Source organism: Macrosteles quadrilineatus, unplaced genomic scaffold (genome assembly GCF_028750875.1).
Source record: "Macrosteles quadrilineatus isolate MER2022 unplaced genomic scaffold, UCM_ALF_1.0 Scaffold_4__1_contigs__length_99947679, whole genome shotgun sequence".
Lineage (NCBI taxonomy): Eukaryota > Metazoa > Arthropoda > Insecta > Hemiptera > Cicadellidae > Macrosteles > Macrosteles quadrilineatus.
In genome coordinates, this window is record NW_026542597.1 from 4,682,477 (window position 1) to 4,826,655 (window position 144,179).

The 144,179-nt window shown below is 33.2% G+C and overlaps 1 protein-coding gene across 1 annotated transcript; it reads left to right on the plus strand.

Annotated features, from left to right (window-relative positions):
- The first annotated feature begins 46,759 nt into the window (after window positions 1-46,759).
- Window positions 46,760-89,610, plus strand: LOC128992263 (bromodomain-containing protein 8-like). Its single transcript, XM_054415749.1, has 19 exons — window positions 46,760-46,866; window positions 49,146-49,243; window positions 50,798-50,994; window positions 52,889-53,021; window positions 53,641-53,740; window positions 54,164-54,290; window positions 54,598-54,681; window positions 63,809-63,991; window positions 65,269-65,351; window positions 69,655-69,789; window positions 71,184-71,273; window positions 72,920-73,102; window positions 73,715-73,841; window positions 75,775-75,886; window positions 76,558-76,651; window positions 78,797-78,921; window positions 80,155-80,295; window positions 80,817-80,994; window positions 88,304-89,610. Exons 2-19 carry the CDS (start codon window positions 49,152-49,154, stop codon window positions 88,469-88,471), a joined length of 2,352 nt encoding a protein of 783 aa, XP_054271724.1. The 5' UTR covers window positions 46,760-46,866; window positions 49,146-49,151; the 3' UTR covers window positions 88,472-89,610.
- The last annotated feature ends 54,569 nt before the right edge of the window (window positions 89,611-144,179 follow it).

The window sequence follows — 144,179 nt, forward strand, 5'->3', positions numbered from 1 at the left end:
TGTAATGAAATCCTACTGGCAACCTATGAAGGCGAGCTCTAGAACTTCTTGGCTAGCCTGAGAATAAATTATTTTTACACTGGGATTGAACAAAACATGAAATAGGTTAAAAGTAGATAAAGGAACAATAACTTGCATATGTCTTGTCAAGGATTTAGTTTCAAGATATAAATATGTTTTGTAATTTCAAATCCATCGCTATGCGCTAGAAAGAGAGGTGAAGCTTCAATCCACGAAAGTCCAAAACTGTAAAAACGGAACCCGATCGATTCTTGCTCTCCTATTGGTTGAGACAGAACTTCTCCATGATCGTGGTCCCTCTCGGTTGCAATAAAATCGCTACAGATTTTGCCTCAGTGAAGATCTCTTGTGTTACACTCCTAGCGTTCCATCGCGAGTTATTTCTGTCACCATTTGTGGCTCCAATGTAGGTCTAAGTATCGAACCCCAAGACATCGAGATTCCTCAGTAATTAAATTCCCCAATATCTCACTTCACGAGAGAGTTGACAGCGTCTTCCGGCCATGGCGTCTCTAGCCAAATTTGGGATACCACTTACAAAACTAATGGTTAGTGAGTTAACATTCATGTTGGTACATTTAGTACCTGGTCATTCGAGTTTGTAACATGTAAAAGTTTTACTATTAACTACCTTTTTGGAACACTAATTTACCTATAAAATTAATTCATTACCAATTTAAATTCTCAAAGTTTAAGTTCTCTATTCAACATGTTTAGCCCACTAAGCACACTTTCAGGCCAATTTGCACCGTAAAAGATTATTAATTGTAATAATGTAATATTCATATTCTTAATTTTAACGAAACGAAAACCCATGGATCACAGTTTGGTCCCAGGACGTTTTAGGAAAAGTACAATTTAAAATCTTAAATATAACATTTAGTTATATTTACTATGTTAACATAATGTTATTGTTGGGTTGTTCCCAGGCTGCTGCTGCTGTGACATCGCATGTAATATATACATTATGCATGACCAGCATCACGCGCCTGTACCTCTTTTACAAGCAGTGCTGTTGCATCTTTAATAAACGGTATCAGCAATCTGACATATTCTTTCTCTCTTTAGCTTGTCAACAACCTTTGTCATGGGTAAGCGATGAGAGTAACTGATATTTGAATAGGTAAAATCACAAACGTTGCATTACATTTTGAACCGTATTTTTTTAAACGGAGGTGGTGGGGGTTGCACTTTTTGTTTGTAATTATTAGGACCATAACAGAAGAAATTCAATCAGTAGGCTACTTTTTTATAATTTTTTTTTGTTTTTCATGGGTTTGTATGTGAAAATAACATAAGTTAAAAAAGCTGTTGAACCTTAATTTTAACAGCAACGGGGGTTGCACTATGTCGTTAAGAATTGTAAGGACCATCTCATACTAATTTAAAACCGAAACCGGCTTTTTAAAAAATCTGGGTTTTCTTATTATATGGGGTTTTTAATAGGAAAATTACATAAGTTACTTTTGAACCGTAATATTCTTAAGAATGGAATTTGTATAATTTGTTCAGAATTCAAAGGACTACAACATACTAAATTTTTATCGAAATCGTTTTGGCGATTTTTAAAGAGATTAGATATTCCGTTATTTTATGGGATTTAATGGGATAATCATCATTAAAAATAAAAATAAAAATAAAAAAGACACCTGGAGAAAGTAGAACTGCTTCTCAAATATTGCACTTTGATGAAGTGTTGGAAATTGTATTACCAACACAAAGTCAAGTTTAACATAGACTAAACGTAAGAAAACCCGTTTACTTTTTCAACGAAGGGAATGTATTAAGAATTTAAAACACAACGCAATTTCAATAGTAAAATATTATTGTAAAGTACTACAGTAATGCCTACCAGTATGTAGGTATTTGGTAATGTTCTGATTTTTTTTATTATATCTTATATGTTTATCTTTGTTGTATGTACAACTAACTACTATCGTATGGTTTTTAACAACCAAAAGTTTTTTTTTTTTATTTAAGGAACACTTTATTTTAGATATTACAAAAAGTATATAAATTATAGGCACATATCTAAAATCTTGCGAAAATGTTGTTGCTTGTATTTCCCTCCCCAAAAAGGGATACGTATTTTATGAAAATCCTTTAATATTTATAACATTTTATCATAATTCAGTGATTGTTTCTCACATCCATTGCTTTATTGTTCAACCTGTTTCAGTGATGCAATGTTTTCAAGCAACAGTCTGCTATGCTGCCTTATGGCCTGTTGCCTGTTGGTGTATATATCACTTGTTGCTTGGAATTGTTTGTCTTACTCTTATCGGCTCACTATCAATTCTTTAAATTTTCTATTAGTTTGTATCTAAAATTAAAGCTTTTTAACTATTTATTCCGGAAATTGGTATTTAGTTTGAAACAGTTAAAAATAATTAAAATTGTACTAAGTCAAAATTATGTAATGCTAAGATATTACAAACATTGCTTGGGCATAATGTATTAATGTATACATACTAAAGTGTGTAGTGGGTCTTGGCTTGCAACGCAAGATATTGAAGAGCTCAAGTGGTGTGTCAACTATCTCGGGATTTGGACGTGAATTGTTTTCTCTGTTTCAATTTTTACTTTACTGGGCTAGTTCCAAGTTTTCGTCAAATAAAAAATTTCATAGAGCATTCTAAATCTTGAATTTATTTTATGTTATGATTGTAGTAACAGAGGTTTGATTTCTTTAAATTAGTCCTTTGAAAATGTTAATACTTATTACAGATACAGAAGAGTGTAAACTATTCTCATAACTGCTGTTACTATATTGTTCGGGATGGTCGATCACTTATCAATTAATACAAACTATTTTAATGAAACTCAATTGCTTGTAACAACTATTTATGTCAAAATATCAAAATAGCCGATGCTAGTAACACTTTAATTTTCAAGATTGCAGAACAGGTATCATCCCATGACATCCCACACTTACAACGGAGACATCTTATCAATCCGACTCTCAATATGATTCATTGTGGGTAAGATTCATGAACTCTGAATTTTTCTTCATGGCACCAGTATTATTATTATTATTATTAAGTTTGAATGAATCAACAATATCAGGTTAGATAAAATTATATTTTCCTACAGTCACCCGACAAAGTTGGCTTCCTTGTACTGTTTATAGTACAGAAAGCTGCGAATTGCTACATATTTATACTTTGCCGTACGGTTTATACTTTGCCGTACGGTTTATACTTTGCCGCACATCAGGATTCCAACGAAACAACACAAAACGGCGTGGTTCTATTGTGCACGTAATCCGTGTACGCTTGGAAATAGGTTGGCAACACTTAAAGATAATAATACTATGAGCAGCTGATTGACTATTATAACTTCGATTTAACCTGTCATTTCGTGTTTATAGTTTCGGTATTTCTGAACTTCCTGGACTTTTCTTTTAAACGTTTTTAAAACATTCCTACGATCTTAATAAACAAAAAAAATACATGTAAAGCATTTTTTTAGGCGCGGAAACCACTTCAAATTACAAAAACATACGGAACTATATTCTCAAAACGTGGAGCACATTTCTTGCCGAGGAAAAATTGCGGAGTGATACGGACCGCGGGTACTACTTTCTCTAAGGGCACCATTTGTGTTGCCAGCTGAATCTAAAAACGTGTTGTATAGTGTTTGAAAGACTAATTATTTATATGATTTATAGTGACTGTAGGAAAAATATAATGTGTAACACGAGTGAAAAAGGCCTTTGCTGCACTCGAGATCATTCCTCACTCGCCTGCGGCTCGTGCGTAAACATTGCTCTCGTGTGCAGCAAAGTGCCACTTTCACCACTAGTTACACAAATAACTATTGTGTAAGTAGTGGGCGAAATGGCACTTTGCACGTGTTACACATTATATTTTTCCTACAGTTACCCCCCAATATGTCCTGAACCAATCATAGTAGATAGGAATTGTAAGGTATCAATTTGTTCGAAATTTAATATGATTATTTTTGTAATTCATTGCATTTTAAGAAAAACACACTGTTTTTGAGGTATTTGCGAAAAAGTAAAAAAGTCCTATTTTCACACCATTTTCTTTAAACCCTACTTCCCAAATCCGACACTCAAATCAGTGTAACTTTTTTACACATATTAAGGGAGGAATATTGAACAATTTGGCACTCATTAGAAACTTTTTCTATGGGTGTCCATGGTTTTTCTCCATAAAAAAAAATTTTTTTAGAATTTTAAGAAAAAATCACATTTACCCCCCAATATTTCCTGAACCGTTCATAGTAGATAGCTATTGTATGGTATCATTTTGTTCGAAATTTAATGTAGACTATTTTTGTAATTCATTGTATTTTAAGAAAAACTCACCGTTTTTTAGGTATTTGCAAAAAAGTAAAAAAGTCCTATTTCCACCCCATTTTCACCCCCTCCCCCCCAAACCCGACACTCAAATCAGTGTAACTTTTTTTTAATATTGAGGGAAGTGTATTCAACAATTTGGCGCTGGTTTAAAACTTTTTTGGTACTTCAGTATTAAACGGAGGCCACATTTTGTCAGCGCGCTGCGGCGGTTATGTTAGGTTGGGTTATCGTAAATATTATGTGTGTAGGACTTTCCTCGCTTCGTTATGAATCGAACGATATTTCTATTATGATAACCCAACCTAACATAACCGCCGCAGCGCGCTGACAAAATGTGGCCTCCGTTTAATACTGAAGTACCACTTTTTTTTTTGATGTCCCGTTTTAGGTCTAATTGCACCGCACTATATAGGGAACCCTTGAATATGAGGAACTCCCATATTCATGCGATCCTTAATTTAGGGAACCTTTGTATGGGAATTGTAACGAACCCTTATCTAAAATATAGACCAAGAGTATATTTTCTTACACTTGGTCAATATTTTAGTTGTATTGTAACATATTTTTGAGGCGAAGCTTAACTCTTAAAAGCGTTGTGTACCTTCCTTTGTTGTTATTTAGAGTCTATACTATACAAACTTAACCTTTTACTCAATTATTGTGGGATAGTGATTTTTTTTTAGGTTTGTGCACCCTAAACCGTATTACGTAGTAAAAGAGGTGGACTAAAAAAAAAGTTATCCTTAAAACTATAATGAAAAATAACTCTTTAAAAATTAGATTTAATCTTAAATGGCGTAACTGGAATGAAATAAATCTGATGTAAACCGAAAATCCTCTAGAGGCGACGAAAATCGTCTCTTAACTATTCAGATCCCACGTCCAACTTCACTTGCTGCTTGCTTAACCTCTTTGAATAATTATGAGAATTTTATTAACAAAGTCCCGGTACAAGAATGCACCCGGAGTCAAAATATCGTTAGGTTTGTTATAAATAAAGTATAAAAAAACATTTTTGTAAACGTTAGTCTTAATTAATATTTGCATAGTGTTGTAGTATTGGCCAAACTCGATATAAAATATACAAGGTTTCAGTAGATTTAGTAGGATCACTATAGCTTCATTAAGGTTCTAATCATTATGTTGGATAACATTTTTTATTTTTCTTCCATTGTAAAACACCCCTTCTTTGATCGTCTTATCGTCGGGAAAACATTCCGAGGTGTGAACACATGTATGAATTCATTCAGGACATTGGTAAACATATTATATCCTAATTATTCACCTGTCGTGGGAAAATGCAAAGATATTTGTAGGCTTTTGTCCCCCTCACCTACTGTTACAAGCTTAGATCTATTCCTGCATTAGAGAAAGGTAAAGTTCCCTAAAGACAGCTCCAAATTTTATTATAAATTTGATTCACTAAGTGAATCCCTTAATCTCTTTACTACTCTATATTACTCTCAACCCTATACTAAGCATGGCCGAGCCACACATAATAATCTGTGAGCGGGACCTTTACACCGTCAATACCAACAATACTAAACCAACAATACTAATATGTATTGTTTAAAATTTATATTCGAATCAGAATATACGTGTAGAAGGTATTATACCAATAATAAGGATGGTTTGGCTGTAAGGTACATTTGAATATGTATTAGGAAATAAAAATAGTCTAAAACCTTATTAATAAAAAAGGTACTTGTTTGGCAATGTGAAATGTGCATTATTCAATAGAACTATTCAGTTAGAACAGGAAACTTAATGTGTTATTCCTTATAGAGTGAAACAAATTTGAAGTGAAAAATTTATCAGTATTACTATTATATTTTACATTAGAATAGTGCACATTGCAATATAACCCTTTAACATTTGAGTATATAAAACTTGTATCGTACAAGATGTATAACATTGTAGCTGTGGAGAATTTAACCACAACGTAGCACTGACTCAAATATTTACAGATGTGTCTTTTTCGAAGCTGGCCACAACTAGTTTATGAAACTTGGAGAACCTTTCAATAAAATACTTTGATAAAGACTTATTAGGTGTAAAACAATGGTTCATTTTCATTAATTAATTCTATAACCACGATTTATAACTATCTTTGGCAGTTTTAAGTATCCTTTTTTTATTTTAAGAAATTTGGAAATATACTATAGAAAGCCCTAACAATATTTTATCATTGTGTAATATTTAACAGTCCAAATACCTTTGTGCATGGTTTTGTTCATTACATTGAGCTAAAAGGTTGTTCTTGTAAAATATGATAAGGAAATCAAGTTCCTTCAATCTGTGTATATCACTTCTAACTGTGTAAGATTCACTATCGTGATAATCTTAATACTTAATCGTGTTTGTTTATTTGCTGATGACATCAATATAAAAATATCCGGAAATTCAAATGCTGATGTGGAAGTCTCTTCTTTTGTTGAGCTTACCAAATGTAACCAATATTTAAATGAAATCAATTTATTACCGAATACAATAAAAACTAATTATATAAATTTTTTTTCAACGAGCAAAAATTCACCTTAATATTTTTATGGATACAATTTTACTAAATGAAGTTAAAACAATACAACTTCTTGGATTGCATATAGATGATAAATTCAACTGGGACAGTCATGTTGAAAACGTTTGTAATAAAGTCAACTCAGGCATACATGCATTAAGACAGATGTCAAAATTTAGTAGTTTAAAAACCTTAAAAATAGTATATCATTCCTTAATTGAATCACATATTTTTTTGGGTTGTGTCTTTATCAAAAGTTTAACCTCAAATAGCATTCTGGAACTTAAAAAAAAGCAATTCGCATCATATTAAAAATGAAATCAAAAACATCCGCAAAAGAGCATTTTAAAGAAATATGAATTATGACTGTTTTTAGCTTATACATTTATCAAATAGCCCTTTATATTAAATCAAACCATGAAAGATTGCCGAAATTGAACTCTTTTCATACGTATTCAACCAGAAAAGGTAATGAGTTGGGGTTCAACAGACATAATTTATCGGTTTATGAAAAAATCCCATCTTATAGTGGTGTTAAATATTTCAATAGCTTACCTGACAATATAAAAAATATAACTAATTTTAATTCATTTGAAAAACGTTTAAAATTATTTCTCAATAACAGACCCTTGTATAAATTAGAAGATTTTTTCCAACTTCCTGAAATTTGATTTTTTGATAGTATCAATATTCTTTGTAAGTAGTCATAAGTTTAATATTGTGTTTTTATAACTGACTGTTTTCTGTACAAAATGTGCAATATGAATAAAGTTATTTTGATTGATTGATTGACTATGACCTTAGGCATTACCTTGAACAGGATTGTAATCGCAAAACAAATATATTCATATTGACTGTCTCAAAAATAAATAACAGTTCTTCATGATGTAAAATATAAAAATAATCACCATATTTCCTTGTGTTTAGAATTAAACCATAACCTACTGGTGCTTGGATGAATTTGGTGTTGATCGGAAAACGGCTAGAACGGCTATGGATTCTGTTTTATTTACCAACAGAAGCTACTACGGCTAAGTTGGCTCTAGTTAGCAATACGTTGAGCTTCATTGGCCATTCATTAGCTGTATGAGCTTGCAGGATCAACCCTCAGTGATGCATAGCTTAATAGGTCATCCGGACATGTTCAAATCGAAAGGTTGATTGGGGTTGAATTAGTAATTGTAAAATTATGCAACTTTTTAACAGTTTTTAGTTTATAATTATTTACAAGGACTATAGTGAAAAAAACTCAGATAAGCATTTTAACCCTATAAAACAATCATAAATTAAAAATAATACATGAAAAAATATAAATTAAAAATATGTCGACCCAAAACGGTGTTTATAACAAATATATGTTTACAAGGACTATTTGACATCAAGGATATTTTATCAAGCTTTGAAGAGCTTTCTTTAACTGGGTACAATATAAGTAAATAAACTACTTTGAGTGCAATTGACAGCGAGAGATTCAACTACTGCAGAGTAGGAAATATAAACATTACCTATTACCTATGATCAGATGTATCCAGTAATACGTTCTGTTAATCTCATTTAATTAGTTTTACCATCATTTAACCAACCCACATCTACACATTTACCAGTTAATGCAACTCACAACTGTGCAGGGAAGTACTCAAGCTTGTGTTCAGTTCCAATATAATTATTGTGTTAATAACTTTGTAGTTTAATTAATTCTGAACTCAAAGGATGCCTGTATGTTTAACTGAGGACGTAATTTTGACTGTTGTTCTGTGAAAGGGGTGTATGCTTATACATATTTTTGAATGGAATTTATTTTCTAAAAATAAACTATATAATAAGAGGGTCTTTGCCTGTATACGTTTTCTTGGCACGGCTTACACATCATTAATGTATGCTTTTGCACCGTTGTATGTTAAAGAGATGTGTCTTTGAATACAAACCTTATACTGAGACTAAAGTTGTATTTTCAAATAAAGATTACGCTATAGACTAACCAACAGAAGGTTACAAAGTGCGGCCACTAAATAGCAATATTGTGATTAGGTCTTAAGGCAAATTATAGTTTATTGTGCATTTACCTTAATCTAAAAAAAAACCTTCTAAATATTAGGTTTTCTCTCATACTCGCCAAAACTGATTTGTAATAGGTAAAGAAGTGAGTAATAAACATTCGTTCATAGTAATATTCATCGCAAACCTGTCTCAAAGTACAACTAAAACAGCATCTTAGTTAAATATATCATTTCACAGATAAAATCAATAACAAAGTTATCATAAGTTCAACTTGAAGCTACTAGATGAAATAAACTTCGTAACAACAGAGTTAAAACTTGTCACATTGCTCAAGCCCAAGTGATCCATGCTGTAACCACAGCCAAGTTTTATCTTGAAACTCCCCAAAGTGATTTATCGAGTTAACACATGTTATTATACATCTTGGTTGTTAATTGATTTATTGTAACAAATGTCAAATTTTGCAAAACTGTAATTGTTGAACGGGTTCAGACATCGTGTTAGCAAAGCTTATTTTATCCCTTAGAGATTGTATTGTGGTTTTCAAAATGATTCATGTTTTTAATTGAAGTTAGCCTGATTCCATAGTTATTGGAAATAATATCTACCTTCATGTTGTTTTGTTTATTTGTTCAACGCTTGTATAAAATACAATGCCTCGGAGAAAGGTAAAACTGTCTAATATAACTACAATTTATTCCCAACAACACGGGAAACATGGCTTTCCACTCTGTCCTAATGCGTGTTGTACTACCTTTTTAGTAAATAAACACTACCTGTTCTAATAGTAATTAGAATGTTTTTATGTAGATAAATTACTTTTTATTGACAAACCATACGGATGACACTTTAATTCATTATTAAACTTTCCTTCACACGCAATATTGATATGAAACAGTGTATCTATAAAGTTTGTATTGCACCTTTGGGCACACAGAAATGAAAAAAATCGTAGTATTTTAATTTCGAACATCGGAGAGTAAGGTGTTCCGGTGTAAAGCGCGGAAATTCAGTTTTGAGGTTTACGGTTCGAGCACGACCAATCGCAATGGCCTTATAAATATAATGAATAAATATAAAAAAAAACTTATAAATATAATGCTTTACGCCCTTTTAAATACTCAACTTTTGTTTGCATAAATGGTAAGACTAAATACACTTATAAGTAGTAAACTGCATCAGATGAGACACTTAGAACTCTGTTGAGTTCATACAGCCTGTATTATGGTAATTTTATTCTGACTTTGCTTTGTTACTGCTTGAATATAAATCTTCCCCGTGTCTGTTTGAGGACAGGTATGATAATTTATGTTACTATCATCCTACGAGTTACTCCTTGAACAGCTTTTTATCTAAAGGATATCTTATGCTTGTTTAGAAAGGTTGGACATAGATTGGTTCCGTAAATATTTAATGGTTGAAATATTAAACATTTTCAGTGCTATAAATTAAAAATATAAATTAAAACAACTGTAAAATAAAAAACTGCATTAATTTTCATCATAAACCCATTTCCATAGGTCTACTGTAAAAATATCATGATAATATTGGCGTAAACTAATTGTAAGCCTGTAAAAATAATGAGTACTCTTATAAATTTCATATTTTTAATAATACCACTATATAAGAAAAGTTTATTCCAAGTAATTTCTTTTTACTTTATTTCCACATTTTAAAATATATCATAATTTGCAGTCATAATGATCATTTAAGATGACGAGGCTTTATAAATAACATAAATAATAATTATAAATGTTACTATAATGGGTCTCTGGATTAAAATTAACATAATTAATTGTAATAATATAACGTATTTAAAACATAACAATTGTAATACCAGGTCCAACGTCATAATTAATATGCAAGAAATCTATGATTTGATTTGATCGTATACTCTATATTTACAATATTCATCATCGCCTACTAGGCATGTTTTTTTTTATTGAGGAACGAGAAACAACAGTGTATAATACATATAATGGATGGTTTTAACATGACTTTTGTTTGGGTTTATACTATTGTTGCCAGTTAAAGTTACCATGTAGCCTCTAATGTTATGCATGTTGAGCTTTATGGGATTTCCATTAGCTTTGGTATAAGCTTTCAGGATCAACCTCGCTCTGATGTCACCTCGCTGAACCGGTCTTGTCTAAATTGAAACGTTATCTGAAGTTGAATTAGTAAAGGACAAATCAAGCAAGCTATCAATCTGTAGAATTTCCTAGAATAGTTACTAACTATATTTCTACAGGATCTGGAAATATTTTATTGACTTGTTTCCCTCCCATTGCTGTAACATTTATGGTTCAAAAGTTATTGCATTTTTTGTGATTTTTAACTACAAAATATCATATTTACTCTCACCGCTTACCCATGATAAAAGATGTTGACAAGCTTATGGGAGAAAGTATGTGTCAGAATGCTGATACCGTTTATTGTTTATCAGTCTGGTTGTGATCTTTAAGAATTATTTTATATCTTGGGCATTTTTCAAGATATAATTTTAAACATTTGTATGAATATGTAATTTAGAAGGTAAAAAGAACTTAAAAATGTCGATCCATTATCTCGAACCGTTTTAATATGGCGGATATTTAAAATCTTTAATGCCAAATTTTATTAAAACCGTAAATATTAAGAAAATTGTTTTTAAGGTAAAAATGATTTTTAAAAAAATAATTCCAAATCAAATGAGAACTTCTTTGTTGAAATCGGATGACAAACAACCGAGTTATCAGTGTATTTCTACATTCGATTATGCAATTTAATAGGACTATGTACCATACTGCTCTGTAAAATACCTATAATAAACCTAACTTAAGAACAGTACAATAGTCCTATTAAAATGCATAACCGAATATAGAAAAAAACTGATAACTCGGTTGTTTGTAATCCAATTTTAACAAACAAGGACTCATTTGATATAAATTTAATTGTTTTAACTTGATATTGAAAACAATTTCTTAATATTTGCGGTTTTCATAAAATTGTGCATTGAAGATTTCAAATGGTCACCTTATTGAAGCGGATTGAGATATTGGGACAAATTCTTTTTAGCTCTTTTTATCTTGTAAACTACACATTCATACCACTTTTGAACATTCAATCTTCAAAGATGACCAAGACATAAAATAATTCTTGAAAATCACAAAGAAACCGATTAACAGAAATCTAGGCATTTTATACCCATGCCGAAATTATGCGGCATCATGTTTGTCTCAGCCCGAGGAACAAGTCCACAAATATATTTCCAGACAATTTGGAAACAACCTGTATATTGATTAAGAACGTTTTTGATATAACCATACAAAAGTAAGAGTCTTCTTTCATGTAATAAAACTAATTAACTTGTAAACAGCAACACATAACAAATCACAGGAATTAGTTTGACATTGGATGATAATTATAATCCAAAATATGTTTTGTAAAAGAAAAAGAGGCAAGCTTTACCTTAGCCATATTAGGATCAGACTATGTTTGGAATAACGGGTTCAGCCTCTAAATTATTTGTATACTGTGAAAACTATCTTAAATCATAACGTAAATGTAGTAACGTAAACTACGAGAAAACGTAAACCTACAATCAACGTGACATTCTGAGTTACAACCTCTCATCAATAATTAGGTACTAGTGCTACTAATTAATGCCGAACTGTGTTTGTGGAATTGTATCCCGAAATCATATAATCAAAGTTTTTAACTCTCTTTTCTACTGTGGACAAAAAAGAGTTTTGACTAAAACTAAAATCGATAGACTAATTTATAATGCCCTGTCACAGCAAACCCGCAGACTAAGCGAATTTCAATTTGCACGGTTAAATTTTAACTGAAATATTTTCTTAACATTTTCAGATTTAGTCCCTATTAAAACATTAAAGTAAAAGATTACTTAGGTTCAATGTTACAGGGAAGGTAGTCAATTGTAATTTTTTATTGAAATGTTTAGAGCTGAGAATAAAATGAATAAATTTGCCAAACCTTATAAACATACATCTCACCTTAAGTTAATCTAAACAACAATGTATATACATTTGGATTATTAATAAATGGTTCTAAATTGGATCCATTACACACACAAATTGCCAGACGAAAAAATTTACACATAATTACAACACATGGAGTATATTTAATTTAAGATTACCACGTCACAAGTTGACTATATTTATGATCAGATCTCAATATATAGGTTTAAGATTGTACGACAAATTACCCCTGTATTTAAAATGTTGAATGTTTCAATTCAAAGATAAAATAAATTCTCAAACAATTGGCAAACCTTATTCATTGGAAAATATTTGGAGAACCCTCCAAATAATTAATATATTATGAATGTATGGTAAAAAAGTACATTGATATCCTTTTTATATGGATTATAAAACCTTTTGTGTAAATAAAATAGGTATTTTTTATAAGATCAACAATAACAGCTTATTCTCTATACGTAAAGTAAAAACCTCATTTTGTATTTAGTTTAATCCGTTCGTTTAGGTGCCGTAGGGACAGGAACAGTATTAAGTACACTTATTGGCACCTTTAAGGGATAAATGACAATTAATTAAATATTCTGTGTGGATTTGCCAAAAAATATGCCTCAGCAACTTATTAAAGTTCCATCAATAATATGCCGTAGCAAAGAAATAGTTTTCCCATTATGTACCATAAAAGTTACTAAAAAATTAAATGTTTAATACCACTCAAATGTTTTATTTTATTTCTGGTTTCTGATTAAGACAAGAACACCCAGCTCTCTTCACGGAAGCGTCTGTTATGCTAATTCAGTTCTCAGCCTGCTTTGTTATGAAATTGATTTAATTAACTTAGTGTATATGACTACTCCAAGGATTATTTTTAAATACCATTAATATAGTTTCACTGAAACTCATAAAAAATAGTATTAAGTTTTGACCAATAAATTAGGAACCTTCTTTAGAACACTTTAGAGAAGCTCCATCAAGATATTTTATCACTAGGTGAACAACATATTAAAATAATATTTGTAATCGAAAAAAAATATTAAACCCAATTCCAGTACTAAATATTGGACAAGCAAAGTAGTTAAAGTGCATGGCAAGGTTACAAGTGGCACGGTTGAGTAAGTTTTTGGTGTTAACAAAATAAATGTCCTTAGTTTGTAATTGCAATGATGTTATCAACCACAATAAATACCAGTGTATGAGGAAAGTTTGCTATTGTTGTTGCTAGCATGTATACACACCTGATCCCACTAAATATTGTGATAGTTGTTGTCTAGGGCACACTAGTAGCACTAGTCTTAAGTACAGGTTTATAAGTTATTAAGTACAATATATGGTAGCTTATTATGGTTAGTCCATGAATGTATTAATCCTTAAAATTCAAAATATTATCGCAGCTCTTTTAAGCTGCAAATCAATCCATTTTGACAGATATAGATTTTTACAAAGATTTTTCCAAGCTATTATATCTTCATTTAAATTTTAAGCATGCTTTGTATTTTACAATCTTAACACTCGGTCAATTTATAAAACAATGTACTACAAAGAGGATGTCAGATATGTAGTTAATCAGACATTTTAGTTTTTAGCTTACACGCTTGACTCGTACCTGTATGGCAAAATGGAACATAATGGCATATGACATTACTGGAAAGGATTGTAAGTGAATTATAAGACAACGTAAATTGCTTTACGTTGATATTAGTTACACGACTAAGTATCAACTGGAGAATCATTGATTGTCAGAATGTAATTAATTTGATGGCTCTAGTCAACTTGACGCACACTGAATAGCTAAATTAGTTGTAGATAACATAAAGAAATTTTCACTGATTTAATACCTTTTTATAAATGCTTTTATTTTTATTTTCTAATAAAAAATATTTAATTTGTTAAAGGAAATGTAAGAAGTAACATGCCCACTAAGATTATAGTATCTTGTAAACCGAGAACATTTTTACAGGTCATTATTTTTTATTATGTTATTTATAGTGGCTCCTCTGGCCTTTATTAAGAATACTGTTCCTTGGTTTTACATGAAAAATGTTTTATATAAAAAATTTACAAACAAACAATTTTACCAACTAAAAAATTGTATTATTGAGTATGAAACACTGAAGGAAGTATCCATTCCAAATTGATTTTTCAGCGAATGTACCAATATCAACAATGTTTATTAGCCCTAATGGCCTTCATCGTATCCCAGAGTTATTATAGGCAAAGTTATTGTGATTATTAACTAATTAAGCCCTAGAGGTAGAAGGGTCAACCGTACTATGAGTTACGACACCAGTGCTTTACCCCTTGTGGCTAAAATATCAGCATTATGTTATACATTTGTATTAATTTAATTATTTAGATTACTTCATAGATTTTCCTCCACAAATATGATAGAGTTACATGCGGTTAGTATTTTAGGAACCTGAAATAGTTTATTGAATTCACTGAGACTATCCAACCTAGCTTATTTAGGTTCGATTATTTAGGTTCGGTTATTTAGGTATTAGGTTATTTAGGTTCTGTTGCTAATTTAACTGTTATGTAGCTGGTAACAGCTAACTGAACTTTAATTATTTGTCCTTCGCTCCGAAGGTCTAATGGCAAGAGCTAGACCGCAATCAATTTACTTTTTCATTTAATTGTCCCCAGAGGCCAAAAGCATCATTAGTTTAAAAGCCTTCGTTTGACATTTATATATATATATATATATATATACATATGTGTGTCTGTAAACACGATACTTCGAGTAAATTCTGTCCGATTTTGGTCAAATTTGGCATAAACGAGTAGGGTTGAATAAGTCTGATTATTTTCTACGAACCAGTAGGGTCAGGTAATAGGAACGAGGTGTTATGTAGTTTTCAATATTTTCAAAAAACTTTTTTATTACTTTTAAAACATGAAAACTTGTTACTCAACTCATCTTGTAGATAATAAAACAACAACAAATTTTCTATCCTAGCGTTGTTGTTAAATAAAAAGTTACAGAGAAAATTAAAAACAATCTGTACATTTAAAATTCCCATTTTATTCTTGTAGAGAAAAAGTAAATAATTGTAGTTCGCTTATTTATATCTGGATATTTTAAAGGCAATATTTGAATCTATATAGAAAAATCTAAATTTATCTAGTTATAATTACAGTAAGTTGCTGAGGAGAGGATATTTAGTGTACGTTATGAAGTAGAATATCCTACTAATCATACTACTGTGCATTATAAACATTGACAAACAAACCAAAACCACCTCTGGGACAGAGATAAAACTTACTTATTCACTGTTTAACAAACTGCGTTGTTTTAGTTACATTATCAGATTACGATGATTAAGTGGACTGTTTGAACTTTAAGCGAACTTCCCGACAGGGAAGTAGCTAATTTTTAACATACTTTGTAAAATGTGTGCATAGGTAAACCGTTTTGGGTGGCCAAACGAAAAAAACGCTTCTGGTTATCCTATTCATCAAAACTTACACAGCTGGGTGAATAAATGTCCTTTATTGCCACATATGGTTATCCAGATGCATTAATACTGCTTGGCGACAAATTTATTCAATACCAATTCCTTTACTTAAGATTATTTGGTAACCAATTTATATACACTACTGGCTGCAACAATAATAGGCCTATATAGGCCTAGTTCAATAATTTTGTCTTGGTAGCCCAGTAGTTAAATTGCTCGCCTTCGAATCTAGAGGTCACTGATTTCATTATTACCCAGCTGGTTACATGCAAGACCCATTCTCGACTCAGATTTAATTAGTCAATGAGGTACTATTAGTTAATGCTTTCTAGCAAAATGTCAACTTGTAAAGTAGGAGCACGCCCAGAGCTGTGTCCTTACAAAACAAAAAACCCTACAGCTAACTATTTCATATCGTATAAAAAAATTCCTCTAGTTGGCTGATTTTTACACAGGGTGAATATAAATTGCATAGCAATTGAGGACTTAGTGAATAAAATAATTTACCTTGGGTCCAACCTACGCTTCTTTAGTGAGCTAAGGCACAACAAATGTTAAACTGAGTTTTTGGCTTTAGACATTTATAAACGAAACCAAACAACGTATTTACTTTGTTTTGGGTTACACCAAAAGATTATTCTTAATTTTTTTTTATGTAATGTAGTTTATATAATGTAGTTTTTTAAAATGTAGTTTTTTGAAATGTAGTTTAAGAGGTGTATAAGGAAAAAAATTTAAAACATGCAAAATAATTTGAGTTAACAGTATATTTCTTTACATTTGGTCCACGAAAACCTATTCTTCTCTTGAAACCAATCATATTTTAAATGAAATTTGAAGTTTTTTCGGTCAGTGAACTTGGAAAGCTTGCTCGAGGCGGTACTCTCACGATTGTTACATTCAGCTGAAAAGGCTGACGGAGAAACCTGAGCTGAATGGTTACTCTTTCGCGAGCCAGCTTTTGCTAACCTAATTCGTTAATTTTATTTCATGTTACCGGGACCTTTTTTAGGAATCTATTTGCAAACTAACTTTTACAACTTGAATGTTTAAGAGATTGGTCTCTGATATAGGCTTACATAGTTTACGTGACATTTTAATTACTTAAACTGAATAATTTTTTGTAAATGTGATAACTGTTTCGTCTCCAGAGAAATCGCCAACTCAAAATCAGCGAGAGTTCATACAAACGATATTTAAAATTGGGTGCTTTCATTCATTTTTGTTTGTTTTCAAAACTTTGCAAATTATATTTTCTATTTTTGCAACTATATTTTGTTATTTTGTTCACCTCGAAATCTTTCTAAAGAACCTTCCTATGTCCAATGTCCAATTTTCGAAAGCTTCCATGTTTTTTTTTTTTTTTTTTTTTTTTTTTTTGGTAAAAATGTTCATCTTATTTTTATTGAGGTGTCGAAGGCTTAATATCAACTAATTATCAAACTTAATTACAAGCTTATCAACAACTAACTACATAGTGCACACAAGGATAATTCATGCCGTGCTACAGTTAGAAACGATGGTGTTAGTCACTGTGTTTTATTTTACCTAACATATTCTCAAAAGATTTTATTAAAAATGTATAAAAAAAACTCGATCAATAGAATTTACATTACACTTAATCAGCAGAGTAAAGTGAGTTCTTATAACCCAAATAAAACTCCCCCCCCCACGCCTGCTACAATAATATTATGACTACAGAATACTGGATAAATCTAATGTGTTGCAGAAAACACATGTGGTTAAACTGTATAAAAATTCTTGAAGTGCATTTCCCTAATATAATAGAGATGGATTAATTTTGTTTTATGTATGAAAATGTATTCAGGATCTATATTTTTTGAGAGCTGTTTTAGAAACTACAATTTCAATCGATTATTTAAGCCTGTAAATCAACATTGTAAAAAAAAAATTAGAACGGAACAATTTTTATTTTAATTTTGTAGGCCTTAAAAAGCATTAATGGTCTTATCTGTTCTACCTTTAGCAATATATTTTAAAACAAATAATTTGTAAGCTATTCAAATGAGAGAAAAAAAAGGTTTGTTATATTTTACGCTGCCCTGTCACAAACGTATTTTTTACCAAACAGAAACAACAAGTAACATTGTGCAATAATCAGGGTTAAGGCATATTCTTGAGAAGATTAATTCGTTATTCTTTGTGAAAACAGTTGTATCTAAGATCTACAGTTTTCCGGAGTAAGCAAATTTATACAAACAAGAAATACGCCACTCTTAATATAGACCACAGCAGAATACCCGTTCCTTATGCTAATTTGGTTCTTGTTTAGCTAATTTGTTAGGCATTCAAAAACAATTTCATCAAAACCCATCATTGTACATAGGGTAAAAAGGTTGCTTCTCATTAAATTGAAATTAGAACGGTTTCTTTTTACAATCATTTAAAAAATAAACTCAAAACTGACACATTGAGATGATTTATTTATTATATCTGAGCGTTATAGTGGCAGACATTTCACCATAATTTTACAACAGAATTTTCTAGAGAAATTACGATTTAGTAACTTATAAAAAATGGTTATGTTTGACACCCAAAAATAAATGTCTATACGTAAAATAAAACCAACCGAAATATGCTATCGGTTTGAAATAAAATTTTTTCTTAAATCGTGTAATGTTTTAACAGGATACGTCTTAGATTATACAAATAAATATAGCACACAAATTGCCACCTCCCTTATGTGAGCCTGAAGTTTAGGGAACACGTTAACAACAACTACTTCTGCATCAGCAACAACAACAATAACCGTAAGAGAAAATTTTTCCTGGCCCCACCAGGATCAATTAGACAACTACATAAATGCTTTTTAACCCTAACCAATGAGTAAAAATTTAATACAGTAACGAGTAAAAGTAAATAAGCTGTCTCAAAATCAAATTTATTTTACGCCAAAAAAACTCATTAAACACATTTTTGGTATCCACAATTGGCAATTTTAATGGGAAAGTAACAATTCTACCTAAAAAAAACAATACCTGACCAATGACGTCATTGCAGGGTAAGGGAGGTGAGATGTCCCTAGGGATCGTTTACGACCAAAGATCTAATATCAGCCCTTAATAGACTTCCCACAGCGAGGCGTGTCTCTCAACATTTATCAAGAGTTAGGATTCGCAACCATGTATAAACATAGATAAAGGTATCACATTTACTGAAAACCTACCCTATTTGCAATTCTACTTGTTGTATTGGGTTTAAAATTTGTATTTTCCAGATTTTTTGTTTATAACGAAGGTAAATGTAGGAAAGTAATGAAGAGGTTAATCCATCTCTTAAAATAATAATTATAGTGTTAATAATAATAATAATGCATTAAGTTTTATCGATTTCAAAGCTGTGTGCTTCTCAACCTGACACTTATGTAATTCAACTACGAGATTGAAAAGGTTTTGCGATATTGAAAAGTGAAGGAAATTAAACAAGTTAACTGTCATATTTATTGCATTCTCACGTCTCGTCACACATTTTCTCACAAAGATATATTTTCGGCTAATTCTTTACATTTACTTTGTTTGAAATTCATCTTATATTGTCAGTTCATGTTATTTGGGAAATAACTGTAGAATTTACTGCGGAGTTTTATAAATATACAGTACTATAAAATCGTACTTTAGATACTCCATTTATAAGAGCACTATTAATAAATGGCTGCCATAACAATTAGTGGAAGAAAACATTGTTCCAGAATGTATCGTCAAGACGGTATACCTAAATCTAATATTTTATCCGAGCTCAATTATTATTCTAGTTAAATAATAATTTTTGTTGCAGAACAAAACAAGAATATCGTAACTCAGGATGCAGCGAGAGAGTCTGCTATGCTAATTCAATATTCAGTCTGCTTTATTATATTTGTACTTTAATATACAACAACCTTTATATAGGGTACCTCAGTGGTTATAATGCTGGCTTTGTAATCAAATGGTTGCTAGTTCGATCCTGGGGAAAAGTGTATAGCTTTTTGATGGTTCGAAACTGGACCCATCAGTCCTTGATTTGCCCTTTAATATTTGTCCCCGAATAATGAAACAGCAGGTCTAAGTTAGTAACAAAGCTACACAAGGTATCACACTCCATTCTGCACTCGTACTTCATCAATTTGGGTTAGAATACGCAATTAACTGGCGTCCCCATCTCAAATGATAATAATAATTTAATAAATAGATTAAATTGACTCGTGTTGGATTATAATGCGATTTTCTTCTAAAACACCTATAGTATGATTTACATAATCGTGTGGATTTCTTTGGAAGGTGGTTCGTCTTAATTGTAATTCTTAAAATCACCTTGATTACAGTTGTATATCTCCTTAAGTAAGTTTAAAGAATACAGTATTTGTATTATAAAAAAACGCTTTAGCCGATGAAAGTTAGTTATGAAACTAAACTCTATGTTGTTCCCCTCTATTATATTAGTCAATTGACTGAGGAATAACGGTTATAACTATTATCTACTTTTCCAATTCTTGATTAAAGCACGGAATATTATAAAGTAGATTTCTGCATGTTAATATATAAATATTAGTTTCAAACGCCTGACAGGCTAGTAACGGTACAAACTTTGCCTTTTTTATTGTAGAAATTAAAATGAAACTATATAAGACAATAAATATTCCTTCACGTATATGGCAGTATTAGTTAGCACGATGTAGTATTAGCTAGAGATCTCATTCAGCACTAGCATTTAATTAACTTGGAGAACAGTGATGTGACAAGCACTGAGGACCTGAATAGACTTGCAGACAACAATGCTTTTGAAGAAACGTTTAAAATCGAAAACTTTTCAGGCATGTAATTTTCCTTTATTTACTGTTTTACCAACATCTTATAGGAATAATGTTATTCTGTTTTAAAAGATATATTTATTGTATTTTACAATAAAAAAAAACTAGTTTATAACGTGCCCGTTAAGATATTATAATACTTTATTCAAAAACCCTTAATGACAATGACACATCAATCTTTTAGTTTTCATAGTTTTTACTGCTTAATTTACTGCTTTTAAGAATGTCTTTGTCACTTTTGATTCTGAAAACTACTTTATCAAGCATAGCTTACAATGTGCGTTTAACTTAATCTAAAATTGTGCCAACTCTGACTTTTAACTTCTGAGCGTAACATACTGTAAATAGGACTTTTTTATTATAGGTCTGGGTTCGACAAATATATAATTAAATATAAAATAAGGGTAAATGTTATTGTTGCGTAAAGCGAAAAATAAAAAGTTAAAAAGTTGAAAATGTAAAGATATGCGTGGTTAAAACAAGAGACAAATTTTGGCGATGCACTAACCTCTAAGTATTATATTGAAGTGAAGGTCACAAGATGGCGGCTTCATCATCTTGGTTAGTGTCGTCTTGAGTAGTGGGGAGTAGGCGGGAAATTTGAATGTACATTAAATTTAACTTAAATTAGTTCTTCTTCTGTTATGTATTTAAATTAAAGAAAACTCTTCTTCATGGGGTTATAATAATAATAATAATATAGTTATAATAATAAACAAAATAATTACTTCTTCTAACAGTTATAATGTAGCGTTCGTTTTTGAAATGAAGAATAAAAAAGATGCAGTAAAATATTTAAAGAAACTTAAACCACAATTGGTATTAACTCACGAAATCTTTGTGTATCGAATTTTTATGTTATGTAACGTGCTGTAAACTAATCAGAGATTTTACTGTTCTTTCTTCTTCCTCATAATTTGAGAATTAAATACTATTAATTGCTGCATAAAATTATGGTTACTTATAAAGTTAAAGTAAAACTAAAATGCTTGGCTAAACTCTTATTTACCTAACAATGATATTAATGTACTACGTTACTATACTGTAAGTATAATAAATAAAATGTATTAAAATATTGTTTTATACAAATTTATATGTCAAAAATATTTAACATTGAAATTACCAAGGACTATAAACATTGATAAAAAACGGTAAGCGCTCCTGGGGTAGAGATAAAACTGACTTAGAAACTCTTTATTCATAAGCTACATTGTTTTATGCTACATTAAAGATTGAGATGATCTAATGGACTATCTAAACTTGTTTACAAATTAACTTGCAATATCCATAAATGAAAATTAACACGGGTGCCGGTTTTATACGAAAACAAACATTGCTTGTTGGCCGATTATTACCTGATCTTAGTCAGTACTATCAAGATATCACCTTACTCATTAAACACTCATTCTTCAGTCATTGTTGAACCCCTGATGTATTGGCGAAGTAAAGATCTAATACAATATGTATAACAACACTTCTGGCTAACCAAACACACATCAATAGTGGTAAGTTGTTAATTGTTATGTAATTTAATTCCTGTCTAGGTATCCGAAAGGTTATATTGATCATATCCAAATCTGAAAGTCGATCATACGATAGATTCTTGATGCAGATGCCTTTTGCTACTATGCCGAAAAAAATAATTCTGTCTGACGTTAGGTATAGTTGAAGTAAGATTTGGTCGTTTCCCTACAAAACGTTGAACAAAACAATGGTGTAGATTGACACCATCGATATCACAATTAACATAATACATTTCTGGTTGACTGATTATCTATCTATATCTTTAAAAGAGGAAGTATGTATGTATATACCCTATAGACACAGAAACCGCTCGACGGATTATTTTAAAACCCTCCGCTTCAGAGGGTTTTAAGGGGTCCAATGTCAGACTAATGGAACTACAATGTTACCAAATACATCTATATAAATAAAATTAGAGTTTTGTCTGTACATTGCTTAGAATAATGAACTTTTTGGTTATTTTTACATTTCATAGGTCAGAGAAACCGAATCAAACCTTATCTCAATTTCTGTCTGTCTGTCTGTCTGTCTGTCTGTCTGTCTATCTGTCATTCTCTTGGTAACGCTAAAATACGCACTTTATTACAACTACTCCTCAATAACTATAGCACTGTCCCGCCTGAAACTTATTTTCCAAATACTATACATATATGAGATGGTTTTAGACGTATTTCATCGAATATGAGACAGTTAGATATTTAACAGTAAACCCTTGAAAATCAAGTTTTTGTCGATTTTTGACGTGGAATTTCTGGAAGCCCATGTTAACCTTATGAGAAATGAAATTATTGAATCTTAACAGCTGTTTCAATTAAACAAGTTGGTTCTGTTCTGTGATGTTCAATAGCATTAAAGTTACAAGGATTACCAACAGGGTGCAGCACTAGCACTATTATTTCTTTTACATTTATGACAACAGCTAATTTGCAACCTGGAGGCGAGTGAGCGTAGCGAACGAGCTAACCTGAAGGCAAGTGAGCGTAGCGAACGAGCTAACCTGAAGGAAAGTGAGCGCAGCGAACGAGCTCCAACATACAGGTGAGTGAGCGTAGCGAACGAACTTCAACCAGGACGTGATTGAGCCATGCAAACGAGATCAGATAGTAAAAATAAAAGTAAGCCTACCGTTATAGGATCGACCGGCAGACACAGAGGTAATTTAACCTTTTATTGATTGTCATACCGATCCGGAACAACAAAAAACAACATAAAATGAAGCTATGTATAATAGTTTGGCCAGCATATCTTAAAATATGCAAACCAACTGCTGTTCGTTATATAAGAAGGTTTCAACTGAATATTATAAGATCCCCGTGCGTAGAACGGGTACACAGCTAGTATAATTTAAAAGCAGATGTTTAATTTCACCAACGAAGGTTTGAATAATCACAACATTCTGTATTAGTCATGATTTGAAATAGTGCCACTCTGTTTCCACAGAATGCCGCATAAAAAAACTATCTTACTTTTGGACAAGTTCAAATATATTGAACCCCAATTGCAGCACACCTAGGCACTCAAAAACGTTTAAAATCTTCACTATTTAATACGCAAACATAAAAAGTAAAAACCTTTATCAAAGTATTGTAAACAATAAAAGAGATAGCAAAGCCTTAATATTTTTATCTTTCGTTCTATACCCACACAATCTAACATAAATTATTAAGTTAATAATAGTCGTGCGTACTGTCTCAGGCATTCAAATGCTTCCCAATCTGTAAATAACCCACTAAAGAAGGATCTCCAATAATACCAATGCAAAACTTAAATCCACCCAAGCTGTGCAACGAAACAGACTGACGTTAAAAAAATGACACAAAACTTGATCAAAGCAACAATCATCAGTAGTAAGTTTAAAGGTGAAATAGCTTAGTCTTAATCCCAAGAATACTGATGACTTCATCCGAATTACCCTTTAAATTCAAGCGACTACGATTTCCTTTGCGTCTTGCTTTCGCAATCGCCTTTATGAGGCACAAGGGCAATTCCTGACTATCGCTGGTTTAAATTTAGAAAATGCATGCTTTTCAAACGTACAACTGTACGTTGCGTGCTCACGTTTTGGTAGGTACGCCTAAAACCTTATATATTTAAACACCAAAGAAAAAAACAAAAAAACAAATTGTTCCACTGGCAATTAAAATAAAATAAATATTTTATTTTTGTTTATGGTATACATTTGTATTATTTAACGTAAAGATCAAACTACCATTTAAAATAATAGTTGTTAGCGCAGTAACATGCACCGGGTAACTGCTAGTTGTTTATATCAACACTAGTTGCCTGACAAATATAAAATACATATAAAATATTTAAAATAATATTAAATTGTTAACTTCTTTAATAATAATTGATCACCGCTTGGCTAGTAAGTCTATAGAACAGTTACATATTTCCAGTATGCCTTGATGAATATTTTTCAGTCAGCAAACTTGGTAAGCATCCTCCAGGCGAACTCTCAGGATTGTTACATTCCGGTGAAAAGGCTAACGGAAGTAACCTGAGTTGAATACTAACTCTTTTCCAGCCAGCTTTTGTTTGTAAACCCCATTACGTTATTGCATTTTATCACTAAACATGTGTAAGCCCCCTCTTTACAAACTGATTACTAAAACTAGGAAATTAAAGAGTTTACACTTTTCTGTACGTTACTTTTATCATATTTTTTAGCTAAGGAAATATGCTTATCATTTTATTTAAAACTGTGAATATATCTCTTATGAAACTTCACTATCAAGTGATTGATTGTATTACTACACTACGGTATGTTGTTGAACGATTTTTGATCTATTGACCTCAAATATAAGTAGGGTCTTAAAAGTTAATTTATCTCTTTATCTCTTATCTTTTTAAAATAAATCATACAGTTACAGTATTTTAAAATGTAAATAAATTCCTCTTACACACTGTACTTTGTTGTCTAGAAAATTTAAAACTACTATCTGAATTAAAAGAAAATCATTTCAGTACATTAAGTGGTAAAATGAGGTGATGTTTCTTAAATGAATAATACTTCTGTTACTACATTTAATGTAGATAAAAAAGTGTTATACTCTTTCGTGTCCTCTACCCGTTACGAAGCATGGGTAAAACAGCGCGTTAAAAAATAATACTTATTATAATACCCACGAGGCCAATACATACGATGCTACAGTTTATATGTTGTGTAATTTATGTGTTATGTGTTATATTGTATTGTTTCATATATATGTTGTCAGACACAGTTCTATAATGTCCTTAAAGCCTCTACAAAGCTTAACTAACAGTGCAGCATGAATACAAATTGATAAAACATGTATATCATTGATAAATAACAAAAATACAAATTATAAAACTAATAATTCTAATGTATTTTATTTCTCACTCTGATCACCACTGCGATCAGAGAAATAAACGTGATATTTTTGTACTATTGTATTGTATTTTATTCCAGCTTTCACTATATCAAATTTTTCTTAAACATTTATAACAGCTAACATAATGCAAAGATAGCATCTGCTTATGTGTTTCAAGATTGGAATTGCTTGGAAAAGCCACCGTTTAAGTTCACCATAAAGTTAAGGGTAACAATGACTCTTGCTAATTTAAAGGTTTTAAGATAACCATAAGTTAATAAGTTTTAATGTAACCATAGGTTTTAATATAAGCAATTACTAACTGTAGACAAAAGCCTCCAAACGAAAATGCAACAATGACATATTAACGAGCAACCTCCATGGATTAATTTAGCCTTATCTAGAGTCCTGGACCAAGAACCTAATTTGATTTGGAATTTAGATCAGTTCATGGGTGGTATTTATTAACCCTCTCTCCCCCCCCCCCCCCCCCCGATTTTCTCTAAGGTCGGAACCTTTTGACCACAGTATTTTGGGCTAGGCCTTAGGGTTGCGGCATTATCAGTTGGATAAAAATCCACTGGTGATTGGAGGGATTCGGACCCAGGACCTCGGGAACCAAAGTCTTTTGATCTATCCCTAGACCAGTTTGATCCCCTCCATGGTTAAATGCATGCAATAACACTGTCGGTAATTGTATATTTTATCAGGTTAAATTATTACAATTCAACTTGGTTTTAATTTGAGCTGCCCTGTTAATTGTCAATCTACTTGATTGTCAATGATTTTTCTGGGTTTGTAATCATGCTCCAAACCATTACAGACCCAATAAAATAAAACTAGTAATACTAGTGTGTGGTGGCATATATTTTACAACTATCTAACAGTACCAAAACACTTCGCAGCCCCATCTTACACCGCTGTCTTCTATCTTCAGTCTTCTGTCTTCCTCCTTGTATCCCTCCACGTGGGCCACCGTCGCTGCCGTATTCTTTCTTCCTCCCCGTAGCTCTTCACGTGGGCCATCGTCGCTGCCGTCTTCTTCCTTCCTCCCTGTAGCTCTCCACGTGGGCCACCGTCGCTGCCGTCTTCTTTCTTCATCCCTGTAGCTCTCTACGTGGGCCACCGACGCTGCCGTCTTCTTTCTTCCTCCCTGTAGCTCTCCACGTGGGCCACCGTCACTGCCGCCTTCTTTCTTCCTCCCGTAGCTCTCCACGTGGGCCACCGTCGCTGCCGTGTTCTTTTTTCCTCCCCGTAGCTCTCCACGTGGGTCACCATCGCTGCCACCTTCTTTCTTCCTCCCCGTAGCTCTCCACGTGGGCCACCGTCACTGCCGCCTTCTTTCGTCCTCCCGTAGCTCTCCACGTGAGCCACCGTCACTGCCGCCTTCTTTCTTCCTTTCCGTAGCTCTCCACGTGGGCCACCGTCGCTTCCGTCTTCTTTCTTCCTCCCCGTAGCTCTCCACTTGGGCTACCGTCGCTGCCGTCTTCTTTCTTCCATTCCGTAGCTCTCCACGTGGGCCACCTTCACTGCGCTCTTCTTTCTTCCACTTCGCTGCTTACTCTTTATGGTTCGTGGATTGCTCTTCGCTTGGGCGTATTTAATTTCGTTTTGCCACCACACTTCATTTTGGATTAATATCTTTTGTATTGTATTAATTGCTTAGCAACAATCTACATTTTTTTAAGTGAGAGAGTGTTATCAACAGAAAATAAACTATCAATATTTTGTACTGTTAGCTGATTAAGTTTCATAGTCCTAGTTCTCCATTGAAATATTTAGATAAATCTTAAAAAAAAAAAGTTTATTAAAAACGTCTCATTTATAGCTTTTTATATTAGACTTCGAGATAGGGTTCTTATGTTGATTTCAATGGATTTGGTAAGACGTGATATGCCATTACATATCAAATCTGAAATCACTTAAAAGGCGTACGCAAATATTTTAAAACTCAATACAAAACCTCTTTTGTCGTCTGAGATACATAATTAATTTAAATTATTAATAATAATAAATGCAAAAATAATGCCAATTAAATCTTCGTTATTTAAAATGTAAAATTGGAGCTATTGTAAAAGCTACAATTTAATGCATTGAAAGAAAAATATGGTATTAAGTGAAACAAAAATAAACATACTAAAGACTTTTAAAATAAAAACAACCCTTTTTATTTTGCCAATGCATTAAAATTTGCTTTTAAAGAGTTTTTTTGTTTCCAGGAAAGATTAATTTTGGATCTTAGTGTTCATTATGTAGCCAATACATTTGTTTATACTATACTTATATTAATATACCAACTTAAATACTTATGTTATTATATATACTTGAAATATATCTTGTACCTGTCTCTAAACAAATTCTAGAAACATTCCTTCATAAATCATTTAAAAGTACATAGATTGATAGACTCATAAATTACATAAATAACTCATAAATTACCTGTGTTTAAAAAGACTCATGAAATTTTAGATACAACAAAGCGAAATCTAAATAAAATTAGCATAGTTTATGCCTGCATAACTCAGCAGTTTTCTTTAATTTGAATATATTTTTCTATATTCTAAACTCTTAATTCGTGTTAAAGCAAAGCTACATACATACTATGAATGGTCGAAATTTGTATTTTTTCATTTATTTGTTTATGATGATGATTTTTAGTTACAAATTTTATAAAAAGAATACATTAATAATTGTAATTAAATTTGGTATGATCCATCAAATTAGTTATACTCAAAAGTGATTTTAAATGTCAGTTAAAACAAGACCAATTTTATTTTTATTTTTTATTACCGTTAAACGTACTTAGATTAAATATGTAAGTAAACTAACAGGCATGTTTGCAAAATATTTTTTTTAATGTTTGGAACATTGGTAAATTTATTATTTTAAAATTATTATGTCAATGGTTTATACGTTGAACAAAAGTCACCTAATAATCAATGTTTATAACCCTATAACCAAATAACTATATTAAAACTAGGTAATATTTATAGGTGATTAGAGATGGAAAATAAAAAAACAAAACAAAATTGTTAGAAATATTTAGCTGTACTTTAAGACCAAATTAGTTTTTTAACACAACAAACATTGCAATGACGTAATAGCATCAGTGTTTGTTATGGTTAAGGCCAAAGCACATGTTTTTAATTAGTGAAATTTGATTAGTAACTAGAGAGCAGATTACAGTTAATTTTCAACACGTCATATATTTTATTTTATTAGTATTAGTAGCTTCAAGTGAGTGCACTTGGTTAATATTTAGTAACCTGCATTGTTCCATTAAAACTATTAGGGAAGTTGCGAATTTTACAATATGCATTGGTAAATCCTCATGCATACATGGACATCCACAGGCATGTCGTCACTATTTGTAAAAGGACTATTCAATATTCATCTGTCAGAAACTATAAAAATTTGTTCTGTTATATTGCACATAATAAATACTACAAGTTTGTTGTTCTATACTTTCGATTAATGAGCTGAAGGTAATTTTGTGTTCCTATAATAAAGTTAAAAATATTGCAAAACTAATTTAACACATTTCGCTGTAGGATCCTAAAAGTATTCAAACAATAATTTGGCTTGTAAAAATTTGCATTGCACTTAATTAAAAAAGATTAACAGACTCTCGATCAAACTGAAGAAGAACCAAGAGCAAAGTAAAGTACATCAGCAGAAGTGCTAACAAGATAAGAGGCAAGAAGGGCTAGTGTAAATCATTGAAGCTTTTGTTAAGCCAAACAAATGCTCCCACCTTTATCAGCTGTTGGGTGGGCGAAGAAGAAGAACATTACTTCCATGTTTGAGTTTTGAAAGAAACATAACAATGTATCTTTATCTGGAAACCAAATTGGTAATATCTAAGGGAGTATGTTTTATCTATGGTAATATACAGTATTAGTTTGACTCAAAAAGTATTAACACTCTACTGAATAACAATATTGTAAACAATGACTGTCAGATGTGCTGTATTTGACTGACTATTGTGATTGTATTGCATAATTAATGTGACTTATTGATTATGAAGAGTGGTAGTATGGAAGTGTTACTGCAATTGAATTTTAAAACGGTGCAGGTCAATTTATTTGTTGTTTTCATGAAATGATGGATTAAATGATTTTGGAACATTATTTTATGTACGTCAAATGATGATCGAGTTTGTACGAATAATGTTGTTGTTTATAATAAGTGACACGTTTCATCGCTTTAAAACAGAGAAGTGAACACATAATCATATGATTAAAGATGAGTAGGGTAATACTTGTGTTGGGAATAATAACGGGTGGTTTTAATATTAGTTTTAATTTCACAATATTATTGGTAATTATAAATTTTAAACCTAAATGTTTTAGATAGTAAGAGATGACCTCAAGTATACTCTAGGTAGTAAATTGTCTTTCTGACAGTCAGGTTAGCTTGATATAATTGATTTTGAACACATGAATTTCGGTTATAATATACATAGTGTTTAAACAATTCCTTTGTACAGAATTGGGAGAAGAAGAACCAATAGGTTTTAAATGCTCTTGAGTTTGTACTCGAAGGTAATTATTGCCTTTGTCTAACAAACTTTGACCTTTCCGATCCGCCCTCTCTGGAGATCTACTTCAATATCAAAGAACCGTCTTTAGCCCTACAAAAATACACGATTTAAACAGTTTGTATTTTGCGACAGAAATGTGGTTTGCGAATTTGAGTTTGGGATTAAATCTGATGATAGCAGGTAACTGAAAGTGAAACTTATTCTTTAATTTCGTTCTGACAATTTCTTAAAGGTTTTTACCTATTAAAAATATATTTGAGCGATTTATTTTTTGCTCAAGAAAAATTTATATTTTGTTAACACGAAATTAAATTGAATGTAGATATGTTGTTTAAAATGGTAATTTCAGACGAAATTAGCATTCATGTTCAATTTTAGATCCGAAACTGTTCTTAAAACCCAGGTTAGATTAAATTCCATAGAACATCTAAAATAATGTTAGGTAAGGTGGTGTGACAACAGGACTGAATTTGACCTGGTCCGTTCTGGGTCCGCAGGCGCAGCCATGCGGATAATTTCAGGGGTGCGACATTAGGACTGAGGGAGATCTCCCTCACCGCGTCGGTTTCTTCCCGTTCTCCCGCGGCCAGCACCCTTCTTCCTACCCTCACAGACACAGGCAAGAGAACTAATCACCTAATGGAGTCGTTCACTAGGTCGCTGAGAACGCATCACCTCATGGAATCGTTCACCTAATTGCTGCGTCGTGTTTTTGAGAGAACTCGACAGTGCAGCATATTCTTTCCAGTTCAAAACTAAAATGTTTAATCACTCTAACAGTTGTTATATCCATTAAATAATGAATAAAATATAGGCTCTATTATTTAGTAAGTTACATAATGTATAGTGAATGGAAAAACGAGGAGTAAATTAAAAAAGCTGTTTAGTTGTACACTGTCTTAAATATTTAAAAAAAAAATACCCCCGCCGCAGCAAACCTGCCGTCTAAGCGAATTTCCATTTGGCCGAATTGATTTTCAATTGATCTATTTAAATAACATTAGGTTTAACGAGTACCTAGGTTTGCTGCTACAAGGAAACTAATAAAGTAGTGTGTTTTTAGTAAAATATTGATAGCTTACTATAAAATAAATAAATTTACCAAGTTTGATCAAAATATATCCATAAACAAGCAAACTACAACATTTTACAATATTCTCCATAAGAATAACATGGGAATTTTAAATTTACAATTTTTTTAGTTTTCTCTGTAACCAATAACCGTACAAAAACACTTTGATATACTGAATTGTTTGTTTTTTTAAGCTCTTTAAGACGGTTTAGAGAAAAATTGGGAAATTTTGTGTTTTGAGGGTAAAAAGTGAGAAAAACCAATTTTTACCCCATAAAACCCCCCATAAAACCCTGTTCCCATGGTCCGATCATGCTGGATCGCGAACTCATTCAAGTTTATCCCGCCTTACACCTTCAAACCAAATTTCATCAAAATCGGATAAAAATTACTCAAGTTATCGTGTTCACGGACACATATATATATATATAAATCTATATATATATATATATACATATATAAAAATTTGAACGAATGGTGTTTTTGGCCTCTGGGGACATTAAAATGAAAAAGTAAATCGGTCCCGGGCCTAAGTCTTACCATGAGACCTACGGTAATAGCTACTTCCCTATAGGGAAATTCGCTAAAATTGGCTATTAGCTCTTCTACCCGACCGATTTTCATGATTGAGGTCTCAAATTGAAGGTATGCACGCACAGATTTGCCATCAAGCATCGGCATATAATTATCTATTATCCCACTCGGCCTACACGTAAACAAAATTGCTTCCCTTATATTTTTTATGGGAGTTAATTTAGGGTTTTCTTTTCCGAGTTCGTTTGGCTCTTCTACACGACCGATTTTCATGATTGAGGTCTCAAAATGAAGGCATGCTCGCCAATAATTGACAAATATTTACCTACTGTATTCCTCAACAAAAAACATAATTTGATATATTTTTGAGTTCTTACTACAATTTATGATGTATTTCACGAGTTACTATACAATCCTATATATTTTAGTCTAAGAACCTCCAGTGAAATACCACCTTTCATTTAAGCTATTATTTATTCAAATCGGACGAGTTTAAAGCAAACGTAAGGTGAACCACCAACAGAAATATTATTTTCCAAAAGGGTTTTCTATGATTAAAATCAATAGCTCCAGTATTGTGCATGTTTTTGTACATGTTTAAAACTAAAAATAATTAGTAAATTATAGGCTTTAATTTGAGCTATTGATCGTTTGAATCAGTTAAGCTCAAGATACTGTGTTACTCAATCAAAAATCATAAATTTGATTATATCTCGGATATTATATCTATCTTAACGCTGCGGAGCAGCATGGGTCCTCTAGTTTACTATTATTTATAAAATCGTTACTTGCATTAAAACCAGCTCAGTTTGAACAAACAAATACATTTAAATAGGGTATACAGTTTACCCACAGACACTTTAAACTTTCACTTTACACTTTTTAGCCGGGGTATTTTGCATGTAGACCTAATGTGAATTTGGGCTTTTCATATTAGTAAATTTATGAAAATTTAATGTTCGTCATGGGCAATATATACGTTTAAAAATAGTTAAAGATATGAAAGTAAAACCTAAAATTAAACTAAAGTAATTATTAGGTTGTTAGTTAATTTTGTAGTACAGTGTTAAATTGTACTACTGTATTGATATAAGGAGTAAAGGTGTTGTTGACGTTAAGTCGTATTAACTGGGTTTATTTATTTAAATAATGCCATAACTTTAAATATTTGGTACAACTTTCAAGCATAGAACTCACTACTGTGGACATACACCAACAACGCTCTGATTTTCGTTTCAGTATTGTTAGTTTGTGGAACGCATCTCACGAACTCCCTGGATTGCGGCAAATGCAGCTCATAGAATTAAAATTTGATGTCATAGGGTTTGTTGTGGACGGATACTGATCTGTTATTTTCTGTGAACATATTTCAGAAAGTTCATTGGCATTGGTGTTGTAGTACATAAATTATTTCTCAGTAATCCATTACATACGACCTAATAGCTGGAAGGTCCAGATTACAGAACATTGGGAACTATGAACAGAGGAAAGGGAATGTGTGACCCTTCCTGGAATTCCTAGCTCGACGCAGACGTTTCTCTTTGTTAACTATGCATCAGGTGAACGGGATGTTGGTAAATAATAGAAAATCTCAATAACTAACGGTACCAAATGTTGTCATGGTGAAGTGTTGTTTAAGAAATAAAACATTTCTTTACTGACACTAATATATTTCAATCCTCCAGCAGTGCTTGCTAAACAGAGGATGAGGATACTGTCCATCACATTGCTAGAACTTAAGTAAAAAAATATTTATACTACTTGAATTCACATGCTACATCAGTGACACACTTTTGATTGTCATTTATATATTTAGATAAAAAGATACATTTATGATATTATACGTTCCAAACAAATTAAAATATTGTAATTTTAAATTTAATGTAGTTTCCTGCTTCAACGCGAGGTCCGATATAAATTGTCGTTTTCATTCGTTTATGGTTTTCAATTTCGATAACTTGAGTGGAGTGATTGATTACATCATCTTTGAGTTGACTCTTTCAAGTCATCGGAAATTATTACTGTTATTCATTTTGAAATAATGCCTGAAATACTTTGCAATGCTCGAATACGAGCAACAGAAGCACTAGTTTAAAATAATAGTTGTTAGCGCTGCAACGCGCTCCCGTAGAGTATTATAGGCCTACATCGATGCGCGCACCGGGTAACTGCTAGTAATACATAAATATTTAACAAAAACTGTATGGATCATAAACATAAATAAATGGTGTCGCTTGCCGAAATGTAATAGTAATTTTCATTACCCTACACACGAAAGTACCTACACTTTTTGAGGTCGATTCACACATAACAGTTACGACACGTCACAGTTCAGATATATCAGTCACGTCACAGTTAGCCAAAATATTCTTTAATGGATTTTCTATTGCTTTATATACACTCATCCGGCGCAAATCCGTCAGTCGCTCTCTCGGCGTCCGTCAGTCAATTCCAGATTTCTTTCTACCGACATTTTTGGTTTTCGGCCTCCTGTCGGACGTGTTTGAGTTGAGATTAGAAAAATAGTGGGGTTTTTCATTTAAATTACCGAGTTTGTATTTTAAGTACTGTTTGTAACAATGGACAAGATTTAGGATGAGATTTTGATAGAATATTAAGTTTTAATTTACCATTTTTCACTGTAACATCACTGTAAATATAGTAACGCAAGTCCGACTGAAACCAAATGAATGACCCTGACAATCCACAACACATTAATTTATGTTACAGTCGATGGTAATTACTCGTTCCTATACTCTATACTTATATAATTTGACTGAGAAATTTTGGATTCAACTGAGACTGAACTGTGACTGGTCTGTGGTGGAACTGTGACGGAACTGATATAAATGAACTAAGAAAATACAGTAGGTTATTTCCGCTACTGCAGCAAAATTACATAACGTTAACTTTCTGTGCATTTGTGGTGCACGGAACGTAACCGGTATGGGATTTTGCTGTGCAGACCCCGTATTGAATAAACAAAGGTATTCGTATTGTTTACAAGTTTTTCGATATCGTAATGTTAAATACTCATCTGAAAAGTGCCATTGCGGGTTCGAAAGCTTTTCCAAACAAATAAATCTGGCTAATAATTATCATAAAATTTGGTAACTTATGGATGATAAGCATAAACAAATGACGGAACTGAACGAATCTTATACTAACTAGCAACACCGGGGGTGTTAGAAACTCTTTGCCATATTCTCATAATTGCTTGTTTCCTCTATGACATTTGTATTTGGAATGATTTAACTAACATCTGTTATATTCTTTGGTTTTTTAAATATACACAATTACAGTCTACTTAAAGCCCTTTAATTATTTTACCCACGACCGTTTTTTAAAAGTAACCATTTCAGTTTAGTTCTCAGAATTGAAAAGTTTCACTTAACAGCTGTTTACTTTCATAACAGCATATTTCATTTCATAACAGCATAGTTTTTCTCATAACAACACGGGTAACGGACCAATGAGATTCAAGGATTGAGGGAAAAGAAGTAAAATTGTAATGTTTCGAACGTCAACTAATCAGCTGATCAGGATTTTATTCGTTGTAACAATTGACGTACAACACTTTGTTTTAGTAAATACACTTGTTAGTAAGCGTATTTTTAAACATAAAATCATAAAGGTCTCAATGTAATATTCCAATGAGTGCATCGTCATTACTTTTACACCATCCTAGGTAGCCTAAATAAGTGTTTACAATCTGAGTTAACAAAGCGGACTTTTGAATCAAGTCAAGTGGTACGGTTGAATTTCGTATCTAAATAAAATGGGTGATCAAACAACCATTTTACGGCATTTTAAAGGAACCAAAATTGTATCTTCTGAATCTTGATCTCGTTGCGAGGCACTGGAATAGCGGCTAAATTATATTAATAAAGACGAATGCTAACGAGTGAACGATTCCATGAGCCGATCCGTTCACTATCCCACTAGTTCACTATGTGTCCGGGGGTAGGGTGATGGGAATAAGGCAGGGAGAACGGGGAGATTCCATTCAGTCCTAATGTCGCACCCTCGCATTATGCCGCACGACTGTCCCAGAGGGCTCAGGCTGGCCCAGGTCAAATTCAGTCCTGTTGTCGCTTTACCGTTAGGTAAATTATGAGCTCAAAATATCAAGATTCTAATCACATCAAACAGTAGATAATAAAATTAACATCACCCTCTTAAAAAAGTGTTGTATGTTTTTTTATATATATATAAGTAAAGTCCCACTACAAGTTTTACCGTGCTATGCACTCCAATTTATAAAAGAGCAAGTAATTTGTAAGAAAGATTTGGTGCAATAAATAGCCAAATTAGAGTCAAAATAATATTGATTGTTTGACCTACAAGCCATGTAGCCATATATGCATGTATTTTAAATATCATATGGTTTGTAAATTGGTACCATTTGGTACCACATTCGGTTATTACCTAGTTGTATCGTAGGATAAATAGATCAGATACAAGATATTTCATGTAGGAACTATTCTGGATTGACTCTACCTTTATTTCGAATGGTTTACGTGTATAATAGCCATCTCACCTCAAAGAAGTGTAAACATTTATAACTCAAGTCGTTATAATGCATTGTTATTGTGTTTGGTTTAATCTTTGTGACTGCGAAACTTGCTGAACGTTATCAAACATTAAAGTATTCATTCTAAAACTTTTCTCGTTAGTTGTTTTCTGGAACTAGCTGTACACCGGAAACCCACGACTTTTACACTTTGTTACTCAGTCTTTGGTCAGTCAATTCTGTTTTACTCAACCAAACATGTACTTCCCAGGAGCCATTAATATTGATTGGTATCATAAATCTTTTTTTATATTATTGAGAAATAAATATGATTTTTAGCTTAAAAATCACACATGGTGGCTTCGTATCTAAAATCTAACTGTTTAAAGTTTTGGATTAATTGCGTTAGAACTGTTTTTAAAGCACACTTCTCCAAAACCATTGTAGTCAAAAGAATTGTAAGTCTCATTTATACCTATAAATTGTAGGTTGGAGATTATACATATCAAACCTGTTCACCTTTTAAGTTGAGTTTACTTCAAGAGAAAACTGTTACCTTTGGCACCGATTTGACCTTTTATCTTATTTTTATTGATCATGATTTCACTTTTATTATATCTTTTTAGACTTCTTAACATAATATCTTAGCCCCTCTTTATGTTTTTGCTGAGAGGGGTTTTGTATTTATCGACATATAAAACTATTTTTATTCAAGTTTTACCTTATTCACACTATCTCATTACAGCTAACTTGCTCATAATGTAATGTGATGATGTGATGTTGTTGCTTGTAATGTTATTGTCATGTGTGTTGTATGTGTGTTGTTGTGTATTGTTGTGTGTGTTGTTGTGTTGTGTGTGTATCATGTGTGTGTTGCTTGTTAATGCATTTTTCAACACTTAATTTTACTGAAAGGTAAAATAAAATTGAAATTATCAATCACGAAGCAAAAAAGTCTGTCATAATTTACAACTCAGTGTCCTATTAGTATTGGATGGCATAATAAAAAATTGTGATCCGCAGAAATTCAGTTTGTAATGATGGGTCTTTAAATAATGCAAAAAAATAAAGAGAAGAAATAACCTCTAATAATGTTGTCTTTATGGGGAAAAATTTAGAATGATATTTTTTGTTGTATGAATATCAACTAACAAATATTCTCCCAAATATAAACATATTGAACATACACATAAACCCCGATTTAAATTATCTGAAACTTTCTAACAAGGTAAAAAATGTATGAACTCTTTTAGTACCAGTAGTGACTGTTTCAATAAATTTGAAAAAATAAATAGATTACTGGAAAGCATGTGCTTTCCATCATCAGTCAAACGCGAGTGAGAGACCGTGATCTGCCATCCATGCGTTTATAGTTCGCATGACTCGGTTTAATTTTAGCTGGGCCAGCTCAACACTACGAGCAGCTATTAAAGCTGCAATGTCATCTGCGTACCCAACTAAAACGGTTTCTTCAGGCATTTCAGACCTAAGGAGGCTGTCGTAGGCAACGTTCCAGAGGTCCGGGCCGAGTATGGAACCTTGGGCAGCACCAGAAGTGACACTCATCGTCCGCGGGCCCTCTGTAGTATCATACATGAGGAGGCGGAACCGGAGGTAATCCTCTATAATGCGCATGAGGTATGCCGGGACGTGGAAGTTGTTCTCCAGAGCGTCCAGCATATCATAAAGAAATTGAATGCCAGAAACGGCGCGAGCCCTGAGGGCTTAGGTCACACGTTGACCTGACCTGAAGTAATGTGACAAACAATCCCAGGTCTGTGTCCAACAGAGTAGAGGGGTTTTTTTAGTGAGTAGTCTGACAAGCTCAGGAGTCTCACACTACAGGCTGGCTACCTGTGTGCGTAAAGCATTTTTACCTCCTCTCCCTAAAAAAAAAATCATCAGTCAAACATCAATAAAAAGACTGTCACGGGGACTATGAAATGAGACCAGGGTTGTTATCAAGGTTTACTTTTATCGAGATTTGCAATAGTTTTGTTTGACTCATTGGTCAACCTACCATAATATTAATAATACCCTAGACATAATTTTAAGCACGAGGTATAATGTTAAATATGAATATGTATATAATACAGTATGATAAATTATGGTACATTGGTATCATACCGACCATACCTAATAACTATAACCTAATCTAAGGGTGGACTATGTTTAAGGTTAGGTTGGCTTAGGATAGAATGTAGGAAGATTTTGTTCTTTAAACCAATTAAAATCTGATTTGGAAGTCGATTCATCACGCCGATGAATACTGACCACGCCGTTCAGTATAATACCAAATTGCCGAAATTACTATAATTTTGAAAATGTATAATTACTTACGAAGTTCCCTCAAAATGATGATGTAATAAATAATCTATGTCTAATCTATGCCTGCCTTATTTCATATACAGTTTAACTAACATATGTTTATTGAATATTATGATTTTTGTAAACAGTCAAATAAATACACATCTTTTGTGAAGTCCTAATAGTCTTTTATCTTGTCTGTCTATAATATTTTAACATTGGGGCCGAAACCCGACTTATAAATCATGTCAAAAAATATGTCAATCCGAAAGTCAGGGAGAGAGAAACACCCTCCAAATAGATATTCCCCAGAAAATGCAAATGACAAGAATGATGAACCCATAGAAGGAGATAGTCAATCTCTAAAACCACCTTCTAAGTCAAAAACCAAATCTTCAACTTCCAGCAAGCGCCGGTTAGTTCAACTGCAACTAGAAGAAATAGAAGAAATAAACAGGCTTGAGAAAATACACGAAGAAAGAGAGTTGCAACGGCTGAAAGAATTTGAAGAAAAGGAGATGGAGCGACAGAGACAAGAGATGGAACAACAAAGGCAAAGAGAGGAGAGGGCAATGGAACGACAACGTCAAGCTGAAGCAAGAGAACTAGAACGACAGAAGCGTCTGCTGAGAGTAAGGACCGAACTTGAGTCTGCTTCGGTCTTGGGAAGTAGTCAGTCCGCCTCAGTCTTGGGCAGTCGTCATTTGGAATTGGAAGATAATGAAGACCCTGACAAGGTAAGCTTCAATATTGCTACTGTTGAGGAGGACTCTAATGTCAAAGTCAATAGGTGGCTGAATGAGGAACCGTCAGTTCCTTTGACATCATCAGCCATCGTGTCCACGGCTATTGATAAACTAGCAGACTCCTTTTCAAAAGCTATCAATTTATCTAACCCCAACCAACCTGTCTCTTGCCGACAGCGTCTTCCATCCTTCAGCGGGAAACCAGACGAGTGGCCCATGTTCTATTCCTGTTACAATAAGACTAAACACCTTTTTAATGACGATGAAAACCTTGACAGAATAAGAAATTGTCTGGAGGGAGATGCCTTTAAAATGGTAAAACCTCTATTTATATCAGGTAAAAATTTGAGTACAGTAATGAAAACTTTACAAATGCGTTTTGGACGTCCAGAGTTTATAGTCGAGTCAATGTTGAAGAAGGCGCGCATGCTCCAACCAGTCAAGGAGGATGACGCTGTCAGCCTTATTGAGTTTTCAACAACTCTTTTAAACCTGACCTCTACCGCAGAGTCGTTGGATTTGGAAATGTACCTAATAAATCCTCTCTTGTTGAATGAACTTTTAAGTAAGCTCCCCTATACCCTGAAGTACAGGTGGGCTGAACATGTAAATAGCATGCATTTAGAAAAACCTACTGACCTGAAAGTATTCTGTAACTGGCTTGAAAATCAGTGTTCCATTATGAGTATTTATTTTCGTCCACCCGAGGAGACAACGCGGAAGAGAAGTGACCCTAAACCAGTTTTTACTAATTCGCCCGATGAAAACGTTTGCATGTTTTGCTCGGAGAGTCATGAAACCGATAAATGTAAGCTTTTTAGAAAAGCAGAAGTCTCGCAGCGGTGGAAGATGATAATTGAGAAAAAACTGTGTTTCTTTTGCTTCCGTCGTCACCACATCAAATTTTGCAATTTAAAGAAACCTTGTGGAATCAATGGGTGCAAACTATCCCACCATCGCCTTCTGCATACTGACAGTGCCACTAAAAATGCCCAAGAGATCAGCTGGGACAGAGTACAGAACACTTTCAGGCAGGAAGGTAAATCAAAAGAAGAATTTATAAGCAATCACTCGGTAAATAACCGCGTTTTACTAAGAGTATGTCCAGTGACATTATATGGTCCAAGCTGTCAGATCGACACATATGCACTTTTAGATGACGGTTCAACCATATCTCTACTAGATTCAACTACAGCCAATAAATTAGGTGTCAGTGGTAGCATTGAACCCCTTACCACTTGTTGGTCAAATGCAACTAAACATTTTGACCCAACGTCCAGACGAGTTGAACTTAAAATAAAAGGGCTCTATGAAGACGAAGTTTTCACATTGACTAATGTAAGAACTCAATTTCCCTTAGATTTACCCCAACAGTCGATCGATTCAGTAAAGCTTCGTGAGACATGGTCTCATTTAAATTCAATCGACCAACCTCTACCAACATCTCATGCCAAACCTACCATCTTGATTGGTCAAGATAATTGCAACCTAATATTGACAAGGAAAGTTGTGGAAGGACCTCCTAACTCGCCAGTTTTATCCTGGAGTTACTTAGGCTGGTCGTTGCATGGAAAATGTCCAGGATACAGTGGAGGACGTATCGATGACAACTTTGCTCTGACATGTTTTAAATATGATAAATTGTACAAAACAGCAGAGGAATCATTTGAGATTGACAACTACGGTGCAGAAAACATCTCCCAAGAGGAAAGGACTCAAAACAAAGATATGAAAATCAAAAAAGCACATTTAAACAGGGATCCAATAAAAGAAAAAGCGTTAGAGAAGAAGGAATGCCAACCCCTGGAGGCTAAGAATATGATTCAAGACTCTGAGAAACATTCTGACATTCTCACCAGTGTCCAGACAGTCCGAGTGGTTGGAGAGAAAACGGAAGAGCCTGATAAAGAAAATGAGATAGGTCTAGTAGACGATGAGCTGATAGAAAATTCCAAAGTACTTGAAGTCTTGAAGGAAGCCATGCTGGAATCCAGTGTCAAAATCAAGAAAAAGATCTTTGCGGTAACTGGCAAAAGGAAGAATGTGAAAACAGAAGACAAAAAACTTAAAGCCAGACCTCTATGGGAAATGAAGAAAACGGAGAACGATTCAGAGTTGAAAATTTGTGGTGGATGTGATGTGCAGTTTGACAATACCTCCTTCTACAGACACAAGAAGAAACGTGTGTGCTGGAAGGAGCACAAGAATAACGATGACAATCAAACAAACAAGTGTGCTCAGTGTGGCTGCAAGTTCCCATGTCTGATGGCCTTGTTTAAACACAACTGTAGTCGCTCACAGGAACCTACGATGCCACAATGGTGTCTTGAAGAGCAGATGGCGGAGGTGCTAAGAGACAGCGTGGAGGACAATTCCAACTTGTCACCTATGAAAATATCCAGAGACGAGTCTGTGAGGAGAATGTCACTAGTAGACGATTCAGTCAGCCTAGTCAGTGACGAGAGCTTTGACATTTCACAGTACCACAACAAGTCCAGCAGTGATAACCAGAGGAATAAGAAATATTCTGAAATATTCAAAGAAATCAAACATCAAGAAGAAAACGTATGCTCAAAGTGAAAATCACTAAAAAACTGGTGAGTGCCAAAGTTAGGCTTCGCAAGCCTCGGCCAAAAATTACTATTGCTCCAAAGAAAAAACTAATGAATAGGAAAAAGAAACTAATTTTTGAATGGTTAGTTCTTGGGGGGGAGAGAATGTAATAAATAATCTATGTCTAATCTATGCCTGCCTTATTTCATATACAGTTTAACTAACATATGTTTATTGAATATTATGATTTTTGTAAACAGTCAAATAAATACACATCTTTTGTGAAGTCCTAATAGTCTTTTATCTTGTCTGTCTATAATATTTTAACAGATGACAATGCGTGTATTGTCTAGGGAGAACGATTCCTAAAATACAGTTTTACGTTCAAGTTCAAAGTTTCAGTCATCAGGTCAACAGAGGGTCAAAGCTGTTAATGGTGGGAGGGTAGAGGAGGGGAATGTTCAGGGTGGTGGGTGATAAGCTGATAAGGGTGTGGGGTAGGGAAGTGCCGCAAAGTTAGAATACAGATACTCAAGGGTGTATATCTATCTCACGAGGGATGAGTTTAAAATCCCTTTGGTGCAGACCCTGGAACGAATATGTTCTACAAGAATAAAGTAACGTCAAACTCCGTTAGGATCTTGAAAATTTAGGTTTCACCTTTTAGTGTGGGTCTATTAGCTTACTAAAAACTGAATCAATATTTAGATCATCAAAACATCTTAAGGACTTTCCATATTTCATGCTTATTTTATACCTGGCAAAGTACTATGTCGTTTAGTATATTGGGCTTTGTTCGTTATACAACTACCACTATATTTACAGGCTGAAATGTTATAAATATCTATAAAAGCTGTTTAGGATAGGTTTGTTTTAAGTTTGGTTTTGCTGGAACCAAAATGAAGTTACAAAAAAACCTAAATCTCGAAATCGTACGAAGGAAGGTTACTCTCTGCTAGTATTTTATAAAGTCACAAATATAAACGCTATAAAAACATTATTATGTGACTCATTTCTGTCAAAAAAAGAACGTACTACCATTCACTTGGGTGCGATCACCGACCAACCACCGTTTTTTTTTCATAAAATAATTGTTTTTCCAAACAAGAAAATTTTTTGTCAAGAATCTGTGTGTTTTTTAACAACCTTACATTACTTTACTAACCCCTTCTTTAAATGTGGTAGAAAAAGAACGACGTATTAAAACACAAATATACCATGGTAGGAAATAAGATTAAACGCCAATTCAACACAAACATTTAGAAATATAAAATTAATACCGAGGAAATTTCAAACGGAAAAATCATCGTAAATTGGTAGGAGCGAAGGTTGCTAGTTAATGTATCTAGCCTATGGTCTTACCAAGATAAACGTTAATCTATTACGTGCAGTTAGATGGATGGATAAAACACACAATGTGTAGTATATGTAACCGTCGCATCGCAGACTAAACCTCCCTCAGGAGTTATCAAACCTGATAGGGCCATCACGCCCCCGTCCACACTGTATACTGCTGTCGTTAAATTAGCCTAAAAGCTCTCAAAAGTGGCTTCATCACCAGCTACTACCCGTTATCTTGGCTGCAGAAATTGTTTGCCGTAGCATGTGGAAAAGAATACACAAATGTCTACTGAGGGGGCTAATGGTGTGACACAAATAATTTGCTTTACGTGTTTTCAAGGAGCGACGGTGTGTGTATGATCCGCAGCACTGAGTAAATTTAAAAGTAGAACATTGTTTAGAGGTCATAAAATTGACATGAACTCTCAAACAGAAGATTTAGATTGATGCAATATAGGATTTTCAGTTACAAATAAGTTAGACAACTGTGATATAAAATGAAAAAAAAATCTTTTTTTAAACCAAGCAATAAAATTAGTTTAACTTTTCAAATTATTCCATGCCTTTACGTGTGTCAAGTCCTAAAAAGAGTCCAAATAAAAAAGAAATAAGTTTATATATCAAAATATCCTTATCAGTTGTAGCCATCCCCCAAGGCCAGGAGTGCAAATCCCCCCTCCATTTCATACGACCCCTCCTACACCCCTACGTAGCTTTAGCAAAAATCATTCCAAGATTACTTCGTTCTGCATTCATATATATTAATATGCTCTCTTTATCATCGTGCCATCATCCATTTATTCATCATAGAGAAATGCAGTGTTTATAATGGGAAACTTTATTACAAAGCATCCCTAATCTTAACTTAAGCTTTGTCATTTAATTAAAATAATTTTTAAATTATCAAAAGGGTAACTAAAACCAAAACTAATGGTAATGGGTAGTGGAATATGAAGAATCTTGTAAAAATGAAAATATACAGGAATATGAATGTTTTTTACTCAGCGAAATTGATATGTGCTTGATGAGTTTTCACAATAACGGGTATTGAGTTAAATCCACCACAGTGTATCAGAAGACAGGATATAAGCTTTATGACTCTTTGACAGTCACACAACGTGAATATTCATCAGGCTTTCTAAAGCTAAGTTTTCGTTTGTAAGGCTTAGTATTATAACTTGGAATGATTATTTATGTTTTGATTTCAACTACTATTCTGTCGCTAAAATACTGAAAATACATCCCCCCATAAATAAAGTGGAAATATAAGTGAAAACCCGATACGGCCATTAGGCGTAAACATTCATTAGTTTAACTTAACCTAAAAATTAAAACGGAATTAGGATTTGAAACGTCTTTTTGTATAAGTCAGCAACGACATCAAGTGTTGGTCCAAGAAAATTCTCACTTGTAAAGAGTACTAAAATAGGCAAAATTTTTGTCAAAACGGTTGTCGCAAACACAGTACCAGTTAAACTATGGTTTTATGCAAAAAAGGAAACGAAAAAATCATAGGAAGTAACGTATATTTGGATTATGGCTTAAAAACATTCACATTTCAGTGAACTTGATTCGTAAAAAATACAAAAATCAGAATCGTTTTGTTGCAAAAAATACCAAAAGTACAGGGCACAAATCACTGAGGCTGAACTAAAACTGAAAACCGTTTCAAGTAATGATTGAGAGACTAGGCCCTACTCCAAGGCTACATAGCACCAATCCTTATTTTTTTTAGCCAGGTCTCAATATTTACAAATCATTTTTACTCTTAAATTAATAAGAAAGAGAATGCAAGAGAAAAATACAAGAAAGGCAGTTTTTTTAATGGAAAATGGCATTATTGCATTATTAGATCCGATCAAATCAGATATAAGACTGTCTATATCATATTTTGTGATAGAATTAATTAATCACATGATATACAGGGTGACCATAAAAAACGTATCAGAACTTGGGGAAATGAATCCCCATACTAAAAGGAAGAAAAAAGTTTATGGGAAGGTGTGTCCGAAAATAGATATTTACCCAGATATCCGCCATTTTGTTTTTTATAAAAAAATATTTTTATCTGTAAAGTTTTTTATTCGATGATTATGAAACTTGGTAAACATGTTACCATACACAAGACCTATAATAGAAAAAATATAAAGTTGTTCCGATTGTAAATTTAAAAATAGCGGCCGTTTGAATTTCTCTAACTTAAATAACTCAAAAACGGCTAATTCTATGAAAAAATGTCTAGAATACTTTTTTTAGCATTCTTAATTTCCTATCAAACGATACCAAGATCAAAAAGATCGGACAAAAGATAACTGAAATATAATGTTTTTGTGTAAAAATAAGGCAAAGTTAGTCGGGGAACCCTTAATTTTTGTTTTATTTTTACACAAAAACCGTTTACCTTTCGTTTAGCTCCACATCATTAACTGTAACAATTCTGATGTAACAATGAGCTCATATCACTCATTCATTTGGACCCGGAGCATTTTGCTTCTTTCGGATCTAAATAGATGTTATGAGATTCAAAATACAGCCATAGATAAAACATACAGCTGTGCAGCTTTTAAAATAATAAAAACTTCAACAAGTATCTTCGGTAGCTAATGTTATACTTTATATTCAGCCCAAATGCAACACTTCAATTTAGTATTTGGGGCTATAGCATGGTGGAAGGAAAATACATACCGGTATGTGTTATTATTCCCGTCATTTGCTGACGTCACCCAGATTATATTGCAAACAGAAAATCGGCTATGTATTGCCATATAAGTATATATTTATTTTGTTTTGTTTTGATTGTTATTGTTTTTATAATTTTTCTAAAATGGTAAAATGGTGTTTGCAATCTTAGTTACGTTAGCACACCTGACGGGAATAGCACACCTATGTATTTTACTTCCACCATGGTGCTATAGGAATTGAAATTATAGGAACAACTATTAATTTAAGAAGTACACACATTTATTGAGCTCCTTTCGGAGCTATAATATATTCGAAGCTATAGGACTTTCTCAACAACGTGAAAACAACAAAATCAAACAGCTTCATGGTAAAAATTGCGTCGACCTAGGCCAAGCATCAACTGGCATCAACCAGGGAACTAGGGAAGAAGAAGTTCGATTAGTAAATAAAGAAAAAGAGCTGCAGCTGCTTTTTTACCCCTCAGTCTTCTTGCTTTTCCTAAATGAATAAATAAATATTTATGTTATTAATCGTCTGTGAAGTAAATAAATACTTTAGTTTTTGGTTATATTATTCATCATAACATCTAGTTTTTAACAATAAGCAATTGGTGAGTAAATTAATATTTTTTTTCAAAGAACTACTGTAGGCTAAGGTATTTTAGTGTCACCGGTCTGTTGTTGTACACTTTTAGGCTACTGTAACCATTAGATTATTTCTAGGTTATAAAAGGCCTGAAGCTCAACTCTTTAAGTTAATCGTGGGGAATAGGGACTATTTGGTCGAATTAAATATGCCTATTTTCCATGTTTTTTCTCCATCTCAATCAAGAGTATAATACCCCCGCCGCAGCAAACCTGCCGACTAAGCGAATTTCCATTTGTCTGAATTGATTTTCAGTTAAATATATTTAAATAACATTAGGTTTAACAAGTACCTAGGTTTGCTGCTACAAGGAAACTAATAAAGTGTGTTTTTGAGTAAAATATTGATAGCTTAGTACAAAATAAATAAATTTGCCAAGTTTGATCAAAATATATTCATAAACAAGCAAACTACAACATTTGACAATATTCTCCATAAGAATAACATGGGAATTTTAAACTTACAATTTTTTTAATTTTATCCGTTACTAATAATCGAACAAAAATACTTTTATATACTAAATTATTTGTTTTTTTAAGCTCTTTAAAAAGGTCTAAAGAGAAATTGGGAAATTTTGTGTTTTGAGGGTCAAAAGTGAGAAAAACCAATTTTTACCCCATAAAACCCCCCGTAAAGCCCCGTTCCCATGGTCCGATCGTGCTGGTTTGCGAACTCATTCAAGTTTATCCCGCTTTACACCTTTAAACCAAATTTCATCAAAATCGGACAAAAATTACTCAAGTTATCGCGTTCACGGACGTATATATATATATATATATATATATATATATATGTCTATATATATATATATACATATATAAAAATTTGAACGAATAGTGTTTTTGGCCTCTGGGGACATCAAAATGAAAAAGTAAATCGGTCCCGGGTCTAGGTCTTACCGTGCCACCTACGGTAATAGCTACTTCCCTATAGGGAAATTCGCTAAAACTAACTTGATGTAGCTTAAAGCTCGGTAGATGTATGGCCTATATTATGTTGTTGTCCTATGTATGTGTTGCCTAGCCTATATTGGACATGATTAAACATTAACTTAGTTAAGCTATGTGTGGAAAACAGAATGGTAACTATAGGCCTAATGGTAGGCCTTTGCCTATTTCTCGAGGCTGCAAAGATGCCTATTAACATGTTGATTGCGAAAAACCTTTACACAGGCGCTCCTAAACTGAGGCGAGTCCCGGGCGGAGCCCTGGCGCGCTACTGAATCAGCAGTCGCTATTGGCTTAAAAATATCCTAGTTAGACGAATCACCATAAAGAGAAATGGTTACATTCTGTGTTACCCCGAAAGTGAACATAGTTCACTGAAACACCCAAAGGTAGCAGCACAGCCTGGATCAACAACCAGAGTCTTTGTAATAATGGCTCGAATAGAGAAAATGCCCAAAAACGGGACAAAAGCATTGCCAGATTGGATTTTACGGGAATGTTTACTACTAACCTACACCAAAATAAAGCTCGTAGGCTATTCTAAGGAACAGCCTGGCAACAATCACATTGTCGCCGGCCGAGTGCTGGGCTCAGACCAGGGTTGCCACCCGTCCGGATTCTGCCTGGACATTCCCGAAGATTTTGTTTCCTTATGTCCGTATTTAAGCCTATGTTAATCCGGGAGGGAGGAGGACAATGTCCCGATTTTTTTTCCGACCTAAGGTGGCAACTCTACTGATATAGCAGTAGGCCCCGAGCAATGCCGCCGCACTACTGCTATAGCAGTAGGCCGCAGTCAACGTGTTAAGCAGCCTGTCACACAGGGCTGTCTTAAAGTCATTCAGGTCCAGGGCACATGAACCCGCAAGAAATTAACCAGCTTTATCGCAGACCGAGGATAAATTGTCTATAACTACAAAATGGTAACTTAGCCTAGATATTTATTTTCATTAGGGTCAAGATGTTGAGGACATACTGGCTGTAAACTGACAACACGCCTGACTCCAGGAAGATGGGACGACAGTGTGCTTTGTAGTCAGAAAATGTTATTTATTTATTTCCTCTCAACGGTTACACCATTAGCCTATACATGATATGTTATATGATGTTATGATATGTTATATTATCCTCAACACCTTCTGTAGTATTATTGCCTGCGTCACTGGTGTATGGCCCCACACAACCAGGTCATATGCGATGAGACTGAAACAGCGTGTAATACACTGCTAGCAAATACGGTCTGGTAATGGTAACCAAAGTTTACCCCAACAATAATTTAATTTATTTTGTTTTTCAGTTTAAGATGAAAAGAGGCACTGTGATTCTAGAGCCATGGTCTACAAAAGAAAAGCTCTGTTTAGCTTCTGCTGTATTACGGAGTGGAGACCAGAATTGGTATGTATAAATAATTCCCTCTTTTGCTTTTTCCTTTGTTAAGGGGATCCAGGCTTCAGAAAATACATTTTTTAAATTTTTTATGTTTATCATTTTTTAAAGATATTTATTATATCAAATGGGCCTAAAAACTGTTATTTTATTTGTTGTAGCCACTCTATGTACCACAGTACCATTTTATGTATTTTTATGTATCATAACGTAACACATTTTTATTTTTGATATAACTCATAAAATAGTTGATCAATTTTGTTCAACTAGGTGTCTTTTTGTAGCTATGTACACTTACTGAAATCCTGGGTATTACTTTGTTTGTAGGATTATTAGTTTTTATTTTATAAAGGTTGAAAAACAAAAAAATATTTCTTATACTATATTTCAAATAAAATTTTTTTTATTATTTTAACTATTTGACTTATATTAATAATTATACCCAAAAAGTTTGTAAATACTATAAAGAACATCTGGTAAAAATTTCAACATGATAGGACAAAAATTGGCTGAGATATATCAAATTTTCTGTTACAAAACACTAAAAACCACAACTTTCGGGGAATCGCGATCGAAGTCCTAGAAAATACTAAGACGCGCGCATGTAGTATCTGGGGAAAATATATGTTTTGTTATGAAAAACGTGTAGGATACCTATAAAACTTATATTTTCTTGTACATAAATAACCAAATAACAATAAAATACTATAAAAAAAAGAAGTGAATTTTGGCAATTTTTTCACTTTCTGAAGCCTGGATCCCCTTAAACTTACTGTAAGTCCACTGACCCAGAAATGCACTCAAATGTTAGCAGCACATGGCATTAAAATAATACTAGGCCTACAGTGGATTGATCCAAAAGTATGGGTAACCATAACCTAAGTTTAGTTGATAGTTACAAAAATCTAGCAGCCACACATCCTTTAGGCCTAGGTCTGATTAAATAAAATAAGACTGTTCTAAGTATTTGTGGTAATTTGTTGGTGGCACATTTAGAGTGATAGACTACAAATATCAGAGATAGCGACATCACGAGTTTGCATCCTGGTGCCACCAATAAGAAAAAGTCTGTTTATAAAAAATTGGATTACCCATGCAAAAAAAGAGGATCTTTTTTTAATGAAAACTAGATCCAAAATGGATTTTAAATAGGTACACAGATAAATAGAAGACTATTTCAATCTCTGGTTTTGATCACGCCTTAAATTCCTAATAACCAGGTATTGCCTTTGCTTGTTCGGATTTTAACTTATTTTAGTTTTCCTTGAGCTTATCTATTTTTAGGCCTACCTACTAGATTACTTACCTACATATTTTTACAAAGATTTAGCTCTAAGAAGTATATTTCTGTGATGTTATTAGAAGAGAAGTTTTTTTAAATTTTACTTATGAACCTGGTATCTTTTTCAACATTCAAAAAGTACGGTATTCAAACAGTTGGGGCCACGAGGAATGTAGGTTTGCACTAACCTAGTGTGTTGATGTAATATCCCTGCTAATTATGATTACAGTACATTTGAAAGTTTGTCAAAGTAGTGGTAATGTATGGGTGTGCTACCGTAGGATGTCGGTGAGCAGAGTGTTGCGGGTGTTTGGTGAGCCGGATCGGCCCTCGGAGTGGTACTCACAGAAGCAGTGTGCTCTGCAGTACGAGGCTCTCCTCAACAATGTGGGCACGACCAAGCGCAAGAAGAGGAGTGAGAAGGGGGTGGAGACAATCGACACACCAAGCGAGAGCATCGTCAGGAAACTTCTACAAGGTGCGATTGTCGTGCATGTTGACTTTGTAGGTTTGAACTGGAATATGTTTTGTGGCAAGTTGGGCGTCTTTATTTATTTGTTTATTCATTCAAGATGATCCAACATTTTAATATTAGAGTAGTAGCAAATTGGTAACAGAATGCATACTGGTACATATAAATAACAAACACAAGTAAGTTAATATGAATAATGTTATTAAGGCAACAAATTAATAATTGATACTTTAATAAGTTACTTAATACTTTTCAATGAAATGGTGACCATAAAAAGTAGGTAAAGTATGAATGGAGATGAGTGTAGGAAGTGACACGATCTTGTAGTCTTGTTAGTGACTAAGGCCAACATATTCCTTAGACATAGCTGTTAATTAATAGGCTATACAGCTAAAAGGGACCTACAGTTTATAGTGGAATCCGAACCACATTTTTACCTTGGTAATAACGAATTGGTCAAATTATCAGGATAGTCGTAGTTTGTAGTACTACTAGTGCTAACGTTAATCCACACCAGGGAGTATCGTAGCCACAGTGCATGCCTATTTATCAACAATAATGCAATAACGACAGATTGATACCGGTAAATTGAATGATGCAATAATAAAAAATCAATAAACCAACAAAACTACCTACATTGTTTATTAAGATGGTTAAATGTGCCTGCAAATTTGATCTGGGCTACAGTAATAGCAACGAGAACTTCCCCTCCACACTAGGCATAATTCTTAAAATGTTCTGACTACAAAATACTTGTAAAAGCAAAATTGTATATTTTCCCACATTAAGATGGAAGACAAAAAAAAAAAAAAACATAAACATAAATCATTAGGTCTGGCTTTATTTTTACTTAAACTGATAATACCTGATTAGGTATGATTAGAGAATGTCTACAGATATTTGGTAGGCTATTTATTGGTATGATAATATTCTCTATCAGCATCTTACACTTACTTATGATTGGCTGGATCAAATCTAACAGGTTAGCATTGAGTCATACTGTATATGCAGGGCCTGTATACCTGTCATACGGTAAGGCCTAGAAGTTTTACGATACATAGAAATAGGTATTCTACTTTCCATATTTTAGTTTGAAATAGTTGTTATCTTAATGTAAAGGATATTATACAGGGTGTAAAGTCCCACACGGGCTTGATATTTTCTAAACGACAAAAGATAAATCAATAAGATTTAGTACATCAACAACACGACACCTAAAAATCTACTTTTTTTAAGGAACTATAAGTTTTCTGTCATATCATGGGGACGTCCAGCAGAATAAAATCTTAAATAGGAGCATAGGTTGATTTGTACATCGAATGAAAAATACAAAAAAATAGCAAAATACAATGCCACAAATTTGAACTCAAACGGACAACCGAGTCAAAAATAACAGCCATTCAAAGAGTTCTTGTTTCTGTCATTTTGAATCATTGAATGGCTGCCATTTTTTACTCAGATGATTTTTTGAGCGCAAATTCGTGGCATTGTAATCTAGGCTACTAATAACAAATACCTTTAAATTGATGTGCATATCGAAATATGCTTACGTTACGTTTAAGATTTTCTTCAGATTCCTAGTGGCTAACCCCCTGAGGAGGTCACGTATATAAGCATAGCAAATTCAATGAATCTTTGAACCACTGTCATTTTTGACTTGGTTGTCTGTTTGAGTTCATTTAAGATTTCATTCTGACTCCTTGTGGGTCATCCCCATGATATAACAGAAAATTGATAGCTCCTTAAAAAAGTCCATTTTTAGGTGTGGTGTTGATGTACCAAATCTTATTGATTTATCTGTTGTCGTTAAGAAAATATTAAGCCTGTGCGGGACGTTGTATGACACTCTGTATTTAAATTTAGTTCCTATTAATTGAAAAAAAATAATGTCTTTTCACAGAACGGCAAGAAGAAGTGAACAGACTGATTGAAGAAGACAGAAAGGCCTATTTGCGTCTCTTGAAAGAAATAGAAGACATTGAAAGTGGAAAAGCTGATGACAGACTTGATGAGTTTGAGCTGGAAATTGAAGAGTAGGTTTTTTGTTCGATAAGTTACTTTTTCAAAAATAGGCTAGCTTTTACATGTTGACCAAGATTAAATTCATAAAGCTGATGTACCGGTACACATTTTCGGCCAAAAGGTTGTTCTTTGAATATTTGATTGGAGCTAATTTAGTTAGGATAAACATAATTGAATTGAATTGAATTTGGGGTGTGCGAGTACTCAAGTGGTTTTCCGAGCGAGTGAGTGTTTCATTTCTTGGCTCAACTCAAGCTTTTCAAGAAAACTCAAAGAGTCAAGCGATTTAATGTGTTTGCTTGAAGCATTTGTATTTGCAGGCTAAAGTATAGCAGAATCAAAGCTCGATCTTTACTCTGATAAGTTATTGTATAACTCTTATTATCAACTGACCTTAAAATACCGTATACTGAAATAAGTTGTTGAAATAGAGAATAGAAGTAGAAATTGTTTGGTTTAGATACCGCAAGTGCAAAACTTTCCAGGAGTGAAGATGGTAACATAGGCCTAATTAAAATAAAATGTTAATTATTGTTGACAGGCCTACTTACATTATGCCATTTTGTAGATGTGCATATAATTTATGTTATCAAATTTGTTTAAAGTTATTATTTTTGACAATTTGTACAGAGAGAAGGAAAAGGAAGCCACAAGAGGATCAATCCTACGTCAACATGAAGAAAGAAGTCGTCTGGAGGGAGGACGAGTTACTCCACATTCAGAACCTCAGGTGACATAGTTTTCAAAGTACTAAACATTAGTTAATTTCTATATACACTATACACTACGATGAAACAAGTCCCAGACACATTTTGCATGGTAGCCATATGGCATGGAACAGATACATGCTACTTTTACATCTTGTCTAAGGTGGCCAAATCATTTCTAAAAAAAACACCGGGGACAACTATATTGGTTCCTCCCTATGCCCCCTGCACCCTGGGCTGAATGTGCCCAGGTAGCAAATAAATTAGTTATAGACCTTTCCCCCTATAATACTTGTATATACTTCCATAAATTTTTAATACACTCCTGGGACTTTTAGCGTCCCTAGAAAAAAATGAGGAAAAAAAATAGAACGATCCTGGTTCCCTGGGACATTTGGTTATCCTAATCTGGGCACATTTTGTTGATAGCATATAATCTGTTGCAGGAGACTAAAGTAGCGACTTCACCACTACTGACGAGCCTCCTGCAGAGTCCCAGTAGTTATAGGGGTGGCTCTATACAACACCTCCTCAACCCTCCTCCCCCGCCTCCGTCATACTCTACTACATCAGGTAAAGAGTAAAATTTATTTTAGAATAATCTTATTAAAATGACAAATAAATTTTTAGGTAAAGAAATATTCAGGTAGTAGAAAATGTGCACACCAAGTGATTAATACTTAGTTTACTGCTGCAAGAAACATAATAAAAAATATTCAGTTTAATCTTGAAAGGCAATAGTGAAGTAAAGTGATTTTCCAAATGTTATTTAACAAGCTATCAAGGCCTACAGCTATCATTTTATCTTCTAAAAGAAAAAAATTGGAGATAGAGTAGCCTACTGCATTTAGCATTTTTTTTATTTAAAATTCTGTTGCAGATTCACCTACGCTCTCAAGACTTCTGGAGTCCCCGGCAAAACAGATTGAACCAACAGTGCTCTTCAGCTCACCTGTTAAAAAAGGTACTTGTATTCTAAGCCTTAAAATGCCATCTGAATACAAATCTGTCTTAACAGGATACTATTTATGAGTTTTAAAGAACACACATGGTGTTGTCAACAGTTTATCTCGTTACAAATGTAATCATGTAATACCTATTACAATGAAAAAACGAAACTTTTAATTGAGACACAGTAAGTCAAGGCCATTTTCTAATACAGACATATACTAGTGAAAGAGTGATTCTAAAGCTACAACTGTAAATGACAACTGAAATTGGATTGAGGTTGTAAAATCAGCTGGTATCAATTTGTTACCATTCGTCTCTGGCGTTGGATCATCGTATCATGTAGTTCTTTATGATACTTAGATTGATAGTGCTGTCTATTCTTAAACCCTAGGTTGAGCTTTGTAACTTCAGCTACCTTAAGGTCATGCCACACCGAGCTCGCTACCGCGGTGGACGAGAAAAATCGCTCACTACTAGAATCGTTGTCCACCCACAGAACACTATTTCGTTGGAAATTGTGGTTTTTTTTAAAAAAAAAGAGGTTGGCGGCCTCTTTTAACCTTGCATTTGCCCGTCCACATAGACTAAGCGCCCGTGCGTGGATCGTTTACAGCAAAGCAAGGAGTGAGCCGGTACAGTACAAAGGTGAACTGTACTGATAAAATGTTATCGGCAGTGACCAGGATCCGAACCCACGACATCGCTGCCTTGGGCCCGAAGTCCGCGACGCTACCGACTGAGCCACCGACTCACTACCAAAATGCACCAAAATGTACATCGGACGACATCTTTTTATCCTTGTTCACTACTTACTACGAGTGGCCAAGATTTTAAGCGACAGCGCTGTGATCGCCGAGATCAGCTTGACCCCTCCTACCTTAAAACTCCTACCTTATAACTCCTACACCGGTGCGATAATTTCAGTGCGGATTGGCTCGTCGTAAAACGTCTGCTCGCTAACGTCTCTCGGTGGTAGCGGCGGATGTCAGTGTGACATGACCTTTAATTGTAGTTCAGAAACATAACCAAAGAATCATTGTTCACAAAATGTAATATGCAATGCAAAGTTTAACATATAGATAAAAGGTACAATCTTTCCACCCAAGACGATTTTTGACTTTCGACTGTTAAAGAAATCGTTTGCTGAAGACTTTTTTTTCTACAAGAGCAAGGTTGGTCTATTATAGATACAATATGTAAGACTATTGATCATCTAATTGAGGATAAATGTATGTTGATCTACAATCTGTTTCAGTATGTGGGTCAACTGACTTTATTGAAAAGTGATAGAATTCTCATAAAACATGAAAAGTCATGTATCATGAAGAACTTATTTTTATGTTTTTGTAAAATGATATGTTAGAAAAAGATATTTTTTATCTGTGTGTGTGTTTTTTTTTAAATAAAATTAGTTTTTTTTACAAACTTGTTATTGTTTGTGAGGTAGGCTAACTTAATAGTAAAGAATACATACGTACATTCACTTCCTCAAAAAAGTTGTGTGGGTGTAGCCAAGAGATCCATCTATGATCTCTGATCTCTTGGTGGATTTAATTTTACATTTTGTGATCTCTTTATAAAATTTATAATTCTAACATTTGTTAGTGAAACAACGAACAAACCAACCAAAGATTAATGTTTGGACAAGAAAGTGAAATAGGACTTCATTTTTTATATGTAATTGTTTTTTTTTTTACATATAGTTACATAGCCTATTTTGATAAATAGGTTCAGTGCGTATGAATCGGGCTAGGCAATTCTGGTTTCATAATAATCTACTTACGGTTCAGGGTTGTAGTCTATTTGGCATCATACACAGTGTGATGAACATAGTGCAAAATTACCTTGTAGGATGTTAAGTATAAAGGCCAGGTCTATATAACCATTGCATGGCATAAGAATAGATAGTGCGGCAATACGGCATACTTCTACTCACCTTGTACTTACTGAAAAAACTTCACTGGTTTTTTAGCTTAGTTAGGTTAGGACAATTTTTTTATCAAAGATAATTAAAATCTTATTTGGTAGTCGAATTGTTGGTGTGGTCGGTCCTAATACCAAAGTACCAAACACTAAATCAGGTCTAAATGTTAAGTGCTTGAACACTACTTTGACAATACAAATTTATTATTGCAAGTTTTTTTTTTCTACTTGGTTCTAGCCTTAAATGCTGTCTTAAAAACTGCAGCAATGTTATATATTAAAATAGTATTGAGCTCACGTTTGCGAGACTGAAAATAAACTGGCTATCCAAGCCTCAGACCATTCCTGCAACAATGCACCCCATTGCTGCTGCCGCAACGGCTTCAAATTTCATCGTAAAGTACGTCAGTAGGTGATACAGTCAATAGTTATAACAAGGATTCAACCTAAGCCCTATTTTTTATTCTGATGGATCAGCTGAAAACAATCCTATTTCAGTTATTTTATACCTCGTTTAACCAAAGAAAACAATCTCATCATACAATAGCTCAACCCCTGGTTATATAGCAAGAAAGTACATAAAGCACAAATCAAAAAAATTAACCTTAAAATAATAGATAATAGATAGATCGTTTATCTAACATTTCGTCCTAGTGAGCAAAGATTTGATCGCCACATGAAAAAGGCGCAGCAGCATTTTATATAAAACAGTATAAAATATTTATTTATATTTGCGTTTATAACCATATTTATTCATGTAAGGGAGTCAATTCAGCCTACTTTTATTTTATACAGCTGGTATTTAGGTTTTATGTGTTTGAAAAATAACATACATGTTTGAATATCAAATCTTTTTCTAAAAAATATACAAAGATTTATGAAAGTCATAAAGATTTATAGTAATGATCATTTTCCATGAACCACTCTGACTTCATTTGATCTCCAATGTCACTGCCTTTACAAAAATGTGTACTTTTACTAACTGTTTTGAGACAAAGTTTATTTGGTCTTTGTTTCAAATTTGTAGCACAAAATCATAAAATTTGCCATTTTTTTTGCATAACTTTCTAAAACAAAATGGCAATTGAAATTGTTTTACATTTCAATGTAGGGAAATAAATTCCAAACATTTTGTATATCTTGAAATTTATATAGACCTAAAACACTTTAGTTTCATGCAGCAACGTTTTACCATAGATAAAACATACTTCCTTAGTAGATTTCCCATCCTTATGGAACAGCTGAAGCCAATTTTACTGTTAGTTCTGTCCGGTGGGAATGGGCACACGGAAGGGACTAAGGCTAAAGGTGTAGTGACGTCATATCTCTAGTGGGTAATGTCTTCTCGTCTTCTCTTGAGGCGACACGATTACCGTAACGAAACGATGTGATTTCAGCGGCGTTCGTGGCATAGTTGGTAGCGTCTCGGATTGGTGTGCAGGAGGTCCCGGGTTCGAATCCCGCTGGTTTCACTGACTTTTTGTCAACAAATTTTTCATATCAGCAAGTTTGGTTGGTTAGGTTAGGTTATGACAGTTTAATTTTATAATACTACATTTTAAAATTAATTTTATAGTTAATTAAAAATTATAAGTAATTATTAATTAGATTTTTATATTGTATAGTTTTTATATTATCAGCAAGTCTGGTTGGTTAGGTTATGTTATGACAGTTTAATTTTAAAAATTAAAAATTTATTTTATAATTTTAAAACAATATTTTATAATTAAAAAAGTAATTTTATAACTAAAAAAAAATTAATTTAAATTATTTCAACTTAGCAGTTCTAGCGGCGAACGCTGACACTACAAGATATGTTAGCCTTAGTCCCTCCCGTGTGCCCCACCGCTGTCCGGTGTACTGTAGACTCGTGTTTTGTTTACAATTCGTTTCGTGCTATTTCAGTAATTTAAAACCTTGTTTAACCAAATAAAACTATCTAATCATAAACAATAACTTGTCCATTAGCTATATAACCAAACATTGAGGCACAAAACATGAGAAACTAACCCTAAAATAATAGAAACAAATTGTAAACAAAACACCACATCTACAGTACACCGGACAGAAGTAACAATACAATTGGCTTTTCCATAAGGATGGGAAATCTACTAAGGGAGTATGTTTTATTTATGGTTTTACTTTCAAAATAAACAATAAGTTTTTTTGTATTATTTCTACCTAATGTACATATAGGCTACTGTTCTAAATATTTATTCTGTTCCCATTTTCAAATTCTTAATTTCATTGTTATTGTGGACATTCAAGTATATGGTTCAATAGGTTTGCTCAATTTGTTTAGTTTATATGCATTTTCAAAATACGATTGAAGCATAATCACCAAAAATGCCTTTCCACTACATAGTTCAAGTTCACTCATTGCCAGTTAGAGGTTTAACTAATAACATAGAATAATATCACAGTAGATATAATTAATATCACAGATTAAGAGTTGCCTGCATTAAATTAAATTGTAAAAACATTTAAAACATCAACAAACATTAGACATACACGGTGTAAATTATTGATAACGGAAATAAAATTTGTGAAACAAACTACAATAGTTAGGTTATTAATTATCAACGAGAATAAACGGAAACAATTTTAAATTTAAATTTGTGGAACTTTCACTAATCCCAGGGAATTTACTAAAGTCCTCGCTACCCTAAGTTGAAGCAGCCAAAGGCCGCACTAGAAATACGCCGTTGGCCTTGGGCTGCCTCAACTTAGGGTGGCGAGGACTATAGAAGCCAATGGCAATATTGAGACTGAAAAGCAAACAAACAAACAAATCTGATCCTGCCTCAAACATGCAGATGGAATGTGAAAATGAACAAACTATTGATATGACCTCTTGATTGTTTGACTGACCAGTCTTTCTATAACCAATTAATTAGTTGTTGATAAGTTTAGGCTTTATGGTAAGTGATATTTAAATTTAAACCAAAAGATTTAGCACTGGTGCGTTAAATGGTACAGTAACTTCTAATCCCATTGTAAAACATGAAGCTTGTTTTTATGTTTTTGAAGTAAGCACTAGTACCGACTAAAATGTTCTACTTTTATTTCAGGGTAGATTTTAAGATTTGTGTTTCATTCTGTGATCGTAATATGTAAAACATTGGACAATCATTGATTTTAAGTATAGTTTTATTTCGCTAGAATATCTTTCAAATGGGTAAAATAAAATAAAAATCTGAAAATATTAACAAAATCACAAAAACAACTTATGCTTGTTTTATAACCAGACATAATTAACATTAAATCACGTTGTCTTAAGCTGTTCTATAAGGAAGAAAAATCTATAGAGAGTATTCCCATAGAATTAGTTAGGTAACAGGGAATTTTTTGAATTTTATAAAAGGTGTAAAAGTTACTAGCAAGCATACTTTGCAGTAATTTTCCCTTTGGACTGTTTTTGGAAACCTCCATGCACACAGGTGCATGTAGTTGAAGATACAAAATTAATTGTTGTTAAATTTTCCAACAGGCCCTACATATGTTTTCACCACACTATGATGTTTTTGGCTGTATTACATACGTTAATTGGTGGCTGAAAGTTACGTTTTGCTGGCCATGCCAGCTGTCATCGTAATTTGGGGACCAAGCAGGTTTTTACAGGCCGGGGCGCAAAATCGGCTGTCCGCTTACTTACTTAAAACATGAATGCATTTGAAATACACAATCAAACAAAATCCATAGCATTGCAATAGAATTGTGTTATTGTCTCGACTTCGTCTTGAACTTAAAAACTATCTCGAGCCGGCAAAACCTCATTTTTGGCCCTAGGTACAAAATATACTATTTAGTTCAAACTTTATTTCCCTTATTATTGTTATGATTCATTTTGATAATATCACGCTTTGTGACACTATCAAACTCAATTATGTTGTTCTGAATTTATATTCATTATTTCAAATGTGTGGAAATTTTGTCCGTGTCATTGTACATAATAATTACAAATTGTTTAGAAAAATGACTGCAATATGATAGATTTTGGTTTTACTTTTGAAAGGAGCACCAGGCTTACGTATACGTCGGTGGGTCTTCTTAATAGGAAATACATTTATATTTACACACACTAATAACATGTATCTGTTTGTATCCAATTGGTGAGCAGACTCGCCCACTGTACAGTCAAGCCTGTTCTTCCCATCGAAATAAAAAATCAACCGAGCCTTTTAAACAAAGAATTACGGTTATGTGAGTTAGGTTTAATTAATCAGTGCACATTCTTCACTTCATTAAAGGCTTTAAGCTGGGTTTTCCTAGGCGCGGAAGCGGAGAGAGGAACGCGGAGAGCGGAATTGAAATTAACATGGCATTCCGCTCCGCTTCTAGGAAAACAGTAACATTAAATTGCCTAAGACAAGTGGAGTCCGCTCTCCGCGTTCCTCTCTCCGCTCGCCGATTCCGCGCCTAGGAAAACCCGGCTTTAGCCCAAGTCAGTGTACACTATAGAAGATAAACAAAATTGAGTTTTTATTCAAATGTACACTTTATATTCCTAGCCAAATGTTGTGTATAATAAACTAAAAATAATAAAAATACTAGTAAACTTGTAGATCAAATGTTGGTAAACTTTCGGTGTAGCGGAATTTTATCCCCCTGGAATTTTACACCCTGAGCAAAACTGACGTTACAAACCAGGGGGTATAATTCCGGCTGCGAACTTTTGAGTTGCACAATATCAGTTCAATATATTAAAGGTGGAATTAAAGGTATATTTTCACGTTTGTGAATTTAATCAGAACACATCAATTTATAAAACCGAGACTGTACGGGCTGGAATTTTACGCCCTTTTTGAGGTCAGCTCAAAATGTATAACCCGGATTTTTACCCCCAGAATTATACCACCTGGCCAGATATAGAATTTAGTGAAAATAATTAATTTTCTTCTTTCAGTTTTAATTTAATGGTAAACATTTTATTATTAAGTAGGTAGCCTATCTTTGTAACCTCAACTAATGAAAGAGGTTTTGCATTTTAATTTAGAGATTTGAGCTTCAGGATTTGACTTTTGAGGCCAACTGTTGGTCAATATGTATACAAACAAACTGAGTAGTCCATATGAATAATAATTATTTCGAACATTTGTTTAACGACCGTGGAAAAACAATTTCCCTCGTTTGTGTTTTAACAATAACAAAATATGCCTCATTATTTCTTCAGGCACAAACCATGAGCTATTGATAGTTAGTACCGTACTAAAAAGGACATCGAAAGACCTGTTGTAAAATGTAGTTGTAGGCATCCGGTACAAAGTATTGATACATAGTATGAAGAAAAGACATTGTGCTATAAATAACTTCTTGATCAGCATTGTACGTGTTATTAAATTTACGGAAAGTAAATAAAAGAAACGTCTTATAACACTTAAAACATATATTTACGCTTATACTGTTACTCACAAGACGGTAAATATACAAAATACCATATTTTTGTATATTTACCGTCTTGTGAGTAACAGTATAAGCGTAAATATATGTTTTAAGTGTTATAAGACGTTTCTTTTATTTACTTTCCGTATTGTGCTATAGTACAACAGAAACAAAATAAATTGTTTTTCTACGGCCGTATAATAAATCGTTTAAGAAATGTTTACCCAATTATTATTCAAATGGGCTACTCAGTTTGTTTACATACATATTAACTCTAACGGTTTGCCCAAAAAGTCGAATCCCGAAACTCAAATATCAGAATCAAACAGCGAAATATGTTTACTTAGTTGAGGTTACAAATAAATTAAGATATGCTATTTAATAATAAAATGTTCAATATCAATCAAAACTAAAAATAAAAAAAAAAATATTTAATTCACTAATTTCTATATTTGCACAGTGGGTTAAATTCTGGGCCGTACATCTTCAGTTGCCTAAATGCTAGTTATTTAGTAAGTACCTATAAACAGGGGGTAAAATTCTGGTTTTTATTGCTATAATCTAATTTATGACATTCTGTCTATTTTTATTATACTCCCAAATCTGCGTGGATAAAATTCTGCCCGCGAACAAGCTTTAGAGAGCTCAGGTTACTATGTCTTACCTACTGACGTCTGCTTTGACCAGGGGGTAAAATTCCAGGGGAATAAAATTCCAGCGACCCAAATTTTCTTCATAGGTCATATCTATCCATCTATCTATCCAACTATCTTAATCTATCTATATACTATTATAAAATTGAGGTGGTGTCTGTCTGTCCGGCTGCCACGACTAAAATACTAAACCATTACGGCCCAAATTAAGCACAAAGATTGTTCACATACCTAGGAATGTCATAGGACTATTCACTTCCCTGAGTTCCTCTCGGGCTCCGTCCCTTGGATGTCCAAAGTTTTGAGGTGAGGTTATCAAAAGTAAATATTAATAATTGTAATTGGTCTCCATGGAAGCACGAGAAAATTCACAATATTTGTTTACCCTTTTTTTGACACTTCAATGTAAACAGTTAGAACTGCTAAATGCTTATTTCATACTTTTTTGTAAAAATTTGGTGGCTTTTTCTTTATAAATTCGATCTACTTAACAAGTGTTTGGATTAGGCGGAATAGTACACCTTTCTGTTGAGAAGCTCAAATATGTGACCCTTACATTGTAAAATTTCAATCTTAGAAAAAATCTAATGGATGTTTCTTCATTTTTATAGCCTGAAATGGTTTGCAATCGTTATTTGTGTAACTAGTGGGCGAAGTGGCACTTTGCTGCACATGAGAGACATGTTTACGCACAATCCGTAGGCAAGTGTGGAAAGTTTCTCGAGAGTAGCAAATGCAGTTTGCACCTGTGTTACACATTATACTTTTCCTACAGTTACTATAAATCATATAAATAATTAGTCTCTAAAATATGTACAACACGTTTTTATGTTAAGTTAAATCCAAACATTGAACAAATTGGGAAACACTGCACTATCTGATCATAGTCGTAACACAGTATCTTTAAGTGATGCCAACTTATTTTCAAGCTTACACACACCTGCCTAATAAAAACACCATTGTGTGTTGTTTGGTTGGAATACTGGAGTGTGGAAGAAAAAGTTCAGCAAAAGTAAAAAGAGTGCGGCAAAAGTAAGTAAATGCAGCAATTATGAACTTTCTGTGCTATAATCACTGCAAGGAAAGCCACTTTGTCAGATGACTGTATGAAAACAAATTATTTAAGAGTTTTAAAATAAAAAAGTCTTATTATGGATAATTTGAATGGGATTATGGTTTCAGAACCAGTTGAAGAAGATTCAATCCCTGCAATGCAGCCTGAACCGGTTTCTACAGTAGAAATATCATCCACTGAGGTAGTGGAGGAAGTGGACAGTAGCAGCATTAGCCTAGGAGAGATAAAAGAAGAAATTCCTGAGGAAAAGGAAGAAAATAACGTGGAAATGGAAGAGCCAGATATGTCCGGTAATTTAATCTAGTTTGCTTGTAATTAAATAGAAGTAATTTTTTAATAAAAACGTCATTCTCAAATTAAATTGACAAAAAAATACTTTAGTTTGTTGGAATAGGCTATTGGTTAAATTTAGTAGAGCATTGGATGAGCAAATTTAAATGGATTTATATTTCGTACTAGAGTGGGACATGATTTTGTATACCTTTAGGAGTTCAATGTTTACAAAATTTATATTTTTATCTTTTACTGTCCCTACATTTGCGCTTGCAAAGGAAGATAAACATTAGCTCATACATATAGCCTACATATTATTATAAAGATAAAAGTACAGTAATAACTTTTTTATCAAGCCAAAAATGACATAAGTTTTAAATACATTTTCAATTGAAAATAGGCTATAAAATTCATTTATTTCAGCCAAATGGATTGAAATAACCTGAAAGTGGATTGATATTTATTTATATTATCTATCTAAAACAAGATGAGTGAAACTATAGGAATATTATATTTATATAATTATACATAAAAAAATTATTGAAATACAAATACTCAAGGACGCTGTACAAAAGATAGGCTACTGCATAGCTGGTGTGCTGTTCAATGCATAACATTTTCATTTATATAATGTTCCAAGGTACCCACCATCCTAAAAGTTAACACTGCAAATTGAATCAACTCGGCTATATTTTATCAATTTTTATTCAGGCCTACGTTATAAAACCTCTACCGCATAATTTAAATAATATAAAATAGTTTCTGTATCAAATAAGTTGTGTTTAAAATGTTAACTATCTCATCATTGAACATCTAATGACTAAATAAAGTATTTAATATTATTTATCTATTACATCCCCTGATTATAATGTCGGGTTTATAATCAAAGGTTCCACCATTGACTATAAATACATATAATGAATCAATTATAACCAATAGTTCTAATTTTGCCCCAGTACCCTATTCTGTCCACTGTATTCACTCAAAAGAACAAAGAAACACAATTTTTGTTTGTTATACTTAACTAACTTTTTTGGTTGGCCTTAAAAGAAACTCTGTTATCTACCTTAATTAATTGTTGCTTATTGTTTCTTCTTAGATTAAAGATTGCGCTTCGATTCTGCCATTCTGAAATTCTCGCTTAATACTTGTTCACTCACGCACCCCTAATTTTATACAGAGTATTCATTTCATTCATGTAGATTCTCTAAATACAACGTCTTACATTTAGCCACTTATCCATCCCAATTTCTACTTGTTTGCTCAAACTTAAACCATATTTGATGTCTTTCAGGTATACATATGCAAGAGGTGGAAGTAGAGATGACAACAGATGGAGACAAACCCTCAGTGGAAGTAGCTAGAACTGAGAATGAGGTTGGTTGATTATTTATTGAGGGTCTGTTGGGCCAAACCTGTTTACTTCAGGTTGGGTAAAAAATTCTTGGTTTGGAAAGAATTTATCTAAAAACTATAAGTTTTTGAACTACAATATACTTATAAAGTATAAAATAATTTAAATTGTCTCTTGAGATTGCACATGGAGTCATGAAAGTCTCGTAAGGTTGCAGCAAAAGCAATAGCGTCCTCTGTGGTTACAGTAAAATCTACAAAATTTGATCATACAATCTTAGCAGACACTTAAAGAGTCTTCATCACCCTCGGTGTAGTTGCGTTTTGGGCATTATGGCCTGGGGGGGGGGGGGGGGGGTGGGGGAAGGTGTTGAGGACAGACGGGTTGCGTGGGGTCATTATGCACTTCTTTCTGAAAACATCGTAAACACACGACTATTAAATTCAAATTGACCCATTGGTAATTAATTAATCTGCCGCCTGAGCCAAGTTTTGTAAAAGGCTAGTAGCGCAGTAGCTTCCGACAAACCATGTTAATTTCGTCCCCCATTTCGTCGTTTTTCAACAGATGTTCTTGTAATTTGGCATCAATGTAGTTGAATATTAGAGCTCTTTTACCTAAAAAAAATCAAAATGAAAAAAATAATTAGTTTAACAGTGTTTAAAAGTGACCCAATTTACATTATTTTTCTGTACTTCTTATACTATTGATTTTCTTGTATATTATCATGTATGAGGGCCCTAGAACCAACATTAATCTTCAAGGGGAAAAAGTTTTAACATTATATCTTTACACATTCCATCTGGAGCAAGGGTCATAATCCAAGGCAGGTTTTTATTGTTTTCGTAGGGTTGAAGAAGACCCTTGATCTAACTAAATTTATCACTTTGATACAGAAAATTCATAAAATTCCAATGAAATATTCTGTTAGTCCAGTCCATTTATTTATGATGATATCATTTAAACTAAAAACTATAGTTCGGCCGCTAAGAAAGCGACCTCCTCCAGCATTGGTTTAGCATTAGCGCGCAGGTCGTTTTCTAAGCGGCCGAACTATAAGTTTTTTACTTTTTTTATATGGATATCGCAGAGGAGTAATATATATGTATTCTATAGTCATATTTTGTTGCAAAGAAGGGGTGGGAAAACTAACTTGATCTTGATACAGATATACCAATTGTATTTGAGTCCTTATACTGTGTGGAACAAATTTTTACCAACAAATGGAATATTTTATTTAGAGTTCATTGTTATAAAGTAGCGATTAAAAACTTGGTATTACAAGGTGGATTGGCCAACGGTACGTTCAGAGTGCAGGCAGATTCAGATTCAGAATCAGATTCAGATTTTCGGCGCTTGGTTAATCTGAGTCAGATATTTTGTTGGTGGCCACAGTGGAAGCAGAAAATACCCCGCCGCTACTGACTTGGTTAGCAAAGAAGCATGTTAGTCGTTGTTATGAAATTGTCTGATTAGGAATTGAGGTGTAAAATTACAACGTCTTAAACTGTTGTGAAGTTACGGCTAGTGAAAAATGGATTTCATATCTAGAATTGATAAAGCTTCTTTCTATATGCGTTGAATGGAGCCCAAAACCACAGAAACTTGTTATTAAATTTGGACATCGTATTGTTAGAAACTTTTGTTACCTAGACAAAAAAAAAAACAATTTTCGTGAAGAGTGGTTAGTGCTAACCCTAAAAGTAAGGATGAAAAAATAAAATACTTTACTATAAAAACTAAAATTTATTTATTCAAATAGCATGCGTACAAGCAAAATCTGAATCGGAATCTGAAACCAGAATGAAGAATTCATTCCAGTAAGCAGGTGCCTGCTCGCCGGCTCGAAAACCGGCGGCCACTATGGACACTTCGATTTAAATGCAATTGCCATTCCTGCGCCAAAAATCTGAATCTGAATCAACACGCACTCTGGACGTACTGTAAGCTCTTGTCACTCTGAATTATTTCTTCGTTCTAATTTCATAAATTATTTGAAATAAGTGGTGTTTACAAATTTCATCCCGAGCAATGTATTTTGGCTTTTAATTAATTCAACTAAAGTAAAATGTGTTAAAAATAGGAATCTCACAAGCATTTGATAAACCCCAGAACAATTATTCCTGCAGAGCTAAGTTTATTCATAAAAACTGTATTCATTATCTGTAAACTTTTATTAAGTGGCAACAGTTTTGTAAAGTTTAAAAAAATTGCATTTTTCTTTGTTTGACCAGGAGCAGGATGGAGAGCAGGAGCAGAAGTCATTGACCAACCTACAAGACGCTGGCACCATGGAGGAGCAGCAGTCCATCACGGAGCTGGACAGTCAGACAGTCGACATGATTGTAGGGGTCAGTATTGTACAGTTCTACAACCTTGAATGTTTCTGTGTTTGGCCAGGAGCAGGATGGAGAGCAGGAGCAGAAGTCATTGACCAACCTACAAGACGCTGACACCATGGAGGAGCAGTCCATCACGGAGCTGGACAGTCAGACAGTCGACATGATTGTAGGGGTCAGTATTGTACAGTTCTACAACCTTGAATTTTTCTTTGTTTGGCCAGGAGCAGGATGGAGAGCAGGAGCAGAAGTCATTGACCAACCTACAAGACGCTGAGACCATGGAGGAGCAGCAGTCCATCACAGAGCTGGACAGTCAGACAGTCAACATGATTGTAGGGGTCAGTATTGTACAGTTCTACAACCTTGAATGTTTCTTTGTTTGACCAGGAGCAGGATGGAGAGCAGGAGCAGAAGTCATTGACCAACCTACAAGACGCTGACACCATGGAGGAGCAGCAGTCCATCACGGAGCTGGACAGTCAGACAGTCGACATGATTGTAGGGGTCAGTATTGTACAGTTCTACAACCTTGAATGTTTCTGTGTTTGACCAGGAGCAGGATGCAGAGCAGGAGCAGAAGTCATTGACCAACCTACAAGACGCTGACACCATGGAGGAGCAGCAGTCCATCACGGAGCTGGACAGTCAGACAGTCAACATGATTGTAGGGGTCAGTATTGTACAGTTCTACAACCTTGAATGTTTCTGTGTTTGACCAGGAGCAGGATGGAGAGCAGGAGCAGAAGTCATTGACCAACCTACAAGACGCTGACACCATGGAGGAGCAGCAGTCCATCACTGAACTGGACAGTCAGACAGTCGACATGATTGTAGGGGTCAGTATTGTACAGTTCTACAACCTTGAATGTTTCTGTGTTTGACCAGGAGCAGGATGGAGAGCAGGAGCAGAAGTCATTGACCAACCTACAAGACTCTGACACCATGGAGGAGCAGCAGTCCATCACAGATCTGGACAGTCAGACAGTCGACATGATTGTAGGGGTCAGTATTGTACAGTTCTACAACCTTGAATGTTTCTTTGTTTGGCCAGGAGCAGGATGGAGAGCAGGAACAGAAGTCATTGACCAACCTACAAGACGCTGACACCATGGAGGAACAGCAGTCCATCACTGACCTGGACAGTCAGACAGTCGACATGATTGTAGGGGTCAGTATTGTACAGTTCTACAACCTTGAATGTTTCTGTGTTTGACCAGGAGCAGGATGGAGAGCAGGAACAGAAGTCATTGACCAACCTACAAGACGCTGACACCATGGAGGAACAGCAGTCCATCACTGACCTGGACAGTCAGACAGTCGACATGATTGTAGGGGTCAGTATTGTACAGTTCTACAACCTTGAATGTTTCTGTGGTTGACAAGGAGCAGTCGTCAATGACCAACCTACACAACTCTGACACTATGGGGGAGCAACATTCCATCACTGACCTGGACAGTCAGACAGTCGACATGATTGTAGGGGTCAGTATTGTACAGTTCTACAACCTTGAATGTTTCTGTGGTTGACCAGGAGCAGTCGTCAATGACCAACCTACACAACTCTGACACTATGGGGGAGCAACAATCCATTACTGACCTGGACAGTCAGACAGTCGACATGATTGTAGGGGTTAGTAATGTAGAGTTCTATAACATTCAATGTTTCTGTGGTTGACCAGGAGAAGTCGTCAATGACCAACCTACACAACTCTGACACTATGGGGGAGCAACAATCCATTACTGACCTGGACAGTCAGACAGTCGACATGATTGTAGGGGTTAGTAATGTAGAGTTCTATAACATTCAATGTTTCTGTGGTTGACCAGGAGGAGTCGTCAATGACCAACCTACACAACTCTGACACTATGGGGGAGCAACATTCCATCACTGACATGGACAGTCAGTTGGTCAATATGATAGTGTCTGGTGGTTGGGTCAGTATTGTAGAGTTCTATAACATTCAATGTTTCTGCTTTTGAATAGGAGCAGGACGGACAGGACGGAGAGCAGGAGCAGTCGTCATTGACCAACTTACAAGACTCTGACACCATGGAGGAGCAACAGTCCATCACTGAACTGGACAGTCAGACAGTCAACATGATCGTGGCTGGTGGTGGGGTCAGTATTGTTTGCCTTGGCACATGTTTACAAATACTTCTATATTGGTTTATCTTCCTCAATGATAAGCTAAAGATTGTTTCAAATTTATTTTTATCCGGTTGATGTAGATTGAGTGGTTTTGTTTACCACTAGTGTATATAGCTCGTGACATCTAAGCTGGCACTTGGCCGATTGCTACTAGTACCTATGTCAACTCAAAAACATTATGTCCCGTCATGCGGGTTGCATCAACTGTCCTAGCGAGCCATATAAAGGCGCTCAAGTACAAAATACAAGGGGAGTCAACCCAGTGAGGCAGCGGAAATGTTTGCAGTCCGGTCATTTCTCTACCTCCACCCTCCTCCCGCCAACACTGCCCGCGCTAGGCCAAGTGCCAGCTTAGGTGTCACGAGCTGTACATGTTGCTCGATTTCTATCAATTGCAAAGTATTACAGGAGTTATTTGAAAACGAATAACACTGATAATTTCCGATAAGCTTAAAAGAGTCAACTAAAAGATTATTTAACTAATGACAATACTAACAATGTCCATGACAGTTCGATAAAGCCTAATCAACATTTCTTGTCATTTTTTTTTTATTTTATCATTATTCAAAAACTGATCTTTTTTAGTGTTTCCTACAATTTGCTTTCCATTCATAGCCGCATTAGGGTAGACTTTCACATCTGTTGTCAAAAACAACCGAATAAAAATATTGATCAATATATAGATTATTCGATATATCGATTATTTGATTTGATATATGCAACCTTGAAGCTATATTCAGACTTGCACCACTTCCCTTAAGGGCCTGGGGAAGGGGATTCCAATCGCAAAACAATGATACAATGTTGTTTATCGGAAATTCCTTCTCCGGTTTGACAATTATTTAGCATTGATTTTGTATAATTTAGTAGGGACCAGGAGAAATATTCAATATTGATTTGCTTTTTTACATCAAAATACAACATTGCACAATCGTGATATTTTAGGTCATTGACCAATGATGAATGACCTTTATTACGCATCTGTTAGTGCTTTTTCAGAAGAGAAACACGTTGATAATTAAAAATAATATATGTTCCCGTGGTTGAAAACAATGATTATGTACACCTATACAAACATTAGATAACTCATACAGATAACAAGATAAAAACACTTTATTCTTTCTCTTTATTCTTGAATTATTTCTTGGGTTTACTTCTTTCATCCAAGCATTCAACAAGTTGCCATGCTTACTATACTAATCACCTAATTAGCTTCATGTGGTGCTTGGAACAACTATTTTAGATACGAGATCCAGAGATCTTGTATCGTAATAAAGTAAAAGTTTTTTACTCCAGTGCGTTACGAGATCTATTTATCCTGTTTATTTCATGTTTACTAGTTGCTTTTAATTGTGATGTTTTAGGTAATATCTGTTAGTCACGACACTTCAGGTGAACACTTAGAAGAGGTTACATCTTCAGACATACAACACAAAGAAGATTCCGAGGCTGCTGTAAGTTTTAAAACACATTTTCTAGCTTGCAAGTAAGAGACCATAAATGTAAGACAGATAATTTTAGGAGGGGTTCGCAGAGTGGGCTTACAGAAAGGGGACTTAGTAGATTCAAAGGATTTGCTCAATTAATTTAACTTTACAACAGAAGGAAAATACAATTTGAATTTATATAGACATAGCTCTCGCTACTTAATGTATGAAATGACAGAACTATTTCAAATGGATGGTAAATTATGTGGTTGAATCGTTGTATCCGTTATTGTTACATTTTCTAGGAATGGACAGGAATTTTATTTTCTTGATTTTTAGGACGAGACAGAGCAAGATTATTTTACTGTGCAACAAAGGGTTTGTATTAAAATCTTGAGCTAACATTCTTCCAGATAGCAATAATGACATGACAAACACATCAATTTAGAGTCTTTGTGGGACTGTTCCATAAAAATAAAATAATAATGGATAACAATGTACAGACAACAAAAACTGTTAGCTTAAAAACACTTCATACTGGGTGCAATTAAACTATGAAACATCAGTCATATTATAAAACATAGCTAGCGTCTAACCAAGCCATATTTAAATCGACTATCACTGCATTTTTTTATATGTGTTAAGCTCAAGCTCTTGTATGGTTACCAGTAAAAGCAGGACTAGCGTTAGTAATTGTAAATGTAATGTGTACCTTATCTATCAACATGTCATTATCACTATAATTCTTGATTGTTGCATCATCGTGAACATCTCTATAGTTGGCGACACCATCATCAACATCGTTAACATGTCTCACAGCCATGGGATCATTGACACTTTGTCTCGCGGTCACAGACCAATTGTGGTGCCATTGCCAATATGTATCGGGGTCCAAAAATATCCGTCCATCCCTTCTTTGTTCACAAGCAATGGATGATAAGTGATAAAGAACAGGAGTGATATTGCTCAAGTGCTCACATAACTAGATATACTGTACAAAATAATTGTTGATTAAGAATGTGCAATAAGTTATTTTAACCCCTCACAAGGCCAGGGCAAGACAAAAGTGGCGACACAGCAGTCCTGGCCTTAGGAGAAATTCTTGTGAAACGTCTGCGTTATGCTAATGTTTAAATATTTTTAATGTTATTATTATTGTGACTAGTAGGCCGGTGAATGCTGAGTTGCCACATTGTTGGTTGCGACCTTTTATTGAAGGATGCTATTATTTTTTGCATGGCATTAATTTTTCATGACTGATATAGTAGAATCTTGCCCAATATTTTACTGTCTCTTGATTTAGATATGGGTTTTGTTCTGTTGAACATTTTAGATTTTATTCTATAACTAAACTTTAACTCTTAGTCTAAAACATTGAATTGTATGTCAACAATTATTTTTTTCAGTGATAAATCATTCAAAAAAGGATATGACATTCGCAGTTTTTTTTTCCAAACCAAAGATTTTTTTTTTGGGCAAACTATCATAGAATTATAATTTACACACTGTAACATTAGTTGTACAACCCCTTTGTAGGCCTACACATTTCATTCTAGGGCTTTGTCTTATTGCCATTAACAGCTCCTCTTCCATACAGGCACACTTCAATCATTGATTTAATCTGTATTTTTAAACATGTAGCCACTGACTATTTACTATTTGTTTGTCTGTAGGAATCGTTGGACGGAGCCAGTGACAATGGAGAGATCAAAGAGACAGAGGCAGAGGTGGACAACTTCATCATCGGACCAGAGACTCCCAAGAACAACTATGTGGTTCAGCTGCTGTATTCCACTCCCGACAACTCCATGGAGGAAGAATCCAAGACGCCGGAAGTGAAGCGATCGCCAAAAACAGTGAGTAGTCTACCTTACTCTAGGATTTTCAATTCAGAGATAGAAAATGTGCCCAGTCGTCTAGGCAGGCATTCAATAGTAAGAGGCAGACAACTAGTGGGCGTAGTCATGGATTATAGACAGGACGAGAATGTAATGTTAAGGTTGTAGCCAAATTTTGAATAAAAATGATGTAATTTATTTGATCTACTTACATAGGGTGCTGATATCAATTATTGATTTGTGATGAATATTGAATTCTAAATATTCAAGCTAAACTGAAAGGACAACTTTCCATAAACCCCAGCATCTTTGATATCATATCAACTATCACAGTAAATAAAAAAAAATTATAAAAAAAATCAACAATAAAAATAATAATAAAAAAAATAATCAATAGTAAAATAATCAAGGGGGAAAATATAGCTTTTGACTAGTGATGTGTCGATATAAAAATTTATCGATTCTCGATACCGATACTGATACCTGAAAGATTAATTCTCAATTTTCGGTACCGATAGCACTTTTAAACATATTCAATATGGTTTTATTATTAATAGTTTGTGCCACAACATCAATATTTGATCGTTTATTTATTGGTTATTGCTGTAAATCTGATAATTGTCTCTGTAGCCTGGAGGGGCCGTGCTGGAAGTGGGAGGCGAGATGGTCAGTCTAGGAGGGGCTGTGGTGGTGGAGGAAGAAGTAGACACTACAGTACATGAGGTGGAGGTTCTAGTGTCTGATCTAGACAATACAGGTTAGTGTCTAGCCTTCATATTCTGTATAGGCCTACAGGGTGTCTCAAACATTTGTGGCTGACTATACGGGGCCCTTTTCCTTATTTTTTTATTGTTTTGAGACTTGAGATTCGGTTTTGACACATCACTACAGGGCCCAATTGTACATACCTAAATAAGTTAAGGATTTCCAGTAATTTTTTTACATTTTGGAATAACTTATCCATAATCTGTCATAAAAGATTCAAAGCATGTTGGTGATATTCGTATGATACTTGATATTCACGGTGGAGTATTTGTTATTAAATGTCTCCAAAAATATTTTTACCTAACTTTATAAACTTTGAAATGGCGGTCTTTTAAAATGTCCTAAGTTTGATAACGAGTCTCTAAATAAAAATTATACACAGTAGCAGATTTAAAAAATAAAATTCATGGTCAAGTGTAATAACACTTTGATATGTGAGAATTGGTTAATAAATAAAAAAGTAATGGCAATTAATCTAATACATAAAAAAAATTCAAAATGGCGGTCTTTATGAACTTTTAAGTAATATCTCTCTAAATCGAGGCTGTTCTATAAATTTCCTTTCCAGAGTTTGTAGAGTTCAGGGTTCATTGATCACTTTAGGCCAATATGGACATCTAATTTATTTCACAAAAAATCATCTTAGTATATCAAAACTTAAATTTATTTACATTTGTTTTACTGTCAGAAGTTGTAAGTGCTATACAATCTTGTATAGTTCAGCTAGCATAAATTAGCTTGTCAGCTTCTACTACACAAAAGCTGCCAGTTCCTTGTAATATTCTGATTCAGGACTGGTGATTCAGAGTAGGGAGACAGCTAGCTCAGCTGTTTGGTGTTGCACAACGTCCACGTGCGAGTTACATAATGTCCTCTAGGTGCTACACACTGTGTTTGGTTGTTTGTCATGTAAATAATATTAAATTGTAATTTTGCCTGTTTTGTTGATTGATTATCACTTGGTTTTTGTAGAGATTGTTATTGATTTATTTCTTTAGGCGTTTGCAAGAATCATTAAGAAATATGAACATACCAGGTAAAATTCGTACTATGGTTATCTAGCCTTATTCATTAATTAATTTGTTAATTCTTTCATTCATTCATTTAGACAAAATTGTTACTGATTTTCCTGGTATTGTGTTGTGGAAGCCTACTTTTCATAGCAGATGATTATCTGGTTAGGTCGTTAGGTCCAATTAAAAAAAAAATATTCTTAGATATCTGAATTAAGAATTTGAAATTGGTGTTTTCTTCCAGAGTAGGTGTGTTGCTCTTTCATAAGTGCATTAAGTTTAACTTTTCCTTGGGGAGCACTTTGTGGGGATGATTTTAGCCGACAGCCATTTGGTTTTGTGTGTTTATAGGCATGCACTGTGGATGGGATACTCCCTGGTGTGGATTAACGTCCGCACTAGTGAGTACTACGACTATTCGCAGTACTATCCTGATAATTAGACCAATTCGTATATACCAAGGAAAAAATGTGGTTCGGATTCCACTATAAACTGTAGGTCCCTTAGTTGCCATTAGCTGTTTGGGCTATTAATTAACAGCTGTGTCTAAGGAATGTCGGCCTTAGTCACTAACAAGACTACAAGATCGCGCCACTCATCCTACACTCATCTCCATTCATACTTGGCTTAAAATACCTACACATAGTATGGTTGCCATTTCATAAGAAAGTAAAGTAAAGTATAAGTAGCTTAAATCTGGCTTGAGGACATAAACAACATCTTCCCCCATAAGAATTGTACGTGAATTATATCTTTTATTTCCTTAAGTATTGGTCAACAAATGTTTTCCTGTGTACACAATCCTACCCCAGTTGTTTTACTGTTTAAACCATTAGTATTCTTGTGAGGACCTGAAAATCGCATGATGGACTTGACCTAGTATAGATTTTAAATCTTTAGTTTTGTTTCCAGTCAGCAGCAGTCACAGGATGGAGGTGACGGATGTGAAAGAATCCACCATCTCCAGTACCAGCAGCACTCCAGTCTTGGAGGAGTGTAATGCCATTTCTACACCTGTCACCAGGTAAACATCAGTAGTTTTGTATAAAAATGACATTATGAAGCTGCAACTTTTAAGCTACCGTCTTATCAGCTTATCTAAGTCACCAGCTATGACTGTAATGACAACAGGCTGTGAGGCTTGGTAAGTTTAACAAGACGGAGGGTCTTGTTAAATTCCAGGATCCTCTAAAGACGGAGGTGCTTGTTGAAACAAAACCTTTCTATACAGGCTTCTGGAATCAAACGGTCTGTTTGAGCTGTCAAGCTGTTGACAGATCCAGCTTCTAAAACTGTTTCACTTGGTTGAAGTAGCAATTGTCACTACTTTCACCTAAATTAAAGGATTTACACTTTTCCTACATAGCCTAAGTTAAAGGGTTTACACTTTTCTTGCATATATTAACTGGAGTAAGGTCTTAAACTGGATCAAGTTTGTGTTAGTAGTAGCATAATAATAATGAATTATTTTAATGGAAACATTACACTGACTGATACAAAATTAATAAAAAAAAACTTAAGTAGACCGCATGAAAACAACCTGATAGAAATTTTAGATTTTTGTTACAGCTATCGTAATTCGACAGCAATAAGCAACACTGATTCAAATACCAACAAATTGTTTCCCTGTAGTCTGCTTTAGTGTAAGTTATAAATTTATATCTTTTATACTGAAAATGTTTTGTTATTTTCAAGTAAATATGAAAGTGAGGTTGAAGTGAAAACTGAAGAAGATAAACATTCAAAAGACAGCCCTTCCACATCCTACCAAATGACTGCAAAAATTATTGTAAGTACCCTAAAACTTGGCTAGAAACAAAAAAAGATAAATGTTAGGTTAGATTATGCTCTAGAACGCATTCTATGATAGAATAATGTGGGCGTTATCAAACACAATGTGTCATATTAATTATTTAGATCTAGGGGTTGATTTCAAATACTAGTTAGGAACAGTCTAACCTTGATATAACGAACCTCGATACAACGAATTCCTTGACATAACGAATTTTTTTAAATCCCCTAGAACTCTCCATAAGACACAATGTATATTTTACCTCTACATAACGAACAAACCATAACAACGACCTTGATTTAACGAATTTTTCGCGATTTCGGCTAAAATAAGACACCTCAATATAGCGAATTTATCATTGTCAGAACCTCTACATTGCGAATTTAACCTCTGCATAACGAATTGTCTACGTCTTTCCCTCGATATAACAAATCCCCCACCCCATTATTGTTTTTGAAAAATCTGTTTCTTTATCAAATGAAATGGATAAGTGACGTCATCGCTTGCGCTAACATTCGTCTGCTCCGTTTTACACTTCTCTGTCTGCTGTCGCTGCGCGCAGTTATGTTGCAACTGAGAACTGATTTCATTCACTGAAGACTGATGACGACGTAATGTTTAGTAAGCTGTGATTGGGCGATAAGTAGCTCAGGTGAATTGTATAATTTTTGGATAAAGAGAAACCCAAGAAAGAATATAAAAACAAAACCAAAGAGAAAGAATAGCAACATCGTTATTTTAACATTCCTTTTTCGAGAGTTTTTATTATCTAAGTTGGCTATGATTATACACTTTTATAATGACTTATCTAATAATTTATTCTTTTCAATACGATTTGTTTCAACTAGCAACACCAATGCTATAGTTAATGATTATTATTGACATTCCTCTGTTGTGATAAATCAGTACAGTACTGTACTGTAAGTAGCCTACCGGCCTATCACGATCAGTAGCTTACAAAACTTTCTACTACTGTTTTGTTTTGTTCTTTACATGGTTTATGACTACGCAATACAGTGTTTGGCTAGGTTTTAGGAGGGTTAGAACAAGCTGTGATTTTAAACTTACAGTTTTTAACCTGTACCAAGGTCAATGCCATTTTCATGATTGCGCAATATTCAAGATCCCTCCCCTTTTTTATGCCGGATAATTTAGGTTCTACTGTACAATGTAAACACTGTACTGCAAAGTATTGTAGCATATGCTACTGTACTTTAATTGTGTTTTAATGATGTCTAATCCCGGCCTATATTGACCGACGCTGGTTCTGAACCTCGACTACGCGAAATTCCTGCAAACATAACCTGCTATATAACGAACCTCGTTTAAACGAAATCCTTGATATAACGAATATTCAGTTCGGTCCCTTCAGATTCGTTATACTGAGGTTGGACTGTAGTTGATTTTTGGTTCCACCTGATCTGAATTGATACTTCATTTTCCTTGATTTTGGCTATCTGTGTGATTGGGAAATATACAGAGAATAAAATACAGGCTTCAGTAAAGAATTTTTGTAAGTTGGTAAGAACGATAAAAATATATTCCTTGTTTAATTTGCGAACTCCTTTATCAAATAGACGTAAACAAAGTCTGCAAACTGATATCATAACCCTACTGAAATGAAGTATGATTGCAATTAGGAATTGGTAGATAGTTGATATCACTGGCTTGGACATTGGTAGGCAACTAAGAATCAATCCCTAAGTGTCAATACTGATACCAATATTTAACAGTTCATGAACAAAATTTGAATTTGGGATTTGATACACAAAATATGGCAATCAAATTGTTTGCAAAAAGTTGCTGCATCTAGAATCAATGAAAACAAGGTCAGCAATATATTTACTTGTGTTAACACAAACAAAACACCGTTAGCACATTCCAACAACATTGGAGAATTAACAAAGCGTCAATTCAAAACTAACAATTTTATAGTCGAAAGTCAATTAGTTAGTATCAAGCAATTAATTACACTACTAAATTAACTAAAAGTTATACTTAATTCCGAACAAAAATAGTAGGCCTACAGTAATGTTTAAGCAATTTTGTTTTGTCTTTACCCATTCTGTTTACAGTAAGTCCCTACTAGTTATACTTGATATTTCACTGTGTTATTTTCTCATTGTATCCTGTCTTGTGCAGGAGTCCAAGCCTGCCTCGCCTTGTGTGGAGGAGGAAGACGCAGGCAAGAGACCCAGCAAGAAGCGTCTCATCAGCGGCAGTGTGTGTTCTGATTCTAAACCTAGCAGCCCTGCTCCTCAGTTGCTGTATGTAGTATACTCATTGTATCTAACTGTTCCGTTTTGCAAAGGAAACAGTTTTTAATTTTTTTAGCCTAGTACTGCTCTACCCGGTTCCAGAATGTTCAATTAACATGGAAAAAACAGTTTCCAACCTATAGATAAAACGGAAATGAATGCTGGTAAAGTTATTGTGAATAATACTTTTAAGTTGATCATACACTGTAACAATTTTACAGTGGACTAGCACTTGGGTTCTAAAGTTTAAAAATAAAGGATGTGGTAATAAGCTAAAGACTCTAGTTCAGTAAAATTACTCAGGATTAGCTAACGTGTTCAGAAATATGTAGGCTACTTAGTCATAAATGCCCTGGAAAACTAGAGTACGTATCACTGTTGCTGCAAAAAATCCGTAAAAGCAGTTTATTATACATCAAAAATACTTAAATGAAATCTATTCCTTGAGTTTTTATCAAATAGGCCTATACTTGTTAAGAGTCGGCAGGACCACTGGCCATCTTGGATTTTCTGCCCATAACAGTAATGTTAATGGTTGAAGCGTATTACGGCATTGTTCATTGAGATAAAAAGTTGCAAAATATCTAATTTTAAAGCTATTGAAACTGCAGATGTGATTTGCTATCTACTTTTTAATTTTATTTGTTATTATTTTGTCAAACTACATAAATATATTGACTTAAACTGTAATATTTTTCAACCTCTAAAACAAAAGTTTTGAAAATCCAAAAAGCAATTCACATGGAAAATATATTTAAGAATTACATACAATTTTCTGCTCGGTAATCAAGCTTAAGGTGCATGATTAATATGATTCAACGTGAACGCATGTTATGCTGTTTGGTGCTAGGACAACCACTATTTAGTCCGGCTGATGGTCAACAACAATGCAAATTATTGACTCCCGCCGACTCATAAGCCTGTGTATTACAATTAATTAATTATGAACCATGTCATGAACAGCTGGACCTTTTTTACCTTTTTTATTAAAGCAACGATTCTACCTTCTAAGTCTATGTATTCTTTAAGCCTAGTTTCACTCGATGAAATTCCAATTTACTGGTGTTCAAGTTTGTTGTGGCAACTTAGTCCTTGCTTAATGTATGTTTAACATTAGCCTATGTAATTTGTTTTTATTATGGTAAAACTTTTACAGTGTAGGCCTAAGCTAATTTATATTGCTGTGTTCTAAAATTGTAAGTGTGAAACTACCCAATCTAATCTAGCACCGCCATCTTACAGGGAGGACAGCAAAGATAACCGCGCTTGGAAGAAGTCCATCATGTTGGTATACAACCGGCTGGCTACTCACAAGTACGCCTCCATGTTCCTGAAGCCTATCACCAATGAACAGGCACCTGCCTACGATACTGTGGTTCACAGGTACCAGCTGCATGTTAAATAGACAACCGGTTCCGTGCCCTCATTGTATCAATGACCTTTTTGATGGTGCCAAATATAAGATTATAACATCTAGTTTTTAAACATTGTACCACCTTATGAATGATTTCCTTAATGCTAAATTTATGTTGTGTTCCATACAATGTTACAATAATGTTTTGTTCATATGAAAAGCTATTAACCTGATGTTCAAACTGATATGTTAAATAATTTCCATACACAGCCCCATAGCCCTATTCCTTGTATCAAACTTGTATTACTTGGATGAAAATGTAATGGTTAAAATAAGCTAACATGTGCTTTTTGGCCTGTAGAATAATCTGTCATTATAGAACAAGTGCCTAGAATTCAACCACACAAGTTAAACCTTGACAGTAGTAAGTTTGTTAGATTTTGTTACAAAAAATATGATTGCCTTGTGTTAGGACATTGAAAACCCTTATTTCCCAATCTAACTTGGAAATACCAACCCTTCACGATTTAACTCATATTTTTGTGTGTAGGCCGGTAGACTTGTTCACTATCAAGAAGAGAATAGAGGTTGGAGACTTGCGCACTACTGTGGAGTTCCAACGAGACTTGCTGCTGATGTTCCAAAACGCCATCATGTACAACAACAGCGAGTCCCTCGTGTATGAGATGGCCAGCATTATGCAGAACGAGTGTTTGCAACACATTGAGGTATCTTGTCCACGTTGATTTTTAAATCAGTTGAATTCCAGTTATCGGCATCATTACGACCGCGTCCAGATAATCAAAAATTAGCTTATAATTGGATTTTTTAAGAAAAAATATACATGGTAGTGGCACTAGGCAGCAAATATAGCTGCTGCGCTATGAACATATTCTACACACATTGAAATATGAAATGGATTCCTAAAAACTGCAAAACACTGCAATGAACTAGATTTTTGGAAGAGTTTATTATTTATTTTTGTCTCCTTGTGGTTATCCAAATAATTGGCTATCTGGGTGAATGCATTTTTGGTAGTTGGAGTACTTCTGTACTTAGGCAGGATTTTAGAACAAAAATGAAGCCTACTTGTGATAGAGCTAGGGTTGAAAGAGATCCTAACAATGTGCTAAGCCTCTGACATTGTGGCTGCAGTCAATAACTTTCAACCTTATCGACTCTTCATAATTGAAATAATTACAACAGTATGTACACTGATCTTTTTTTCATCAAAGAAGCATAGCCTACCCTTAAAAAGTAATTTTAAAAAATGGAAGTGCTCACTCTAAAAGAAAGGCATAAGGCTGTTGCACTTTTGACTGAACACGTCATTTCAGAGAACATTTTCAAGTGTTTCAGACTTGGTGACAGTAACGCTGTCTGTCCTCTTACAGTTTGATTAATCCGTCTAACATCTTGTAGAAGGAAAATGTGACATGATTACAACATTGAGTATGCTCTGTGGGTCCTCTGAACTAAGTTCACTAATATAATTTCCCTACTTCTGTATATGTTATTTCTTGAGCTGCAGAAAGGTTCAGTTTGAAGCAGAACAACTAGACATTAGTGAATGTTTTGTAGAGAATGAAATTAAATGGAGATTATAAAAGGGAGAAAAAAATGAACACACTTTTGGGATAGGAGAACAAGCACTGTTTTATTTACTTTTTGATACACAACATGTGTTAGCAATAGAGAATAATTTAATTTGATTAAGAACACATGTTAGTTGCAAGGAAAAGAGATGTACATTAAATAAAACATAGAGTGTTAAATAATATGAATGGTTAAAGTTTACTGAACATACCGGGGGCCTTGAATCCCCAGTGGATTCAACAAAAACAGTTCACGAATCCACAGTTGGCAGGGGAAACACTTTGTGGGCAGATCTTCTGAGGTTGCCACTTGATGTTTTTAAGTCTATCACTCGCACAACCCCATCAGCCCCTGGATGAACTGCTGTAATTCGAGCGAGAGGCCACGAGAGAGGTGGTGAGTCCATATGTACCAGAACAAGGTCACCCACTTCAAGATTTTTTGATTTCCGAGTCCACTTGGTACGTTGTTGCAAGTTGTTTAAGTATTCTAGGTGCCATCTATGCCATATGCGTTGATGAAATGCTTGAACTAGCTGCCATTGCTTGAGACGGTTTTCAGGAACTGTCAGGAGATTAGGTTCAGGTACTGCTGTGAGGGGTGCACCAATCAGGAAGTGTCCGGGAGTCAGTGCTGCGAGATCCGAAGGATCATTTGAAAGAGGTGTCAGTGGTCGGGAATTGAGCATTGCTTCGATTTGGGTCATCAATGTGATGAATCCAATGAGTGTTAAGACTGAGTTTCCCATTACTCGACGGAGATGATGTTTCACATTCTTTACAGACGATTCCCACAATCCTCCTTGATGCGGAGCGGCTGGTGGATTAAAATGAAAATTGATGCCTTTAAGTGAAGAGAATCGTTGAATCTTCCGTTTGGAGTCTTGACAATAAAGAGATTTTTCAACAATCTTGCGTAGGGTAGAGTCAGCACCAATGAAGTTGGACCCACAATCCGAGTAAATGTCGGAAGAATGTCCTCTGCGAGATACAAATCGAGTCATTGCAGCAATGAAAGATTCAGTCGTTAGGTCTGTTACTACTTCCAAATGTACAGCTTTCGTGACGAGGCAGATGAAAGTACAAAAGTATGACTTTATGTGTCTCACTGCCTTGAGGTTGAAGATTTTTACAGTAAAAGGCCCTGCATAATCTATGCCGGTGTGGAGGAAAGGTCGAGCAGGAGTTACACGAGACTGAGGGAGATCAGCCATGAGAGGACACACATTTCTAGGTTTGACTTTGAAACATCTGACACATTTATGGATACGAGAGCGTATGGCACAACGGGCAGACAGTATCCAAACATGTTTGTAAAGTAATGCTTGAGTAAGCTGAGGGCCTGAATGAAGATTGTAGATATGGTAGTGGTCAATGAGGAGATTTACCACATGATGCTTTTTTGGCAGAATAATGGGATGTCGAGCATCTTCAGGAAGTGATGTCTGAGAAAGACGTCCTCCAACACGCAATAATCCAAATGAGTCAATGAAAGGTGAAAGACGTTGTAAACGAGTGGAGCAAAATGATTTCCGTTTGAGGCAGTTGATTTCTTCTGTGAATACTTCTTTTTGTACAAGTTTAAAAATGTGATATTTTGTGTCTTTCAGTTCCTGTGTTGAGATGAAACCTTGGCGTTTTTCAGAACCTTTACAGTTGTGTATGAAACGAAGGACGTAAACAAAAATCCTAAGAAGTCGTTCCCATGAAGAATATTTAATGAGAAGATTGGTCAGCGTAGATTCAGTGGTAGTTGACACAAGTACAGTTAGAGGAGTGTGTTTTACTTCATCTAATGTTGAGATATCTGTAGGTGAAAAAGTTACATCAGGCCAGTTTGAAGGGGGAAGAGAAAGCCAAGAAGGCCCTGACCACCAAAGGGGGTGAGACACAAGCTCAGTGGCTAGAATACCTCTTGATGCACAATCAGCAGGGTTTTCCTTGCTAGGGATGTAACGCCAACAGTGATAGGGGACAAGTTCTTGTGTTTGGGCGACTCTGTTAGCCACGAATGTTTTCAGCCTGTAAGATGGAGTTTGAAGCCATGTCAAGGTTACTGAAGAATCACACCACAAATAACATTGGTTGAGTGAAATTAAGGGTTTGAATGAAGAACAACAGAAGTTTACGAGTTGAGCTAATAAGTGGGCAGCGCAGAGTTCTAATCGTGGAAGAGTCACCTTCTTGAGAGGGGCGACTCTAGTTTTAGATAAAACCATACGTGTAGTCACTTCTCCGTTGGGTTGGGAACATCGTACATAGACAACAGCTGAAAACCCACGTTCAGAGGCGTCTGAGAAGCCGTGAAGTTCAACACTAGAATTTGGAGAGATTTTCAATGCTCTAGGGATCTGAATGTCTGCAAGTGCTGGTATCGCTGAGATAAAGTTACTCCAAATTGCACTAAGTTCTGGAGTTAGAGGTTCATCCCATTGTAGACCGGTCGTCCAGAGAAGTTGAATAAAACATTTCGCTGTCATAGTACATGGGCTAAGAAATCCACAAGGATCGTATATTTTAGCGACTAGACTGAGAACGTGACGTTTAGTTAGTGTTTTTGGCGGTAGGTTGAGATGAAATGAAAAATTGTCCGAGTCTGGAGACCAGTGTAGGCCAAGAATTGAGAAATGGGGATCAGGTGTATTTTCAAGAAAGACTGGAGAGTCTTTATGAGTGTCTGGAAGAGACTGAAGAAGCTCGGGAGAATTTGAAGTCCATTTTCGAAGTTCAAAGTGTCCACGGTTGAGTAGTTGAATGAGTTGATTTTGAAGGTTCTTTGCTTCATCTACCGTGTCTGCTCCAGTTACAATGTCGTCTACGTAAGTCTGAGTGCGCAAGACATTTGCTGCTTCAGGGAAGTCTTTACCTTCGTCTTCAGCTAACTGGTGGAGGGTACGAATCGCTAAGTAGGGTGAGCTATTTACTCCAAAAGTCACTCGAGTGAGTTTGTATGTGGATATATCTTCAGAGGGATTGTCACGCCACAAGACGAGTTGGAACAGTTGATCGGAAGGTTTGATTAAGATTTGAAGATACATTTGGCGAATATCGCAAGTGAAAACGATATTGTGTATTCTGAAATGTAGCAATATATCACAAATGTTGGTCTGTAATTTAGGGCCGGTCATGAGAGAATCATTGAGGGAAATTCCAGAGCTGGTTTTGCAGCTTGCATCATAAACGATTCGGAGTTTAGTTGAGGTACTGGATGGTTTCACAACTGCATGGTGTGGCAAGAAATAGTGAGGAGAGTTGATATCTAGATGAGGTAGTTTTACCATATGACCTTGAGAGATGTGTTCATTTATATTGTCAGAGTAAGCTTTATACAAATCAGGAGAGAGTGTAAAACGTCGTTCAAGTGAGTGAAAACGTCGTTCTGCGATGAGTTTGGAAGATCCTAAAGGTGGATGATTTTCTTTAAATGGTAGCTGAACTAAGTAACGGCCATTTTCGTCCCTAGAGTGGGTAGCTTTAAACAGATCTTCACACTGTTGCTCTTCAACCGATATCTTTGAGGGTACAGATAATTCCTCTAATTTCCAAAATTTCTGTAGAGAGTTATGCAATTCGTTGTCAACCGTTGAGAGCAGAGAGATGGATGGAGTGTTGGCAGGCTGGGAATCGGTTGAACAAGGTGCATTCCCCATAACAACAAAGCCAAAGTGAGTTCCCATCATGTTAGGCATGTTAGGGCCGAGAGAATAGTTTTCATTCGTTAAAAGAAGAGGGAAGAGAGAAGCTCCGATCAGCATGTCAATGGGCCCTGATAAGTGGAAGCTGGGATCAGCAAGGGGGTAAGGTTTTACTTTCAATAGAACTCTTTGTGATATTTGAGATCTAGGGAGATTGACAGATATTTTATCAAGTATGTGCACTTCATGGTTGGATGCAACTAATTTTCCTGCCAGTGTGTTAACAGTGAGGTTCACAATACCCTTTGTGAGAGTTGGAGATTGAGAAAGACCAACTACTTGTAAGTTGGATTTGAAACGAGGTGCATTCAGTAGTTGAGCAGCTTTTTCACTAATAAAATCACACATGCTGCCACTATCAATCAATGCTCTGAACACATGAGAAACGTTATTTTGAGCAGTAACTTTAACCAGTGTTGTGCCTAAAATTACAGTTTTAGGGATTTGATTAGCAGGACTGGCTTCCTGTGAGCAAAGAGATACGGTAGGTTTTTCATTCGAAACATGAGTGGTTGATGGTTGTGATGATGTAGAACCTTGAGATGTCTTGTCATGTTCAAAATGAAGTAAGGTGTGATGACGTTTGTGGCATTTGAAGCAAGATGCTTTAGACTTACATGTTTTAACATCATGTTTTCCGAGGCAAGAGACACATCTGTTGTTGTCCTTTACGGTTTTAAAACGTTCATTTGAAGAAAGAGAGAGAAAGCTAGGACAAGCATAAACCTTGTGGCCAGTTGATGAGCAGACAAAGCAGGGAAATGAGAAAGGATTTTTTGAGTTGTCTTGATTTGATGGAGTTGGAGTAGAGACCATTGTAACTTTCTGAGCTTGAATGAAAGAGGGCTTGGATGTGAAAGATTTGGGTTTAAAATTTGAATTGTGGTTGTTCGTACTTTGAGCAAACTTGGTATGTAACACAGCGTCTTCCATTTGGTTACACTCTTGATTAAGAAACTTGACTATTTCGACTACTTCTGGTAGAGAATGTGTTTCGCATTTTATATTAATTCTAAAAGCCTCTAGTTGTTTTAGAAGGTCATTGTCTAGTTTTCGTAAGAGTATGGTGGACAACAGAGGGTTAGAGTTAGAAGTAATGTCACAGTCAAGAGCTTTAAGTGCTTCTGTGTGTTCATAAAACAAGTTGAGGAACGTTCTGAGACATTTGTTTGAGGTAGAGGAAATGTCCGGTAGGTCGATCAGTTTGTTTAGGTGAAGTGTAGTTAACCTTCAGGTGTTGTGGTATCTGTCTCTGAGGAGCTGATAGGCAATTGAGTAATTGGCTGAAGTGATACTGAAAGCTTTTACGAGATTTAGTGGTTCATTTTTGAGCACGCTGAGAAGATATTGAAATTTAGTGACGTTTGAAATGCTTTCATTCAGATGGATGCTAGTGTCAAATAAGTTGATGAAACTTACCCACTGTAGAGGAGAACCATCAAACGTGATGAGGTCTAGTTTTGGGAGTCTTACGTGAGCAGATGATGAAGCTGAGATGTCACTAATTCTTGTTGAATCTTTACTTTCTTCTGGAACATCTTGCGGCTGCTGTTGGAGAAGGGCTTCAATCCGAGACTTGGCTTCGACGAATAGCAGTCGCAGTTTGTCTTCAGTGTCACTTACTGCATCCAAATCTAATTCTTCTGATATATGTTCCAAGGCTCTTTCCAGGTAATTTTCATAGGCTTCATGTTTCTTTTCTAACTGGTTCGAGAAGTTGTTTAAAGTTCTGATTTGTATCACTGACAAGATTGAGGGGGAAAGTGTTTCAAGCTCTTGTACAGATTTGAGAATCTTTTCAAAAGAATTTTGTATGAGAAGGGTTGATTTGTTGAAGTTTGAGAGTGAAATTGATCTGGTAGCCATATTGGACAAAACAGATGGAGTGAAACTTTACTAAGAATTAGATAGAGTTTGTGACACTATGAGAGTGGGGAGAAACATAAAGAGATTGAATGATAAAATAAAGATATTTCGATAGCTTGAAAGTGTTCTGAAAATTGAATCCAAAGACTGAAATTCAAAATCCAGGCTCGATTAGGACCAATGAATGTTTTGTAGAGAATGAAATTAAATGGAGATTATAAAAGGGAGAAAAAAATGAACACACTTTTGGGATAGGAGAACAAGCACTGTTTTATTTACTTTTTGATACACAACATGTGTTAGCAATAGAGAATAATTTAATTTGATTAAGAACACATGTTAGTTGCAAGGAAAAGAGATGTACATTAAATAAAACATAGAGTGTTAAATAATATGAATGGTTAAAGTTTACTGAACAATTAGAATGGCTCAGAAGGCCAAAAGTCACAGAAACAGTTGTAGGAGTTGTTGTAATTGTAAATTTAATTTAGTCTATTTATACTACAGACCCATCACACCTAGTACAGATTGTCAAAAAACTGTGACCATTTGCCAATAGCTTTGGGTAAACAACTGGATGAATACCCATTTTATTGCTGCCTACTAAGCTTTTGCTCAATTTGTCTTTTGCATACTTGGAGTTGTTCCATAGTGAAAAATGAAAATAACTGGTAAAGATTGGATACTATTAAGATGTATTATTTTTTAGATGTTCAATACTGTAGTTGTTTTATTGCTGTTTTAATTGTAATTTTTGCTATTTTACAAGTGCTAAATAAAAATAAGATTAGATTTAGATTACAGTTTTAGATTTGTTTATTATTCCTTCTTAGTGATTCTTATTTTTATAATGCTAATAATTGCATATTTTCCCTCTACAGCTGATGGTGGAAGCAATGGGCGAAGGAGTTCCGTGGCGCAAGGACCCAGTCAATGTAGACAAGCTGCACACTCGGGCCCGAAGTGAGGCACCCAAAAGGAAGAGAAACTCTCTTGAAGATGCAAAATCTACCTTCACTCCAAAAAGAAGAAGAGACAACTCCACTTAGGTTAGAAAGTCAACATTTGTTAAACATTTTGGCCATTTACTGCAAGGCCCTTACTTCATAAGCATTATTACTCTCGTTCTTTTGACTTGTAAGTTTCTACGGGAAATAGAGTGTCCAGCTTACCTGGAAATTGTACTTAAATTTGGATGACCAAGAAAAATCTGTGAATTTTGCTCCCATTTTTTATGGCCTGAAAAATTTTATATCTTAAATGATCGCCAATATAATATGCCAATAATTTTGTGTAATTGTGTCAAGTAAGAAAATGATGATTGAGGATGATGATCATGAGTTCACAACGTTGCTAGGCTTGTGGAAGTCGCAACAATTGTTGGAAACAATCACAAACATGGCAGCGATCATGGGAAATCTTCATGGATGTTGCTATAATTAAAAATGTTGCCTCTATCACAGGAAATCAATACAGTTATTGATATGACTGCAGAAGATGATCTTGGACATTGTCAAGATGGCTGGAGATAATCACTAATTTTGCTGAGTTAGCAGTAAACTGTCCCAAATTTTGCAACGGTTTTGAAAGTGGATTTTTTCAGTCCATAAGTGATTTAAAATAAATTGAATAATAGTGATAATAGATGCTTATAGTAGGCTACCTTATTTTGTAAACGTGGATTCAATATTTGAAACTCAAAGTTTAGGACAGATTTTACCATCAAACATTTTTCTGTCCTATCAAAGAACTGAAACACAAAACCTCGATTGAATCTCAATTATTCGGTTCATAAGAATCCGTGAACAATTGCTAACAAGCTTGTCTTGACTTATAGGCAGTTACCTTTGATGTGTAAGGGCCTTTAAGATGTAACGCTGTTATCATTGGACTTATAATTAAACTTATGTATGGTTTATGTTTATACATTAGCAGAAATGTAAACAATCAACTTAAAATGCTATTACAAAGGCCCTGCTAAACACAACAAAAACCCAATAGTTGATAGTGGGTGATCACTGATATCAATGAATCCCTATAAGAAGCGCAATGCCTATGTTGAAAATTTAGTTGATGTGACACACTTTCAAGAAATATGAAAATTTAGTTGGGGAATATTTGAATTTCGGATAGTTCGGCGCAACTATCACGAGCGCGCTACCAAGTCAGCTGACTAATGTGAGAGAGAGTGAGAGCTTAGAGAGAGATCAGCTTAGAGAGAGATAGAGTAGTGCGGCTGCCGAGTATGTCTCTTCTCTATAAGCATTTCGCTTCTTATAGGGTTTATATTCATTGATGATATGTTGGAATATCTAAGGAATAGCCTAACATTAACTGTCTGTTCTGTAACATCCCTATTAAAAACATTATGTTGTATTAAAATGAATTTAACCAATTTCATAAACACTAAGTCAAGTTTTAATCATTTAATTTCTTTTTGCAGTTATTAAAAGAGTTAATTTGTTAGGGGATTGTCTTGTTTAATTTTTGTAAATAACACTGTCATATTATCAAGATTACCAATATTTCCATAAGAAATATGTTTTTTATATGTTCTCAGGAGGTAGAAAAGAGATTTTATGTATAGTTATAGTTTTTAAAATAAGCTAAGCAATTTTGTACAGTATTTGTAAATGTCGTGAATAAATTGAAAACTATACTTGATCCGGAGCGATTTATTTTCAGACCAAACTTTTGAAATATAAAACAAGCATATTTTATTTATAGAGATAGATTATGCTTGAAAATAAAATATTATAAAAAGGATATTTTAAACTACAGGATTTATAAGCAATAAGTAACATTTGTTTTACATTGAATGTATACTTTGATATTCTAGTCTAGAAGACGACCTAGTTTAGAAGTTCCAATGCTCATCAATAGTATTTTGGTGGAATTTTAGGTTTTCATAGGTAAAATTGTACAATTGTATTAAAAAGATTGCTGGTTTCTTAATTTATCAAGCTATTTCTGCTAAATACTTATTCCTTTTCAAATTGCCCTAGCCTAAGATTTTGCATAATAATACGTAAACAATAAACGTAATAGTATATTACGTTACTAGTCCTGAAAATATGTGTTTACTGGACGAGTGTGGTCGTTCCACTACTCATATCCTCTAAGAGGTTATGTTTTTATTTGTAATAACTCATTGCCAAATATAATCAGCTGGTTGGTGTGCTATAAAATCTCATTACAGTACAGTAGTACGTAATGAATCCCCATTTGATTAAGCTGGTAGCAAACAGCTGTTTTCTGGACTAAATTCTACTTGCTTGGGAAGTTTGTTAAAACAGTGTAGTGTGGCGTAAAAAACATTACGCTTCAGGTAATTGTTTCCTCACTGAAAATCAGCATATTTTCTGGTTTCTGATTTAGACACCACCATTTAGTTTTGCTAAAATATAGAGTTGTTTTCAAATGACAATGTCCATGGTATGGTGGATTGTATAACAATTACCATAGAATATCTAATATAAAGGCTGCAGCATGTGACAACCCCACAGTCTCAGCTTATCAAGCTGTAGCACTAAAAGCCTGTGCTCACCGAACATGGGAGCAACTCAGATTTTCTATCTCCTAGAAATGTAGTCACGGGAACTGTTCACGCGGGATTTTAGGTGGCGCATACACAAAGCAAGAAGTTTTGCGGCGAACTCAAACTCAGTTGGTAAGGTGACAGTGTTGTGGTCAGTTGTGCTTACCTTCTCATCATTTGTCGCTCATCAAGTCATCTGATGAAGAAGATGCTTTGTTTCTGTTTGCCTTGGCGGTTGAAATATATAAGAAGTCGTGGGTACACACTATTAATAAAGGGAGAGAACTGTATGAGGAATATCACACGCTGATGTCGCATCTCCGAATGGATGGAAAAATGTTTTATATTTCTGTAAAATTGCTCTTAGTTAAAACTCTAAACACTCATCTACACAAAAATGGATTGTGTTTTTTTTTTATTAAAAATGTGAAACTGGAATTAGATCACCATTTACTTACTGTAAAATTACGTAGGTATGCAGTTTAATTAACAAGGGCTATGAGAGTTAAATTTTAAATAAGAAACATACAAGCTTGAAAAAAAATTATTTCCAAAAAATATTAACAATTGTTAATTTAATGCTAAGTTAAGTTAAAACTTAAGAAAACCATCACTGCGATATTTAATTGGAATGTTCCAAACGAGTTTTATTTACAAATTCAAATTGACAGCTTCAATTACTCAAAGAAACTCTTCACGCTTTGTCTGAAGAAAACTTTATAATTATCTCTTGCTCGGTTTGAGTTTAGAAGTTCTGCTTAAAAGATAAACTGGGATTGAATCTTAACTAAGGATCCAATTTTAACTTACAATTAATTTTACTGCTAAACCACCGCTTAACAATTAATGGTGTTGCTAAAAATCTTTACTTTCTAAGTGTAAATTTAGCATTTGATATTAACAAAATAGCATATTTAAAATTTGAGATACTTTGTTTAGACAAATTACTCATCCTTATTAGTTGGAGCTTAATATTTTTTATTTAAATAAATAAAAAGGTATTCAAATTTCTCTTCTCTAAATTAAAGTTATTCCCAAAGTAAAAAAACCCAACCTATAACAATACACTTCCACGGTCACCATTTCAGAAAAAGGTATTAAAAGTATAAAGTATTAATAAACGTTAATTTAAGATTAATTAGATTTAAGATTAAGTACGTTAGGTAAGAACATTAATTTTAAGTAAATACAACATGTATTATTTTGCTTTTATTTACTTAGTTTCCATCTATCAAAATTTAAATGAACAATTTAAAGTTTGTTTATATGTCTTTTCAATATATTGTGCAACTTAAAAAAGCCACTATACGATGCTTTACGGCTCAATCAATTTTTCTGACATAAATTATACAACTCATAATCTTAAGAAAAAATAAAAAAAATAATGCTTTTCTTTCAACATTCCTATACCTAGTATTGTTTCATGAACAACTTTTTAATTTAATCTCAGCTATTTGTTTAAAAAATAAATGATCTGCAAAAATAGTGTTGTATAAACAAAGTTATAAAGTTGTCCAAGCTCATCTATCTTGTCTATTATAGTGACAGTTAAACTAACTGCTAAACCTTTGTATGGATAAAGTTCAAAATGCCTGGCCAGGTCCAAATTCACCAACATTTTTGGGGTCGTTTCTAATGTCCAAATTCACCAACTTTCTACCTTTAGCAGGTACGATATTTCTCCCGGTGGGCGGGGAAGGAATTCGCTTCGAATAGTTTGCCATCGCCTGCTCCGTCTCGTCTCGGCGAGAGTGTACTGTAACCTAACCTAACCTAACCTAACCTAACCAAACCTAACCTAACCTAACCTAACCTAACCAAACCTAACCTAACCTAACCTAACCTAACCTAACCTAACCTAACCTAACCTAAAGCTGCCTGAAACAATCACAGCTTAAACAGTACTATTAGGGCTAAGCAGTACACTCTCGCCGAGACGAGACGGAGCAGGCGAGGGCAAACTATTCGGAATTCCTTCCCCTCCCGCCGGGAGAAATATCGTACCTGCTCCAGGTAGAAAGTTGGTGAATTTGGACATTAGAAACGACTCCAAAAATATTGGTGAATTTGGACGTATCCAAAATGCCTCAACACATAAAATTAATGTTTTTAATATAAAATATTACTGAAATGTGTTTAATTGCATATTACTTGTATGATACATATTTACTAGTGAAATGAGATACGCCTAATTTTTATTTCAATTGGAGTTCTGTGCATATAGGGCGAATGGAGTCATTTGATTGGCTGATTCCAACAGTAGCAGATGGTGGATGCAGATATTCGATATTTTTAACTATATCAATTATAAAATGAAACTGTTATAACCTAACCTAACTAACCAAGCTTGATGTTAATTAAAAAATCAAATGAAGGTTTAATAATGGAATCAATATTTGAATATTTTCAATCAATATTAGGGTAGCCCAGTTAAGAAACGGATCAGCCAATTGAAAGACTCCATTCGCCCTAATGCCGGAACTCCAATTGAAATCAAAATTATGCATGAGTCACTGTTATGTATTATAACAAAATAATGGCTTTAATTTACCCAGTCCTTAATATTACACTCTGCTGATCAACTACATTGTTTACAACTGGAGATCTAACTTGAGGGATCTAAAGGTAACTAAAATAAGTAAAAATATAATAAAGTAATATTAATTATTTATTGATATATTCTAGAGTACAATCAATATTCATACATAGTCTAGTTATTAAAAAAACCTTATTTCTAATGTTTGTTATATTAGCAACAAATATTGTAGGAATGAGAAACAAAAATTACCCTTAACTTAATACCTGCTTTTAATGGTTTCATTGCCCGCAATTTAGGCTTACTTTATTTACCAACCATACAAAAAAATAATTAATGACATTATAAATAGTTTTCCATGGATAATAATTTGAGAATATAACATTTAAATACTGTATTGACGTTTACTATTTTGAACATTAATTTTTTAATATAGTGTGTGTGTTAAGACTGATGGTCAGTTGATCTGATATCAGAGTTCAATGAAAAATTATTAGTTAATTTTTAAACTAAAACTAATTGACTCATGATGGGGGTTTTGTAGGCTGGTGTTTTTATACCAAGAAAGTTCATTACTTTTATATATAAAGTTTGATAAAATTACAAAAATAGCTTATAACATATTCAGTTTCTGTGACAAAATCCACTTTATAATTCATATAATTGAATTACTTTTATAAACCTACCTATCAAATCGACCTGAAATAGACTATCTTAAAGTACACGCAGGTCCTCAGGACAATAAAGTTAAAGTACCTAGTATTTCTTAAGAATGATACATATAAACAACTTAAATTATACTGTAAAAATACAGTTTGACTGGATTTAATAAGTGATGTAAGTTCTCCCTAGTTCAACTGACATAGGCGAATAAAAATCAATGATAATAATAATAAAATAAAAATCAAAGAATGTTACCTGTACCTGTAACCATCAAGTTAAAAAATCAATATTTCTCAAGTGACCCTACGAAAACACCGAGAAACTCTTTCTGTCCACACTTAAGTTCCTTTTCTCCTGACGAAGTACCTTGTCCTAAGGCTAGCGCCCATAGATTTTATCTGGACAATGTTCATTCGCTAAGGCCATCACCTTAGAATATTCTTTGAATAAAATTCTTTCCTCTAAGTTTGCCATTATGGGTTTTCTTCACTCTCTGAAGCTGTCCCATATGAATTTTCTTCAGATGAATTACCTTCCATTGAATACTCTTCAAATAAAGCCCTTCGGAAGTCAGTTCCCGGTATAAACGGTTCTTGTCTCATATTTTCTTGCATAACGGTTCCATGCGATAAACAAATTTGCACAAAGTTTCCTTGTAGCAAAGTTCCTGGTAGTAAAGTTCCTTGAAATGAAGTGTCCGGTCTTAAAGTTACTTCCCTTAAACTGTTTCCCAATACAGTCCCTCGTACCCTAATTCTGTCCAATAATGTTCCTTGAAACAAGTTTCCGTGCAGTAGAGTTCCGTGCAATGAAAGCCCTTCAACTAACGTCCCATGTAATACCGTTCCATGCAAAAAAGCTCCCATTCTGTTTTCTTGAATAACTGTCCCTTGAAACACAGCACCCGGTGTGAAAATCCCTTGCAGAAAAGTCCCTTGGATGATATTTCCTTGTATTAAGTTTACTTGGAATAAAGTTGCCTCCAAAAACATCCCTTGCAATATAGTCTCTTGCAATAAAGTACCTTGAAATGAAGTTCCTTGCATTACGGTTCCATGCAACACAATTTCTTGCACAGTTCCATTTACTGGTATTTCTGGTCTGGAATTTCCATCCTCCACATTTACCTCTTCCATAAGTGTTTGCTCTGATGAAGCACCATCCACTGAAGTTCCATCCACTGAAGTTCCACGCCCTGAAGATGAAGATTGAGTGGTCACTGCTGGTGTTTCTTGTATTGAATTGCCTCTTTCCGAATGCACCTCTACCAAACTTTTTTGCTCTGTTGTTGCTCTATCCACTGAAGTTCCACACGCTGAAGATGAAGGTAGAGTGGTCACTACTGGTGTTTCTTGTATTGAATTGCCCCTTTCCAAATGCACCTCTACCAACGGTAAGTGCTCTGGAGAGGCTATATCCACTGAAGTTCCACGCCCTGAAGATGAAGGTAGAGTGGTCACTGCTGGTGTTTCTTGTATTGAATTGCCCCTTTCCGAATGCACCTCTACCAACGGTAATTGCTCTGTTGTTGCTCTATCCACTGAAGTTCCACGCGCTGAAGATGAAGGTAGAGTGGTCACTGCTGGTGTTTCTTGTATTGAATTGCCCCTTTCCGAATGCACCTCTACCAAAGGTATTTGCTCAGGTGAACCTCTATCCATTGAAATTCTTCTGTCGTTTTGCCGTTCATCAATGAGCAAGATGCATTTCCAACATACTAGAACAAAAAAAAAAAAAAATTATATTGATCAAAGTTTTAAATCAACTTCTGTATGAGCTGCTAGAAATGTAACACATAATACATCAGGTTATACAACAAACAAGATATCTATGGCCTATGTAGAAAACAACTAGGATTAATATTGCTAATAGCACTTTATTATCTACAGACAATTATATTACCATAGCATGAATAAATTAGTCTGGTTTCTAGGACACTCATCAATTCCTCTCATTACTTAATGAACCATTCATTACCTGCATAATCATTTATTAAATACAATATAGTACTGATATAAAATGAACGCTTGGATTTTGAGCATTAAAATTTTGATGTGAAATTTAATGCTCGTTCTAAACTCAAACTCAAACTCAAATATCTTTCTTTATTTGACATTCGTTACAACAGCATAATAGCGTCAACAAAATTTCTCTTACAAATAAAAACAATATTTCTTATAAATAAAATCTAAAAACTAAAAATCATAGATTTCTTAAGAAGTCTTCTACACTGTAACAACAGCGTGACAAAAGAAGACTCTTAACCCCTGCTTTGCCAAATTTGTCCACACTATTTTCCATCTTCAGGGGAGCGGGCAGTGCATTGAACAGTTGAATGCCATTGTAAAATAAATGATTTTCAAAAAACACAGTTTTGTGCTTTGGAATGTCCAAATCGGACCGGCTTCTCAAACCATAGGAGATAGGGCGAGACTGATTTTGAAAAAGGATGATATTTTTCTTAACAAATACGAGACAGTTTAAAATTTAGATTGACGGAAAAGTAAGAATTTTATAGTTAGCAAAAAGTGTTTTACAGGAAAATCTATGTCGCTTCTTAAAAACTGTTCTGATGGCTTTCTTTTGTAGTTTAAAAACTCTTTTAGAATTTACACACTCATGTCCCCAAACTGCGACTGCATATGAAAGGCAAGGAAAAACCAGTCCGTAGTAAGCCACCACTAGAACTTTAGAGTCCAAGAATGTTGCCAAATTTCTTAATAAGAATATACTAGAACTCAATTTATGACAGACATAATCTAAGTGGGGTGTGAATTTCAACTGGCTGTCGATGTGAACGCCCCGGAACTTAGTTTCTGAACAGGACGGAATGAAATGATTGTTGTCTATGGAAATTGACAGGGGTGTTGTGTTTTCTTTGTTTCTGATATGAAATTCGATCATTTGAGTTTTTGCACTGTTTACAAACAAGTTATTGCAGTTAAACCAATGTAACATTGAGTTGATCTGACCAATCGCTTTCCTTCTGAGGTCGCGCATGCATGTTGCAGACAACGACAATGAGGTGTCATCAGCAAACAAACATACCCTACTCTCAGACTCAGGCACACAACTTGGCAGGTCATTAATAAAAAGGATGAATAAGACCGGACCAAGCACCGAGCCCTGAGGAACCCCTGCAGTGATTGCCAGGGGAGGTGAAAATGCAGACTTTGAACAGTTTTTGTCATCAATGAAAGGAATTTGAACTGCCTGAGTTCTGCCGGTCAGATAAGATTCTATCCAGGAGTGAGCCACATCTCTTATCCCGAGTGAGCAAAGTTTGTCTAATAAGAAGCCGTGATCTACCGTATCGAAGGCTTTGCTAAGATCGAAGAAGATTCCAGCTGCAGCCTTTCCTGAATCAAGGGATTGAGTCAAAGATGAGACTAGTGAATGGCATCGACTGTACTTCTATTTTTTGTGAAGCCAAATTGATTCGGGGAAAGAATATTGTGTTTATCAATAAAAGATATCAGTCTAGAAAGAAAAATCTTATCAAATATCTTCGAAAAGGTTGAAACAAGGGAAATAGGACGATAATTGTTTATATCAACCTTTTTACCTTTTTTTGTGGAGGGGGCCTTTTTTCTAGTAAACGGTTGTAATTTTTCATGATTTTTTTAAGCCTTATGTAAACAAACGTGCAATTTTAAGAATACTGTACGTCATTTACCGTTTAATTAGATATTTGTTGATTATTTATTTTTACTACAAAAGGTGTCAAAAAATTTTTTCAATTGGTTTAGAATACTGTATACATCCATCAGTGCCAATATATTCAATTTTATTTAAATAACAATTTATAAATAATAAATTTAACAATTAATAAATAAACAATTATTGTTTTGCCACCATAAATTTTAGTTCCTAATTCAGTACAGCTTTAACTTTTGATATTAAACAACTTTTAAGATACATACTGTATCAAGAAGAAAATAAAATTGTTTAAATATTAGTTCAAATCTTGTCACTAAATAATCATGAAATGCCTACAAAAAGATTGATGTTTCACAGATTGTCCTAATCTGAAAATAGTGCAAGTACGATGTTTTAAAATGCTTTCCGGCTTTCATAGAATTTACATCAGCATTTGTCTCCCACTGTCTGCACATGTTCACAGGACTGGTCATACTCTGGTACATTCACTATTATTCTAATTTTCTACTTCCAACAGAACAACATAAAAAGGTCACTTACAATTACACTAAATCCTACAAAAAGTTCAACAAACGAAAAATAAACTTTGAATCAAGTAAATATGAAACTGGAGATCTAACTAGAGGGATCTGACATTGACTTATAAAACTAAAAACTTGATGACAAATTTATAAAAAATAATGGGGTTCATTCAACTTTGCTTTACCTAGTATTGTTTCATGAACATAAACATTACAGTTTCATGAAGTACAAGTGTTTTACTTTATATACTATTCTTATAGGAAATGTTATCCTTAAATACAGGGTGTTTTTTTTAAACTTGCATCTTTATTTATGTAAAAACCGCAATAGATAGAAATATTCAGTTTGCGGGAATCATCTATTGACGTAGGGGGCACAATTTTTTTGAATTCAATGTTACATTCACATTCCCCCCCTTCCCCCTAACTTATTTTTTTAAAATAGCAAGGTACCCCTTGTGACATATCAAATGAAAGATCATGAAAAAAGAAAATGTTTTATGAAAAAAATTGAAAATCGGTTCATAAACTTGTGAGATATTCCCCCCCTCCCCACCCGGAACTTAATTTTTGTTTAATAGCAAGGTACCCCTTGTGACATCAAATGAAAGAGCATGAAAAAAGAAAATGTTTGGTGAAAAAAATTGAAATCGGCTCATGAATTTGTGAGATAATCCTCCCCCTTTCCCCTACTAATAACTTTTTTTTTAATAGCAAGGTACCCCCCCTTGTGACATATCAAATGAAAAATAAATTTCACCAAAAATTTTCTTTTTTCATGCTTTTTTATTTGATATGTCATAAGGGGTAGCTTGCGATAAAAAAAATTAAGTTCCGGGGAGGGGGGAGGGATATATCTCGCAAATTTATGAACCGATTTTCAATTTTTTTTTTCATCAAACATTTTCTTTTTTCATGCTCTTTTATTTGATATGTCACAAGGGGTACCTTGCTATTTAAAAAAATAAGTTGGGGGAAGGGGGGGAAAGGGGGGAATGTGAATGTAACGTTGAATTAAAAAAAAAATTGGGCCCCCTACGTCAATAGATGATTCCCGCAAACTGCATATTTCTATCTATTGTGGTTTTTACATAAATAAAGATGCAAGTTTAAAAAAAAAACACCCTGTATAATAAGTGAAGGTAATTTCTACAAAACAATACTCCTCTGCTAATAATGGACGAATTTTAACAATATGTCAAAATTAAATATTTTTTAAGTAGACGCCCCCTTTCACCAATTCCTGTAATAAAAGTCCTCGGGCTTTGCCCCAAAAGCCATCAAAATCCCAATTTATTTCTTATGAAGTAAAATATTTTGTTTACCCTTATTCACACGAAAGTTTTTTATTAAACACAGCTGTTCATGGTAAACACATGATACACACAAGAGCGTTCGTTTTCAGTGTAAGTTCGTTTTTAGTTTCGAGAACTGAAGTGGAGCGATTGGTTACATTGTCTTTGAGTTGACTCTTTAAGTCATGGGAAATTATGACTGTTATCGTTTTGAAATAACGCCTGTAATCCTTTGCAATTGTTCGAATTCGAGCAACAGGTGCACTAGTCTTCTTTAATTTGCAAATTTATTATATGTATAGTATGCAAAAAGTTGATAGTTTTCGAGAAATTCTGGAAAACTCTAAAATGGTGCCTAGAGGTGACCATTTTAGATTAGAAAAAAATTACACCATATTTGTTTAATTTTTTACTACCATATCATCTTTCAAAATATATTAAGTTTTTGCCTTAAAAAAAATAACACGAAATTACTATTACTCTCCTCTGAACACGGAGCTTAATTAAACGGTTCTTCAGTGTTCACAGTTCAGATATTGAATATGCGTCATCTGTCCATTAGTTTTTATCTATAATTGTTTGTTTACATTTCCCAGAGCCCCTTTGCTTCTTATTAGTTTTGAGTTTTCCAAACAGCTAGTTGCGAATAAATATACCAAAGAGATATAACCTAATCCAAATAAGCATAACTATTATCGAGTTTTTCCTAAACCACTAGTGGGTGCAACTATATTCTGTATTAACCATAAACTAAATCAATCTTTCCTACAATTTAAGAAAAAATCTTATCTTAGTCAGATAAAAAACTGCAAAAAAACATTTCACCCCATCCTTCACTTATTGGTTGAAATAGGCAGCTTTGAGCTTTGGGTTCTGTTCAATGCGGTAACAACAATATACTGTATAAAATATACATTGTTCGGGAACAGTGCAACACTGAAGCTGTATGAATCATTGTTAAATATAAATCACGTCTTTGTTCAAAACTGGACAAAACCGACCAATATAAGGTATGAAGATTTATGACGAATACACTAATAAAGAACGCTGATGACTTATACAAGTCCCACAGCTGAACTGGAACCCCATTGTTCCACTGCTATCAGAACGTGTTTACTGCCTCATGCTCATATTGTGCTGTGTTTGGAAACATGTCATTCGTAGTCTTTATAAATGTTGATTTCGTGACAGCTCGAGTATGAGCAGATGATTCCAGTGTTTTGCTAGGGGTTCGTGATGGGTTATGATATAGATTGGTGGGAAAACTAATGAAATTATGGTGTAAAAATGGGAAAAATGTTCTAGGTGACAAAATAAAGAAAATATTGCATCCAGGGTGGTTAAAGTGCCTTCCCCCTAGGATTTGTTTAAAAATTTTCAAATATCAATCCCAGACCACTTCTAAACATTGTTGGATAGTAATTACTTCATTTTGACAAGGTGGTCATATCCGGACGCCATCTTGGATTCGCCATATTGGTTGCAAAATATTTTTGTTCAAATGTAAAGGTGGGGTTGTGACCCATTATTTCGTACTAAATGTTTACCCAGATTACAATGCCACAAACTTATTCTAAAAAATCTTGATCCATTCCAAAGTTATGAATGTTTTTTTACTTTATTTTAGTCAATTTTAACATTGTGCATTTACAAACTAAGACCATAATCTCAAAATAGTGCAAGATAAAGATGAGTATACACTACCAGACATTGTTGACCTATTTTCACTTGGCTATGACTGATGTATTTTCTTCAGCCGCCATCTTGGGTCCGCCATTTTTAAATGTGATAAATTATTTTTAAATATGAAGGGGGTGTTGTGACCCATCATTTCGAATTACTTTTTTAAGCTAAACTCAATTCCACAATCCATTTTTTGTTATAAAGTTTTCTTTATGAAATATTGCATTTTTTTAATTTTATTTTAATATTTCAAAATCAAAATATGAAAAACGGATGGTAAGCCATACATTTTAAAACAGGTTCTCTCTCAGCATTCAAAGTTAATGGTACTATGACCTACTAAACGAATAGGTCTGTTTTAATCATAATCTATTGTTGAAACTCATTTGTTGAAGTAATAATTGAAATATTTTTTTTGCGTGCCACCCTTTATTTGTCTTGATTAGTAATACACTAGAATTATTTGTGACTGTTGTAGTTAGAGTCAAGTTATTTAGGTTAATAAATAAAAAATGGTGTTAAAGGTTTACAATTACACGGCTAATATACAATTTAGAAGTAGTTTTAAGCTACTTATTAAGCTCAAATACCTGTTCATTACATGTGATCTTTATTTTATTTAATAATCTCTAACCCTCCATAAAATATCATGATTCTTTACGCGATTGCCATTTTAAAATATAATTAGGGCATAAAAAACGAAGTACTACGTATTAACTCCACTAAGTTGGTTTTTTATGATAATAGTTTACTACTGAATGAAATTCAAAGAGATTTAATTGTTACCTTGCCCCCTTAGGCCTACACCTAAAATATAATTATGTTTACAATACTTACTCCACATGAAAATTGATCCAATAAAAATCCCTATGATTATAATTCCTTCGATACTAAGATTGCCGTGATCATACAGTAAGCCTTCTAACCACATGCTGACTGGAGAGTCACTGCTTTAGTTGACACTGCCAAGAGCACCGATCACTGACTGGCCGAAACTGAACACTGAACTACTGGAGAAGGAACACACTGAACACTGGAGAACAAGGAACACACTGAACACTGGACCACTGAACACTGTACCAGTGGAGTACGTAAACACTGGACCAACGAATCAGCTGTTTCCACTCCTACCAACCGTTGACTTGCAAAGGCCTAAATATCAAACATTAGCAGTTGCATTTGTACCTATTTTGTTCTCTGACGTCGTCACGACGTCTTAGAACCCCTTTACGTTAAAATAGTATTGTGATTCAGAAGAATTCTTAGCTTTACTATTGTACATATTGAGAGGAAGAATATATTTTGATTAAAATAATATACAGTATATACTAAGATACAACAGCATATTTAATAAATTCTAGTACATAAAGTTAGTAATAACTTTCAGTCTTTCAATTAATATTTATGCCCATATATTATAAACCATAGCAAGAAACCCGTTCTTTAAGCAACTAATTTTAAAAGTTCAAAACCATACCAAAATACTTAATTAAAGGTTATTTGAAAAGATATTCAAAATCATTGGGGAGTTTATTTCTTAACTTGCTAGTTTTATAATTAAATCTTATCAAATTTTATTTAATTTTAATATAAAATTCATACCCATCTTAAACTTGTTGAAGTGTTGGGTTCTGTTGTGCAGAGCTTCAAAAAGTCAACTTGAGTACGCTTATATACACTAGGAAAAACTCATCGTCAGCCATTTACACTTTAATTAGTAAGCCTAACTTAAATCCATCATTTTTTTAAAATCCGGATGAACATCACTACGTTTTTATAGTGACGCATGAACTTCGTTATGCACTTTGACAGCAATTAATGATTGCCATACATAATTTTAAAGGTTATTTGATGCGCAATATTTTGATAATATTTGATGCCCTCAGTGTAGCTCTACAAACTAGTAATGAATCTACGAGTATTATAAAATGTTAACTTGTAAGATGTAATTTAAGAAGAATATCATACCACACCCGAATATTTATGTAGAACTGTTATTTTAGGAGGATTTGACAAATTGCCATTAAATCAACAATAGATGTAATCTTAACATAGCAATATTATTTTTTCCATAACAACTCCCATTGCATTTTTATTTGTAATTTTTATCGCTTTACTGTTTAGTTTGGAAATCTCAAATAGGTAATAATTCAATCAACTATTGTTATATAATTTGATATATAATTTAATTTAAAACTTGGAGGAGAATACACCTTGACCAGAAACGTGAAGTATTACTTAAATCACTAATACATTGAAATATGTTTTTGCCGAATCACAACTAATTGTTTTAATATATTTATTGCTTTACGTTGTGGGGAAAACTTTGAGATTATAACCCACCAATAAGGAGATAAGTTTGTAAAAGGCTCTTTTGGTTATGTGATCCTAAACCCCCACTATTTATGTGTTTCTAGAATTTAAATAAATCATACCAGTTCTTGAAAAATGCCACCTGATATTATTGTTTGTAGTGTAAGTCTTGGTATTTTTGCAATTAAAGTTTTATTATGTTGGCAATACAGTTTCATCTCGTGGTGACAGATGGCAGCACTGACGATGTAATGGAGCGGAAGTGTTCCTAGACGCGTCACTGCCTCTTGTATTCCTTTTCTAAATTGTGAACCGTCACGATAAGATATGTTTATTTTAGATCAGTGTCGAAACTTAAATTGTAAAGTTAATTCCAGCAATTAGAAAAATATTTTTTCTGCACCCTTTTCTTTCCGAAAACCCTTTAATTCGTCCTAAGAACATTCTTTCAATTATTTTTGCACATCTCCCGTGGAACCAATTATTATACTATTTTATTTTAAATCATAAAACTTACCATATGATCCAAACCATACGTTTAACAACGAAGTACGCGACTTGGAATTGAGCAGTGTAGTTATTTAATATACCATAAAGTAAGTAATGTGAAAGAGAAGAAAATTTACATGTAATGTTACTTAAAACCAAACGGGTGCTATACTTCAATTACTATTAATATTACTATAGTAATATTATAGTAATATTGTACAAAATATAAAAAGTTTTGTGCTTTCGGTGCATGGAATAAAAGAAAGTCATAACCCTTAAATAAATAATAATATTAATTCTTATAGCCCCTGGACTACTTAGATATGACTTAAAATTATATAAACTTTTCAATAAGCGAAAGCCGACATGTTTACTGTAGTTGCAATACAACATCATCATTGCTTGCAGCACGTGTGTATAATGTACTGTTTAATGTCAAATTATTAAGTTTTGACGTTCTGCAAGAACTGATGATGCTGAATTGCAATGAAACATGGCAGCTTTTTATTATTAATCCAAATCATTTTTATCATGATTTGGATTACTAACGGAGGTAAGCCAATAGCAAAAAAAGTCTTAAATATATAAGTTGTAATTATACTTTTGAAGGTTATTACTAAGATAGTCTTTAGAATTAGTGGTTTTATGAGGTGGCCAAAATAAATAGTGAGATCGAGTGGTAATTAAAAAAAAGATTTCTTAGTTATAAATGATATTTTGGTTAATTCTTGTTATATTGAAAGTTTTTTTGGCATATGTTACAACTGAAGATTTTCGTACTATGACGTTAGTTAAATCAGCATTGGAGTCTGTGTATCCACTAACCACTAAAGTTTAATTAGTAATAATCATGTTTTGTAATCATCATAATCTTTGAAACAGCATGGTCTTGGGAACAAGCAATATGATTTTTACGCGTGAATTTAGATGATAAATAAGCATTTTGCACCCAACAAGAAACCTGTTATTTTAATAAAGGTAACGGAATTGAGCCATAATATAAACAAGCTGTAGGCGTTACTTTATTGTGGTTAGGTTGGCAGGATTCTATTGTGTGGTTTATATTTCCATGCATTGTTGTTCAAACAAACATTCACCATTTAATTTTTTGCTGGACCATCAAGCTTCCAAACAAAACATTTGATATTATGTGGTAATGTTGTTAAAATATATAATCAATCAAATTCTCTAACTTACTTTTTATATATCCGGAGAATGTAAACGTGTTTGTTAAATTCAAATTTTAATATACCATAAATGCATAGTTCCCTAAAAATAATGATGGTAAATGTGTTATACTAAATATATTTATGGATGTACAAAACCGGATAAAAATTTGGATATTATATGAAAATATAAACATTAAAGGTGTATAAAAGGTTAATGAAAAACTTTGCCATTTAATCAATTATATTCTTCTAAACTACATTGTGATAATATGCCATGCATATTTACAAATGGCATATTGCTTGACATTCCCACATAAAATAACACTAAGCCTTCCACGAGTGAAAGGATATTTTTAATATCCCCCAAATGACACTCAGGTGTGCAGAGACGTAGCAATTTCTCCTCCAATCCCTAAAATCCTCCATTCATCTCTTTCATTTTACGTCTGGGTTTTAGGGATTATTTCGTTGATTATTTCGCTTTTCCTAAAGAAAAGTCAGAGCTAGAACAATTTATTGTTGCGGAGGGTCTATTGATGACACCAAGTCTTTCAAATATTTTATAACTATTAAACAATACTTGAGTATGAATATAATACACTTAAAGACAAAAGTACACATAAACAACCTTAAAATCTATAATATTTCCAATATAGTATTATGATAGAAACCCAATGATACACTCACATAAGACTTTGATATATAGGTTAGTATAATCAATTTAGTTTAGGTGAATATTAGGATTATTTTTTTTACCAACAGAATGGATGTATATAATGTAATATTATATATCATCGAATAGGTTGGCTTGTTTCCACAATCTATATTTAACATTGTTAACTTGATTAGCCTTTCATTATTATACAATAACATTTAATTATATTAAATTACACAATCGAATTTACGACCATAAGAACACAGCTTATTTGAAGGCTAATTTTAATAACAAGCAAAAATGTGATAAATATAGGTATTTCTGTGACGAGTATAAGAAATGGTCATAATACTTAGTTTATCTACATGTTCTTGCCAAATCTTATGTGACCGTTGGTTAGTGTTGAGAAACAGATAATACTGTCGTGGTTTAGTATTATGAGCTTCTGATATCTGGAATGGCCCTGTGCTGTTGTATAATGAGCTCAAAAATCTAACATGCCAAAATAAAGAGAGAATAATGTTGTCCTGGGTTAGTTACATGAGCGATTCAACTAGGCCTATAGTTATAAATTTGAATTGAGCATTTTGATAGGGTTCGTGATTTGTTCCCAAAACAAATAATGCAATACCCCTTTCCTTTTCATTGCATAATGTTTGTTAGAGATGGTTATTGGGAGAATAACACACCACAAAGAGTAATTTACTTATCTCAATCAGGTTGAAAGTATAAAAATGTAGGCTATTTGAAATACGTTTTCATGAACTGTTTTTACTCTTGTTTATAATCCGACTGTGGTTAACATCCAACTGAAAGATTGGCTGTTAATTTACAACTAGCATTTAAACCGTTGAAGACAGTTGGTCAGCATAATTGAATCGTTGAAAGCAAACTCTAGAAATACATAAAACCCTAAGGGTAAATAACTAAAGGTTATTACCTTTTTCGTCACTATTCGTAACTCCATGAGATCATAAGCTTTAAAATGTCACCTCAATCGTAAAAATCGTACAAGTACGGCTGTTTAAGGGATGTTACTAAGAAACCCCTCATTGCATTAGGTATAAGTATTAATAGATATTCATTTAGTTTTAATATGCACTATTACCTAGTTTAAACGCAATAATTTTTTCATTTGTATTTTAATAATATAATACAACAGGTAACTCCATGCACTTCTAAATAAAGCAATGGTGGGGGTCATGAGTCATTGAGTACAGGTAAGATTCGTTCAGTGCATGCTGAGTTGGTCAACTGACTCAGTGATCACACAGTTTGATAGGTCGCCTGCAAACGAATGGATATCGTTGAAGAACACGACCCTCTTTTTGACACATCAGAAATCACCTTTATTATCTATAGTAAGTTTATGTGTTTGTCACGGCTATCTAACTAATTTATGTTACAGTATGTAAATCCTGTTAGGAAAAAATGTATCATATACAGTGAAACTCGATAACAAGACCCTCAGTAACAAGTCGACCTTGATCATAACCATTGTCATTTTAGAATCCCCTAGAATTAATTTGACTTCTAATCACATATTATTGGAAACCTCGATAAGAAGTCAAAATTGATAACAAGTCTTGATTGATAATAATCTTGATTGAGAGGGGATTGATGATAATCCCCATGTAAGTCATGTTATCGAGGTTCCACTTTACTACGATTAATATTCTTTTAAATATGAAATAAACTCAAGTTTAGTGAGTACAACCTTAGTCTTTCAAACTAAAATTTCTGAATTTATTTTGAAATCATTTTTGTTACTGACATTTTTACACTGACAGATTTGTTATATGTCTTATGGATCGCATAATAGTTTATGAGACAAACTACAGTAAATACTGTGTTTGGAATGAGATTCATTTTAAGCTAATGGTTTTAATTTAATGAAAATTTTTAATCTTTACTGATGCGTGTCTACATCCATTTTATAATCCAATCCGTTCGTCAATTGCTAATGTGTTGTTTAAAGAATATGTGACTGCCGCAAATCATTTCTGGTCGGGTAACTTTTTTGGATATTTTAACTTAGTAGTTATTGAGTGAGTGTCCCAATAAATTTAAATTTAAAATTACCAAAATATTATTTTTCTGCTAAATTTATCACGGTCGTATTTTCAGATTTTTAAAGTTAACTCCTTGCGAGATGTGCTGCAATTTATCTACACTTCTTACTACTTATTGAAATTAAATATTGTTGTTTTTAATATTGATATTTTTATATTTCTATTAGGGTTTTGTTACTGTTTAACTGATGTTTTTATGTGTATTTCAGGATTAAGTGCTGTCAATTATAATTTATATAAAAACTTTAAAATGGTTAGACAATAGACAATAGACAATAGACAATAGACGATGATCTTTATTTACATATTCGTTGAGAACAGTACATGCGTCAGATATTTAATTATACACCCTAACATGAGTAACAGCTTTAGCATTACAAGCATTATATAATTATTATTGTATAAGCATTTTTTTTATCTTATTACATTTAGAAGTGCCTATAGAAACACCATTTTATTTACAACCTTTAAAATATTGATTTTACACTAATCCATCACTTGTATAAAAGTATCTTTCCTGAATGTATTTGGTTTTTATTTGCATTTCACGAGATGTGGAGTTTAAAAAAACGCCCAAATCTTTTCTAATATACACTCACGAGGCTCTACTATTGGATAATGATAACGAGATATTTTCGTTTCAGTGTTGGCTCTGATCTTGATCATGTACCTGTTGTGGCATTGGGAAAGAAGGCATCGTAGACACAAGGTTTATTTGAAATACACATTCGTGCTGACTCCTCCAGCTTTATAGACAGTTGAGTTGAACAACAACACTATCTACTCGAAAATAGTTTATACCGTACATTTAATAAATTGTTTATTTAAAATAAATTTGTTCAATATTACTTTTCCAGACTTTACGACTGTTTTACCAAAGGTGTTGAGTGCAAAGATTATTATTGTACTCATTTTCTATGTTAAACATAGAAATGTTATATTTTATTTTTAATTTGTTTACTCATTTTCTATGTTTAACATAGAAATGTTATATTTTATTTTTAATTTGTTCATTCATGCTATCTTTGTTATTTTATGCCTTAAATCCATTGCAAAATCTTAACTTTGGTGTACCTGTGTCTTACTTTATGAAAGAACAAAACCCTTCAGCCTACTAGCTAAGTCTATTCGACTTGAGCTCTTTTTATGTGTACGAATGTACAAATTACCAAAAAGTTATTTGCAACTATGCTTTTTAGCACTAAAATACACTAAGCTGTACCTTAACTTGAACTCAAAATACAATATACTGTGATATATAATTTGGTTTGTGTCAAGCATAATGTTCTTATTACTACTGAGTATACTGCTCAGGAAGTGTAAAAATGTGTTAAGGCAAACAAAAAAAACTGAGCCTGCTTTTATGAGGGGATTAAGCTTGGTACTCAACGTGATCGAAGAATATCATGGAAAGAAAATGAAACTGTACATTACAAATATTGTGGAAGTATTATTTATGTTAGTAATAACATTGACTATATGTAGGTTTATAGCTAATGGTAATAGTCAATGCCCATGACATAGCTGCCTTGGTCCTGAAGACAGTGGTGGTACCGACTGAATTACCAACTCATAAATCGTATTAACTCGTAAAAATTACTTATGCATTTTTAAGTTTACAGAATAAATTTCCGTTTTATTGTTGCTTAATACTTTTAGCTACTTCTGTTTCCATGGATATTTAAAATAAAATATTCATAATTCAATTCATACACAGATACTTCAACGGCGAACCTTGTAAAAGAGAGTTAACTAAGAAATACCACGTTTCTTTATTTAAATAATGCTAATACCATTGACTATACACCTAATACCCCTTTTACGTTGTTTAGCATCGTTTAAACGGAGAAAAGTAGTCATGCATTATAAAAGTAGACATTACTCTGTTATTATTTATCCATTCGTAACTAATAAGGTATCATAGAAAACTACACACCCACAGACCCATGTTCCTATGGTGAAATGTGTTAATCTTGTCCTAAAGTAATAACACTGTATACATATGTCCAGAGTTACGGGTCATCCTGTACATGGAATTTTGGTTGGTGTCATGTTTGTGTTCGTCTATGCAAGAGTTTATGAAGATGTGTACTTCAGGAGAGATGTTTAGTCAAAGGTAATATATACCTACCTAGAGTTTGTTCTTACAACTTATATGTGTGTAGTGTTCTAATATCTAAAGCAAGAATCGGCAAGAAGATTATAATATTTATCGTGATACTATGGGAACAGGAGGGTTTCCAGGTGTATGATTAAACACTGAAATAAATAAAAATAATATATTAGAGAATAAAAGTCTCTGTTTTCACTGTGGACCAATAGCTTGATCATTATTTGAGGATTCTTGGGGAAAAGTTGGCCAGTACGTAACATTTCTTTGATAAACAAAATTTAACGGCAATTATGTTGATTTTAACAATCTTTTGGCTAGGTAGGTTTCATGAATAACAAGTAAGTAATAGGTTACCTTGTGTTTTATTAGCAAAGCAAAAACAACTATAACTGTGTTATTATACTACAGTACATAAAAATTAATAGTTGTATAAGTATGAGAAACCTCTTTACACAATTCTTCTACGCCTGAATGTCTTTGAAGTTACCTTATTCAAAAACATTTATATTATTCTTATACAGCAACGGTTACGTGAACTGCTTATTATCACCTCACATTCGGCAAAACGATTGTTTTCGTGGAACTCTTATCGCAAATATGCGTTTCCTTCTAGCTGTCTGCACAGAGACGCAGTCGTCATCATTTTAATATCGTTTGGAGCATTCGTCTACGAGCCTCATGGTCAGTCTGCTTAACATATATAATATACTTACTGCCAAAATGATAGTGTGAGATTTACCAACACTTATCTAAGTTTCATAGTAACCATTAAAAAAGGAACTTACGAAGATCACAACGGTGTGTTTCTGACTATATCTCCTAATATATTAACCAAATATATTATTATATTCCTCCTATATATTATTTTATACATTTTAAATTAGATTTGATGAGCTTGTTGTTTTTATTAACTTAAGAAAATGTGTTGTTTACACGTCCAATCTATATGGACCAGCCGCAATTAGTTTTTTACTTTAGTAACCTGTCTGCATGCAACCGGGACTGTTACTAAATGTGTTAGAATTACGTTTCAATTTGTTTAAAGTCATTTAAAGTATGACAGTACCGTTTTGTTATGTAATCAATTAATAACAAGTTTGAGTACAATAGTTCACAGCAGAAAGTCCTGCAAGTAGCTAAATTGAAATAGTTCAATTCATTCTTTCGAAAAAAAACCATATACACTCAAACTTACAAGAGAAGACTTGTGAGTTTGAGTATATATGGTGTTTTCGTAAGACTCTTGTTCAATAGCACAATATTTTAAATCCTAATGTAAAAAAAATAATCAATTACAATTAGGTTACTAGCCATGAAAACGTTTGAATGCATCTACCTTTTACTTTTGGGTAACTACTGTAGCATCTTTTAACCTCGAATTTCTCCGTTTACACAAGCCTTTGTATGGAACCACAGAGCATGATGGATCGTATCAGGAAAAGAAGAGGCGAGCCAGTTAAGTACATGAATGAACTATACTATACATTTCAACACAGGGCATCGCTGCTTTTAATTCATAATCTATCGACTAACTATAAGTGATTTTCCAACATATGTGTGTCAGTTGCTTACATTTTCTGCAAATACAGTTTATCAAAGAGAGCCAAGGCATTTAAAATTGCATTGATAGTTTGCAAAAAGGAATATGTGAAACAACAGATATAGTTATGTTGTTGATTGTTTAGGTAAAATAAAAATGTTAAATTAAAATAAATGATGAAAACCCTCACAATAATGACAACGCAGGTGCTACAATGGCAGCAATTTCTCCTTAGATCTCCTGAAACCTTCCTAATCTTCTCCATTCATCTCTTTCGTGGTTTTTCTGGGAATTCTTAATGCTTTATCTTTATTTTTTTTATTTTTAATATTATAAAGTTTAGTATAAAAACTACTATTATTAAAATTTTATGTAGGACATTTTATTCTATTGCCCTTTGATAAAAATCACATTTATATGGGTTCTCATGCCCTAAAATATTCTCATTGGTCACTAAGAAGAGTACACACAATCTAAACAGATTCTTTGTCTAGTAAATCTATATATATATATATATATAATCCAATGTATGTTTGTTTGTATGTATGTATGTTTGTATGTATGTTTGTTTGTCCTTTATGGACTCCGAAACCACTCGACAGATTGTAATGAAACTTTCAGGCATTATTAAGCATTATTCAAGGATGGTTTGTGTGAAGTTTGGTGCAGATCCTTCAAAAGGGCTCCGCCCCAGTGGCTCTGAAGTTTTCCATGTTAATCTTATGAGTACTCATATTTAAATGTAATTTAAGAATCTTAACAGCTGGTTCAACTAATCAATTTCAATCTGTGATGTTCGATAGTATTGAAAAGTTAATAAGTTTACCAACAGGGTGCAGCACTATTTTTTTTTTTTTTTAATTTATGACAACAGCTAATTTGCAACCAAAAGGTGAGTGAGCGTAGCGAACGAACTTCAACCTGGAGACGAGTTAGCGTAGCGAACGAGCTAAGCTGTAGGCAAGTGAGCGCAGCGAACGAGCTCCAACCTAAAGGTGAGTGAGCGTAGCGAACGAAATTCAACCAGGACGTGATTGAGCCATGCGATCGAGCTCATCTTGAAAATGAACGAGCTTTTGACATTAAACCACATTAGAACAGGACGACGTCTGACGGGCCAGCTAGTGCACCATAAAAGGTGAATACGGCCTCAATTATACAATGAAAGTTGATAAATCCTGGTAGTACTTAGATTTTAAAATGAGTAAATAAAGGATACCGATGTAATAAAATTATAGATGAAAAACAAGCAAGAGAATTTGCATAGATTGTAAAGCTCAATACATTATTATATACCATCTAATGAAACCATTTACATGTGGTTTTGCAATGTTTACACTAACCTAACCACAACCAGAGGGATTGCACGTGTTTATACGTGGTTACACTATGAAGTTAATGTAACCATTTGATCATCTTAAACTCTAATCTTAAATCTAAATCTAAATCCAATCAATATATTTACAATAATTAACACTGTAAATAGTAATATGTGAATAGTTTTCTCTCTATTATGTGCAACTAATAGCGATTGTTATACTAGTTAAATTATACAAATGTCCTAATCATCTCATGTGATGATAAAAATATCGTGGCCACTTAGACATTTACCAATTAGTTACTAAATCTGTTTAACATTCAGCATTTATGAAATCGTGTTTATTCATAGGTATTTATGATATTTAATAATTTCTTTCCAAAGCCATAAAATAAATTGACCAGCCGAGAATGAAAATGGATGAACCATATGAGTTCCAGTCCCAAAAACGAAATTATTAATTTTAGCCCCGTCAATAATTTATATCTCCTAAACATTTTCCTTATAAAACAATGGAAGTTAGATCTTGTTTTTGTAAAGATCTTGTTTTCCAAACATGACCATAAATTTGTTTCTTTATTCCAATAAATAGCAAACTCCACACAGGCACTTTCCCCACTTGTGACAAAAGCTCTTTTTGGGACAGCGTTTTGCACTGAATCATTTTCGTGACTAGTGGTAAAATATAATTAAAATTTTTCAACAAATACCTCATTGAAAGGTTGAGTTATAAGGATTCTGTAGAGTTGTACTAATTGTTTTGAAGAGGTTACAATATGTCTTATGTTAAATATATGAATCAATTATTCATACTCCTTCCATGTTTCTAACTACCTTTCCGTCCATCTGTATATCGTATTATAATTAAATCTTACCAACCACTAATCTAGCAAATTAGTATTATGATTGAAAAAATGATTTAACCGATCGATTTGACTTTTAATATGCTGAGAGTGAATGGACTAGACTGTGTTCTTCAAAGATCTGGATACCTGATAGTAGTTTTCATATAAAAATCTCTATTTTTTTTAACCTAAACCTATTGAAATAAATGAAATATTATTTTGCGTACCACAATGGATACATTTTAATTCATAAACTTTCTCGTTTACTCTAAATATAATACCTACGATTATCTTGATTTATTAACACCTTTTATTTTGCTAAGTCAATCTGAAGCATTTTAGTAAGAACTTAAAATCAATAAAACTCTCAAAACTGCTTGGAGATTTCCGGCGTAAAATGAGCAACGTCTGGGTCTATTGCTGTGTGTAATGGAGAGGAAATGTTTTACAGCCTAGCATTTCCTCGAGTTTCGAGGTTTTCGCATCACAACTTTGTGGTTGGAAAAATGTTTTAAAATTTTAGTTTATAAGCTAAGTATTGCGATTGGTTTGAATGACAATATTACCTTCAATCTGGGATCGCGGTCAAGGCCGAGCTTCTTGGCACGGAGAATACCCTGGATGTAATGTGACACACAGGTCCAATTGTCCTCACCCTCCGTCATCATCGGTATGACCGTGTCCACTGACAGCAGTCCTACTAACTGTTGGGACTCCAGGCGGGGCCTTTCCCAACGCTGACAGTGGAAAAAACTTGATAAAATAGCTAAAAAAAAAAAAAAACTAATTCTAACTTATTAAGTTAGAACCGTTACTTTTCACCCTTTGTTTAAAATAACTAAGGTGTTGTATAAAGACGATGGACAATCTCATTACTGTATTCTCTCTGTTAATCGTAGTTTTAGTAAAAAGTATTCATCATATGATACACTGTATTTTATCCTTTTACACATTCGTCAAACCTAAATTTATATATCGCAGTAAGAAATCTTAGAGAGCTTTTGAAATTTTCTGAAAAATACAATACAAACTATGCGTTCATTTTTAGGTTGGACAAACCTAACCGTATTATTGTATTTTAATAAATAAATTTGTTTATTTCAAGAGTGCAATTTAAAAGGGTTTTTAAAAAATTTGGACTATTCTAATAAGAAAATAGTAGTTATAAACCATCGTTATTAATTTTATATTGATTTATATTTTAACCCAAGAAGATTGTATAAAAATTCATAAAAGGCAAACGTAAAAATCCCACAACAACCTACACAATTGTATAAACACAATTGGAGGCGTGCATGATTAAACAGATACTTCAATGGGAAAAATCATACGTTTTGTAAAAAAAAAAACATTTAACGTTTAAAGACACTTTAGCCTCTTTAACATAAAATAAAGGTAAAAAAATTGTCGCAACATCGAATCCTAGGAAGGCTTTACTGCAAGAGTGCGGGACTGAACGGATACTCAATTCAAGAAAAATAATTTGAGTACTTAACTTAAGACATTTTACCTTAGCAGATAGATTTTATATCTAATAAGATATTTTTTGTACTTAAATCTAGTATAGTTAACCTTAGAAGGTAGTTCACCCTCTACAACGTAACAAAAGTAACGTTGTTGTAATTCCTAGTAAACTCTGCAGGATTAAACTGATTTTAAAAACAAAACACCCCACCGCGGCAAACCTGCAGACAAAGTAAATTTCCTAATACGAGGTTGGATTTTCATGAAATATTTCCTTAAAATTGTCAGATTTACTTTACATTTCAAAACTTAAAATATTGTTTTTAATTTTATTTAGTTCTTAGGTTCACTGTCACGAAAAGGTAATAAAGTGTATGTTTTATTAAAATTTTAATAGTATGACACGAACAAATAGGCCAGTCGTTATTATAAAAATACATGTAAAAAGCAAACTACAACAGTTTATTTATTCTCCATAAGAATAACTTAAAAATTTAATATTTAAATTTTTTCTTAATTCTTCCGTAACCATTAGGCGTATACAAAAATGCTACATCTTCAGAATACTAAATTATTAGTTTTTTAAGCTCTACAAAAAGACGTAGAAAGAAAAATACAACGTCTTGTGTTTACAGGATCAAAAAATTGAAAAACCCCATTAACCTATAAAACCCGCCATAAACCCCGGTTCCCGTCGTCCGATAATGCAGGTTCGCGAATCCGTTCGAAAGAAAACGTAGGTTTACACATTTGTACCCCATTTCATCGACATGGCATGATGAGAACTTCGGTAATAGCTTATTCCCTATATGATAAATTTGTCAAAACATGTACAATAGTGACCTTAGAAGATAGTTTACTCTTTTTACCATAAGAGGAGGAAACCTTGCCTAACCTTCTCTAATACGTATTATATTCTGTAGAATTATAAAGGAAAGTAAAAAATATAAATTTGAAATGTAAATGCAAGATATTTTACTTACAAAGATAGTATATCAGTGTTTAATATAAATCAGAGGTACAAAACACTGTTGCACTATCCCGTCCTCGATAAGCTCCGTAAGAAGGGTGGAGGATTACGGAGGGTTTATTCAAGAAATATAAGTTCAATATTATGTAAATGCAGAATGTTTAGCTTGTTATCCTCCAAGATTTTATCGTTGTACTGAGCTCTTTAAATTCTTTTTGTTGACTCAGAAAATAATGTATCTACTTTCATAGCTATGTCTACGATTGGAATAATACATTTAATGTAAAGTTACTTACTAATTACGTTAAAACAAATTACAACTATTTAAAAACTCTTGGAGCGTGAAACTTTGATCTTTCTACAGTATTTTTTTCAGTGTTATGAAAGAATGTAGAAATATTGATTTACAATGTTATTTATACCTCTACGTACAATGGAAAATACAGGGCTATTCAAAAATATGGACCCATTTTGGGACTTTGTATCCCGAAAAGGTTGAATAAAAAACAAATAAAAACTTTGTTAGAATGAGAAAATGTTAAAGTTTTTGTCCCCCCCCCTGTGCTGCATTACAAACATATTAATAGAATTTGATAGCAGAATTTGTCCTACATACGAGACTGCATCACTTCTGTAAAATATTTCTTGAAATTGCCTAAACAATCGAGTTATGCTCTTTCTAGTCGGTGGTTGAATACCGAACTCGATGCGAAAAGCCCACTGCACTGTAATAGTAGACTCAGTTTTTGCAAACTCACTCACATGAATAATCTTATGTCGCATGGTAGCCATCTTACTATCAATTGGTGGTAAAACAAAATGGCTGCATATTGTTGTGATAACTTTAACAGCCGTTTACGGAACCATGGCCAAAAAACATTGAAATTTCCTCTTTTTAATATCGTAATGTGTGTATCTCCGATTTATACTTTTTTAGATACGTCATGAAACAGGATTCATATTTTTACTAGCCCTTTATGTTTTCATTATAAGAGTTGATACATAAACCAGTTTGAAGGAAAACATAAGTATATTTGTATAATAGCGCCAAGAATGCTAATCAAGAATTCACTCCAGCGTAATGATAATACAAAGAGGGAACCCACTGTAGTGTAGTGTAGTTAGAGCACATATGAGTTGTCGCGGCTGTAATCAACAGTTGTCTCAGACAACAACAACCTTTGTGCGATTCAAAGTTGTTCTACTGCTGCCGCAAGTCACACGTGACTCAAACGGTTCAGAACACCTAGTAATGTATCAACTTTGAAATGAGCAGAACGTTACAATAATAATGAGTTTATAAAAAGGCATGCAATTAACAAGATAGTAGGCTATAAATGCTTAATGGTAAGAATATTCATATTTACTTATCGTTATACTGAGACAATTATCAAGTAATTATAAATAAAATAAAAACCGATCAAATAGATAAGTAGTCTGTTGGATTTAACGGATGTTTTGGTATCAGTTGCAACTGTTTTTTCATATCCGTTACTGGTAATTTTATATCAGCTATAGGAACATGACTATTATATGGGAAATATTATTAGTGTAACATAGACACAATAAGCATAGTTCCAACGTAACTTTCACAATTAGAAAAGAACCTTAAAGAGTACTAATAACAAGGTCATGAAACTGAAGAAAATGTCTTAAATAAATTTTTATTTCAGCCATTCACGTAGTTCTTGTATTAATGGTTACAAGTAAAAAGATACAGCTTACGTTTTACTAAAACTTCCATAGTAGGCTCTTTTTAAATTGAAATTAATACAACAATAATTCTGCTTAATACAACACTTTTTTGCATGAAAAATCCATTAAATTTTTTGCATGAAAAAGAAGTGAAACTTGTTTTTATCTTTTACAAATTCCAGTAATAGTCATAAATCCCTTTGTTGCTATATACGGTACACGACAAAGAATTTAAACCTACAAATACTATAACGGTAGCCTCTGAAACATAAATAGAATCTTTAAAGTTATATTTTAAGTATAAAATACTGTTCATTTCCATTGTAACAAGACGAAACAACTGCTGAACAGTAAGATAATCCCCCCCGCTCTAGAAATAATTCATTTTCAGTGCTTAAGGGGAGAAAGTTTTGTTTCATCCTTGTTTTAGCTTTAAGAAACCTCATTAAAATGCTCCTTATCAAACAGGCTTATTTACAAGAAAGAAAGAGAATTAAATATGCTTTACTCACTTGCAAAAAAGGAGTTATTTTGATTACACTTTTTGTTGTTGTCAATTACTTATTTTTATAGGTAGATATAAAAACAAACATACCTTCAATGTATCAATGATCAATGATCAATGTATGTGTAAGTCATTACTGTAAATTGATTGCATATTACTGACGAATATTTATTATTTTTTTAGTTTTTATGAGGGGAATTATACTTGGATATTAATTTTATATCTGCGGTTTTGCATAGAATCATATGAGATACAAGTACTTAATATTTTGTTCATATAGTTGCTACATCTATTTATAGTGTGAATACAACAATTGTCATATGCGTGATCCTTTATGTTTATATTGTATTTGCTTTCAAATTTAAAGTAATTGAATAATATTAAATATGCACAGTGTACATTGTCTATTATCTATAAATCAATAATTTTCCCAAAAAGTATTATTTAAATAGTATAAGTAGGAAATACCACAGTTTGGGTTTGTGTTGAAAAGTATTACAGTACGTTTATAATGGTAAAAATGTTTAGTGTTAGTAAGAACACTGTTAAGTGACATGATGGGTGATTTTAACGACGAACCCTGTCACCTGGATCATCGTAATCTAGTTCTCATGGCATGTGAGTTAGTAGTTAATATACTCTATAGAGTAATATAACAGTTTTACCGAAACGATAAAAAAAAGCGATCTAAAAAAAAATTAATCAGTCCTGCAGTCTGATGATTGCGTAATTTGTTTGGTGGAATCCCAATCCTAAATATATTTGCTATTTAATTGTGAATATTCCACTGAACTATTCATTATTCGCACTCAATAGCACCTAGTTTTTAATATTACAAAGTATTGAATCGTCAGAATAAGGCACTCAATTAGTATTCATAAAGATTTAATATCATTATAAAAACTATTTAAATGTTACTTGGAAATTAATTTTGTTAAATGTACCATAAGGAGAAATACTGATAGGATACCTCATAAATACTTGTCAAATAATATGATCCAATAGATTTACAAATTCAGAAATTTCGTTAAAACGAACCAAACAGCAACATAGTTTAATTAACGAACCATGCTTTAATGAAATAACGCCGTTCAACATCTGATAATTGTATCCAAAGTGACGGTTTTAATCAACTATCCCTCCATAATTAGGTAATCTGAGAATTAATTAGCTTGCATCAAACTTTAATAAAATACGACCAACATTTGTAATTGATATTTCCTAATGCAATTTCACATATTTTCACCACGAATGGCAGACTAAGTGTTTGAGTATTGTGTGAATATTAATAGTGGTCAACCATGCACATGTTAATTAACTGTAGTATCCATGGACTATATTATATATTAATCAATATATATATCCAACGAATACGATGATTGTTACTCTACGTCTGAAATAAACTAAAAAAACTTGAGCTCAATAATCGTGCACAACTAATTTATTATTTGTAAGTAGACGCATAACGAATTTTGTAAATGAAATAATTACAACTTATAAAATACCACCTAGTTTGAAATTAATGTACTATATTTTAACTAGAATTATTCTGCCTCACTAGGCTTTCACAAAATATTTAAGTACAGTCAATCTGATGAAAAAAACCAAGTTAAAATTGAATGCATGCAGTAATTTCCCTTGAAACTAATGTATCAGTCAATCAATGGCTTACCACACAATGTATACCACATCACCACATTAGGTTGGTAGCTCTGTCTAGCCTGGAGCCATTGTTTAACTTCTGCCCACGACTGTACCACAAGTGTACTGATTAACCCACCCTGTATCAATGCTATAATAGGAGAAATATTGTAAATTATAATGCAGAATATCCACCATAAACCTTGAAACATAGTTAGCTTCAAAAATTAGTCCTAGACCAGTCATGTGGCAAAGAAAAATATATTTATATTATAATAACATTTAAAATATAAAAATGTAACATGTGTCTTAAGTGTTGCCAAGTAGTCATGTTAGTGTTCAAAATCAAACAAACACATTACAGATGCGGAATGAATGGAAATAAAATGGAATGGATGCCACTGGACGTATTAAACTGCAAAATAAAATATCCTATCAGGCCTATGCCCATAGTATCCTGTGGCACTTATTAGAAAATAAGGGTGATTTTTAAAGTTTTGGATTCGTATTTAGTAGACCTCGTTTAAGTATCAGTAAAGCTTGGATATGACTGTGAAAACCTTTAAGATAAGTAACAAATTCACACAATTTAAAGCCATTTTTTATACTGATTTATCCATGTTTACTTATTTACACGCACAAACTTGATTGACATGAAACCATAAAAGAGGTGTGTGATGTATACCTTTCAATAAAAATATAAAAAATATTTCAAATTAGTAAAATATTCTGATGTAGTTCGAACCATTAGTGGCAGTACATTACTAAACACAGGAATATGTTGATATACAAATAAGTAGCATTTACTGTAAACACTCTGATATTTTCTATAATGTTTCTCAATTAAACCCTTAATTTTAATCCCACAATGTTTCAGAGCTTAGTAAGCATTAGGTGTTATTACGAGGTTTAAAGGAATGTTTTAAAACAGAGAGAACGATGTTATCTCCTAAAGTAAATACTCCTTATTTATCTACAGGAGTTATGTTTCTTTAATGAATACTCCGATTTAAGCCTAAACATTTCTGCAGAGTTTACTAAAAGTTTACTGGGTGTCATTGCCTGCTTCATATTTACAAAAAAGACATTAAGTTCTTATGTTAAACACCCTTTGTTTACAAATAAATTTTATGTTCCTTGGACAAAGCCTCTACTATAATCCTACAACTCTTTGTAAAGTTTACCGAGGAATAATCGTCTTGAGAAGTTTTCTGCTTACACCGTATACTGCAGATAGAGATTTGTTTTTTGTTAGGCATTATGCAGATGTTTCTTGAGTAAACACTTCATTGTAACCCTGCAGAAACATATTTAGCCAATCCCATGTTATATTGAGGATTAAGAGTTTAGTTATATTTGAGGTAAAAATGAACACAATTTTTTTTTTTACACACGTGGCATAGTCGGTAGGTTAAATGCTAAACAATTCATTTACTTATAATATAAACAATAAAGTTTTATTTAACATTAAATATTTGATTCGTATTAGCCATGTTAAGGATTTAGTGAAGACCATGTTTTACCTCAACCTATACAATGAGTTATTAAATTCACTTTCAGCAATTTTCTTAGGCCGAATATTCTTAGGATCCGTCGAAGAATCCTAAGGCGAAAATAGTCATCCCTAGACTAACTTAGGACTGAAGACGGACTAAGGTACGTAACCTGTTATATATTCAATAAGTTGAGGCCCATTTATTTAACCCAATTCATACATTTTGTATTTTATTTTTCATAGTTAAAATAACAACGTATGTTGGCTGCCACTTGCAAATACTAAAACATTTGTGAAGCTACAGACGTACTACTATAGGTTGTGGATCACTAAAAATAAAACAAATCATAAGTATAGCTAAATTTGTTCTCACCCAGACGCAAGAGGTAACACCTTCTTACATACATTTGCTGCAGTATATATTTACAAATACATAATAACCATTTAGATGCATAGATATATATATTATTGTGTTGTTAAAACTATTATAATATGCAAACATTTTCCTAAATTATTTAATCATCAAACTAGTGTTCGTTGTGTATAGGCATAAATAATTATTTTCAAGTAAATAACTCACCAGCCACATTTCTATTTATAGGCAAACCTTAAACTTATCAAAATGACGAGTCGTGTAATTTTTCCCTCCATTACACTCGGGGAGTTTGGACCCAGACGTCGTTCTGTTTACGCGGGAAATCTCCGAACAATTTCAGCCTGTCATTCAAGTAACCACAATTTCAAAATACTACTTTTAACAAATTACTACATTTATTTAACCCTTATGAAATATAAAAGTGAATTTACCTTCTAGCAATTATTTTAAATTGCATACTTGTATACTTGCAAAATATAAAGTGTTAGAACATAGAATGTTTAACTTTAATATTTTTACCTCTGAAACATGGCAATACAAGTAAATAAAACACAATTGAAGCCTCATCAACCGCAGAATTTTAGTGAAAAATAAGGACAGAAGATTGTATATAGTTCGAGATTTATTTACACTGTATTTTACAATAATATTATTAAATACCGCATTGATATACCATACTATACACAGTATACACTCTTATAACTACCAAATTAGGCAATTGTTTACCTGCATCTTTATAGAGTTTAACTTGTTCAGCTTGAGAGCATCCAGAGGAAGTTTTTGAGATTGGTTGGAGTTCGCCAGGGTCTACAGTATCGGGATGTGCATGTGGCTCAAATGCAGGAAAACCTAAATCTCCAGGATCTTCGGGCGAGGCGCTGTGCATCTGATATGGTCTTCCTCTCCAAGCTCGTAACCGGGTTGATTGATTGTCCTGCCTTGCTGTCTGAAGTGGACATTCGTGTTCCATCTGGTACAAGATCCCAGGACCTTTTCGGAAGGAGGCACGATGCACCTGGATACCTGTACCATGGACCCCTTGCAAGGATGCTTCGGAATGGGAATGTCTTCTGTGCCACTTTCGACATCTTCACAGACAGCCAAAAAACAATCCGGAAGAGGGTACTGGCTGACTCATCATAGTTACCACCCAAAATTACTCTTATTTGTTTCATACCAATGAATGTCTCTCTCTTCTTACAAAACTTGTTTTCTTTGTATTGTTGAAATTATATTTACTGTTATTGTTGAAATTCATATATTATTGTTTTTTTTTTACTCATATATTTATTGTTATTGTTGAAACTCATATATTTATTGTTGTCGTTCATTTATTTTTTCACTTACTATTCTTATTCGTTGTTCTTGTTCATAGGTTGTTATTTAAAGTTCCGCTTTGTGTACGTCTATTTCGATACTGCTCAAATCAAATTGTTTTTTCTTACTGCATGTCATTGTCAAAAATTATTTTGTATATATATATATGTTTAAGTTAAATTAAGTCATCTATACAACACATTGTAAATTGGTTCTTGACCGTTGGAAGATAAAATAAAAAATAAAATAAAAAAATAAAATAAACTTGTGTTCGATTCAAAACGAATGATGATGGCTTTGCCTTTCAAAGCTTGTGTTCACTTAAGACGGTTATTAGGTTGTAATACCGCTACTAATTTTACAAAATAAAATTAGATGGCCGAGATTTTATACTATAAAGATGCTATTTTCCTATCTCAGTAGGTTACAACATTATCAATAAAAGTGAAAAATTTAAAACACATGTCATGTTTTGTTTCGTATTTGGTTTACAATCTGACTTTGAGTAATTATTCAATTAAAAGATCCCCTATTCAGTATTAAAATTTTCATTTGAAACCGTTATAAATAAAGACGGTCGGCATCACTGGATCATTGATAGTTGAGTATAGAAATCAATCAAACCCTGGGGAAGTGAATTCCTAAAGAAAGTTATCTTCTTAATCCTAGTTCTCCATCCGCTTTTTCATATCCTTTAAAACGACACATCAATCGTAAAGATTTGTTAAATAGGAAAGGTGAAAAAAGTATGTTGCAGTGAAAACCCCTTTGTGTATAATTGTTATACAAAGTTATATATGTTGTATTAAGTTGATATTCATAAAATATGTAAAAAGATTATGCATTTATATCTTTTTAAAATTACCAAACTATTTATCGGATTCAAATCAAATCAAATCAAAATCAAAATGTCTTTATTTCGCAAAAGTAATCATTTTTACATTTTTACAAAATACAGTATCAGATTACCATAAGAATATAACTGAGTACTTGAACTAAACGAAATTAATCCCACATGGGAGAACCCGTGCGTGGGAGTGAGTCATTCTGTACTTTAATATGAAAGAGAAAAAAAAAAAATATTTATACGTAATAAGAAACAAAACAAAATACTTCTATCCACTGGCATGATTCCAAAGCGCTAGCGGAATTTTGGCAAATCACATTGGAACATAGATAAAATGATATCAGGTTGACTCGTTGACTTTCCCCTACCATTAACCCCCCAAAACGCCCCCTCCCCCCCCCAACACACACACACACACACACACACACACACACACTCACACAGACACGCGTGCAAACACAAACACACGCTGTATCAGCTGTATCACCTATTGTCTGTATATGGAAACTAATAATCTATTAGCTCCATCCCTCCCAATGAGTTTTAGCCAGTGAACAATGTGTTTTTTGTACGTTGTAATTGAGTGTCTGTCATAGTCTCGTAAGTCTAGTGGAAGGTTAGAGTAAATGATGTGTGCAACGTAATAGCAATTTGTTGTAGAAAATGTCTTTGTAAGTCTTGGTAAGCGTATGCCCTGGCCTAGTGCATGTCGAGTATTATGGTCATGTTGTGGACGATCAAAGAGTGACTCATGATGTTTGTAAATAAACATCGAAACTGTTCTGATGTATATTTGCGTTAAATCAAGTACATTCATTTCGGTGAACAGAGCATCCGACGAGTATTGCCTACCCTTGCCCAGTGCCGCTTTTATGATTGCCTTTTGTGTTACAACAAGAGGTTGTAGAACATTGCTGTAAGCACAGCCCCAGGCAATTATCCCCCCCTCAAGCAGTGACTGTACATAAGCAAAATATGCATTTTTAATTTCATCTATTTCAAGAAAATGGTGAAGTTGGCGAAAAGCAAAAATTAGTTTTCTTAGCTTTTTGTTTAAGTATGACACGTGATCTGCCCATGACAATTTTGAATCAAACACAACTCCAAGATATTTATAATTTTGAACTCGATTTATTACCGGGCAGGCACAATTGTTTCCGATTTCAAGACCACATGAATGAATTTTGATTTCGTTGCGAAGTGTGTCCCCTCGAGCTCTTAAGGAGATTGGAATAAATTTTGTTTTAATGACATTGAGCGTTAACACATTCTGATCAAACCATTTTTTAATTTTTGACACGCCTCTTTCGGCATTGGCAAAAGCTGAGTCCCAAGTTTCGCCTTGGAATAAAACTAGGGTGTCGTCAGCAAAAAGGTAAAAATCACCTTCAATATTTAATTTCACAAGATTGTTAATGTAAATTAAGAATTGTAAAGGCCCTAACGTGCTACCTTGGACCACCCCAAAGTCTACATTACCAAGATTTCCATTGATTCCATTAATATTTACAAACTGCTTTCTATTATCAAAATAAGATCGGAACCATTGCAGAGCTACACCTTGAGCACCTATCAGTTCTAATTTTTTTAAAAGGAGCGATCTATCAACTGAGTCGAAAGCCTTGGCCAAGTCAAAAAATACCAGAACAACACGCCTACCTTTACTGATGGCCAAATTTATATCTTTATTAACTTCGAACAATGCATCTGTGATGTTTTTTGATTTTCTAAAACCAAACTGGTGGTGAGTTAAAATATCGTGCTGGTTAAGGTAATGAAAAACTTGATCTTTGATAATTTTTTCCAAAATCTTAGTGAACACACTTAGCAAAGAAATTGGCCTAAAATTTGAGATATTGGTGACGTCACCGGACTTGAAGAGGGGAACAACCTTGGCAATTTTGTAGGCGTTGGGGAAAATACCACTTTGGATGCTCTTGTTAGTTATATGTAGCAGTGGTTGTCTAAGTGTCTCCCAGTTGTCTTTGAGTAGTTCAGCTGATACACAATCATACCCTGGAGCTGAGCCACCTCGCAGTCTAGTGACGTAGGTGTAGAGTTCCTGTTCAGTTACAGTGTGAAGTGTGAGTATGGAGTCAACAGCGTGGTCAGTGTCATCGACCACAGGCAAACCGCCCGAATCTATACTTGCTGCCAAGTTGGGACCAACGTTGGCGAAGTACTCATTAAATTCGTCGGCTACCTGTAATCTACAGTCGTTGTCAACATTCAGTCTGTTTCCTGAAAATTGTGTAAGCGGGAAAATGTCCTTTCTATTACCTCTACCAGCTAATTCGTTTAATGTACTCCAGAACGTTTTTGGATTGTTTTTAGAATTTGAAAGTTTTTCCCTAAAATAATTGTATTTAGCTAGTTTTGTATCTTGATTTAACTCATTTTTGATTCTTTGATATTTTGAAATCAATTCCATATTAAAAGGTTGTCTCCTAACTAACTTGCTCAATTTGTCCCTATCCCTTATTTTTCGTACCAAGTCATGGGTGATCCATGGTTTGAGAGGCCTCAGCCTCGGTTTGAGAACAGGTCTTTGTTTGGTGGATTTATTTACACAATCTTTAATTTTGTCAAAAAGAATGTCTGTAGATGTGTTAACGTCACTCGTTTGTGAGACGTCTGACCAATCACACTCTTTAATGTTTAAGCTCAAAGATGTTTTGTCAATGTAAGTGTTTGTGTTGTGTGACGTGTCCTTAGTGTAGGGGTTGTGACTTATTTGTAGGCAGATACTGTAGTGATCAGTTATGTCCGTCCTCACCACAGCAGTTTGTAAGGCAGTATAATCATTGTGGTTTACAAATATGTGGTCAATATTTGTTTGACTATTTCCTACTACTCTAGTAGGTGTATTTATGCCACATATAAAACCGTGTTCGAAAAAAACGTCCAAGTAGCGTTCAGTTTTGTAGTCAGTTTCTATTAAGTTAGCGTTAGTGTCACCCATGAAGACGTATGTGTTGCAGTCATTTTTGTTCTCATAGTAATGTCTAAGAGCGTTAGTAAAGTTGTCTAAGTCACTGTCATGTGTACGGTACACAGTCAGAACGTTACATCTAGTTCCTTGATGGACAAAGTCCAAGGAACTAGATGTAACGTTCTGACTGTGTACCTGTGCTCACAGTTTTGATTACCTGGGCCATACAGATTTCAAAACTGTCCTTTATTTACCTGTACATGACTTATGTTATTCTCCTAATTCAGCACGCTCTCAAGGCTTTTTCACTGGTTGTGTTTAACAATGGTTTAAATAAACCAAATGTAGTGTTAGGTGGTGAGTTAACACACATGACTTTAGCATTATTTAGCATTGAACGAGTTTCAAACACAAACTAGGCTAGTTCTAAAACAACTAAGTTTAAACCATTGGACTAGTGAGTTACTTAAAACTCCAAAAACACATGAAATTATTCCTTATTAAAAACTTCAACAGCCATTTCTGCTCAAAGTTGCTAAACGGTTCATTAAAACTCTTGCATTACCCAATTTTATGCTGGTGAAGGAAAATAATTCTTCTATACATCGTTTTCATGTAATGTTTTCTAAGAAATAAATTAGCAGATTTTATTATCCTCTAGTAAACCACTAATCCTAGAAAAAAACTATATGTTGTTGAAAATAGTTGAAGATTAGATTGATGATTTGATTTTATATTTTACGTTAAATGCTAAAACGCAATCAATTTTTAAGTCACCTTAAATCATTGTAATTTTGAAACACACATAGCATTAAAATATTCTGCAAATAATCCAAATTATCTTCTACTTATTCAATTGTAATCCTGCAAACTTGTTGCAGAGCTTAGTAAGGATTATGCGTTGTTACAAGGTTTCTACGGTTTAAATAAGCGAGGCTGAAGTTATCTCCTAAGGTAAACATTTTACATCATTTATGAGTTATATTATTTACATACATAAATGTATTACATACATTTACATGAGTTATGTTTCTTTAATAATTTCTCCGGTGAAATACTGCACCTTTCTGCAAAGTTTACTACATTATTATTCTTCTGCTTTAAATTTTACAGCATGAGACTAAGTTATTTGTTTATTGAGAAAAGATAAGTGATGTATAATTACTAGATGGTGATTTTATGTTGTTCTTAGTTTATATGATATGTGATAGCTAGAAATGAATGTTTAGTTAAATTAGTTTCTAGAAGGTAATCTATTGTTTTCGTCTTATACAAATGAAAACACATCAATATATATGTTTTATAATTTAAGCTTTTGCAATGTGTTGTAATATTGCTCTTAAGATAACAAATTCATTCTTATTCTTATTATTCTTGTTCTTAGGCTAAACATTCGTTATTCAAGTTCCTAAAAAAACTTGGATTTATAACAAGATCCCAGAAATCAAAAACATTGAAGACATAGAAAAGATCAAGATTTTACTAAAGGAGTAGTTGAAGGAGCACTACTCATTGGCACAGTACTTTGAGGATAATTGAAAATGGACACCATCTTTGACGACTACGGGGCAGTGACGCCAAAGAAGTACCAAAGTAGTAAGTAATTAAAATATTCTCTATATTCTTGCATTCTTCTAGAGACTTTACCGAATATTAATGGTTTTGAAAAGGCTTCTGTTTATGAATTGTATTATGGGTATGATAATTTTGTAAGTAATTTTGCAAGTAAATATTGAAATCACCTTTCTTAAATATATTCTCGCCAATCCTTCAACATTCATTCAGAACTCAAATCACGTTTTAATGAAGTCAGTTCCATTACCAAGTTTGTATATGATGTCAATCATATTGAACTATTCTCATTAAGACGAGACTTCTACAGCAGGTAGATGTCACATCCTGTATTACGGGAACACACACTCACTGATCAATTCTTCAATACAATCAAATGAGGTTTTGGAAAACAAGAACTCTTTTAAGATCATTAAATTGCATATTTTCATTGGACTAACGTAATAGGAAAACACAGTTTAAATCGTACGTTCATTGACTTAACTACTTGTTGCAAATTAGATCATCTCTTGTATTTCTGATTAATTTAATAGTCTGAACCTCAATTCTTATAAAATTGTTATTTTATTTTGTGTGTTTTTACGCCAGTGGCATATTTTACGATTTGAAGGGGAACGGTCCAAACCCTAATCCTGTTACTATCTAACGTCAACCTTTTTTTTGATATCATCATTAATTCATGGCCCAATGACAAATGGGATCTGGTCAATGCATTAAATGGAATCGAAGCAATCTGTAGTTGAATTGGAATAGAATTCCATTTCTGAAACGAAATCTCTAGGTTGCTTTACGCAACCGGTTATTGATAAAATAACCATAGGGGTTTGTTACGTATTTCATTGCAGTATTTTACTTACTGACTATAACAAGGTTAATCACGTATTTTATGCCTATTGTATAAATGATACAATGATTCAAAGAAAAAAATAGAGCTTCAAAACTTAAACCATACCATTAGCTTGAATGGGGCTTTTTAAATGCAATCATACTCACTCAAAAAGGAAACTACATAAGTCAAAATGTTTTCGTAATATAATAATTTTGTAAAATAATATTAGTTATAGATGTTTGTAAAGCTCTAATACTCCTTCAAAATAATCGACACTAAATTACATTACACATTGTTATATCTTACACAAATATTATACTACCCATATATAATTTAACATTCTGTATCGAACCTTTGCATTTCTAAAAACGAGTAATTATTAATCATCAAGAAACTCGGTATCTATTTTAAAGATTTTGCAAGAAATTACCATATTCATCTTTGAAGCTTAACTATATATATAAGAATAAATATACTATAATATATTAATATGATATGATATGTGTACTTTCTATACCGATTACTGAAGACAATTTATTTTACTAAGGGCTGAGAACCTAAGGCCAAAACGTGTGATTTGTAGAAAGAGTATTAGTTAAATAAAATAGTTAGTACACATGTTTAAAATAACGCATTGAAGTCCGCAAGGAAGGGCTTGTCAGTGTTATAAACACTAATATATATAGGAAACACAAACATATATTGAAGATTAAACAAAACCTACTTCTCATTTGTACTTAAAAAGAATTATTGAGTTCAAATAGACGGACTACCGTTTGGTTCGATGTTTTAACTCTAGAAATCATAACTGAAGCAATTAAATACATTTTCAATAATAATTTAGTTACTTTCAACAACATTGAATAATTGAATAATTCTCTTGCTACAAAATTGAAATACGCAACATTTAAAAGTGATTTAAGAAAGACTGTTCATAAAAAACTTGGATATTAATTAAATCTGTCATTAATTTAATCATTTTGTCAAGACAAAATTAAAAGATATAAAATATTACCCCAATCATAATAACTGTAACAGTTTTATGCTGGAAGTCAAACAAAAAGGTAAAAAAGAGTATTCTAACCTAAAGCATTATACAATTCAGCACTTAATATTTTGCATTCGGGTGTAGGGTGAGTATAGTCGTAGTATACAAATAGTATGCCTACATTATAGACAGTAGTTGTTCGAACCGGACGTACTTACGGAACCAATATACAAATTTAATCACCCCTGCCACAGCAAACCTGTAGACTAAGTGAATTTTCATTTCCCCTATTGGGTTTTCAATTAAATCTATTTAAATAACATTATATTTAACAATACCTCTGGGTACTTTAAAATTAAAAAGTAAATCGGTCCCGGGCCCAGGTCTTACCATTAAACCTACTGTACTTGCCTATAACTGTTTAAACTAGCAGACAAATTACTTAAGATTAATCTTTTTTAGCAGTGTATTGCCTTTTTACTTGTTTTTTAGCGAATTTCCCATATAGGGAATAAGCAATTACCATAGTACTTATGGTAAGACCTGGACCCAGGACCGATTTACTTTTTTGTTTTGAGGTCCCTAGAGGCCACAAACACCATACATTCAAATTTATATATATATGAGTCCGTTAGCACGATAACTCGAGCAAAAATGATCCGATTTTGATGAAATTTGGTAAAAACGTGTAAACCTACATTTATTCGAACGAGTTCGTGAACCAGCATGATCGGACTATGGGAACGGGGGTTTATGGGGGGTTTTATGGGGTAAAAATAGGTTTTTTCCATTTTGACCCTAAAAACACAAAATTTCGCAATTTCTTTCCAAAACATTTTGTAGAACTAAAAAAAAAACTAATAATTTAGTATATTGAAGTGTTATTATGCGGCTAATTGTTACGGAGAAAATTCAAAAAAATTGTAAATTTAAAATTCCCATGTTATTCTTATGGAGAATACATCAACTGTTGTAGTTTGCTTGTTTATGAACATATTTTGAAAATAAATTCATTTCTTACTAAGCTACAGTATTAACATTTTACAACAAAAAACACCCTTTATCCTCCCTGTTGCAGCAAACCTAAGTACTCGTTAAACTTATTATATTTAAATAGAGAATAAACGTGATCATTTTAAGGAGACATTTGAGTGTAAATCCAATCAGGCAAATGGAAATTCGCTAAGTCTGCAGGTTTGCTGCGGCGGGGGTATTTTATCAATATGCGGTAATTTTTTATCTCGTTGATTTTAGACCAAATTAGACTGAAAGTCCTTTGCTTCTACCTAGAATGCAAAGTTTTCTGGGCCCATAACCAGAGGTTCGTGTATCAAGTTTCAAGATCCTAGCTTAGTAAGTTTCTGTTTTTGAATTATTCATCATAATTTTAGTATGCTAAGGACTTCTGCATCGGATGAAAAGTAATATTGAGGACTGGATATTAATGTATGCATCTGCAAAGGTATGGCTTACATTTATTCTTTCCAACATTTTACATAGAATTATGAATTTTGTATTTGATTGATAAAAAGTTCATAACTAAACAATCACACTATAAATAAAACCAAGTCAAGTTAAGCTGTGCTCCTTATTAAAAAATATTTTAGTGTATAGTAATAGTACAATATACATTACCCTTTAGAATTACATCTTTCGAACTTGCTTGAAAAAAAAAAAAAAAAAAAAAAACTAACAAGATTATTTAGTGACGAAAATAAGACGCTCTTTTTATTGATTCAGATAGTCACATTTAATGTTTATTTAAATTACATCGAGAACCCTACAAAACAGGAAAAACATATATTTGGTAAAATGCAAACTATTCCTCCAAATTACAGATTCCTTCAAAACTATGATTTCCCATTTAAGTTGTCAATTATGGTGCAGAAGTCCCTGTACTGTAAACACATCCTTATGTGCTATGCCAACGATGATTATCCAAGTAAAATTATTCTGTTCATAGTCTATATTTTTTGAAGTCAAACATTTACTTCAAAACTTGTAATAATACATCAAAATTGCGCTCCTTATGAGCGCAGTATTTCTTGTTAATGAGTCAATTAATTCAGAAATTAAATTCTTTTACAATACTATTGGATGTATAATTAGGTTTGGTTGATTATAAATACTTAATAATAACTAAAATACCCTTCTAACTACGGAACAGAAACAGTCTTTAGTTTAAGTTGTTCAAGGACTTTTAAAATCCCTCTCCACTAAGCACTGCGAGCAATATTCTTGCGACTCCAAGTACTTAAATATAAACTAACCAAGGGTTGAACTCTTTCTAAGAAGACAGGATATAACCATTATGCATTTAAAAAAATCTCGAATAATTATTTTAGTTAACTTAATAACTCTTTACCAATCAAGCAATGGCATTTTTAAATCTTTTTTTGTACTCCATACACTATACACTAGAAGTTATTTATGTGTCAAAATTGTTGTATAGAAAAAAATAGAAGTACTTTTTTGCGTGTGAGGAGGGTAAGTGCCCACTAAATCTATGGTCCTATTTGGTAAAATACAACTCATACAAGAGAAAATTCACAAATCTTTGATAGGCCTTTAATATATACAAAACATGTTTAGTTTCATTGATTTGTACACAGAAAATCATAGTCAACATAAATGTTTTTTTTTTCAAGCTATTACTAATAAGTTTAAATAAAACAGTTCCTAGTTCTATGTTTTAACAATACAATGTTCACTGCACTCAAATTCCCAGATTTTGTAGTTTTCTTTTTTGAAGTGTACATTATACTAATTTATAAAGCAATTAATCTAACGCAGAATAACAATTTATATTTATTTCATTTCAATATTGTATTTTCAGTTTGGATTACTGTTCAAATGAACTATAACAGTTTGTAATTATTGTGCATACAAATGGATATTGGTTAATGAATATAATAGCCTTTTATAAAGTGCGTCTAGTATTCTATATTTTGTAATAATGTAGATTCTTATTCCAAAGGTAGCCAACACAAAGTATTATAGCCAATTATATTCTGTATAAATAATACTAGAACTAAAGGGCAACTGTTTGATCTAAAAACCTTAAGAATATTATATAAGTCATATAATAAAATTCAACAGACTCCATTGTAAGTTAATAAATATTCCGAAGTAGTGTGTTATTGTATAAGAAAACTATGAATGTAATTTCGATCACATTTATTACATTTAAAAATAAATGCTTGTTAAAAAAACTTTATATATGGCTGAGGGTACTATATGATCGGTGGACCCTAACTTTTTTAAATAAAACATGTTACTTTTTAGAATATTTAGGAAAGAAAACAAACGAAAAGAAATTAAAAGAAAGTTTATGACTAGGTTTTAGAATGCAAGCTAAACGTTTTTAGTATTAAACATCAGAAACTACAAATTATGTGTATTCAAACCTAAACCGTCAACCTCAATAAAATGTAGGTCTTAATAACTCATTTCATAACCTTTACACTCTAGTATACTCGAGGCTCTTTCCTTGATCCGATTCAAACGTTACTTCTGGCCAGGCCCTGAGGGTCATGACTTAATTATTCGAGAATGGCAGGGTTTGAACCACAGACGTTGGAGATGAACCCCAAGTCACTACCACTGGACAAGCTTACTCCCACGTCTATATAGGTATGCACTTCTTCATTTTTACGTTGATAGTCGTGGATGGAGACCACTATACTACTGAAAATTTTATCTAAGTAAAAATGCCGCGACCCTCTATACCTCTCAGAAAATTAGCAAACACGGTTTTCGGGTAGAGCCTAACGTCCTAGGATACGAAAATAAGACAAAAATCTTTATCTTTAAGGGATAGTACTAGGAAATACAGTAAAAACGCGTTTATACTTCATCAAGGGTCAGATTTTCTCCATCTTCTGAGAAATCCCTACTGCACATACAAGCTTGACGTAAGCCACTCTAAACTGGAGCTTACTTTTGTTAAACATTTGTTCACCCAATCACATTGCTTGGTTTGACGGAGGATTTCCAGCTTGTAACACAGTTTCTGGGATGGCAAAACTCTTAATCTTGTGTTACGGGACTTATGGTTTGTATCCTACTCTAATTTATAAAGTTAGTCTGTGTTTAGTATAGCTGTAACAATCTAGTTTTACTAGTTTATATATATTTTTGGAGACATCTTTTTAATTTTACACATTAACTGTGTTTTTAAGAAAACTTATTTTCTGTTTATGGAATACGGAATCTATTTGTATCTTAATTGCGTACTGGACAAGTCAACTAAACAATAATTCATAGTGATAGGGTGTTATATACTATTTAATTTTTAATAGCTTTTATTTGATTATTAACTATTGATATATACTAAAAAAATACGAAACCTTTAAAAATCATTAAAAATCACCAAAAGCATTGTGTTGAGTTGTTATCTGACAAAATATATTTTTGCACATCTTATTTTCAAAATGATGTTAGCTACAAACCAATACTACAAACTATAAATCGAATTCACTAAAATCTTTCATTTCTTGTGAATAATAACTTTTAATAATATGCAAAGAATGTAAAATCTGTATTGCAAATATAAAATTACCAACAACACAACTCGTTGTGAGCCATACATGATACGGATATGAGCGGTTCATAAAGGAAAATAAACAGTGGAACATAGGGCATTTCATAGAATTTTTAGTCTTAAACAAACTCGGTGTTTGGCTGTTTTGATTTGTTGCATCAAAACTGCTACAAATGAATACTCGCCATAAATATGATGAATTTACCCTATTTTGTATAATTTTAGCGAATTGCCCATATAGGGAATAAGCTATTACCATAGTACTCATGGCAAGACCTGGACCTGGGACCGATTTACTATTTCGTTTTGAGGTTCCTAGAGGCCAAAAACACCATCCGTTCAAATTCATATATATATATATATATATTTATATATGTGTCCGTTAGCGCGATAACTCGAGCAAAAATCATTCGATTTTGATGAAATTTGGTACAAACGTGTAAACTTACGTTTATTCGAACGAGTTCGCGAACCAGCATGATCGGACTATGGGAATGGGGGTTTATGGGGGGTTTTATGGGGTAAAAATTGGTTTTTCCCATTTTTGACCATAAAAACTTAAAATTTAGCATTTTCTTTCCAAACCATTTTGTAGAGCTTAAAAAAACAAATAATTTAGTATTTTGAAGCATTATTATGCGCCTAATGGTTACGGAGAAAATTCCAAAAACTGTAAATTTAAAATTCCCATGTTATTCTTATGGAGAATAAGTAAACTGTTCTAGTTTGCTTGTTTATGAACATATTTTCATCAAATTTGGAAAATGCATTTATTTCATACTAAACTATTAACATTTTACAAAAAACAACTTCTTACCCTCCCTGTTGCAGCAACCTAAGTACTCGTTAAACTAATGTTATTTAAATAGGGAATAAATGTGATATTTTTAAGGAGACGTTTTAGTGGAAATCCAATCAAGCAAATAGAAATTCGCTTAGTCTGCAGGTTTGCTGCGGCTGGGGTATTATTTTATATAATACCTAAATACTTCTTCATGTATGCTTTTGTAGAACGAGAGACTAAGTAATGAACAAAACGCTATTATTATATGGTCTATACAACCGCATTAAGGATCAAAAAAATAAGTCAATATTAGTACGTTTAAAATATTGTAACATCGAGTTAAGTATCATCAACTCCAATTTCGACGAGTTTGGGCCTACCGTGATGTATTGTAGTAGTTATAATTACGGATACTACAGTACTAATGATATGAAACCACTTTAGTCCTCTTTGTTATGATGCCTACTTAAATGGTAGACCTATTCCTTCAATGTCAAAAATCGTTTACTAACATGCCTTACTTGTAGCACAATCTATACATTAATAGGCAAACATGTTTCTTTAAAAACTTTTTCTCAGCTCGTGTGCATCTTTGGGGAAATCTACGCATACTGTTAGAAATATATTTTCCTGTAGATGTGCAGAATTCCTTTAAACATTAAAATGGGCTGGCATTAGCACAAAAAATGAATTTGAAATAAAAAAAATAACATGGGCTTTATGGGTAGCCATGATGGTGACGAAATAACAAGCAAATATAAAATCAAAACAAATGTAAGAAATTACAATCACAAGTTTTATTTACAGCGTTGAGTGAAAATAGACAAGCCTATATTTTTGAATTACAACTAGACATTACATGTTGTTTCTTGTTTTAAAATTAAATTCGTCGTAGTTGATGTAAGCCACCAACAGATTGCTCTGATCTAAATCAATAATTTCTATCGAATACACGATGCTTTTTATAAAGTCAAATTTTTGGAATGCCTTATTATGAGCTATAGCAACTGTTATGACCCATCTACTTCATCAGCAACAAAATATAAGGTTGATATTTAGTTTTAGCAAAATTCTGTGACTGGCTCACACAACTACATGTTTTTTTAATACAATAAGGCGACAGCTGGTCCATATAGATGGGCTGTCTACTTCAGTATCCAATAGTCAATGCATGTAATTACACAATTTTGGTCGAGTTTTCGACCACTGGACGACCACTAGTCGATATGAATAGTAAATCTCGGTCGAATTATGATTTGTTGTCTCTTAAGATGGATGATAAAATGCTAATGTCTTATATTTGTTCACTAGAAATAATATAAAAAAGTGTATAGATTATGATAAAGGTTTAGTTATATGCAGGCAACGTTATACTCTAGTCTATGATCCTTCTAAGGTTCTATTATAAGATTCTTAAGATATATCGTTAAGATTCTCCTATTTTGTTTTGGTATTGTACAAAAAATAATTTCATACTTTTAAATAATTGATATTGAGGGTAACCACTTTCTTACGGTGTTAACGTATACTGACTCAAACTAAAAGAACAATGTTCGTAATTAATAATGAAGATACTACACTTTCTTTTGTGCTCCATGTTGTTCTTATTTTTGAAAGTAGTTTATATTGTTTTTAAAATATAAAATGATATATGGGGAGAGGGTTTGTCAAAAATTTGAGAAAGTAGCTTCGTCTGGGACACCTGAGGTGTGCTTTATGTGATTCTCGTCTCTCTAAAACTCTTAACATTTAACTCATCTCCGTCTGGTGGACTTTAAAATATACCTTCAAAAAATTATATATTTTACTCTAGTTTTTCATAAGGATTGCTGAATAACTGCACAGGAATTACCGGAGTAATTTGACGTATGTGTGGAGCAATTAGAATTTTATTTGAGTTTTCATATAAATATACATCTGTGGAAGTTTTAATTTTTGTGAAGCATGATTCTGTATGCATGTAAAGCATACATATAGATATGTTTTTAACCATAATAAAGCGTATACATGAAGAAAATTAAACTGTTCCTAGAAACATCTTAATTAAAATGCCATTTTTATAGAAATAATATTCTTTATTTTATGGCCTATTGTGTTTTATAACTAGGTAAATACAGCAACATAGTTATGATTTTTAATAAACATTATTCCATATATTTAATCTAACTCATACTATTTCACCTATTTCTCCTTAATAGGTGTTAGGTATTTGGGGTATTGTTGATTATATGGTAACTGGGTATTGTTAACACTAGTATTTGAAACTAGTTATTTAATAAAACATGTTATTCTTGTTTTATTAGAATCAAATATCCATAATGGCAAGATTCTTTATAAATATTTAGACCAGGCTAATTAAAGTAGGTTTTAGATATGTTTAATTTAATTTTAATGGCAATATACATATTATTAATTGTTTTAATAATTTACTTTGGCACATTTAAAAAATAACATGGAATCTCAACATTATTATTTCACGGCCTAACTCGCAAACATAACTACTTGTGGTTAATAAAAAACACACAATTTTAAAGCAGAAGAAACTAAATCGCTTATTTAGTTTATAAGTATAGACCAAACTAGAAGTTTGTTCCAAGAATATTTCAGTTACAAATTGTCTAAACTAAGAATACCCAAATAAGAATGGCAAGTAGAAGTTATCAATCTGACTTTTGAGACAGAATGTTGGCCAAGTTTTATTGTTGACTCTTAACTGACTCTCCAGAGAAGGTTTGGTTATTTATATCCATTATTACTGGTTGCCATAAAGTCATTAGTGTAACTTCGATTATAAAATTGTTAAGAACTTGTATACACTGTTTGAAAAAGTTTACATTCGTATCTTTAACTGTGTGTTAAAAAGTTGTTGGTTAATTAATATTATGACTGACAAGAGGTAAATCTATTCTTACATCTTGCTATTTATTAAAACTTTTTCTGAGATTCAATCCATCGCATCTATTTATACACCTCTACAACTAAGAGATTGTGTGATCTATAGGATATGGATATAGTTTTAAGTTTTGAGGCGTAATTCTAGATAAAAAAAAAAACACATCTTCATGTAATAAATTATAACGAAAAAATATTGAGACAGAGTATATATTTCCTGAGTAAAATAAATGTTATGGATAGAACGCACCCTATCAAATAGTTTATGAAATTTTTGTAAGCGTAATAAAGTAACATCAGGTAAATTGGACCACTCCAGAAATTATGAAATAATACTGCAACCAATTCGAAATTCACTCCGAAAATGTCTATGTTCCTTAATACTAACCTATCTTGCAAGAGTCACGTATGGCACCATCCATTCATATGTCCAATCATCAATAACCTTACATTTATACTAACTTAACTGATTATTTCATACTCATCCTAGAATGACAGATTCAGTATGAGTGCGTTGTGTAGCTTGAAAGGAAGCAAAGCAAGAGCTGAACCAATTCTCTTTGAAGTGTTAATTTGCAGACAGACCTTAAAACGAAGCTTGAAATTATACGGTTGAGAACTGTTTATTGTTAGGCCTTGTACTTTACATCCACTGAGATATTTTACCGTCGATAAAATTAGTATCATTCTGTAGTGTTAAGAAATAATTTGCTATCCTCATGGTTTGACATACAAAAACATAAGCGTATGTTTAATTAAATTATACGAATAAATGGTTACGATCACTAGAGAGCACTTATCTTTTAGGTGTTTAGGAGACGATGTTCTTTAGACAACAGTGACTCGTAATGAAATTACAGACCCTTATGTTGCAAGGATTGATATGTTAATTTTTAAGTTAAAATTATTTTTCATAAACATTTATCATTTTAAATAAGATACATTTTGCTTTGAGGTTTTTGAATAAGCAAAGTTAATATTTTGATTTTTTTCAGTGGCTAACAGTACTATTACAGTATATACAGGGTGTTTACAAATAGTCTGGACATATTTTGTGGACTTGTTCCTTGGGCTAAGATAAACATAAAATGTCATACAAATTGGTATAAATGTATGGCTTTGAAGTTAAAAAAGAGCTTACAATGTTTGCTTTGAATAAGAAAACTGTTTTTGGATAAAAAAGATAGCGATGTGAAATCCAAATCAAATGAAACATTGGTAAACTCGTTGATAAACAACAGTTATAAGTTTTTTTTTTCTACATTCGATTACGCAATTTAATAGGGCTTCAAAATTGTTAATTATTTGTTATTTTACAGATCAGTAATGGTAGTCCTATTAAATTGCGTAACTGAATGTAGAAAAAAAACTGATAACTTGGTTGTTTATCATCCGATTTCAACAAACGAGGTCTTGTTTCAGTTGTAGATAAATTTCCAATCTTTTTTAATTCAAGAACGATTTTCATAATGTTTACGGTTTTCGTGAAATTTGGCAATAAAGATTTTAAATGACCGCCATATTAAAACAGCTTGAGATATTGGAATGTAACTTTGTGAGCTTCTAAGAAACACATTTATACTAATTTTAAATTTTATATCTTGAAAAATGCCCAAAATAATTCTTAAAAATCAAAAACAGAAATCTAAGCATTTTAGACCTATATATTGCCTTTTATGTTTGTCTTAGCCCAAGGAACAAGCCCACAAAATTTGTCCAGACAATTTGGAAACACCATGTATACTGTATATTTCATAATTAAATGATAAATAATTTTTTAAATATATTTTTTAACTGACTAATCAACAAAGTTTTACATGATATTGAAAAAAACCAACAGATTTAATGGTAAACTTACTAGTCTGGAAAACAATGTTAGTTAGTAGGTCTGGGAAGGTAATTAATAACAAATCTATCTTAGATTAAAACCCGTAGGTCTAGTTATTACTGCGAAATAAATGAAGATTAAGACAATAATTTATGAAATCAAACTGTAATGATGAATATGTGATAAGAAGTTTATTGGCATTACTTGTATATCCCGTAAACCATAAATAAAACAACACTATCTTTGAAACAATGCTGTGATTACCAATTTATGACACATCGCAATAACACTTGCAGTAATATCTTGCAGTGTATTATAACATTATCAGCATAGAAGGGTGTGATAGTGATTACGTCATTGAATAGGAATGGTCAACTGTCACGGTAGTTCGTATGCTTTTGAACTTAAATTCTGACTAAAACTGGCTTTATATCCATTCAAAGCTCATACATCAAAGCAAAGCAATCGGCGTTCAACTAAATCTGATAATTGTATTAATTAATTGTAAACACACAACCGGTTGTTTCATCGTTCATGGACATCAGTTTTGTGTAAAATTACTACAAAACAACATTATTAATATTATAACTATGTTTTACTTATCGTATTGCTTATTTTCATACATACATTTTATCGTGTGCCAAACTTAGCTATTAAAAAGGGGTTCTTAAGTACAATAAAAAAACATTATTGTTTCAATATTGTTTGGCTTGATCATATAGTGTCAAAACTAATTGTGTTACGTTTAAGCAATATATCATCTGTTGGTGAAATGAATAAAAAACGTGCATAGATAAATGAGGGAATATAGGAAAACATCGACAACAGTTTCGTAGTGACAGTTTTAATAACTTCTGCCTTGCATAATTAGGTGACACAAGAGTTTAAATTAACTTTTCGCCTAGAGGTAGAAGGGGATGTTATTATTTTTAACACGATAAATGAATTCGAAATATTAAAATGTTAAAGATGTCCACAGTAATAGTAGGTTTTGAAATGATGTCTGTGAGTGTGTTTCGCATTTTTGAAATATCGATTTTCTCTTATAAAAAGTGGAAACAATTTTTTTACAAAACTTCTCGAGTGCTTTTGAAAACAATGTAATGGGCTATGTTTCGATTTTTTAAACTATACTGAAATCGTAAAACCCCCAATGCTGTAAAAATTTGTGTTTGCACGTGTTTAGAGTTTTTGTGATTTTAACTTACGAAATATAATAATTAATCCCACTGCTTACCCATTATATGGGGTTTTGATTAGCGAATGGGAGAAAGAACGTGTTAGGTTGCTGGTAAAGTTTATTTACCTTTCCTTAGCCTTGTTAGTTATATAAAAAAAATCAAATTGTTGGCTTTGAGAAATTGTATTAGAAAACACATTTTATTATTCAATTCTACATGTTTCACAACAACATGTTTCTACATGGATTCACAAGGTCAAGGTTAAACACAACGTGTTTTATATCGGCAATAAAAAAAAAAAACACACTTTGAAGTTGAAATTGTTAAATGGAAATCAACATTTCAACAGGTTAATTGTTATAATAAAATTATTCAACTCTTAGTAACGGACCTCATGTTAAAATATGTTGCAAACATATTTGCTTACATTATCATTTCAATGTAAAACAATTTTGAACGCGAACATGTTAAACCTTACCTGTGCTCAGAGATTTCTCTACCTACAATATTTATTTTCTGACATACGTAAAGATAACTTCTTTAACTATACATAGTTTATATAGTTTTTACTTAGTTTTTAAAAGAAATGTTTAAGAATGTTTCTATGACGTTTTAAAGAGTCTTTTAAGTCCCGATACACAATGTTTCCGGTACATATTGTTACCAAACCAGTCAAACCAACCCAATCGTAAAATGAATTTACAAATAGCTTTTACAAAAAAAATTAAATTAAAAATTTTAAAATTAATTAAATTTAATTAATTACTAACTGCTATCCATAAGCAATTAAAATAATGTATTCTTTGTAGTCTAGGAAACGAACAAATATTCAACTCCTTTTACATAAAAAAGTAGTTTTCAAGACACTGCATTTAAATTAGGTTTCTTAAAGTAAAGACAAGATTAAACTACCCGGGGACTAGCTTTCTCTTTAACTGTTTTGTCTCATTACAATTGTAATTAATTAGTGTTTGCAGAAAGGAGTGTTTAAAAAAGTCTCTTATGGTCTTTTTATAGGTTTTTTTTATAATAATAAATACGGCTTGCTGTGAGATTTAATGTTTAACAGATTATTTGGACAACGATGTGTTAAAATAAGTTCTTGATATCAAAAATATTGCTACTAATAACTATGGTATTTCCGTTCATTGTTCAGTTTCAATGGAAGGGTATAAATACAGGGTCAGAGATATTAAAACAGTCGTATTTGACATTTATTATGAATTATTGTAACCAAAACACTCATCCAGAAGTGATTGTTTTTATATAAACTTGAAACTGTGACTTTTGACCACAACGTTTTACGATAATATGATATCTTTATATGATAGTGATGATAATATATTAATAAGGTATGTGCTACCGTAAAATCCACAATAAAATACAATAAAATAAAATACATTGTGAAGATGCATACGTTATAAAAAATACACCTACATCACACTAAGATTTATGTGTAGTAGGAAATGTATTGATGTAAGAGTAGTGATCTTAAGGAAGTGATTATTTGGGCATTAATATACATTTTAAAACCATTCCTGCTGTATTCTTCTGTTTATTTTATGTTAAAACTCCGTTGCCATTTTTAAGTTTTGTGTGAGGGAACAGTCAATTTCTGACGGCTCAATGGCAATGGCATCTGAGTCTAGAATCAATATTATTTCTTGGAATCGAACCAGTGATCTTCAGATTTAAAGGCGAGCACTACAATCTCTCGCTGCCCAGAGAATCGTCAATCTTCTCAACTATTGGAGTGCAAACTGTTTGGGTGTCCTAATGAGTAATAGAATGCTGAGAATGTTTATAGTTTACACGCCTGACTAGTTTATGTCCACATCTTGTGCCATAAATGTGGTCACTATCTTGTGTTATGAAGATAGCTGTAAACATTGGCTGGGCCAGATATCTTTCTACAAGAACAGTATACATCCTTTATCACCGAACTCATTAGGAATGAGACGAACTAAATACACCTTCGTAGTGTAAATTTTGAACTCTCAATGAACTTTTAGGAACAATCTATTACCATAGGTACAGCTAACTTGATTAATACAAGTCCAATGTAGGCCTAGAAAGATCAGATAATAGGTTCTGAGTGTCAGAAGTTTTTTTTTTAATTCCATCCTTTAAATGATACCTATTTGCATTACAGCCATCGTGTAGAGCTCTAAAATAAAATAAAAATAATTCATGCATTTTTAAACGACATTCATGAGATATTCAAGTGCTGAATGCAGTTCCCATGCTTTTCTTGCTTGGATAGGAGGACTACCTATTCGGATAACGACTAAAATTCTTTCTATTTAATACTTAGCCATCCCTGAAGTAGAAAACAAAAGTACTCATTAGACATATTGTTATAATCAGACTAATTACATTTGCTTAGCTTACAGGTTTGCTGCAACGGAGGGAATTTTATACTAAATATTTGTACTTTACTAAAAGTAAAAAAAAACTCTCTTGACTCTCTTTTACGCATTTAAGCGTA

Bases quoted from the DNA above. Each gene is read 5' to 3' on its own strand.
- LOC128992263 (XM_054415749.1), top strand. From the start codon at position 49,152: ATGAAAAGAGGCACTGTGATTCTAGAGCCATGGTCTACAAAAGAAAAG. The intron at 50,995-52,888 runs GTGCGATTGTCG...GTCTTTTCACAG, and splicing joins CGTCAGGAAACTTCTACAAG to AACGGCAAGAAGAAGTGAAC. The intron at 71,274-72,919 runs GTAAGTTTTAAA...GTTTGTCTGTAG, and splicing joins AAGAAGATTCCGAGGCTGCT to GAATCGTTGGACGGAGCCAG.